Here is a 117,296-nt window from a genome sequence, read left to right as displayed (position 1 = left end):
ATATTAGGCCACACACCCCTGATGTAGCCAATCCTCCTGGAGCTCACAGAAGACCCTGTACGAAGAGCCCTGTAAGCTCTTGGAGGATTGGCAACATCAGGGGTGTGTGGTCTAATATGCAAAGGAGTTCCTGCTACAAAAAAAGCCCTGGGAATAATCATAGAGCCAGTTTGGTGTAGTGGTTAAGTATGTGGGCTCTTATCTGGGAGAACTGGGTTTGATTCTCCATTCCTCCACTTGCAGCTGCTAAAATGGCCTTGGGTCAGCCATAGCTCTCGCGGGAGTTGTCCTTGAAAGGGCAGCCTCTGTCAGAGCTCTCTCAGCCCTACCCACCTCACAGGGTGTCTGTTGTAAGAGAGCAAGATAAAGGAGATTGTGAGCCACTCTGAGACTCTGAAATTCGGAGTTGAGGGCGTAATATAAATCCAATATCATCATCATATTTCTGCACAAGAGGTCTCTGTATTCCAGCCATATATCACCACCAAGTCCCCCAGAGCTGTTAGGTAACCAATCAGAGCTATCATTACCCAGAACTGAACCATTATAATAGGTTCGCCCACCACTGCAGGGGCTATGAGCCTCCAAAAGTTTTAAGAACAAAAATTATTTCTAATCAAAAGCATATTCTAATTATAAAAATATTTAACGTGACTGCTAGTTTGAAACAGCTCCATTTTTAAAAAAAATGTAATTGACTATAATAAAACAAGTGTGTTCAATCGACTTAAGAGAACAGTCTCCCACTGGACAAGATTCTTTCCAACCGAGGAAGGAAGGATCTTCCACTGGAAGCTTTCCAACCGAATATGTCTCATTTTGTGGAAGGGAACTACTGGATCTTAGGCAAAGTTTCTATAAATGTAAATGATTCATAAAGAGCTCTTTGGCTTTCATCCTGGAACTTGAGCATCAGTCTATAGTTATTTTTTTTTAAATTCAGAATTAAAACCAAAATAAATCAAAATAAACAAGCTATTAAAAATGAGAAGTCTGCCTGGAGATACTTGCAGTTATAGTAGGTAGGCAATGAGAAAAACTTTGCCACTAATTATTTTTGATTTGCTGTTGTTCTGGGCTGCTTTGAAGGCTTAGAAACTGAATATCTCAGCAAAATCTACACTGCAGTAAAACAGGAACAAATTAAGCACAGGAAAGGAAATGACACAAGTGCAAAAGAGCAGACCTATAATTTGTGCCAAGAGCTGACAGGGTTAATCAATGCAACACACTTACGATACACTCTAAAGTCCAAAATTCATGGCTACAAAGCAGTTGATTTTTGACCTGTAGTTCCCCAAATGGCATGAAGCAATCCAACAATTTTCCTCTCTAGTCAAAAGTCAAACACAGTTCAAAGCCTCCAATGACATGCACACGAAGGACAGTACAAAAAGAGACAGGAGAAAGATCAAGAGCCAACCTTCTTTGCCCTTAAAGATGTGAAAGCAAATTACATGGTCCAAGCCTAGTATTTATTAGGCTCAGGCAAAAGGCTCATGATAGCATAATTTTTTTAATGATCTCATCGAACAACCATATCAAACTGCTTTGAAACTTCCCTTAGTTTGAACAGAACTTTATCTAACAGGGTTGGCATAGTTTTGGACCAGGTCATTTTAACACAATAAAAACCCCAGGATTTAACAAAAATAGTTCCCCCCCCCCATCCAGGGTAATAATGTTTCACTTTAGGACATTAATATGTCCTATTTTGATACTTGTTCTAAACATACCTGTCACATCACATGCTTTGTATACAAAGTTCAGCAGTTTACAGAGCTGAGAAAGGCAAGAGATCTTGGAGACCTGTTTTTAGCTACTATCCTAGACTAGAGAAACCAACAGTCTAATTTGGTATAAGGCAGCCTCATATTCAAATTGAGATTTAAATCACACAGTATTGTGCACATAAACTGTAGAAGAATAACAGATGTACTGATTGAAGCAGTTTTTCAAATAGATACCTATTTGTCAACTACAATAATGACTTTAAGTCAGGGCCAACTCACCCACTAGGCAAACTAGGCGCCGAATTTGGCCTCCCCCCTAGACAAATGCCTAGTTTGCCTGCTCCCCAGCTGTCGCCTCCCTCCCTCCCCCCCTCCAACTCTATTTCAATGCCCAGAAGGTGGATTGAGTGCTTCTCAATCAGCTGATCAGCGGGGGGTGGGGGGGACAGCCCAGGAGCAGTGCTCAATCGCCCTTCAGGGCACTGAAATAGACCTGCGGGGGAGAGGGAGGAGGAGGCGTGCGCACTGTGGGCAGGGGGAGGCACAGGGGGATGCCCTCGGGCTGGTGCTGCTTAAAGTCACATTTAACCAATGACTTGCTAAGGAAAGAATTCTCTCTAGTAGGATTTTGCCTTTTTCACCTTCCTCACACAGCAGAAAAAACATCAACTGGAGATGGCACATCAAATGGGATAGAAGAGTAACAGCTCCCACATGTAAAATAACAAATTTGTTATACTTTTAAGACAAAAAAAGTTTAATTCTGGATATGTTTTTGTGTGCATGCACACTTCATCAGATATCCACATGTGGAAGAAGAGGGTAGAAGATACATCTCTACAACATCAGGTGAGAATTCCCATTTCCAAGTTAACTAGACTGATGTGGAGTTCTAAGACACCTTGGATATAACAAGTGGAGCACAACCAAACTTTCTCCACACAATAAAAGGATTAGGATGTGACCTATATCTGCCATATTAATACTAGTCTATGACTATACACTCTTACCAGATTCTTTTTTATATTGCAGATATAATTATAATTATTTTATATTGCATGCCAAAAAGAAAGTTATATCAAAGTGCACATTAAAGTGCATAGTTCTAGACGCTTACTTAGAATACAAGGTTCAACAATGCCAGAGTCATTCTCCATCAAGTAATTCCAGCTGTGACAAGCCAAGGCTGTTACAATTACTACACACTTGATTGTAACCAAAAGGCCAAGAAGTGTTACAGTTATACTCACTGTGGCCTTTTGACTTCTTGGATCTGTCTCTACCACAATTACAACTCCACCTCTGTTACAATCAAAATATTCTAACAAATGCCATATATTGCAATAATTTATATTTGTCTGAACAGAAGAATTTGTCTCTTTGGTGCCCATTTTTAGTAATAAAATCTTTTAATAAATGTCATATGTACTTATACCTCACAAGCTACCAAACACACTTTGTGGGTTTACATTACCATAAATACCATTCCAGTGCATTATAAACTTCTGTTTCAGTTTTCTGCTAACTTCTGGGAAGTCTCCCATGCACGCAGAGTTCATCTATTTCAAACTACATCAGATTTTTCCAAGCAGTTCACTCTGAACTCAAAAATGCATTTAACTTTAATCATATTTATATAAATTTTATATCCCCCTACCTAATTAACAATAAGAATCTTTCTCTTTACATTGATTAAATCTAGACAAGCTACTTTGAAAATTTCAGAAGTTAGCTCACTAATCATCTATCTTATTTCTAGACAATTGATATTAGAGACAAATAGAATTTGTCTCTAATATCAATTGCTGCTCTTGTGACAATATAACATACCCAATCAGTGCTCCTGAAAAATGATCAAATAACTGCAAGCAGAACACAACAGATGTTTCCTGCCTCACCCATTCTGGGTGCAGGCCACTGTGCTCCACAGAACGCTGCTCCTAAGGATTCTCACTAACAGCATGGGGGTGACATAAGGTATCAATCCAGAACTCAAAACCCACCACCCCTGCCCTAAGTCCCTGAGGTTGGTTTGTTGTAAGCCCAGTTTGATGAACAAAGAGCATCTTTCTTAAGAAAAAGCAGCATAAGGAACTCAGAGATGTGGCAAAAAAACCACATGATGACTAGGTATCAACAAGTCTGATGAGAAGACAGATGTAGCATATTTTTGCTATCTAACTGATGGCATAACATTGAAGAATAGCAAAGCTGACTGCACAATGAACCAAATGGTCTTACATGCACCTGTACGTGGCGATGAAGACGGCCCCTTTAATGAGTACATAACAGCCAAGGAAGGCGATTTGCTTGGAAGATACCAGTTACATTGATTCCCCCAAAAGAAAACAGCTGATTAATAAATTTGGTAACTGAATAAGCAGTAAAAGGCTGTTACTTCTAATAACAGAAGGTACTGCTTCTGATCAGTTAAAAAAGTTATCAAAAACACAGAGCAGAAGACACTATAGTCAGGTTCTCAAACTTTATTCCATCCTCAATCAAATCTTACCGTTCCTCGTTCTTTTTTCCTTTTCTATTTTTATTTATTTTATTTTATTTATTTATAATTTATTATTTTTATATCCTGCCCTCCCCTATCGGGCTCAGGGTGGCTAACAGATAACAATTTGATAACAGAATTAAACTATTACAATAAAATATTATTAAAATTTTAAGATATTAAAACAATTTTAAAAACAATTTCAGATGGCGTTCTGTCTGGTTCAAAATAATTTATGTTAACACTGTGGGATGGTGGATACTACACACCCCCATAGATGTTAAGAGCACCTCCAGTTAGTTATTACAAGCGTGTCTGAACAGGTATGTCTTCAAGGCCCTGCAGAACTGTGGCAAATCCCGCAGGGTCCTGGTCTCTTCAGGGAGGGCATTCCAGAGGGCAGGTGCTGCCACGGAGAAGTCTCTTGCCCTCATAGTAGTCAGACGGGCATCCTTTAGCCCGGGGATCTTTAACAGATTTCACAAACTTGATCGTAGTGCTCTCTGGGGCTCGTGTGGGGAAAGGCGGTCCCGGACGTAGTCAGGTCCCAAGCCAAGGGCTCTAAAAGTCATATTATTTCTACTGCCCTATTGCTTAGTTTTTTTCTTTTTCTGTAGTTTGTATTACCTTGTTTCTCTGTTTCCTTCATCATCTTTTAAAGTGTGGTTATATTTTCCCCCTTTCTCCTTCTTTTCAACTCCTTAAAAAAAATTAAACATTGGAAAATTAAGTCAATGTTTCCTGAAGTTACGATACCAAAGAAAACACTGTGCAGGGCAATCAGTCTTCTAAGTAGGGCAACTGTTTTCCAGCCAAAGCTGCCTCCTCTTTCAAAGTTTAAGTATTTAAATCATATTTATTTGTTCCATTGGAACAAATTTTTTTGGATTCTACCCACACAGAATGTGAATTGGTGCTACATTAAAAAAAATACTAAGAAGCATAGTCATAAATGGAAAGTGCTCTGCGAAGGTCAAGCGAGTGCCAATTCTTTTCCCTAGAATGACTTGGACAGAAGGACAGCAAATATATCTCCTGGGAGATGTGAAAAGTTGTGTTGACCTTGGGAATGAAGGTGGGATCTGTAAGCAGAACCACCATGTCCTTATGGAAGATGCATAAGCCTTTTCTGATGGAAAGAAGACCTATCTCTGAGACCCACATGGCTGGTTTAACAGCTACCAGGAAAAGTATGTTAAGAGTAAGGAACTTAAGAGAAATTTCCTGCAGAGGCTCAAATGGTTATAGCCTGAAGAACGACATAAAGTTGTCAAGAGGGAAGCCTGTGCACTGTAGGAAGCTGAGACAAAGTAATACCCTTAAGAAATCTCTTCACTGCTGGGTGCATGCAGAGTGGTGTACCACTAACTGGTGAAAGTAAAGTGCTCAGAGCAGCTACCTGGTGACAGAGTGCTTGCTCTTAGACCCTGAGAGACTCCAACCTGTAGGAAGGACAATACCTGAGGAAGATCCAGGGTGACTGGTTGCAGGTGTTTCCTCTTGCACCATCTGACAAAAGCCTTCCAAGAACTGCTGCAGATTCTAGAAGCAGAGCTTCTCTGGGCCTCCATCGTGGTTTGAATGACCCGATCAGAGAAACCGGGTGCCACCGGCACTTGCCGTTCAATCTCCATCCTGTTAGATGAAGGCAAGCTGGGTCTGGATGACAGACGGGACCCTGTGTTAGCATACTGGGCAACAGCGCAAGTTCTCATGGAGGTTGAACTGATGATTTCAGCAGGCTGGAAAACCAAGGTTTCCTGGGCCAGAATAGGACAAGGCAAACCAACTCTACCTTCTCCTGTTTAGTTTTGTTAAGAACCTTTGGAATCAAAGGTGTGGGGGGAAAGGCATAAAGAAGACATAATAACCAAGGGGACATCAGAACATCTACTTGTTCTGCCTGTTAACATCTCTCTCGGCTTGGCTTCGCGAACGAAGATTTAAGAAGGGTGCAATAGTCCACGTTTGCTGCAGGCTCGCTGGTGGCTGACAAGACCAATGTGGGACAGGCAGGTCCGGCCACAGCGGCTGCAGGGAAAAGTCTGATTTAGGGTTGGTCCTGTAGCAGTGCGATTCTTCCTCAATCTCCTTTTGTCCTCAAGACCAGCTATGCGTGCGTTCTCAAAGGAAGAGACAGCCTGGTGGATGGTGTGCCTCCATGCTTTGCGATCTGAGGCTAGGTCAGACCACTGGTGATGGTTGATGTGACAGGTGCTAAGGGATTTCTTCAAGGAGTCCTTGTACCTCTTCTTTGGTGCCCCTCTATTTCGATGGCCGGTGGAGAGTTCGCCATACAGGGCAATCTTGGGAAGGCGGTGGTTTTCCATCCTAGAAATATGCCCTGCCCAGCGCAGCTGCGTCTTCAACAGCAGTGCCTCAATGCTGGTAACCTCCGCCCGCTTGAGGACTTCAGTGTTGGTCACAAAGTCACTCCAGTGGATGTTGAGGATGGTGCGAAGGCAGCGGTGTTTTAAGAATATGGGTGTCTTGGCTTTGAACAGGGAGGCAAAGAGATCTATGCACATTAGGCAAAAATGTAGAATCAGGGACTGGAATGTTTCCGGGCTGAAGGATCACTCCTCCTGGTCAAGCCTGGTGCAGCTGAGCCAATCTTCTTGAGCATCTGCTATGCCATTGATATGTTCTGCTCTGAGAGGCCAGATGTTCTGTCCAGGACGCGAGGATACGTGACTCCTGCTATAGCTTCTTGGCTTTGGTTACTCCCTGGCAGTCCACACGCACCTTGGCTGTGGTATTGTCTGTTTGTATACATATGTTAAATTGAGACAGAAGGCCTTGGAAGTGGAGATGTGCCAGACAAAATGCACACAGTTCCAGAAGACTGATGCTGAGGGAAGCTTCTTTTTTTAAGTCAAAAATAATCTTTATTATGATCATGGGACTAAGAATAAAATACTATACATCAAAACATACCAAAGATAAATCTCAGGGTACATATTAAGTTTGAATATATACAACAGTATATATCAGATACAGTGAAGATATATAAAATAGGCATTAACTGAGAGAAGCTTCTTGATGGGACCAGGTCCCCTGCACGTAGCCCAATGCTCAATGGGCTCTCCAATCAGTCAGTCAGGCATCTGTTGTGATCTGCATGTCTGTAGACACTTTGAAGGGTATGGCTGCAAGCATTTCTTGGTTGTGACCAAAGGCAGTCCTTCTTGAGATGCTAACTGATGCTGACTCTGATGTGTTTTTGGAGGGCTATGAGTCTTTGAAATGGCAAAAGTGACCCCTGAAGCACTTGAGAGTGTGCCTAGGTCCAAGGGACTGTCTTAGTACTTGCAATGATGTAGCAGACATGCTTAGGTCACCAAGTCCACTGATTTCAGAGAGTTTCACAGTCTGAACAATTTTCTCTGCTCTGTCTAGTGGATTGAATCTATCACTTATCCCAAATGTGTGATGACTTGGGCAGGTGTTAGTTGGCTCTTCTGAAGATTGATTAGGAAGCCATGACTGGAGAGACACTGGATAGTGACCCGAATGTTCCTGAGTGCCTGTTCTTGCGAAGGTGACCTTATAAGCAGGTCACTGAAGTAGGGATGGATATGGATTCCTTTGATACACAGGCTTGCAACAAGTGAGATGATCAGATTTGTGAATATCTGGGGAACTGATAGCATGGCACTGAAGTGGAAGTGTTTTTGACCAAAGGTGAATCTCACACACTGTTTGTCCTGGGGAGTTATGGTCACATGAAGACGTGCCTTGGTCAAATTAACAGTCCTCTGGCTGCAAGACTTCTACAATGATCTTCAAGGTCTCCATTTTGAACATCCTGAGCCTCAAAAATTTGTTCAGGACTTTGATATCAAGGATTGCCCTCAGGTCCCTGTTCTTTTTGGGAACTATGAAAAAAAAATGAAATATATGCCCAAGAACCTTTGCATTGATGGCACATGTCCAGATGATGTCCCTTGATGGGGCACAGGGACTGGTGTTGAGAAGTAGGGTGACAAATTCTATTGAATAGCCATGGTTATGGTTTCTTTTACCCTTTTGTAAATTACCTTAGGGGCAGAAAGCTGTAGGATTTTTAATGCTTTATGTAAAAGCGTAAGAAACGCTTTATGAAAGTCAGTGAGTTGGCTTGCTCTGCTGAGAAACTTTTTCCTCAGACATCTGGCCTTCTCCTGTTTAGTTTTGTTCAAAACCTTTGGAATCTGTAATCTGAGAAATCTGAATAATTGCTCCTAATGGGGAAGGCGCTTTTTACAGGCAGCCTTTGTTGCCCAAGAGGAACCCTGACATTTCTTTGTGGTCTTATCCAGGAGGGTACAGAAGCTCTTCTTTCTTCTCTGACTGGAGACAAATTTTCTAGCCAATCCTGGGAGGCTGTTCAGACAACAAAAGGCTTTTGCCCCTCCTGGCTCCCCGCTGGTAGGGAGTTATTGTTTCCTTTCTGTGTTGAGCAGGCCTGATAGGCCAATACAGGCCATTCTGGCTGATTAGTAGAGGGTGCAGTTTTGGTGCCAAAAATCAAGCCTGCTTCTTCATGATCCAAGCCAGGCAATTTGCAGCCTATGGGTCTTTCCAGGAGCTCTGCCACAAATGGGCAAGAGCAGGGGTTTCAAATGTGCAGCCTGTGGGCTGGATCAGGTCCCTGAAGAGCTCCTATCAAGCCCACGAGCAACTCACTGTCATCTACTTCCTTCTCCCTCTCTTGCTTCCTTCTGCATCACAGCTTGCTTTGCCAGGTTTACTCAGTCACACAGGAGCTACAGAGAAAAGCCTCTATTTTCTCCACTGGCTGTCCAGCACATGAAGCGACTTATGTACAAAAGCTTGCAATGTCCAGTCATTTTATGTTTTCCCCTGGGTCTTCAGCTCAAAGCACTGACCATGAGATTTCTATATTGAATGTCAAAAAAACCAAAAGTAGGATTGCAGCTTACAGATACACACCTGAACAGCATACTTGAGATTGCTACAGCACAGACATTTTTTTTCAGATTTTGATGCAATAATTCTGAGCAAGAGATGTCAGTTATCAGAGACTGTTAAATAAACAAAATATTGCAATAGTGCTAATCTTTTAATTAATTATTATTTAATTGTGTTTGTCTGTGCCTTTTATAAAGTTTATATCTCCACCACCTGGCATTACATTTTATGACATGCATGGCCCAGTCTGACAAGGTCTCTACATCAAATCTGGCCCTCATAACAAATGAGTTTGACTCCTCTGGGCAAGAGAGTTTGCAGGGATTTCCTACTCCGCTGCCAGGAGGTCACCGTCCCCAACTCTCCCCTGGAGGAGATCCCATGGTCGGAGAGCTCAGATGCAGACATCGCTGTGCCGGAAGCTGCGGGCAAAAGGCAAACAGCGTCAGGGAAGATGAGGCCAGAAGGACAGTTTGTTTTTTAAACAAAGAGAAAGGCACTTAGAAAGGCAAACAGGTGGAAAGAGAAAAAAATAAACTACGACCAAAGGAACTCCTTAAATCCACTGCTCTCTCAGGAGGAAGCAGGAAAAGAACTGAGGGTGGGCTCCTCCTTTCCCCAGAGATAAAAAGTGCAATCCGTTTCCTGCCTTCAGAGATTGTGGGAAGAGGAACCCAAGCATATCAGAGTGCCTTCCTCCCTTCAAGAGATAACCCAGGAGTTTTGCACATACACCCAACGGGGAAGAGTCTGCCTCTTACCTACCCACTGGCCCATTGAGTACCAACAAATGAGTTCCTAGCACTGCAAAATCTCTACAGATACTGGTGAATTGATAAACCACAACTAGTCCGCATGAAGTAGGTGATTTTCATTTCTTTTCTTTTTTTTTGCAATACACTACTTTCAATCAAAGACTTTAAAAGATAGATATTTAAGTTTGTCAGGGCAATAAGTAACATGCACAAGTGAGCATAATGGAGATACAACCATATGTGGTAAAGGGGTCTCGGCAAATTTACAGACATCCTGAATTACACAAGAGCCACACAAAACAGTTATCAGTCCATATCTCTTCCTCCAACTGGCTCTGGAATAATTCTCTAAGGTGTGCCTGTGACGGGCTTCTCTCGGCCTTCTCTACAGGTTGACTAAATTCACAGTTTGAACCTGAGATCTCATGCTTTTCAGCAGACGTCTAACTGGCCCAAACCTGGTATAGAGATCTGCAGACTAGTAGAATAAGAACTCCTTCTGAGTCTATCTGATGTCCAATTATTATGTTAGTTCTAGTCGTTCTTCCACCATATGTCTGTTGCTAAATAGTCAGACACAAAGTAAATTTTGTCTTAATGCCACGCTTCCCAAAGCAGGAACCTTATCTTCTGTGCTGCATCTCAATGCTCTATCACAATAAGCTACTAGAGAGATCATAGGGTTTGATCCTGTGACCACATAATTGTGGTTTACCCTGTTGGTTGTCCTGGCATCTCTCTTCTCTGGTAATAACCTCCCCCCCCCAATCACACACAGAACTAGTTTCCCCATCTCCAAATGGAATCTGAATCTTTCTCCTGGGGGAGGCCCCAGGTTCTCAGTGCCTGCCTTCTTCCCAATAAGCTGTAAATCTTACTGGGATGCCTGCTCTTCCTTCCCTGTCAAAAGGCTGCTATTCAGTTAGAGGAGGGGAGATTTAGATCACCATATGCCAGGATTCCCAGAACATACATTATCATGTGTGCGGTGGTTGCACACCCAGAGTTTTGTGAGAACTCCTCTCCTCCCTCCAAAGGCTAATGGGCAGATAAAGATTAGTTTAAGTGGGGAAAATGAAAGAATCCCCATTTATTTGAATCTGGGGTCTTTTTCAGTTAAACAATGCTGGGGGGTTTTACGTTCCGTTTCATGATCCAAACTGAGAGTGCTTTGATAAGTTTGAGTCTCTAGAGGTCTGAGTAGTGAGATAACATCATGGAGGCTTCCTGTATTTCCCATGTGTGGGTTGACTCCTTCCAAGCATTGCTGCAGAATCAGCAGTGGCAGCATACCACACTGAGACTGCTAGGTGTCTGTAAGTGTCAGTCTATTGCGATTAGCACTAACACTGTAGGTGACAGTATATTGCTGTATGTCAGAGTTACTGAATTATCTGTACTTTATAGTACTAACATTTTCCTTCAGCTTTTTCCCTAGGAGTACAATGCCAATATTAACACCAGTACAGCAGAACCATAGGATGGATCTGCCCTGCTGACAGGATGCACTAAAGTAATAATTCAGATCCATTTGAGCTGAACAATCGGGATTATGTGGTATTTATTGCAAGTATTTACTCAGTAAAACAAATCAAACAGCCAGGCAGCATTTTACTAGGAATACTTTTAGGGTATTAAGAGTTTTCAAAACAATACGGAAATGTTATGTAAAACAAGACAGCCTTCAACTATACTATGATCTCATCAACTATACTATGATCTCATTAGCTGTGAAACAATGCTGCTGTAAAAGTCAGGTTCATGGCAAGATCATGAAACTGAACACAAGACGCCCCCCAGCATTGTTTAACTGAAAAAAGACCCCAGATTCAAATAAATGGGGATTCTTTCATTTTCCCCGCTTAAACTAATCTTTATCTGCCCGTTAGCCTTTGGAGGGAGGAGAGGAGTTCTCACAAAACTCTGGGTAATTAGAGACAAGCTAAGTGGTGGAATGTTATAAGCAAGCAACAGAATTCACATGTAGCTCTTGAAACCAACCAAATAAGCAATGACATACAGGAAGCATGGGGGAGGACAAAGGGTGTGCAACCGCAACTGCACATCACAGAAGTTATTCTGAAAGTCATGCTGCAAATAGATGAGAAAGATTAACAAACCTTGCAGTTTACATTTGGTCACACAGAATACTACCTCATTTTTAATAACAAGTGTCACCTTTTTACTCCAAGGGACAGTCAAAGATCGCCTTTATATTGTGAAGCTAAAACTAGGTTAGATCCTATGAATCTATTTTATTAATGGCACAGGTTCTTCTCCATAGTAACATGCTTCTGCCAGAGAAGGGATCTGGGAGTATATCAGCCCAATATTTAAATTATATACATGTATAAATATAATCAATGAAGACTCTAGCCCATAAAAACTGCAGCACCAGAAAAAGAAGAAAAACACACACAAAAGAAGTTAGTATCAAAGACTCTGGAAAGCACGCCAGTCTTGAGCCTAAACGTCTAAATAAATAAAAGATGGCAACTATTTAAGCATGCTGGAGGAAGTTCCATGAGAAGGGCACAATCTCAGAGGCCTGTCTCCAATGCATATCCACCTAACTTCTGAATGCAGGAGCACAGAGAGAAGAGTCTCTGCTTGATATGGATGGATGAGGCAAATTCACAGAGGCAATCCAAATACCAATCCCTAACCTCTTTTAGGCTTTAAAGATCACTACTGAAAACTGCTATAGCTTGTCATCAACCTAGACATTATCAAAGCTACCACGACACAACTGCTTCACTCAGATGGACTGATCTCTCTCTATACCAGCAGTCATGGAACAGAGAACAGAGGTAGGAAAGACAGCAGGCATACCATCATGAGCCTGCTCCTGGATCAGCTAACTGTGACCCATCCCCTATACTTTTCCCATGTTCAGAGGAACTAAATGCTCTCCGTGGTGTGTGTGTGGGGGGGTGTCTGACAAGAGGTTGGGGGGGGGGCTACTGTGTTCCTGAGTTCAGTACAACATTTCATTTTTAAAAAAATTTCCACTTTCCCCACTGACCCCTTTGTTTTATGGTTTTAATTTTTATATTAAAATTTTAGATAAAGTCAGTTGCAGCTTACTAATGTTGTATACCAGGGGTGGCCAACGGTAGCTCTCTAGATTTTTTTTTGCCTACAACTCCCATCAGCCCCAGCCATCGGCCATGTTGGCTGGGGCTGATGGGAGTTGTAGGCAAAAAACATCTGGAAAGCTACTGTTGGCCACCCCTGTTGTATACCATTCTGGTTAAGCAGCAGGATGCAAAGATAACAACCATGTAGGTAAATAAGAATTCACTCTGTATTTTTTAATTCCCTTTTAATAAATGTTTCTGTGTGGGATTGATATAATACAGAAAGACCTTTATATTGCAGTACAATGATCACCTGAAACTGGAACAATGTTCTCAGCAGAATATCATCACATCATCTATGGCGCTGTCTGCACCAATGTAGCCAACTGGTCAATCCAGCCCAAGACTACTCTGCCAGAAACCCTTAACAGCCAGTGTCTGGTGTCTTCTGCAGTCCTTTATCCAAAACTGAACCTGCTACTCTGGTGTATGTGCTCTATGATTAATCAAAACCCCTACACAAAATAAAGTGTGGAAAAAATCAATTAAGCACACTGTTGCAACAATTTACACTTGGTTACATACACTGCTTAACACCTTTTCAAACCATTTCCCAGGCATTCCTATGAATGACACAGTAAGGAAACTGGACACACAGATCCTCCTAATCATAAGATGACATACATAGATTAGCTGCCTAACAATAAACCTGTTTACTCCCAGTGAGGTCAGTAGGACTACTCCCTGGTACATGTACACAGAACTGAGGTTTTAATCTCAGAAACAGTCCTGCTGAAATCATTGTATAAATATATCTTTCTGCAGAATCAAGGTAGATTCAGGCGGGTAGCCGTGTTCATATAAAACAGCAGAACAAAGTTTTGAGTCCGGTGAGATCTTTAAGACCAGCACTATTTTATTCATGGTAAAAGGTATTATGTGCAAGCACACTTCTTCAGAAATGTTGTTGGTCTTAAAAGTGCCACGGAACTCAAACTCTGTTCTGCAGAATCAAGGCTTTTTCTGGCCATGCCAGCTTCAAGCCTATTAAGTACAGGCATCTTTCTTATGCTTGATCATTATGGGAACTTCCCTGAGAGGGTTAGAAATGCACTTAGAAACAAACCAGACTTTGACATCGCCTCAGCAAAACAAAGTGTTCTGTAGATGTCTGAACAAAAAACAGACCCACACAGCAATTTGTCTGCTCAATTTAAAATGTATTCTCCGTCAACTCACTTTAGAAGGTATTCTCATATGCTTTTAGCTAACACAAAAAGCAGGTCATTCTTGAAACACCAGCCAGTAAAGTATACAAAGGCAAGTATTTTGCCTTCCTTATTGTAGGTTAAGACTTAAGTGCGGTTAAAAGCTCACTAAACAGCAATATGACTAATCTTGAACATTTTGTTGATTCTTGGTTATTTTACAGGACTTCTGTGCCTACAGAAAAGGAACTTTACAGGGTAAGCTCAACAAAAACTGCAGCTATTTGTCAGCAGGGTTTTTCACTAAACATCAGACATTGAACCACTATAAGGAGTAAAAGTAACTCATATCTCTTACCAGCACGGGGGGCGGGGGGTGTCCTCAAAGCATAAGACTGGAGGTACCACTTCACAGGTTTACTTCCACACTTTACTACAAGACACTCTATTATAGAACAGCAAAGCATTCCTTCACAGCATTCACAAGAAAATGAAGCCTTGCCACCCTCATCCCATGCCTGCCTGTGCATCCAGCAAGTTTTATCTTGGTACCAGCTCTATCTCTCTCCCCCTAAGAATAACATACTCCCAAATGCAGATTGGGACTTCAGCCAAAGAGACTGCATGCCAAGCGCGCATCACCAGCTGCCAGGCACTAATCCAAACCTGGCAAAAAAAAAAAAGCAGCAGTAGCAGCATCAAACATTACATTAGCGTTCGGTTCTCATTTTCTCTTTAATGTTTTGAAAGGATACAGTGAAGGAAATCACAATAATACGCCAAAACACTTAACTCCTTGGGCCCCGCCCCCTTAAATCACCGCAAATAGTGGCTCCAATCCCTAGCAATCTGGGCGAAGTAAACCACTGGAATTATGTCAACTCCAAAAACGCATTTGACGAAGTGAGCTCTGACTCAAGGAAGCGTCTGCTGGAAGAAATTTGGTTCGTCTTTAAAGTGACACTGGACTCTTGTTTAAGTCAGAAGTTATTGCTGCTCCCCCCACCCCAATACACTCTAGCCGTACACAGCATGCCCGGCCAATTTCACTCCAGTCAGTTCCGAGGCAGAAGTGGTGGGAGAAGAAAAACACATTCAAAGCAAACAGACGCCCTCCAAAAAAAAAAAAAATAATACGTGCAAGTCACTTTAAGCCCAAAGCAGTTTACAGGCAGACTCAGACGAACGTCCCACCCATCGCCCTTTTTCTCTTTCCTTTTTAACACGTACCTTCACCCTCTCCACTCCCCAGCACAGCATCCCCCTGTGACGGGGCTACCTTTGCCTCCTAACACACCGCCCCCCGGCGGAGGAGCAAGCCTCGAAGGAAAGTCTGCGTGGGTTTCTTTCCCACCCACCCCCCGAGCCCCGCTTCTTGGCGGCAGCGCCTCGCTCCCTCCTCAGGGCTGTTGTGCGGTTGCAGCTCAGCGGGCCCGCCGGACTGTTCCTCCCTAGCGGTGAGGAGGACTAGAAAGGAGGAGGCAGCGAAGACGAGAGAGGCAGACAGACAGAGCGGCCGTGTGTGGACGGCCGCGCAGGCGCACGAGCCGCTTTGAAAAGGGCGTGCCCCACATTCTGACGGGGGAAAAAAATGAAGAGCGGGGATGGGCGGGTGGGCTGTGGTAGAACTGACAAAAAGGGGGGGGGGAGTTTGAGATAGGACTGAAACGCGCTTGTTAGTCGCTCTCGCTTTTTTTCTCCGTCCGTCCCTTCCCCACGACCGCCATTCTCCGGCTCCACCCCTGAAAGAGTGCAGAGCGAATGAAACGAGAGTTCCGCCTCCCGTCTTCCTTCCCCCGCAGCCCGTTTCGCCACGCGTCCTCGGGGCTGGCGGCGGGGTAATTCCCAGGGTGCTCGAAAGGTTGCGCACGAGTTGTGGAGATAAAATGTTAAAATAACATACTTTTCTTAACAAAGGCGGTAGGGTCATTTTAGAAATGTGATCTGAGAGTTTTAAGTGCGGGGAATTCTCTGTCTCGTCTCTAAGGAACGTCTGGAGGCGGCTCACAAAAATCAAAATCTTAAGTGCAACCGTCATAAGAGAGTATGTATGATGCCGTTCAACTCCCTTGTGGCTGGGGGCAAAAAACAGGCACTAAAAAGGCTGAACATTCATTCCTGCATAACAAATTTCAGACTAGTGGACTGCTTTATTTTGCCGCTGCAGACTGATACGGCTATCCATCTGGAATTATTCCTAGTGGCCTAACTCTCGCTGATGTTGCACATGCTAGATGGTGGAGAAGCAGGATTACCAAATTCAAGATACAGCTCGAAGTTCTCTAGAATTACAACTGGTCTCCAGCCCATTGAGATCTGGGTGAACTCTACAGGCACCATACGCCATTGGAGTTCTGTTCCCAAACTCTACCCTCACACAACCTCCAAATTTCTCAAGCCGGAATTGGCAATGCTAGTAGGGAATAAATCCTATTGAACCCAATAAGGCTTACTTCACTCTGTGTGGTGTATGTGTATAAGTGTATATACGTGCATGATGTATGGGTGTATATATGGGAGGCTGTGATCTTTGAAACTACTACAAACTTTCTATATCAGAAACTAATTGCCCAAGAAAAACTCATGTACTTAATGTCCATATTTTCCCTGCCATGAAAATTAAAGGCCAAAGTACACAAACTACTGAAGATCCATTATAGCTGGGGTGTCGACCTCATTTGTTATGATCTGACATAGATCTGAGACTTTGTTCGGCCAAGCCATGTTGATCTGGGCAATGCATGTACCTATTTAAGATAAGGTAGCAGTAGGGTTGCCAAGTCCAATTCAAGAAATATCTGGGGACTTTGGGGGTGGAGCCAGGAGACATTGGGGGCGGAGCAGGAGCGAGGGTGTGACAGATATAGGGAGAAGCAAGCAGATGACAGCCAGTTGCTTGGGGGCCTGATAGGAGCCCTCCGAGGGCCTGATTCGGCTCCCGAACTGCATGTTTGAGCCTGCATTATAGGTTCTTTTCGATTTTTCTTTTATAAATGCCTCCCGGAAGACCTACAAGCATGGCATTTAAGCCAGTCTCCTTTCTGTTGTTGCCCAAGGTACTTCATTCAGATGCTTTTTGCTCTGAACATGGCAGCTTTATTTAGTCATTTATTTGTTTTACAGAATTGATTATTGGTCTTGTCTAAAATGTCTAATTGACTTTTAAAGACAGCCGAACAAATTGCCGTTGCCACATCTGGTAGCATCAAATTCTATAAGCCAATAGCATCCTGAATCAAAGTAGTATTTATTTTCATCTGTTTGAATTTACTGCCATCAACTTCGTTAGGTGCTCATCAGTTTTAACGTATGGAAGGAAAAAAAGCTCTGTCTATCCATTTTCCCCATCCTATGCACAATTCTATCATGTTATGTTACTCTGTTGTCAGTCATCTTTTCTCTAAAAAGCTCCAAGCTCCTTAGCCTATCATCTTAGAAACGGGCTGGCAACCCTGTTACACACTATTCTAAATACAGCTGTACCATAGGTCTGTATAAAGATATTACACTGCTAGCTGCCTTGTTCTCACTGCTACTGCACACAATCCATTTCAATACTACTGCACCCAGTCAACATTTCCATCAATTTACTTACCATGACTCCAGAACCTCTTACTTGATCATTCACTGTACAAACACTATTAGTATATACTTAAAGTTAGGATTTTTCACCCTGGTGTGTGTCACTTTACAATTTCATTGAACCTCATTTACCAGTGTTGCCCATTTATGCCTTCAAAGAGACCCTCTCAAACTCGATCTACTTTTCTTCTCACCCTCCTGAATAATTTGATGTCATCCATACATTTGGCCACTTCACTGCTTAACCCAGATTCCAGTTTATGATGAAATTAAATAACACCAGTCCCAAAACAAAACTCTGTGGAACCCCAAGTGCTTCTGATTTCCTCCACTGCAAGAACTGTCTATTTACTGTTCTGTTTCTTGTTGCTTAACCATTTTCTAATCCACAAGAGGACTTGAGGACCTTATCCAACATCTGTGTTTACTTAGGTACTTTGTCTAAAGTTTTTAATGAGTTAAAATATATAATGTCCAGGGCTTTTTTTTAGCAGGAATGCACAGGAACGCAGTTCCGACTGGCTTGGTGTTGGGGTGTGGCCTAATATGCAAATGAGTTCCTCCTGGGCTTTTTCTACCAAAAATTGTCTAATGCAAAATTTCTTTGTCCACATGGCCAGAGAAGTCCAAAGGTTGTAGAGACAGGATTTCTTTTCACAGAAGTCATGCTGATTCTTCCTCATTAACGCTTGTTTCTATGTGCTTTTTAAAGTAACACTTTCTACCAATGTACACCAAACAGACATTAGGCTAATTGACATATAATATCCCCCAGCTTCCTTTTTCCTTTGGCAGGAAAGCTGATATCAGTAATTAGTACCTTTTTTTAAAAAGGTAATAAACAAGTTTGTACGTAAGCTTTAAAATAACTCCCAGGTATTTCAGCAACTTGTTTGTTTTTAAGTTGTCCATCATCTAGGGCTGCCAGTGGGCACCCTCCTTCCTTTATACTCTGGGCTCCAGCTGTTGCTCAATGGAGTTGGAACAAAAATGGCTGAGAAAAGCATTGTGTGATGCCAATATGTCACTTCCAGCTGTTTACCCAGCAGTGAAGTCATGGCCTCACACAGAATTCTAAGAATTCCCCAAACCTCTGTGTTTTTAACCACAGAGATTTGGGAGATTCCTAGAGTGTCACTAACACTATGACAAAATTTCTGGGTATGCGACCTGCAATGATGTTGCAGAATCACACGGTACCATTTTCCAGTCTCAATTCTCCCCATGCTTCTGGGAGTTGCCATCCCTTCAATCAGCCCAACTATTGCATCTCTCATCACGTCTATCTGATTGAATTATTTCAACACTCTTCTTGGAAACAGTAGCTACTTCACCTGTACCATTTCCCTAAAAAACAGCCTGTACTTAGCTTGGTAGGGAATAGGGTTGCCAATTCCAAGTTGGGAAATACCTGGAGATTTGAAGTTGAGCTTGGGGAGGTTAGGGTTTGGGGAGGGGAGGAGCTTAATTGATGTATAATGCAATAGAGTCCATCTTAAGCAGCCATTTTCTCTATGTGAACTGATATTGGTAATTTGACGATCCATTGTAATAGCAGGAGATTTCCAGGTGCCTCCTGGAAGTTGGAAACCCTAGTAGGGAAATAAGTCAAAGCAGAGACAGGATTGGCCTTTACTCTTTGCAAGAAAAATGTAATGCACTCCCTCATATTATCCACAGATGAAGTGCTATCTTTATGTTAGTAAACACAAAATCACCAAGGATTAGGGTTGCCAAATCCAATTCAAGAAATATCTGGGGACTTTGGGGGTGGGGCCAGGAGACTTTGGGGGTGGAGCCAGGAGACATTAGGGGCGGAGCCAAGATCAAGACTGTGACAAGCATAATGGAACTCCAAAGGGAGTTCTGGCCGTCACATTTAAAGGGACCGCACACCTTTTCAATGCCTTCCTTCCATAGGAAATAATGAAGGATGGGGCACCTTCTTTTGGGGCTCATAGAATTGGACCCCCTGGTCCTGAACTGAACTGAAGCAGATCCTGCAGATTAAAACTGAAGTAGATTACCTCAGTATTCTTTGGCAGCCATTTTGTGATGGTATGCATTCCCTATTTTCAAAATTTCAGAAATGCCCATAGGCTTAACAAGATTGGGTGGGGGGACCCTGGTCTACAGCAGACAAGATGAAGAGGGGGGATACGGTGATAAATCTTAGGCATTTTGACCTACGGTATTTTATTCTGCAGAGGTAAAAATCAGCAGGTCTCCTTCCGTTCTTCTCCTCCCAAACTCAATCCTATTACTGCTGGCCAAGGTCCGAATGGGTGGGTGGGAAAGGAAAGAAGGCTGGAGTGGTGACTTCGATTTAGCCGCCCGTCACCTTGGAAACGACAAGGCCGAGGTCAGGCTAGCTCTGCCAGGGAGGCTGGCAGAGAGGGAGGAGAGCGAGGCCGGGTTGCTATAGCAACGCAGTCTTGTGAAGGGGTCCCTCACCTGCCAAGCAGTCGCTTCATGCCGGAATCTCCGGCGGGGCAGGCGCTGCCAGGCAGATGCAGGCTCGGTCTCAGGCTGAAGCCCTTGTCCAACTGCGTGGATTGGGAAGGAGAAGAAGCGGCAGCCGGTGCCGAGGTGGCGAAGCGCTCATGCTCCAAGGTGACAGACTCGTTCCTCTTTCTCATCCCAGCAATACTATCTCGGCTTGCTCGAGGGAAGACGCCCTAGTCCAGCCACCGGCACTATCTTTCCCTACATTATATCGGCCACAGCCCGGCAACCAGAGGTCTAGCAGCACCTCCCATGATCCCCTTCGTCCACGCGCCACGCGCCGCTACCACTCTGAGCGGAAGGGGAAGTGATTTCCCAGAAGCCCAGGGCGGACGGAGCTCCCCGCTCTGGGAGGAAGTCGCGCGATGTCAGCAAGGAAGGCAAAGAGCGTCTCTTTCTTTTCTCTTCGTCTCTACCTCCCCCTCCCCCCGCTCCCGTTTTTTTGGGGAGCAGGGGAAGAGGCTGGAAAACCTGGGGTCCCCCGCCAGGGCGGGAGGGTTGGGAAGCCTACTAAGGATTGGCACTAAGGCCAACCCTTGATTTTCACATTGGGCCAGTTCCTATTTTGTGTTGTTTTTTATGTTGAATGTATCATATCCAATGTTATGAAGATCCTAATTTAATTGAGACAATCACTCCTAGTATCCTAATTTAATTGGGGGAGTTGCTTTGAATACAGAATTAACCTCCTACATGCCTGGAACTTTGCTGCATGCCACACACTAAAACCTGCCAAATGTGTGATTTTTTGTGTCTGAACTAACCATATCAGTAGACAAAGATTTCACCCTGTATGGCAGAGAGACAGAGAGAGAATATTTCTGGAATACTTTGTTTATCTTTGGTTTCTAATTTTTTTCAAAATATGACATCAACTAGAGCCTTAGTGAGAACTCTCTCCAAGTGCAGCAAATAGCTTTTAAGTATGAAAGTTTGACTATCCAATTCTACTGAGATAATGTTGAAACTCATCTGTCCAGAATAACAAGAGACAACAAGAATTATAAGAGCCACCCCTAATTTTCTACCTCTGCTGAGATGGAGGGTACTATCTGCCAAATTTCATTTAATTTACATTCATTTAATATTGGTGTGGTATGATCCTAAAGCTGCTATGTGTATGAATATTGGACCCATGTGGATCTTTCACAAATGACCAAATCTGATGAGAAAGTTACATGCAACTGGTAGCACCAATGTGGTTCTTGTCTTCACATACATCACAGCTGCACAGGATTGTACTACTGAAAAGTGTATAGTTAATGTTCTACTGCCTATGCTTCAAGAGGCCCACTGCAGTCATACAAGCTACATGTTCCCATGAAGAATATATGGAATAACTTCTGAATTAATACAGTTATATATGATTCTTCCTTATATGAGCTCAGAGCAGATTATCTGAATCTCTAAGTACTCTGAGCTAGATTTTATTCCAGTAGCAATTTAGTTTATACCCTGAAAACCCCTGTCTTTATCTGACAGGGATGAAGGATGCTTTGATTCTCCAAAGTTTACAATCCAAAAATCTTGCATGTCATACTTCATTTTCTATTACTGTTAATTCAACTCAGTGATCTCAAACAGACAAAATATTGTTGATCTCTAAAGTGCTTCTGAACTCAAAACTAGCTCTTCTACTGTAGACCAACTATCTCAGAGTTCTCTCATTTATGAGATCCACAGTTGCTTTAATTATGGGTGCTTTCAGACCATTAATTAGGCTTTTTACCATATAAGATATTGCATCATTATAGTAAACATGATAGCCGCCCTGAGACACTTCGGTGAGAAGGGCGGGATATAAGTCCAAATATAAATAAATAAACAAACAAACAAACAAACATCAGAGGGGACATTGGTATCTGCTTTTCAAACTGGATTTAATTCCCACATGAATATTAGAAGTAAATTATTTTGGGGGTTGCCAGCCTCCAGGTGGGACCTGGAGATCTCCTGCTCTTACAACTGATCTCAGCTGGCAGAGATCAGCTCCCCCAGAGAAAATGGCTGTTTTGAAGGGTGGACTTCTCCATGCTGTGAAAAGTGGACTTCACTCTTGTGCCATGCTGAGGCCCCTCTCCAAACCCCATCCTCTCCCGGATACACCCCCAAAGTCTCCAGGTATTTCCCAACACAGACCAGGCCACCCTGTGTCTGATACTGCTGTAATACAACCTCAGGAGTATTTATTTTCTCTTCAGTGAGAACCCAAAGTGGATTATATCATTCTCCCCTCCAACTTTTTATCTTCAACACAAACTTTGTAAGGTAGGATAAGCTGAGAAAAAGTAACTGGCACATTCTTGCCTAGCAAGCTTCTATGGCAGATTGGGAGTTCAAATCTGGGTCTTGTAAAGCCAAGTCCAAACGTGTACTCAGACGAGCACTTTGTTCCATTGTCATTGCTTCTCCCCAATGAATTTAAAGTGCTCATTCAGACATCCGTATCTGTCCTCAGTTCCCCTCTTGTCAGCCACCCAATCTCCCCCCACTCCGACTTTCCTGACACTGGATAAAGTCTAGTGTTTTTTGGCTGAGCCAGTCTCACTGTGCACTTCTGACATCTGATTGCTCTCGGGCATGTTTGAGCCATTTGGAAGGTTTGCAACTTCTGGTCCCTAGCCGCCATTTTTTTTTTTCACTGTTAGCAATGTGTGCTTAGCCGCATATTTGCCCATGGCGACTAAGTGGTTATGCACATGCGCAAAGCAGACTTTAAAAAAAAGAAAGATACCTGCCCACCCTCTCTGCAATGACTGCACAGCAGCAGTCTGATCACTCAACTGCAGGGTGAGGCGGGATTAGGGTGGTGTGCGTAATCGGATTTTTCCAGAACAAATTGTTCCTGAGAAATTAGAGGCACAGCCCAGCCTGTAGTTCTTCAGTGTAAGCTAAGAGAAAAGAACATTGGTTCTTCAGTACAAGCTAAGAGAAAAGCAATGGCTATCATATATTGGCTTTAATTGAATAAGGTATGACTAACGATATTTTGAAAAGGCATTCTGACCAAGTGTTTCAACCCAACAAGGACAACAATAGTTCTGAATCAATGTGGAGACAAATTAGAGACTTTAACTTGTCAGAAACTTTGTCATGATCCTAGGCCTTGTAAGGCCTATAGAATCCAGGGACAAGTGTATAGGAATAGCTACAGAGTATACATTTCCCAGGAGCCCTTCTGTTCCTCTGATTGGGTGGGCAGCAGTTTTGGAGGGTAAACTTGCCCAGAGGTCCCATCCCTCTGGGCAAGCCTAAAAGGAAAACATAAAAAGGGCAAGCTATAGACAGGGCTGTTCTCTCTGGGAATGCTGAGGTGGATAGAGGTTGCAGCAGGAGGGAATCCTTCCTCCAAGGAGGGTGAGTGAGTCTGAAATTAGAAGAAGGGAACGTCTAGTTAATCATGTCAGGGCTTTTATTTCTTTGTACCAACCTTTACTGTTCTTTCTATATTCACTGTTGCACTAAAAAGTTTTACAGCAACCCAGTTGTTTGGTTTTTTAGCACTTACAATAAATTTGTTATTGTTAAACTGCCTGGGTCTGCATCACGCCTCTTTGGTCACAGTTAATAGGTATTTGCTAAGAAGAAAGACACAGGGATTGGGTGGGTGCTCTGGGCCCTCTCAGACAGACCCTTACCAGAGTGGTGGCAGCCAGTAGAAGGCCACTCCTGCTCCCCTGCTGTGTTACAGACTTGAATTTAGGATACTTGTGATATTGCGTAATTGATCAACCTTGGATAAATCATTGACCTTTAACCTTGGTTACCTATTTGTACAGTAGAATCTATGCAGTACTGTAAGGACAAATAAATACAGGTTATAAAAGACAGGCATTAATATAATAGAAGTGGAGCTATAGACGTTCCTTCTATCAATGGATGTCCAATCTAAAACAAAAGTCCATATTGAAAGGAAATACATGGGTATCCTTCAGGAACAAGTTAAGATCTGGAACCAGATGGTATAGAATCACATATAACAGTTACCTAGGGATGCCAATCCCAGGTGGGGGCAGGGGATCCCCCGGTTTGGAGACCCTCTCCCCCCACTTCAGGGTCGTCAGAAAGCGGGGGGAGGGGAGGGAAATGTCTGCTGGGAACTCTATTATTCCCTATGGAGATTTATTCCCATAGAAAATGATGGAGAATTGATCCGCAGGTATCTGGGGCTCTGGGGGGCTGTTTTTTGAGGTAGAGGCACCAAACTAGTGGTGCCTCTCCCCAAAATACCCCCCAAGTTTCAAAAAGATTGGACCACTGGATCCAATTCTATGAGCCCCAAAAGAAAGTGCCCCTATCCTTCATTATTTCCTGAGGAAGGAAGGAATTGAAAAGGTGTGCCGTCCCTTTAAATGTGATGGCCAGAACTCCCTTTGGAGTTCAATTATGCTTGTCACAGCCTTGATCTTGGCTCCACGCCTAATGTCTCCTGGCTCTACCCCCAAAGTCCCCAGATATTTCTTGAATTGGACTTGGCAACCCTACAGTTACCATAAAAGATGAAGATAAAAATTACGCTATGGGGGAAAACAGGACAAGAGTTGAGCCGATAGGGCAAAATAGTAGAGCAGTAGGTTCCAGAAATCCACTAAAAAATCACCCTGATTAAAAAATAATAATAATCAAGGAATAGATGATAGCTCAATGATATATCCAGTACTGTGTATACAGACAGTCCTAGGGACAATCTGGCATCTCCAGTGAAAGATTTTACCTAGCTGGGTTGGGAAACATCCTTGCCTAACTCCCTAAAGAGCCACTGACAGTACTGGACTACATTAGCCAGTGGCGTGACTGATTACCTCATCATTACTTCATCACAGTTATAATATGTTCATGAGTTAACCAATAACATTAAAACCTGATCAGTATTGTCATGGATATTGCTTGTGAAAAGGGTTGCTAACAGGCCTGGAGAAAAAGTATCTTCTTCCTTCTGTAGAAGTATAATGGCATTTTATTTATCAGGTGATGTCATGTACCTCCAGGCCATTACAATCTAACAATTTTTATATATTGTTAAAGGCACAGGACATTTTTGTACAGGCCTGCCTACAATGACTTCACTCTAAGCTGCTTATATATTTGCAGGCATAATTAATCCTAGTTGCCTGACAGATGGGTGTGTAACCGTAAGTGTGGCATCAACTAGTGCTGAGTACAGAGAACTTTGTACTCTAAAAAGGTAAAGAACAGGGATCAGAAAGAGCAGATATATGTTATGTCAGTAAAGTCAGAGTACTTCCACATAATCTGGACATCTAACAGTTGGTTCAAATGTATTCCAAGGCACTGTAGAAGCATTTGAAAATAAGACATCAATTGGCTTTGTTTACTTACTTATACCCCACCTTTCTTCCCCATGGAGACTCAAAGTAGCTTACATTGTTCTCCTGTCCTCCATTTTATCCTCACAACAACCTTATGAGGTAGATTAACCTGAGAGTGTGTGACTGGCCCAGGTCTCCCGAGCAGCTTCCATGGTATACTGGGAATTTGAACATGGGTCTCCCAGATCATACTCTGACACACTAACCTCCACTCAATATTGGCCGTTTATACATTTTATTCTGTACAGCATGCATACCCATTCTAAAAACCTGACACCAGAGGAGAGGAGAGGGGCATAGCTGTTTTTTATACCCTGATTTTCTCTACCCTAAGGAGTGTCAAAGCAGCTTACAATCGTGACTTCCGGGGTTGGAAAATGCCGAGCTGAACTGCTTCTCAGAAGGGGAGCAGGCTGGAACTTCTGTTCAGGGTAGTGAAAGGCAATCTAATACCTACTGCCTACTTATCTCAGTCAGAGATCAGTCCAAGATATCCACAGGAAACTTTGAGGAGATTTACTTTGGCTAAAAGGAAGTCCCGGGGGGGGGGCTCCTTTGAGGCTTTGAAGAGTCTCTGGAGACGAGTTGCATTTTCATAATCTGCAGAGGTTTCCAGAGTCATTTATTTGACTTAAGCTCGACAGGATCCTAATCTTCTTTGATTCTACTAAACATCTAAAGCTATGCAAGACCGTTGTTGATCTGGATAACTACAGAAAAGGTACAGATCGCTATCTTTCATTCTGGGACTAATTAAAATTAAACAGAAAAAAATCAGAAGGTGGGAAATTGAAATCTAGAAAGCTTGGAAGAAGAAGGTGAGAAGGGGTGAAATTTGGACTGTGTAAAATTAAAGGACAGTGTTAAAAAGTGAGAAGGAATTTATTGTTTGGTCTACTTGCGGTTTCTGAGAAAAAGCCCCATCATCATAGAATTGCAGCCTCCACAGACGACACAGGAAATACGTCAAGTATCCTGAGATCTCTCTACCAGCGAAAACAGGATTTGGTGGCAAGCAAAGCAGGAAGTATTGGATGAAAAAGGGAAATCATTGAAGCAGCCAGCCCACTCTAGGACTGAAATATCATAGAAAAACATCGGCGGTCATTGCAAGGAGGTCAAAGTTTAAATAATTATTTTTAAAGTGTTCGGGACATTAAAAATTGGTGGAGCCGGTAGAGATGACGACTATAAGGTAAATATTATTGGACATTATTGTTAAAAACTACTTTAGAAGCCTCTAGAGGAAAAGAAAAAAAATTTTTTAAAGAGAGGCAGAAAGTCGCAACCGCCATTGACTTGTTTAAAAACAACTATGAGACGCTATGGCATAAAATGGATGAAGACATGATAAAATGGAATAAATTTAATTTGTCATTGTTTGGCAGAATAGCTGCAATAAAAATGAACATTTTACCAAGAATAATGTATTTGTTTCAAACTATTCCAATTGTGAAAGATAGCAAACAATGTAATAAATGGCAAAGGAAAATTTCAGAGTTTGTGTGGGCTGGGAAGAAACCAAGGATTAAAATTAAAATTTTAACAGATGCAAAAGAAAGAGGAGGATTCCAATTACCAGACTTAAAATTATACCATGAAGCAGTGTGTTTAGTGTAGATAAAAGAATGGGTGACATTATTAAATTAAAAAATCTTAGCGTTGGAAGGTCATGGAAATAAATTTGGCTGGCACGCTTATATGTATTATGGGGGAAAAAAGATGGATGGCTTTTTTTCTCACCATTATATAAGAAACAATTTGTTAAACACGTGGATGAAATATAAGAAATATGGAGATGATAGAAAGCTGTTATGGATAGTGCCAGCAGCAGCAATAAAAATATCAGCTGAGACGGATGAAGAAAAGTGGTTGTCATATAATCAACTATTAAAAATACAAAGTGGTAAAATAGAATTGAAAACCGCTGAAGAGCTGAATAACAAATATGATTGGTTCCAAATGCAACAAATAAAAAGCTGGTGGAAAATGATATTAAAACTGAAGAAATAAGAAAAGAGCAAACAGAAATGGAGAAAGTTCTGCTTGGAGACTGAAAAATTAATTTCAAAACTATATAAATTACTCTTAAAATGGTCAACAGAAGATGAAGTAGTAAAATCTCAAATGATTAAGTGGGCAATTAATGTAAATAAAGAAATACAGATGGAAACTTGGGAATATTTGTGGAAGAACTGTATAAAACTTTCGACATGTCATAGTATTAAAGAGAACTGTTTTAAAATTATAGATGGTATATGATGCCTAAAAAGTTGGCAAAGATGAACAATAAGATGCCAGACAGATGTTGGAAATGTAAAAAACATGAGGGTTCTTTCTACCATATGTGGTGGACTTGTGAAAGAGCAAAACAGTATTGGCAGATGATTCAACAAGAAATTTCTAGGATCTTGGGATTGGAATTTAAGAAAGTTCCAGAGACTTTTCTGTTGGGATTACAAATGGAAAAATTTCTAAAAGAAGACAGAACTATAATTTGGTACTTTCTTTCAGCTGCTACGACACTGTATGCGCAGTTGTAGAAGCAAGAAAAAATACCAGAGAAATGGGATTGGATTGTAAAAGTTATGACATGGAGTGAAATGGACAAATTAACAAGAACTTTAAAAGACTATGACCTAGAAGATTTTAAGATGGAGTGGAAAAAGTTTACAAGATATGTAGAAAAAGAGTGGAAAGTAAAAGGACATTGGGCGATTTTTGATAATGATTAAATAACAGAAGGAAGAAGGATACTTAATTTTTGTTTTTATTAGTTAAGGGTACCTTTAAATATTAGTATTTTAAGTAAATAACACCGGTGGGGGTCAAGTAACAGGGGGAGGGGTGGTTGGAAAGCAATATATGGGATAGATAAAAAGAAGTTATTAATTATTCAAGAAATCGATATTGTTACCATACGTTACTAAATAAAAATGATTTTAACAAAAAAAAAAAGCAGCTTACAATCGCCTTCTTCCCACAACAGACACTATGTGAGATAGGTAGGGCTGAGAGAACTGTGACTGACCTAAGGTCACCCAGCTGGCTGCATGTGGATGAGTGTGGAATCAAACCTGGTTGCCACTGTTTAACCACTACACCAAATTGGCATAGTGTCAGCCATATGCTATGGCTATTCTGCAGAGGAGAAATCAGTGACAGAACAACCCCTCTTCGAGATTTAGAAAGCATCGTGATTACACTGCAGACCATAGCAACCCCTGCTGACATCCACCAGTCACATAGCAGCATGACACTGATTTCTCTGTGAATGGCACATGTGAATGCAGCCAACCAAAATGGGAAGAGGAGGCCATGATCCTCACACCCAATGGAAGGAGCACCATGGCATCACTAGCAGGCACCCTAGATTTAACATAGTCAAAGGAGCCCTGCAGATGTAGGTTCAAAACTCCACATTCCTTTAGGCCAGGAGGCACACAGGAAAGGAAACATGGTCACTCTAGCCACAGCATTCTCATGTGTCTACAGTATTTCCCAATCCAGAGCTGGCAACCCTAAGGCATCAAGCATCCCAGCAATCCTGCTGTTACCAGCCTTATAAAGACAGGGGGACTGCAGAGATAGTAGGGTTGCCAAGTCCAATTTAAGAAATATCTGGGGACTTTGGGGGTTGAGCCAGGAGACTTTGGGGGTGGAGCCAGGAGACATTGGGGGCGGAACCAAGAGCAAGGGTGTGACAAGCATAATTGAACTTCAAGGGAGTTCTGGCCATTACATTTAAGGGGACTGCACAAATTTTTAAATGCCTTCCTTCCATAGGAAATAATGAAGGATAGGGGCACCTTCTTTTGGGGCTCATAGAATTGGACCCCCTGGTCCAATCTTTTTGAAACTTGGGAGGTATTTTGGGGAGAGGCACTAGATGCTATACTGAAAGTTTGGTGCCTCTATCTCAAAAAAAAGCTCCCCCAGAGCCCCCGATACCCGCGGATCAATTCCCCATCATTCCCTATGGGAATTGTTCATGGAGGTGCATGATGGCTCTGGGGGCGGGGCTTCCCCCGCCGGCCAGCTGGCTGGGGGAGGGGGGAAGCCTGTAAAACCGGGGGATCCCCCTCTGGGACCTGGGGATTGGGAAGCCTAAGAGATAGGCATGGCACCATGGAAAGACACAGGTTTATCCTTTTAGATATGGGCTACTTTTCTTGATTGTTTCTTATGAACGTTTTATGTGAAGGATGTTTGGAATCAAGCTCAAAAGTCTTATCTTCTTTCTAGATGCCTTTGCTGAGAAGGGTGGATAAGCATCCAAGCAACTAGGGATGGGCATTGGTTCGAACTGAACTTTGGCCAGTTCACGAAACCCAGACTGAAGTCTGGAAAAGAAGCCTTTCCCAAACACTCACGGAGTTTCTGCTTAGTTCAGTTTGATCCCCTGATGCACACATGCCAGTTCCAGATTGCATCAGGCACCACCCCCAATGCTCCTGCATCAGCGCTTTTTTTGAATAGGAACGCAGTTTCGGCTGGCTTGACATCAGGGGATGTGGCCTAATAAGCAAATGAGTTCCTGCCTTAGGGTTGCCAGCCCTGTGTGAAACAATGGTGATGCCAGGGGGCATGGCCTAATATGCAAATGAATTCCTGCTGGGCTTTTTCTACCAAAAAAAGTCCTGGCCTGCATCATCCAGAAATGACACATGTGCATTGCTTGACATGTTTGCATCGCTTCTGGGTAACATGGCACATGGGGGGTGGAGCCCAACACCATCTGAAAGTTGCATGCGCATGTCGGGGGCAGATGTGTTTTCATCACTTCTGGATGATGCAGGTACATTGCGGGCAGTACCCAACACCACCTGGAAGTGACATGCACACATCTCCAGGGGGACCTTGAACTAGTTCATTTTGAGTGGGTTTTGCTCAGGTGTTCAATTTGAAGCCGCCCAGTTCATTTCACAAGCTCCAAACCGAACAGTGGTTTCCCGGTCTGTGCCAATCCCTACAAGCAACTATCTTCCACTGCTGTTGCTGATGGATGGATGCAGGGCAGGTGAAGCCAAAAATACAATTCCTGCTAACACAATAATGCATGTGGCACCATATATGCCAACATAAAGAACCAGGTAAAACTTCAGAAAAACAAACAATTTTCTTCTGGATGTTCACAAATAATGCTTTTTAATACTGATCTACTTCTAAATTGAGCCCAAGTGAGCTTGTGCATCAAGAATCCATACAGGGGGCTGAATGTAACTCCTCAGCTTTTGAATCTCTGTGTTGCAGTAATTTGACAATCCTGTCTTCTACTCCCCACACTTCTGTGAAACTAATGTTGCAGTTATAGACACATTTATTTGAACCTGCAGTTTAATTCTGAGTAAACATGCACAGAACATGACTGTGGCAAATCTAAAATATTAAAGAAACAGCAGTTGCAGGCAGCCCCCATAATCTTTTAGAAATTACATGGGTAGTTATATCATTACAACAGAAGAGGGCACCAGACAATCAATTAAGAATACAAAAATTTCAGTGGCTACCTTATTAGAGCAACATGATTTAACAACATAAGAGTTTCCATTGGAGTGGGGGGAAATATCTCTTTATCTGACAAAGGGAGTTTTGACTCTGGAAAGCTCATACCCTGAAAATCTTGGTCTCTAAGGTGACTCTGGATTTGAAGCTGTTTTTCTGCTAGGGTTGCCAGCTTCCAGATGGGGTCTGGAGATATCGTGGAATTACAGCCCAATCTCCAGATTATAGGGATCAGTTCCTTAGGAGGAAATGGCTGCTTTGAACCAGGACTATAGCATTCTACTCTGCTGAGGTCCCTCCCTAGCCTCCAACCCCCAAATCTTCGGATATTTCCCAACCCAGAGTTGGTAATCTTATCTATTGCAGACCAACATGACTGCCCTCTGAAGCAACCTTTTCTTTATCAGACTGATTTGGGAAGAAAAATAAATCATATATATATAATCAGCTAACATCCTGTCATAAAATGTAATCTGCCCTGAGCCCACTTGGGAAAGGGCGGAATATAAATCTACCAAAATAAATAAATAGATCAAATATTGTTTTCTGCACTATGATCTGAAGTATTCTTGAAAATCATTCTATAACTTGGTGTCTTACTGAGTCTGTGGAAGATTTTGGAATTTTAAGGAAGGGTAGTGGTCATCAGAATAAAATAGCTGTAGGGTTCCCAGCCTCCCACTGGGGGCAGGGGTTCCCTGGTTTGGGGGCCCCCAATTCGCCAGCATAGAGTTGGTCCTTGGGGGATCCCGCCCCCAAAGAGCTCCACTGCACGTGACATGGCCAGCGCAATGGCATCACCCAGAAGTGATACCATCACTCGGGGGTGCCATAGAGTTTTTACACCAATTGCTAAAGCATCCCCCAACATGATGTGCCTAGCACAATGACATCACTTCTGGGTGATGTCATCATGCTGCACGTGTGAGGACAATCCCCTAAATGGCTGCCATGCTGGGGGATTATAAAATGGCTGCCAGGGAGATGGACCAATCACAAAATGTTGAGAGGTTCCTAGCTAGCCCAGTCTCATTAGATCACAGAAACTAAGCAGGGTTGGCCCTAGTTAGAACTTGTATGGAAGACTTCCAAGGAATACCATAGTCATGATGAGGAGGGAGGCAATAGCAAACCACCTCTGAAGGTCTCTTGCCCTGAAAGCCTCTACAAGGTTACCACAAATCAGCTATGATTTTATGGCTCTTCCCACCAGCGTCCTGACATTCTAGGGATTTTCAAGCCAAGAATTCTCCTACCATAAAAGCAGTTGCTGTTAGGGAGGTATATATAGCTTCATCTTTAAATGTGCCAACCAATCCTCCTTATGGGGCAATATCCCTTCACTCACCAGGTGCAGGATATTCCACCTCTTCTTCTGTAGCAGAGTCTGTAGATTAGTCATATAATTTGGCACACGCATTTAGTAACAATGAACATTGTTTATTAACTATTTACAGTGAAGCAAATATTAAGCTGAGAGAGAAAACATGTTCTGTGCGGTAAAAGGCAGCAATTACTTCCAACCGTCAGAAAAGAATGTTCACTCACAGCAGGGAGGGGCTAGCAATAGCAGGAGTCAGGAGATAAACACCATACAATGTATCAGCCCCCCTCTCCACCTATTCTTATTCTTTTCTCATCTTATTATTTTCTCATCTCATTCAAAGTAGGCCACAGTGAATTGTTCCAACAGTTGCTTTCTTAGGTGTCCCCTGCTGAAGCAAAGGTGATGCCTCCTGGGCTGTTCTGAAGCAACACCTGCTCCAAGTGAAGTTGGAGGAAAGCATTTCCTTCAGTTTCCAAAGAAAGGGGAGGGTTTGATTCCTGTGGAAGCTGCCAAACCTAGAGACATAAGGAAGTCTGCCTCTATGGTAAAATGGAAGGTGGGTAGACATAACACACCTGCCTGGGATAAGCTCAGCATTTTGCTAGTCAATCATACAGCGAACCCATTCAAGATTCTTAATATTTTTGCATGGCATTTTAGTTCCTTAAAGATATTTCTTCCCACTTACAACATAGTTTTCTTTTTAATAATGTAATTTATTTATTTTGTTAATTGGATATATGATTATTGCATTGTATCCAAGTTTATACTATGTGATTGTTCTCTCTTTTGAATAATATTCTGTATTGAAGAATTTTATTTTAAATATTTTATGTTGTTTAATACCTAATAAAATGTTTAAATTAAAAAAAAATTGTAATATTTTATTCTCAAGATTATTTTTCCCCCCAAGGACAAGAGAGAAATATAGATGTGTGGGTTTTCTCATTGACAAGTGAGAACTCTCATTGACAAGCAAAACTTAGATGCAGGGCCCAGATTCCCATAGCTTTTTTTGTAGAAAAAGCCCAGCAGGAACTCATTTGCATATTTGGCCAAACCCCCTCGTACCAAGCCAGCCAGAACTGCGTTCCTGTGCATTCCTGCTCAAAACAAGCCCTGCATTATAGAATGGGGACTGCAGGAGAATGTGTTCAATAGACTCTAATTTCACCTTACGACACAGGCAAAGCCAATGACGAAATGGGAAATAATGGTGTCTGCCTTCCATAAGGGAAGGTGGATCATTAAAGCATGCCAGAGTAAAGATTCTCTGATAGTTGGAGATCTCAAGGGATCTAAGATAACCTGCTGGTTGAAAACATTTGGCATGCTCCAGAATAACTGGATATTTCTGTATCTCTGCCTGCCCTATCTGATTGTAGGGCATGGTCCCAGAACCACCACTTATTTTGCCTTTTGATAGCCAAGATGCAATAAAACTTGAGGGGAGAGGTCATGCTTCTGCAGTTTTCCTTCAGCTGCTCTTAGCCAGGTTGAGCGGTGGCTGTGCAAAATCCAAGAGGCTGGTTAAAATTAATTTCAATTTCCCCCCACCCCATGTTATACTTTTACAGATGTTACAAGCTCACTTCCCATCATGGCTCCGTTAACTTGTAAGCTTGTTATAGAAAGCACGTGTGATGAGAGTAGTTCAGAGTATCAAACTAGGATAGGAGAGATCTTTGTTCTATTCTCTATTCAGCCATGAAACGCATTGGTTGACTTCAAAAAACCACACTCTCTCAGCCTCATAAGAGCAGTGTGAAGATAAAATGGAGAAACAACCATGTACACTGACCCAAGCTCTGATGGTCCATCTCGTCAAGCATCCAGTTTCACACAATGGCTAACCCATTACCCAGCAGGCGCAAACAAATAATCATGACAAAAGAGGCCAAGGCTCCTCCTGAAGTGGCATCATAGCAACAGAAGACAACCCCTAACACTGGCCTTCAGAAGTTTAATGTATCTGGATGTGGAAGCTCTTTTCAGTCCTCTTGGCCAGAAGCCATTAATGAATTGGTGTGATCCTTTTTTGAGGGCATCTGTACAAGCAAACATAAAAGGTGCCCTACTGCAGGGGTGGCCAACGGTAGCTCTTCAGATGTTTTTTGCCTACAACTCCCATCAGCCCCAGCCTACTGGATCAGAGTGGGGGTCCATCTTGTCCAGCATCCTGTCACGCAGTGGACAACTGGTTGCCTTGGAGGGCCAAATTCAGGCTTAGGCCTGCTACTAATGCTGCCTCCTAGTGCTGCTATTCAGAGCTTTATTGCCTCGAGTCCAGGAGGTCCCCATTTGCCATACTATTGATGAGCTTATCCTCAGTGAGTTTAGATCCAAGTGGGCAGCCATGTTGGTCTGAAGCAATAGAACAAAGTAGGAGTCAAGCTGTATGTTTAAGACCAACAAAGTTTTATTCAGAATGTAAGCACTCCTGGGCTGAAGAAATGTGCATGCACACACAAAAGCTTACATTCTGGATAAAACTTTGTTGGTCTTAAAGGTGCAACTTGTCTTAATGAGTTTAGTTAGACATTATTATTTAATTTGTTGCTTTTCTCCAGGAAGTCTGCTCTCAAGATGATGTAAATTATTTTTAAGGAGTTAGAAGGGGGGGGGGGGGGGAAGACCCTAACAACCACTACCAGAATCTGGCTTGTTCCCAAAACAGATGTCTTTCTATCGGAAAGTCTTGATTTTTTCTGTCGTCAGCCGCACTCGGCTGTTCCTTTCCCTCTCTTCGCTTCCACTTTCGGGTAAGCGACGGAAAGGAAGCAAACCCGAGGCGAGGGTGAGGGAAGGAGGCAGAGACGGCGGCTGCTCCGCCCCGCGAGTGAGCAGGAAGGGGAGGGAAGGCTGGCTGCCAAGCGAGCAATGCGTTAGTCGGTGGCGGCGGCTTAGCCGAGGCAGGGCTGCGCTGCTGAGGCAAGCAAAGAGAAACCCAAGATGGCCCCTGCTGCAAAGGCAGCCGCGGGAGCAGCAGCGGGCCGGAGGGTGGAAGAAGAAGAGGCCGCGGCCGGACGCCTCTTGCTGCTGCTGCTGCTTTGGCTGGAGAAGAAGGCGGTGGGCGCAACGGCCGCGTCCGCTGCCCGCAGCTGAGAGGAGCTGCCGCCGTGAGGTGAGCCCGAGAGACCCTCGGCAGGGGGAACAATAGGGCGGAGGCTGCGGCCTCCTCCTCCCTTTCTCTCCAGCCTCGCTTGGGGGAAAGGAAGGCCGGCAGGGAAGCAAGAAGGGCGACAGCTGTATCTTTTGTGATGGGTTTGGCTTTGTAAGAGGTCCTCGATGCCCTTTGGGTCCGGCCTTGCCGCCGCTTCTGCCACCATTTCTTCTCCACTTTCTCGTTCGCTTTAGGCCTTAGGCTTTTGCCAGGCTCGATTTCTGGCTTCTCCCGCGCCGACGGCTTCTCAAGACGGCGATTTTTAAAAAATGAGATGTGCGGGTTCCAGATAAATGGTAGCTTGTAGGGGTGCCCGTCTCCTTTTTGTTTGTTTTGTTACACTGTAGGCGGGGATGGGGAGACGAGGAAGAACGTGGTATGAAAATATAAATTACACTATGAAGGCTGTAGTCTTAGGCACACCTCCTTATCTTGTAATAAGGTTCAGCGAGCACATTGATACTTTGGAATTGCCATGTATAGGAGCGCACTGCTCTTAAGTAGCATGTTTTCCACTGTGCGTGGTACGGCTTCCTGTTATGTTTATTGCACTATTACATACACATCCACACCCTGCAGCCCTATTTGCTCATCTGTCTATTTGGTACAAGTAATGGTCATCCACACACAGTCCTTCGCCCCACCACGTGTCTCTCTCGTTCTTCTCTACATCAGAAGGGTATTACATGGCATGGCTTCTGGCTTGGTGCACTCCCCCCCCCCCCCCTTCAGCCTCTTGAATTGTCTCTGTCCTCCCCACGACCTTTAAGATCTTTCCTGAGTAATGCTTCCTCTGTGGGCTTGGGAGGGGGAGGAAGTATTCAAAACGTAGCAGAAATGAAATAGTATTGGGGGCGGGGGTGTTCGGTTTCATTGTTCTGATGGTGGGACAGAAATCTGCTTGAAGGATCTGTGATTTGGATACCCTTACAGTGCTTTCAGCAAGACAAAAGCTACGAGTGTGAATGTGGTCGTGGAGGGAGTTAATCATGAGAAGTGACAGTTGCAAACAGTGCACTAACGAGCCATGTAATACTTTATTGTAGAAAACGAAATTTTCCTTCGTTGCTTAACTGTGTTGTGTTAGAAACTTAAGTCTGTTGTGTTCCATTATTTTTAACGAAACGGTGAGATTTTCTTAAGCATGAGTTTTATTAGATAAGCAGTTTGATTTATTGTAATATGAGAGAGCTTGTGAACTGCACTGGTTTTGCGAAACCAACAGGAAAACCTAATTAAGTATAATCTCTCTCAATATACTTAGTTACAAGGAATCTACTGAATACACTTTTTTGTTTTTTACATATGCCCATACCCTTCCAGATGGTGGATTGAGTGTTTCCCTGGAGCCCTAGTGGTGGGCTGCTAATTATTCAGTACTGGTTGCTAGCTTATGCACAGTCTTAAATCAGCAGGGTATAGTGGTTAGAGTATTGACCCAGAACTGTTCTCACCCTCATGGGTTTACAATCTAGGGCCTGGACCCTGTGACATCTAAAATCTGAATTAGGTTAACTTTTAAGAATATATATGCAATTTTAAGTTAGTCAAACTAAACAAGTATTTCAAGGATGATGGGAAATTACCCATATTCTATATTCCTCACTAACATTACTTTGGCCCACAAGAGATCGTACAGGAGCGATAAAAAAGCAGAAAAATGTATGGTTGCCTTTCTTTTACTGCCACAAGCCTTTGTGAATTGTCTGAATGGAAGTAACGGTGTGATGGAAAGAAGAAACTGGTTGTTGTGCAGGCAAACTGGTTAGCTTTTCAAAGAATGTGTTATGAAACAGACTGATTCATTCTGTTGTGATTTACAAGTATGACATATATTGCATCTTTGATAACATAACATGGTTGTGACATGTCTATGGATTCTGTTGCAGGACTTCATGAGTGTGTTCTAAGAAGTATTAATACTTTGGATTAAAGAAGTAATATTGATACTTTGGATTAAATGCATAAACCACCTTTTCTGTCCCCCCCCCATTGATATAAAAAGCTATTTAAAACACAAGAAACCTTTGGATGGCTACTTAAGTTCTGGCTTCAGCGGGTTTAAACTATGGTTAGATAATACATTCCTAAATCAACAGATACAGATTACAACTATAACAACACAACCTTTTGTATGAATAACTAGGCTCCCAAGACGGGGGCTGCCCTAAATTTTGGAGGAAAGGGTAACAAATATAGTATTTCTGTGGCAACCATCTTTTCCTTTGCCAGTATCTCCAAGCTGAACTAGATCAACTTTAATTTTGCAAAACTTAATTAGTTTGTCAATTACCTGAAGGGAGGGAACTGCTTATTCACACTGATCAGGATCACCAAGGTTAGCAATTTCAAGTGAGAAGTCAAGCTGCTTGTATTGTTAACTGGAGACTACTGAGAGAGTGGATCACCACCATGTTGGTTACATGCAAGGCTCTGTTTACATCCTGCCTTTGACTAATGGCCATTTGAACACATGGAGATGTCTTATACTGAATGCGACCATTGATCCATCAAAGTCAGTATTGTCTACTTAGACTGGCAACAGCTCTCCAGGGTCTCAGGCCAATGGTGTTTCACTGGGGATTGAACCTGGGACCTTCAGCATACCAAACAAATGCTCTACTACAGTGGCTCCCAATCTTTTTGGCACCAGGGACCGGTTTCATAGAAGCCAATTTTTCCACGGATGAGGGGAGGGGGCGCTGTTTTTTTTTTTTTTTGCCACCCTTTGCTCCACCCCTGCCCCCCATGGGGGTTTTTAAATGGGGGGGGCAAGTGCTGCTTTTGCTGCCTTGTGAACAGGTGGCAGAAGCAGCCAATCTGCCTCCATCGCCCATTTAAAGACCCCCGCTGATCAGCTGATCAGTGCCTGCCCAAAACCCGGGTGGATAAAAGAGGCAGTGTGCCTCACTCCAAGGCTGCAAGCGGGAGGCAGCTTTGGAGTGAGGCCAACCTGCTTCAGGGGAGGCAGCCTCGGGAGCGAGACCACACCTCCTCTTTCGTCCATCTGGGTCCTGGGTGGGTGAAAGGGGCAATGCAGCGCCTCTGCCTTGCTCTGAAGGCCGGTTGCTAACAGACCTGAGGGGTTGGGGAACCCTGCTCTACTACGCACCCTTTCCCTAAAGTAGACAGACAAGAAATATTATTGTGGTGTGAGCATAAGCATGAGGATTATTTTGAGTTGTTTTTCATGGGTTCTGAATGATGGTGTGTTAGCAGGCAAGCACTTACAAGAAGGAGGTAGGCTACAGCAGGGGGTGGTTTTCCAAGAATAGGTTCTTAGGCTGGTTACACATATTTAAATTGTGTAGATGGTAATGAAAACATTGACAGATGTATACTGAAAAATGTGCCTTTTTCTGAAGAAAAATAATATTTTACTGCTAAATCTGTTATATGCCAATAAAGGCTTGCTGTTTGCTGTTGCTGAAGAAAAATAAGGACTGTATAGCAGATCAACATGCTTACCAGATTGGTTAAAGTACCAGAGTTGTTGCTAGACTCTGCCTATCTAAATAATGTGAATTAGAAACAATGCTTCATACCCAAACTTTGATTGAAAGGACAAATAGGAATGTATCTCTAATAATCCCTCATTACTCTAATTATAATGTTTGAAAAAGTTACTAAAGCCATGTTGAGAGGTGGTTAGCTCACGGTGTGGATTCAAAGATTGTGGACAGTGCTTCTGTGCACTTTAAAGGGGAAAAGTGCTGATTTCATACCTGCTGGCATTCTGCATCTTATGTGGGGATCCACAAATGTCATTAGTTGATGGTGTGGCTACTACTGACTTTGTCCCTTCCCCAAGTCTGCTGGTGTACTCAAAAGATTTGGCAGAGCAGCTAGATTGGTCTTTGCATTCATGCCAGTCTTTGGGGGCACTCGGAAGTATTGAAGGAAGATTCTTGTTGCATCTGAGTGTCTCCAAAGTTTGGTATAAAGTGAGACTAATGCCATGCATGTGTTCTCTGTGCACGGTTGAAGGAGAGCTTGGTGGGTGGAGTCATGGTGGAGTCTGTTTGAGTAAGCTGAGGAACAAAATGGGAAGTGTCAGTTTGGTTGCTGTGGCAACTGAATGGTGCTCCCATGTTGCCAGTGCTGGCTGGAGGGGAAAGTTGTCTGGGTTGCTCTGGCACTCCCCTCTTATGTAACACTCACAAGTCTGTCTGTTTCTCTCTTCCAGTAGTGTCCTCATTGGATACATGAGTTGTTTGTGGTGAGGTTTTGCCACCACAGGTACCATACAGTATTAGTTTACAGTATTTCCATAGGCTTCCTACTGCTTTCATCTTTAGTTGCTCTAAAAGTGACACCTGAAATTTTGAGAATTTAGTGCAATGTGAACATTCAGCCTTGTATATATAAACTGGAAGCGTATTCAGTGAACTAGCTTATAGGGGTGTAAAATCTTACACATTTAAATGATTACAGGATATATATTAATTTACCAGAAAAGTAAATCCTTTCACTCCTTGTTCTGTAGCGTAGGATGCTCTTTTGCTTACCATAGATGTGTAGTCGTGAAGATGGAGCATGCAAAACGTTTTCACAAATGGTAGGTTGTGAGTTTATTATTAAACAATAAAAATTTAGTAGTTGACCTGGATAGCCCAGGGAAGCCCCATCTCATCAGATCTCAGAAGTTAAGCAGGGTCAACTTAGTACTTGGATGGGAGACTGTGCTTGAAATACCCAGTGGAAAGGACGAGGCAGGCTGTATCCAGCCACCTCTCTGAATATCCTCCAGGTCCCCAGTAGGGGTCAATCACCAGAGGCTGACATGACTTTCAGGTGAGAAAACACACACACACTTACAAAAAAAAATTAGTAGTTGAAGCAGTTTTTAAAACAAAATTTGTGTCCCTACTATCACATGCTTTCAACTGGTTTCTTTGTATCAGCATTTAATGAATCAACTATCAGTGTATATACATTATATGGCATTTACTTATTAAAATACCGTATTTATACCATGCCATTCTTTAAGGCTCCGAGGTAGCTAGCATAACACTGGAAGAAAAACAACAGTAAAGCTCCAAAACATCAAATAGGATAAATGGAACCAGATAATTTGTTTAATAATTTTGGCAACAATTAATATGCTATAATGTATTTAAAAATACAACATTCATTCATTTCTACTTATAGCCCACCTTCCCCCATATACAGGGCTCAGAGTGGGGAACAACATTTCCAATAACAGCATTCATAGTTGGGTTAAAATTTAAATAATTAAAATAAACTAAACAATTTACAGATGGTTTACAGTTTAGAGAGCAATCCTAAGCAGGTCTACTCTGAATTCTCATAGTCTATTCACTGGGGCTTGCTTACAGGAAAGTGCTCTTAGGATTGCGCTGTGTCTTTTTCCCTGTTGTGGGGGGAGAAGGAATGAAGGGGCCAGGTTAGATGGAAAACCATTGCAATCCTCTGCTTTAGGCCTGGTAAAACATCTCTGTTGTACAAGCCCTGTGGAACTGCATTGAGTTCTGCAGGGCATGGATGTAATTCAGCAGAGAATTCCACGAGGCTGGAGCTGGGGCAGAAAAAACCCTGGTTCTGGTTGAGGACAGCCAGATGCTTTTTGGGATAAGAATGCATTTAGTGTATTACTGTCAAACTTAAGATTCAATAAGCTGACACTTTTGTTTACTACAGAATTTCCCCCCCTTAAACTTCTGTTTTTTCCCTGTCTCTCAGATGACAAAAATTAAGGTATCTGTGTTGTGGTACCATAAGATTTGCACTTCTTTTTAAGTATTGGGTATACTTTTAAATTCCATAAGTATGCTGACTAGTACATTTTATATGCTAAGTTATAAATTATGCATCTTATGTTAAATCAGAAAAAAAGTTTAGGTTTGATAGGAAAGTGTTGTAATTACCTCACTTCCACCAAAATTTCAGTTTTTTCTGACAAAAAAAAATCACAGGAAAAATGTGTTTTTCTATAGCTTCAACATTTTTGGAAACTTAACATCTCTCATCCAGCCTAGAGGTTACAATAGCATGGATCAATGTGTCCAGGTCAAGAGGAGTCCAGATAAGATGATAATACATCAGCAAAATATAATTGAAAGAATGTTCTTTTAGCAACAGCCCCAACCTGCTTTTCCATTAGTAAGACTGGGTTCAAGAGAAGCCAAGGTCTTTACATGATCCAGAAACTTGTCCCATCTGGGGTTGGTAGATCTACACCATCTAGAAAATCACACTTTTGGACCAACATCATAATTTTGGACCAGCTTATCTGGCTTCAGTTTCAGCTTGTCTGACTTCCACCACTTGAGCACCAAGACATTAAGATACCCACAGCAGCTTTTGGAGTTTTAGATAAATAGAGCTCACTGTCACCACCCTGATGACAGCCTGACAAAAGTATGGTAATTTCATTTATTGACCTGACATAGATATTAAAAAAGTAGGTAAAATAGTAGAACTCTGAAGGACTCTACAGATTAATCACCATTCTGCTGTGTTAGTCACCTTACTAAAAAAATGGAAGACTGGAACAGGCCTATAATTAACCACATTCTCTCTGGCCAGTGTAGGTTTCTTAGGAACTGTTTCTTGTCAAATACTTGATTATCAGAAACTTTAGCTACTGGCACAGTTAAGTTGTCTTGGAGAAATTTCATAAGCCAAGATAGGCAGAGATCCAGTTTGTAAGACCTTCATAGTTCCAGGCACCCTATTCACATCAGTCATTGCAATCAAACTCTGATGCCTCTGCCACAGGAACTACCTTTAAACTGGTGCCTAAGCTGTACTATGTGCAAGAGACTTTATTAGCAACCCCCCTGTCTCCCCCCAAAAACCTGATAAAATTGCTGTAGCTAATATCAAAATCCACTTTTCCGGAGGCTTGATGCTGACAAGTTCAGGATTGTGTCAAAGGATTGTGTTAGATAGGATTGAGGTAATGTAACATGGCAGAGAAGAAGCCTCCTTTATTGCCATTGCTGCTCCCACATAGGTTTGCAGATGAGATCTATAGTGGGCCATGTTCAGCTTAGTGCATGTCATTCACCACCAACATGATATCCATCTATGAATCCTCTTCAAATGTCCTTACTCCCTAATAAACAGGGAGATGGGGTCTCCAGACCTACAGGGTGGGAGAAAGCACTGGGGAATGATCTTGTCAAATGACTGATTTACTAGGGTGTTGGTCCCCAGTGATGTACACATATTTGTTGTTGTGGCCAGTGAAATGTTTACTGGTAACCACCTCAGTTTCCCCCAAAGTAAAGAGCCAGCCCTGGTTTTCTTCCTGATAATTGGAACAGGCTTTTTTGAAGAGCCTAGAAGGCTTTAGCTTCAGAGAGCACCCATAATGAAAGTACTATGTCCATCATAGAGCAACAGTTGCCTTGGAACTTCGCAGCATGCTTATTGGCCCCAGCTCCTGTCAGCCATTTTGTGGTTAGCAATCTGGCAGAAGATTACAATAGATCAGAAGTGTGAGATTCGCAGCAAACCAGTGCCCAGCACCCCATTCCTTATCTCCTTGGCTTTGTGTTTATTCATTTTTCCCCTTTAGTCTGCCTTCATTATAATGCCGTGGAAATTATATGTTTATATAGTTCATCTGTAAAATTGTTTTTATAGATAATTATTCCAGAATCCCTAGAATTCCCAGACACTGTCTTGGAATGGTGTGTGTGTGACTCTGTTTATTTATTTATTTATTTATTGCAAGAAGCTAAATGTAGTCCCCTCTGCAAGCACCAGTCGTTTCCAACTCTGGGGTGATGTTGCATCACGACGTTTTCACTGCAGACTTTTTAATGAGGTGGTTTGCCGTTGTCGTCCCAGGTCATCTACACTTTACCCCACAAACTCTGGGTACTAATTTTGCCGACCTCAGAAGGATGGATGGCTGAGTCAACCTTGAGCTGGCTACCTGAACACAGATTCCACCAGGACTGAACTCGGGTCATGAACAAAGCTTGGACTGCGGTACTGCAGCTTACCACTCTATGCCATGGGGCTCAATTATTTCCTTAGCCTTCCACAATGATAGAAAGATAAGTCACAGGCAATTGAATATTTAGCAGAATAATTACAGTTAAACCTAAGTAGTCAGCTTTTTTTGTGGTTTGGATTGGAAGAAAGAATAGCTAAACGGAAGAGACGGCTTCAATCAAGATCTGATGTGCTAGTCAACTGATGGCTATTCTGTCTTCTGACACAAGCAGCAAACAACCTAGAAATTGATTCTTTGCTGAGGCTTCCTAAAAATAACCTTGTGAGATCCTGTCCTGAGCAGAGATTGTAACCTGGATTACCCAAATACAAATCCAACACTCTAGTTACACCATTTCTCCTTTGGTGTCATAGTCTTAGATAGTTACCCAGACACAAAATGAGAAAGGATGTAGTCACATTCTTGTCTCTAGCTACTGACTCCCAGTGCAATCCTGAATAGAGCTGGTGGTGGAGGAAGTGTCATCAAGTTCAGCCAATTCATGGTGACCCCAATTGGTTTTTGAGGCAAGAGAAGTTCAGAGGTGGCTTGCCATTGCCTTCCTCTGTGTAGCAACCCTGGACTTCCTTGGTGGTCTCCCATTCATGTACTAACTATGGTCAAACCTGCTTAGCTGTCAAGATCTGAGAAGGTTGAGCTAGCCTGGACCATCCAGGTCAGGGCTTAAAGGAGAATTTCATCCTTCTAAATCCACTGACGTTTATGGGTGGAATTCTGTTTTCAAAGTGTTAGGCACCCTCTTGGAATACATAAGGACAGAGACTAGATTCCTGTGCGGAATCACTCCCCTATCAGACAAGAAATGAGGTATCAGCAGCCCTGCCTGTTGCCTGAGCCTTGGTCTTAACTATTTCCTCCTTACCAGAGACACAAGCAAGAGAAGAGAGAATGCTTCAGGGGTGCTAGATTATGGTCTCTTGAAGAGGTCTGTAGTTCTCCCTTACAGGGCAGTCTTTAGAGCTTGTGCTGCTGTATAGTTCTGACCTGGAGGTTGTTTGAATGAGCTTTTCTGCCTAGGAGCTGTCCACAGGGCTCTGGTGTTGCATCTGGCTGATTCCCTGTCTTACATCTTGTCTTTGCTATTGGACTGCTGTTTGCTCCAGCAGGGACATCTGCTTCCAAAGTCCTCTGTTTGGCTCCACCTGGGTACTGTATGATGAGTTTCAACAGGACAGGATGAATGACTAAACTGCATGCAAAAATGTTTCCCAAATGGAAATATATTACATGTCCTTTGTAATAATAAAGAATGTATTGAATGTAATAGAGAGAGAAGAACAAGATAACAATGGAAGTCATTTCACATTAGATAATAATCTCCTAACTCTGAAATGTATGGTCATAAATATTACTCTTGTCATAAATATTGCTAGCATTTTATGGCAGTTATGCTTCAAAATCTGTAATTTTGCATGATGATATTACATCCAAGTTCAAAATAGCAGTTCCAAGACCACTCTTGGATGTCTATTTAAATATATTCTCCATAATTTAAAGCTCTTTTTTGCATTCTGTCACCTGCCGAGCTCCTAGGATAGGGCAGTTTATAAGTTGTCAGTGGAAATGGTTTTTACCACTTTTCTCTTCTCTCTGCAGCTATGCTTCTGAGAAATGGGGATGGGCTCCAGAGCAGTGTAGTACATGGTCTTGCAGCATTAAGGGAATTTAGAAGGATTTTCCTTCCCAATTATTTTTGCAAGAGCACTGCAGAGTTGCTTCATTCACAGGAGATTGATTCCAACCCACTGTAAGGCATGGTGCAAATTCACAAAAGCCTTCCTGTGACAGTGTGATGTCATAATGCAACCTGCAGTGCTGGGGAATCTTCTGGAACACAGTAGATTCCAGTAGCGCAGTGGATTACTAACAGATTCTAAGTGTCAGGGCTCCAGAACAGAGACTAAGACAGAAAGTTTGGTGTATTTGCAGGTGTTGTATCCATGTTCATCAGATCTCTTTTTGAAGTGAGCCCGAAGTTCTGCCCAGCTTGAATTCAAAATATGTATCTAGTTTGTGTGTGTGTGTTATGATCAGCCATGCCTATTAAACATGCATTTACTACTGTGTTGCCAGCTTGACTTGTGATTGGCATATGGTTAATGACTAAGTGTGGTGGGAAGATAACTACTGAGCACCTGTATGACTGATTAAGAGTGGATTTAACTTGAATTACATTAAATGTAAACTCAAATAAAATAGGCCAAATCTGAAAAGATCTTACATGCCAAAACTTGTTTTAATTAACTAGATTCCTTTGTTCACAAGTTAAACTCCTCTTTTTCTACTCAGAAAGTTGGACAATGAACAAACCTGATTCCTTTGAAATGTGTTGGAGAGTTTTACAGATATGATGGGCCATCCAAAAGACAAATAAGTGGCTTGTAGATCATATTAAGCATGAATTCTCCCTAGAATTTAAAATGACCAAACAGAGGCTAGTGTACTTTAGTCACATAAGAAGACAAGACTCACTGGAAAAGACAGTAAAGTTGAAGGTAGCAGGAAAAGAGGAAGACCCAACATGAAAGGGATTGATTCAGTTTGATAGGACATTTTGGAGGTCAATGTTTCATAGGGTCACCATGTCGGAAGTGGCTTGAAGTCACTTAACATGTGCATGCACACTTTCTGCCCAAAGGTAAAATCCATTTAATTCAAATATCCAAGTGGATTATCAAAAATGTCCTACAGCTCCATGACTTTGACATCTGTGTAGTGCCTTTGAACTAGATCTGTATTTGCATAACAGGTTTACGGCTAGCTCACAATCTAAGATTTCTCAACAGACAAAACATAATTTTCTTTATTTTTCAAAACATAATTTTCTTCATTTTTCAAAACATAGTTTTCTTAGCCTCATAGGATGCGAATGTGCACGCACTGTGAAACTGCAACAGTTTTTAGAATTGATTGCAAATGGATTTTGCTATTCTGTGCACATAAACGGGCAAATATGAAGAATGTTTTAATAAAGCCGTCAGTGAGCTTTTCAGGTGTTTAATACATTGCCTCTCTTCTGTTTAATCCTTTTACAACATGTCTCTAAGGTAAGTGAGGTGAAAAGAGTATGTCTGGTCCAGAGTCACCCAAAGTGCAATCTTAAGCAGAGTTTACACCCTCATGTAGAAGATGTAGAAAAGTGTTGACTCTGCTTGGGATTGCATTGCCAGTAAGCTTCATGGTTGAGGGAGGATTTGCACTCTTTTCATCACACTACATGGGCTTTAATCTGGGTTGTTCCTGTTCATCTTCAGTGTCTGATCTTGAAAATGGTCGACTTCCCGTGTCATTTCAAATGCTAGTTTGTGCACAATAACTATTTCCACTGGGAACCCTATGTGAAAGCAATCACAAAAGAATCTGCTTTGCTAGTGTTTTAGATTGAGAGTAAAAATATTACTAATTCCTTTCCCTTAATAGCTTCAGTTGTGGAAGAGGGAGGGGGGAAATTTTGCACCTTACCCATTTCTCACTACAGTCCTTACTAATCCTGCATGGCCTTTTATCCTTATGGATCCCATGACTCCAGGAATCATCTTTCCAGAGTTAAAATGAATTGCTGTGGGGGGAGAAATGCAGTGACTTCCAGTGGCTTCCTTCATGCTTAGTTGGAGTTAATTCAATGTCCTGCTGTTTATCTTCTCTAAAATACTCTGTATTGCCAATAAAACAGCTGTAGTTTTATACAAAACCATTTTGTAAGAACATCTAAGATCCTATTAATAATCTTTAATGTATATAATATACAAAGAGTTTATTCTAGAAAGGCATCACTGTAGCAAATATGTGTGTGTGTGTGTATGCAGAACACATGCTTAATTTGAGCAATCTAGCTCAATTGATAAAAGCTGGGCCCATTGAACTTAGCCTACAACAGTGCAGTTAAATGGGACTTACACTATCTCCATTGCAGTGCAGGATCATAGTTGAGTCATTATGAAGCGCTTACGTGGTGCTTTGTTCTTGTCAGCCAATCACTGAGCTCGCAAGAGGTTTCTCATTTGAATAGCTACCCCTATATAAGGATTCATCTGTTGTCAGGGCAATGTCAGTTGCAGGCAGGCAGACAAGGAGTTTGGCTGTGTGAACACAAAAGTCAAACAATGGCTGCCCTCGCACGGAGGAAAAAGAGCCAAGTGCGGCAGCAGCAACTAAACAGGACCCAGTCTAGACGAGGAAAGCCTAGTAAGAAGAAGCCAACCAGAAGGCGCATAAACCATGGAAGAAGCGTGAGCCCGGGAAAGAAGCGCTCTGCTGGAAAGTACTCCAAGAAACCACGGAACCTGCAGTTTGACAGTGTTCGAATGACCAATGAAGCTCAGAACATCTTGCACTTCTGTGTGCATGATCTCTACAAGAAGGTGTCCCTGGCAGCTGAACGCTTGAGGAAGAAGAAGCGCCATGTCTCAATTACTGTCTCGGATGTAAAAAATGCCTTGAAGAAGATCATGTCACGGAAGTCTGATGGAAAGGCTGTATCTTCCATCTCCTACAAGTGCCATTAGAGAGACATCTCTCAACTTTCCCACAATAGGCATAAAGTGGAGAAAGAGAGGGGGAAAGGAAGAAAATATCACCAACCTGGGAGAAAAATCCAATACTTTTGCCTGCCTGATAAAACATTACCTTCAGATCTCCAAGCCATCCTGTAATCTATCTTTAATTAATAAATCACCCTCATTACTAGCAGTGAACTCAAAGGACTTAGTCTGGCATTGGGGATGTCATCATGGGTCGCATAGCCGTTCCAGTGAATCTTAATGTTGGTGGGAAATGACTGTCAAATTGTGGAGTGTCAAGAATTCTGATCGACATCGCTGGGCATGTGAAGAGTTCCATGGAGGGCAATATAGTTCAATAAAACAGGATCTGTGCAGGATAATTCATTATATTGTGAGTCTTTTGTGCAGGGTTGGTGCTATCAATTTACAAAGGAAAATTATATACTTTGCAAGTCGGTCCAAAGGATAGGCACCTCAAGCCATATTCTCTTGCTGGAATGTATATTAGTACTAGTATTAACGTTGCTACCTCCTTGCCCAAGGAATTTTCTCTGAGGCCCTCCCAGAGTAATCTTGTAATCTGTCCTTTTTATTGCTTTAGGCTTTCTGAGTGTGTATCTGATATTGTGAAGCTCATAACAGACCAATGGCTTCCTTTGAAGAAGAAACTTATTTGATAGAAAAGGGGAATGTTGTCAGTGTTAATTAACCAAAGCCTTTGCTGGCAACTTTTTATAAATAAAGAGCCTAACTGCATCAGAATTGAAAGCGAGAGAGCAGCCAAAGACTCAGTATAAGAAAGCCCAACTGAAATTTACAAATTAACCTTCATTGTAATTGTCATGTCAATTGATAATCCATGAAGCAGGGGTGTCAAACTCATTTGTTATGAGGGCCAGATCTGACATAAAAGATTTCGTTGGGCTGGGCCATGTCAGGTTGGGCCAGGCCACATGTGTACCTATTTAAGATTAGGTAGCAGAGATATAAACTTTATAAAGGACACAGACAAACACAATTTAAAAAAACCCACTTAAAACATGCTTAAAACATTATCACTTGGTCTTAAAGGAGCTTTCTCTGTATTTCTGCCCTGGGATCCAGGGAACAGGGCAAAGGAAGTTGTAGCTCTTTCCTTCCTTCCCAAGGAGACGGGGGGGGGGGGGAGCCTCAGCCAATAGAAGGAATAGAGGATTGTCTCAGTAGCTCTGCTGTGTGATTGAGAAAGCTTAGAAAAACAAGCCCCTTCCTCCCCAAGGGAGGAGCCTCAGCCAATTGAGAAAACAGGTTTTGCTCTGTAGCTCTTGTGTGATAAAGCAAGCTGTTATGCAGAATGAAGCAAGAGATAGGGAGAAGGTAAGTCAGTTGCTTGGGGATCTGATAGGAGCGCTCCGGGAGCCTCATTCAGCTCCTGGGACGCATGTTTGACACCCTTGCCATAAAGGTTTCTCAGCCTAAACAGTACTTGTTGAGTCCTATGTTACATTTCACAAAAAGTCATGAATATAAACAGGAGCACCTTGCACCATTGCTTTAGTATGTTGGTATACATCTGTGCATTGTTTGCACTTGGATTGTTAACAGCTGTTCTCTATCATTTTCCTTTCTGTAAAGTCTTAGAAACCCATACAAATCTTTGACTGCCATTCCCTTTACATACTGGTCATTCTAGTAGCCCACCTATTCCATCCTTAAAACTTTCATTTTCTTTTCGTAAGAGCCATATTTGGTTCTGTATTGAGACACATTTGATTCTTGAGCCATAGGTTGCAGCCTTCTGCTTTAGAACAAAAATATGGCTTTATAAATTAGCTCTGGATATATGGATGAGAAGAAACTACATACAGTTAATTGAAAGAGCTGCATTCACTGGGTAAATCATACATACACAGGAAACGTGCCTAGCTGCATTATTGGACAGTGTTACAATCCCAGTGGGATCTGAGGGACTGAACTTGAAACCCTCACTCTGCTGTGAAAGCTCACTGCGTGGCCTTGGGTTACTCTCAGCCTAACCTCGTTCTTACTAGCATAAAATGGAGGAGAGGAAGGACATGTATTCCTACTATTGTACTCATCAAAGTCTGAAAATTTGCTCCAGCCTAAATCTTCCTCCATTGGCAGAGCCACTTTAGAAGAAGGTTTCAAACTTTGCTGAAAATGGTGGTAGGAAACGTGCTAGTAAGAGAGCCATGTCACATAAAGCAATAAAATACAGAGGGCACCAAAAGCTCTACTTTTGTGCAGTTTTGTGTTCTTTTTTGAAAGCAAGACAGGCAGAGAACAATCCATATCTCCAATGGAAATCTATTCAAAAATAATGGGGCAATCACTGGAACTGCTTTGGAATAGTCTGCTGGTGTGCACACCTCTGTAAGCCAAAGAATGATAAAGAGTGATTGTTTGAAGGAATGCAACTGATTGGTGCACAGGAGAGGATATATAGGTCCCAGGTTGAAGAGGCTAATACCAGCAATTCAGTTTGAGCCTGGAAACTAAATAAGCCAATGTAAATCTTTTTAGATTGTCAACTATAAGTGAAACAGTTACAGTGGTAAAGAAAGGAGATGCGGCATTTTGTACCAGTTTAAGCTTCCAGGTGGCATATCTAGGACATTTCCCAGCAGAATGCATGCATGACTCAATCAGACAAGTGTAGAGGCCATCATAACCTGTGTTCCAATTGCAAATATAACATAGACACTCCTGACCAACAGCACTAACCAGCTGCAAGCTTCCTCACACAGTCCATCACACCCATAGGCAGCAATACAAATACCTTCAAAATAGCAGTCTTACCAACCAGCATCATATCTGTTTTGAGTAAATTTATTTTCTTCCTACACAGCCACTTGACCAGGATATCAAAGCACTGGTCTGGGACAGAGATGTCTGCTTGTGGTTGCTTGGACAGTGCAACCTCTGTACAGTCTCCTCAACTGGCCACATGCAAATATTGAAAATGCCAGTCCTGATTTCCCCCAGTGGGTAAACGCCAGTAAGGAACACCTACAGATTCAAGAGTCTGACTAAAGTGAATTGAGATGGCTATTTGAGTACAACGTAGATCATTGCTGAATAAAATCATTAAGCAAATAAAATATAGTACATGAACTATGAGCAATACAATACTATGGGCAAATGGGCAATGCAATAACCAGTTGTTACCTAGAAATAAAATGTCTTGTATTACACCTCCCTAATCACTTCAAGGCCATATATTACTTCATAAAATCAACTCAAGGCCATGTAATTAAATATATTTTATACTGCTTTTACTAAAAGCAGTTTCTAAACGTCTGTATTAAAAGAGCCAGTATAAAACTAGCATTCAGCGAAAAGCTTTTCTTACAAAGATGTACCTTGCAAAAGGGAAGAACTAGCCTTCCCGTCATTTGGCATCCCATTCCAAACTGAGCTGCCACCTAAAACATACTTGCCCCATCTAAGACTGTGTTCACTTCTCTTGGGATCCCAGAATGATGTAAGGCTCCTCCTTCAAAAAGAGCAAGACAGGGCTTTTTAAAGAGCCATTGGCTCAGTGTTGGTCTTTCACTGGCTCTTATAATATTGTTTGGGATTGCACTATACAGTAAACTATGAACACCCTTCTGAGTCTGTTGAAGTATGTTTAGGACTGCAGTGTGAGGGAGGAAATGGAAAGCAGGTCCTGGTAAGAAAATCTGCCCAAGTTAATTTTGGGGAGGGACTGGAGGTTCTTCAAGTAAGAGAGCCCCAGTCTTGAAAAGGCTGTAAAAGTCAAAAATAATACCTTGACTTGGACCAAAAAACAAATAAGTAACCAGTGCAGTTGGTTCAATTGGCCCCTGTCAGCTAATGTGCTGAATCATCTGAATTTGGAATTGACTTGTTTTTTAATTGTCTTCAAGGGCAGTCCCACATATAGTGCATTGTAATAATCTGGTCTCAGGGTTACAACAGCATAGATCAGTGTGGCCATGTCAGTTGCATCCAGAAATGGTAGCATTTTTCAATCCAGATGTAACTGGAAGAAAGTATTCTCAATAACATAGCTTGCTTCTCCATCTGTAACATCTGGTGCAAAAGCACCCCTGCCCCTTTACTGAATCCACCCTCGTTAAAGCATCCGATGCTGGCAACAAATAATAATCTTTAATTTAAATCCTTTCAGAGATATTAGTTTTTCTGACCAACATTATGTCTGTCTTGTCTGGATTCATTTTGGCCAGCCAAGGTATTACTGGACATAGTGACAGATAAAATAGCAATACAGCAGAAATGAATACAAGGGGGGAAATCACAAATTGCCTCAAGACTCCTGAAAATTTGTTTTTAATAGAAGGAAGCTTAGGAATATTTTATTGAGCATGTAGTATATAAATATTTCCATTAGTAAATATACAAATTATATTGTACTCTGCTTTCACCAGGTGAGGCAGTCTTCTATGGCTATCACAGCTCTGTGGAATAATCAAATTAATAATAATATTTATACCAGTAACATTAAAAAAAACCCAGAAAAAGCAATAAAATAGAGAATGGTAATAAAAAGCACAAATACATTTATAAGTCACACACAGTGTTAATGCCAGCAATATGAAAAAACTGCAAGAGGAACAAAATCAGTTCAATTAATTAAGACAGAGCATGGTTTATACTCACATTAGTGATGTTGTCTCAGTATATCTACATTAAATAAAATTGATCCTTGAGGAATTCCTAGAAGAGATTTTACTTGGGGGAAAAACTGATCTACCCAGACTGCCTTCTAGAATCTTTCTTCTATACAGGTATTGCAATGTAGCGTCCTCAGTTCTGCAGGACAAATAACACTGTCACTAGTATCAAAGACTGCCAAAGAAGAGAATCCAGGTCAACACTCTGTGTTTTTTCATTCATGTAAGTTATCTACCAGGGTGATCAAAGCTGACTTTGTCCCAAAACTTGCCTATGAGCTTGACAAGAATGGTTCTAGATTTTTCCCTTTAAAGTGAGCTGCTTCTGAGTAATGGAAAATATCCAGTTTTTCTCTTCCTGGAACATTACCAAATTTTCTTCTGTTCTAGAAACAGAACATGGACTAGGAAGTTGTAGTGCACTGAAAGCAGTGGAACTATTTTTTAAAAAAATAAAAACCTTAGAGCAGATCTTTTTGCAATCTTTTCCTTGATCCTCCCAAGACAGTGGTTCTCAGCCCTTCATGTTTTATGTCATACAGTCATGTTGTCAAAGAAGCTGGGTCCCAACCATGGTAGAGACAAAAAGCCCACTTTTCCTTAGAAGGACAGCTGTATGTTTCCAGGCATCTTGTTATATGTATCATTTACAGTAAGTTTCAGGAATGTAAAAATTGTAGAAGTTCAATGGATAATCCCTGTCAGATAGGGTCAACAGGAAGCAGCACATCAAAGACGGTTGCTTCTGGGCAGAGAGAACGGGATTAGGAGAAACAAGAATGTCCAAGGTTACTACTAGCATGCCGAAGTCATGGATGGATAATCCTTGTCAGGGGACCGCATGTCATACTTGCAGGTGGAGATGGGTTTGAGAGAGAGTGAATTCTTAGTCATATTGTCATGAAAACCCTCTGTCCTACCTAAACTATTTCTGCCTCCTGCTGGTTGAGAATCACTGCTATAAAGGACGCATGCACTACTTTTGAGCTGCCAGTGAGCTACGAGTAGTTCATAGCCTGTATGTTCTGATCAGGATAATCAGTTTCATCCAGGATTGCCTAGAGTTGTCCACCTTTTCATTTTCAGTCACTTTGCCTACAAATGGTAAATTTGATGTTGGCCTGTACTAAGTCCAGTTAGGTTCAAAGATTATTTCCCCAAATAAATATATCTGTAAAACATAGCATTCTTCCCATGCAATTTTACTCTTACAATAGTTTTAGGTTTTAAGCTGTTAATGGCTGTTGTTACAATTGCTTGTGTAGTCTTATGAGATGTATTGTAGAATTTTTGGATCTGAGAAGCAGGATTAAATATAAAGCAAGTAGAGCAAACTGTCTGCAGAATCTGTGCAATTCACTTCCTTGTTCAATTTTTTTTTTTAAAGGCAGGAAGTAATTTCTTGTTTCTTGACTTGGCTGAAGCTCATGGCTAGCCTCTGGCTCCTTGTTCACCTCCTCCCACCCCTCCCATCATAAAACTAATCTCATGTGTAAATATTCTGGCCCATACCTGAGATATATGGAGGGGGATGCTCTAGTCTGTAGCTGGCGAGGGCTATAAGTCATTCTCTTGAGCTTTCTAAAATGCTAAGAAGCCCTGCCTTTGTTAAACAAACCCAACTCTTGTGGAAAGGTTTCTGTAGCTGTTGTAGTGCACTGAAAGTATGTTGCATAGGAGGAAACTAAAGAATGTTTTTCAAGGGAGGCTTTCTTTTAAAACACCCTGTCTTTAGCCAAGACCGTGTAGTCTTGTGATGGATGACATTAAATCCCATAACAGGGATAGCGATTATGACTGAAATTAGATGGCTACAGCAGTGTGTATTGTCCTTTTCCTGTGTTCATGTTATGAGGCAGCATGGGAATAATTCTGTTCTTGGAGTGAGTTGTAAACTCTGGCCTCTGTGACTTCCCTTATAGTAATATTTTTGGGTAATCAGTTAAAATTGTTTTGCAGAAAGAGCTCTCATTTTCCCAGAGGCCTGTTTCATCACTTATAAATTGCTTCAACCCCCTGCCTTAACCTTGCCCTGGGAAAACAGTAGTGCCTCTTGTGAGTGAGTGCAAGATACTGGGTTTAGAAACAACCGAGTGCAAGATACAGGGTTTAGAAACAACCTGGTTCCCTTATGTTGCAAACAAGTCCTTCCTTAAAGCCTTTGGGTTTAACAGACTAGAAATGACGGCTTTTGACATGCAGATGACATTTGGGGAAATGTGCTAAAGGTACAATACACAAGAAATGTCATTGTTTAAATTTTAATAAAGTAAGGTTTTGAATATTAGGATTCAACTGTAATTCCTAATTTACTTTGACAAGTAAAAGATGAGAAAATGTCTTGAAATATTGTATAGAACGTTGTTTTGTGAGAATGTGCTACAGAATAATATATCTACAAATTAAGATTATGAAGTTAAAAGTCTAATTCTGTGGCATTGCCTTTATTGATATCTTTGAATAGGACCTGTTCTCAGGTGCCTCTCAAATGCAGCAGTTAAATTTTGAAATACTTCTTAAATATATATCTGAAGCCAGGGAAAATGGTTTTCACTGTGTTCTGGCTTATTTATGCCACTGGAAATAGTTTATTTTCCTCATATTAAAACCATAATATGTAGAAATTTTCCAAGTTTGGCTGTTCTTGGTAACCAGTCATTGTTTATGGTTGCCACTGGATTTGGCCCTTCCTCAAGTTCTCTGGTGCCCACAGAGAACTTAGGAGAAAGTTGTGGGTTCATTTCTGTCTTCCATCAAGCCACTTGGACTTCTTGCGCTTTCTGAATTCCACTGGGAAGTTGGAGAGGGCCCTGATATTGTGTGTATGCACCAGAGCACATGTATAGTGTGGCGCAGTGGTTAGAGCATAACACTAGAACTAGGGAAACCTAGGTTCAAATTCTCAGTGAGCCATAAAGGTCACTGAGTAATCTTGAAACAGCTAGGCTTTCTCATCTTTAACTTTACCTCATACTGGTGTTGGGAAGATAAAACAAGGGAGGGAAGAACCATGTATGCCTGACCCTCCTTAAAGAGACCACAGGATAAAAATGAGATAGATGGGAGTTCATCTCACCAATACCTGCTCAGCAGTTTGTTTCTCTCCCTTCTAAATTCTCTGTGTTCTGTGGAGCTATCGGCATATGTTATGCTGAGCTGTGGACAGGCGATTGCAAGAATTTTTTTAATGTAGGGATATAGAGCCCATCTTGCAGTGTTTTATGTTAAGCGCTGTTATGCCTATTAAGTACATGAATGTAGGTGGATTTTGGGTTTTATTTCTTGAAAAACAAAATATATATATATATATATATATATATATGAAGATTTCACCCTGTAAGCCACAGCAATATGTTCCAGGTAATGAGTTTGACCAGTTATGAGGAGACTTTGATTAATGTTTTCTCTCATTCACGGCACCGTATTTGTGCATGTACTATAGTCTCATCACGAGTTATAAATTTGCAAGTTTTGAAGCAACAGCAGAAGTAGTGTAACTCTGTGTTCTAAATTTTAAAAATAGTAATTTGGGAAGTTACTGGCAAAAATAAGTTGTCATTAGCACTTTTTTTGCATTTGCTCATAGATTCCTGGTCTATTGGTGTTTATAGACTCCTGGTCTGATTTTTCTGGAGAACTGCTTTGAGAAGTGGTGTGGCAGTCCATAAAATATGTGATATGGCAGTCCCTACAATATGAGCAGGGTGTTTTTTGTTTGTTTGTTTTGCCTTAGACGCGTTCTGTATATGTACTCAGAGGTCTCTGTTTGGCTCAGGGTCTTCTAGCTGCTGATCCTCATAGTAAAAGCACTGTAAGTTGAACTCTCCTCTAGAAGTGCAGTATTTCTTACATTTTAAATCTCTCAGTACTGTCCATGAAATGCTTGCCAACTTGGAACTAACAGTAAGCATCCAAAAAGAAAATATCTGAGGAACTACGTTCTCGATTGTTTCCTAATAGCTTTTCTGCATATGTGAATGTGGGTAATGATTCGAGAGTATTCTGACAGTATTATATTAGATTAGAAACTATATTTAGCAGATCCTGTAATATGAATAGTTGAACAGGACACAGAAGGCTCTGAAGCACAAATAAAAGGTTTCAATTTTACTCATTACACAAGTGTTTCTTGCAGTATAAACTAGCTGCTGCACTATGAGAAGATATTTAGAAGATGGTTTGTCAACTGGAGTGACTTGTTCTCCATAATTACTAGTGTCTCTGGTTTAACCAGAAAATTGTTTAGGTGGCTGGGTTAGAAAAATCTGGTGTGATTGGTTAAAGGAGGCAGCTTGTGCAGATCTGAAAAGATAGTTTTATTAGATTATTTTTTGCATAGAGATGTACATACACTACCAAATCCTATGCAGTATTGTGAAATAGATAATTATCTAAGTATCTAGCCATACAGTAGGTAAAGTCTTGGGTTTGGCCTTTTGAGACTCAGTGGCTCCATTCTCTGAGCTAGTGATCGTGCTTGGTTTCCTTAGGCAAGGTGTTATTTCTCAATCTAATTACCTTGCAGGCTTTTTCTGGAAGATATAAATATTAATAAGTACAAAGCACTTTGTACACTGAAAACTGCTAAGAAAGTTGTTGCCAAATTGGATTTTCCTCTTGCTTTCCCTCCAAGGATTGAGAGCACAGCACTCAGTCAGCACATATGTATAGACTGTACACACCAGTTTGTGATGGAGATAATGTTTGCTGCCCCAGTCTTGCATGTCCTCTATGGTGTCATATTTGAATAAGGGTTGACTTACACAAATGTGATCCATGATCTCTTTATCCCTCAAGTTTAAGGTGTGACAATCCCATGACTCAGGGATGGCAGCGGCATACCCAGAGGGAGGGTTAGTTTCTGGGGTCTGTGGCTTCTGGCAAGGTCCACTGTTGTCCCCCTTTCCCTCCTGACCACTGGTCTCACTCTCACCCCCTATTCCCACGTACTCACTTGCCCACATGCCCTTCTGCCTGTGTGTGCCTTGGTTCATCCCACAGAAAGACACAGGGCCAGCAACCACACTACCCATGCACCCTTCCTCCTGTGGTGCTAGATAGTGCACGTGGCTGGAAGCACCCTCATGCATGTAAGCCAATGGAAGGCAAGCTTGAAAGCAAGGGGGTGAGGGAAGGATTGCAGGCAGCAGGAGAAGAACATAAGCATATGGGTCAGAAGGGGTTGTGAACACTGTCTGGGGTCTTCTAAAGCTTAGAACTGGCACTGGCATGGCTTGCTCCTATATACATTGGGCACTATGTGGCCAAGTCTGTAGTCCAACATGACTGCCAGTGTGAGAGGCTGTTGGTTAGAACAGGCGAATGTAATGTCAGACCTTCTTCATACTTTGACCCAATGTATATCTGCAGAGGTCTTAATTTATAGCCCGGCTGTTGTTTGTTTAGTTAGTTAATTTACTTAAGGGATAGCAGCCTAAACAAGTATCTTCAAAGCACAGTGTTAGCCTATTTCCATATTTGTTGGTTTATTTAATGAGGCATTTCTATCCTACTTTTGATTCTTTCAAAGTTGCATGCTTATACAAGTTAAAACACAGTGAACACAATGCAGAATAGAATCACAAACGTTTACAGCATCTGTAACAGCTACATACTGATTCCAAGAGCCAAAGTTCAACATTGCCTAACAGCACAATCAAATTCATCATTTGGGGTGGGAGAGGGGGAAGAGTACCACAGTATGAAAGCCATTTGAAAGAGGACAGCCTTGAAGATTTCCAAAGGGCCAGTAAGGAGGTTTCCTTAAAAGCCTCCTGTGTGCTCTTCCATAGCATATTAACCACCACTGCAAATGGGTGAATTCCAGTTATAGAAGACTGTATTTCATGGAACGAGGGTATCCCCACCAGCAACAGATGATAGCATCTTACTTGCTGTGTACAAGGAAAGGCTGTCATGTGGGTCCCAGGTCATAAAGGTTTTTTTTATAGATAAGTAGAGTTATCTGGAATGGAACCTGGAACAAATCAGTAACCTCTGTAGTTGCTTCAAGAACAGCACTGAATCATTTTTCCTCCCTACACACTTCAAAAGGCAGGAAACCTCTTGCTGCCCTAGCTGAAATTTCCTTCATATGTTTAAGGGCAACTCCATGGTAAGCTTGTTATAGTAGTTCAATGTTAAGGTAACTAAAGTCTTGGCCAGCATTGCTAGATCAGTCAAGTCCAGAAAGAGTAACAGTTTGTGGTCCACATGTTGATGAAAGAAAGCATTCTTAGCAACCTGCTCTTCAAGGAGCAAGGCTAGGTCCCAGTTATCTTGTCAGATAAGGACAGCATTACATCGTCCAGAACTGGGATATCAGTCCTGTCTAGAGTTCCCCTTTCACCCACCAACTTCACCTTCTTTGTCTTTGAGTTCAGTTTTACCTTGTTCCCCCTCATTATGGTATGGCTTCAGGACAGACAGCAGCATCTGTAAGTTTTGACAGAGATGCATTGATGACACCTCATTCCGCTGCTACATGCAATTTCATTTAAAGTTCTCATACAAATAATTAAAGTACATAGGTTATAATATAGAGGCTTGTGGAACATTGCACATTAATTCCCTTGGAGAGGATTCTTATTTCTCTGGTAAACAGACCTTGCCGCCTAAGCATGGCATAGTCAGCAGTATTGGAACAATAACAAGGAAGAAAATCAGACCATGCTATAGTCACAGATCTTTCAGCAGCACTATCAAAGTAGTCTGGGTCCCCTAACCAGTCCAAAACCCAGATTGAACAGGCATTCAAACCTTCTTTAAATTGTTTAGAGGCTCCTTAAGGAGTGTCCGTTCTCCAAGAACCTGTGTATGTGGGAGGAGTCATAAATTGTGAATTGCTGTGCCTAGCTGCGTTGGACCTTATTATTTGTCAGCATCTACAGACAATAGACATTAATATGTTTTTATGCAAAATATATCTATAAGGTGTTCTCATTTTTTTTTTTGCTTTAAGATGGGTGACAAAATTGTTTGATTCCTCACAGATGCTTTTCTTGTTAATTCATATTTTTCTCATATATAATTTGAGGACCTGGTGTTCTTAAGCAGCTTGAAACCTAAGGTTATTATAGATCTTTCAGGACTTGCATTTTTTGCAAACTGAGTCACCATGACAAGGGTTGTAGGATGTTTGTGACTGTTAAGAATGAGGAAGTAAGAAACTTGGAACTTGCAGATAGCTCACACTGTACCTAGCCAGCTCAGAGGGCTTTTGTTCTTTACATTTTAAATTTAGAATGTTACCTTTTGTAAGTGTTATGGTGTACATGGAGCTCCAGACACAAAGGTAAGGGATTACACTTTTGTTTTCCTCTTTTTTAATGTGTTTGTCTTGTTTCCTCTGTGCTGCCTATTAGCTGTGATCAGGGAAGAGGCATGTTTTCAGAGGCTGCTCTTTGTAGCTGGGTGTGGACATATTGCATAAAAGACCTTGTTCTTTTCATGCATATTGCAGTTGGATCACGCTGTGCCTGAAACTATGACAAATGTTGTATGAAATGTTGAATGTTTTACAGGGTTGTTAGAATGAGGATTTAAGATTTTGTGGCTGCACAGGGCAGACTGACAGATGTCCTTTTGAAATAAACACCCGTTGAACAATAAATTGCATTTAGAGCAGAACAACAAACTGGCTCATCACTGTATGGGACAGAAGGCACTGAAATACTTCATAGCTACCAGGATTGCTTCAGTCTTGATTTAAGGAAGTTCATTTTTTGATTCTGTAATATAGAGGTTAGCACTTGGTAACTATAAGAAGACGACGACATTGGATTTATATCCCGCCCTCCACTCAGAAGAGTCTCAGAGCGGCTCACAATCTCCTTTATCTTCCTCCCCCACAACAGACACTCTGTGAGGTGGGTGGGGCTGGAGAGGGCTCTCACAGCAGCTGCCCTTTCAAGGACAACCTCTGCCAGAGCTATGGCTGACCCAAGGCCATCCCAGCAGGTGCAAGTGGCAGAGTGGGGAATCAAACCTGGTTCTCCCAGATAAGAGTCCACACACTTAACCACTACACCAAACTGGCTCTCCAGAGAAAGACCAGAGAAAGTCTCAGAGTGGGTGTTGCATGCTTCTTGAGTTGCTGGCTGCCTTCTGTATTTCTTAGCACAGCGCATAGGAATATGGAAAGATCCTCCTTTCCTTCGTACACCTCCTCTTCTGAAAACCATGATGAATAAATGATAGGTGTGCTTTCATGCTATGTGAAATTTTAAGGGAATAAGAATGTAGATGGTGGTACAGAAGTGAGAGGACAGGCTCGGCTCTTCCGAGACAGGCTCGGTTTATATTTTCTGAGCCACATAATCCTTGTGGATTCTTTCTGCACAAATACCCCCTCTTGGCCACTGCTTCTCAACCCCATAGGAGAAGATACAGGTACTCCATAAGGTACCCCAAAGCGTGATGGGTTAACTGCACATCATGTGTAGTTTCAAGCTAAAACTATTTAATCCCTTGTCTGTTTGCCACTGTAGGTATACATTTGCGTGTTGGTGCGGCATCTCCTTCCTAACTGATCTTGGATGCTGGTTTCTTTTAAGTTGATTTTATGCAGCTTTTGTAAGCCATGATTATCATAAGTGAAAAGACCAGGTATAAAACATTCTTAATGAATACAGTAAAGTGGTGGAACAAGACAGTTTATTTTGTTTGGCCACCCAAATGATTTGAGGTTCAGTACCCCCTAAAGGTGAGAGATGGATGGTTGATGTATCAGAGCAATGTTTCCATTGAGGGATAGGGTATTGAATTGAAAATATCACAGATTATTTTGGCTAATTGGAACTGATCACCAAAAATTTCATCTGAACCAAATACTGTATGTATCCTTTGGATAGGATACTGCATCTTTTTGCTGTTTCCCTTATTGGGCATTGAAACAAAACTTCAAGTTTAGTTTCAGATTAAATCTGAAATGGGTATAGGAATTTGGTTTCAAGGACTTTTTTTAAATGAAAAGAGTTTTGGTCACCTTGACTTGACTACCTTGGCTGAGAGGAAAACAGGATAGTAAGGCATCTTCAGCATATGAACTGGTTAGAATATTGACTTAAGGCTCTGAAGACCTGGATTCAGGTTTCTGCTCAGCCATGAAGTTTACTGTGATAGTAACTTTGAGTCTGTCATCCTGTTTTAGTTTAACTTCACGGCGCTGTTGGAAAGAAATGGAACTGATAACAGTAGATAGTATTTAGTTGACACCCAACTATTTTTCCTTTTCATCTACTCCATTTCTAGCTTTGGATGTCCTGAGTAGGTGCCTGGATAAGTAATTGGCCAGGTGACATCCAATAAACCTATAGGTCAGCCTCGATGATGGAGGGACTGTGAGTAGCTGAGTCACTGGACCATGTAGCTGCTGATTAGTGCTGAATAGAGTTGCCAACAGGCTTGGAGGAAAATGACCTGTCCCTTTGACAGAGACATAATTTGTGAAAATGGGCAGATGAAGCTTTTCATGGCACGAGGTAAGTAGCCTCACCTGGTAAATAATATCCCATTATGCCTCTGTTAAAGGGACACAGCATTTTCTTTCAGGTCTGTTGGTTACTGTAGTCCTGAACAGGATTGTAACTTGAGGATACATCTGGAACTTACATGGCAAATGGATGCTTAACTGGTATCGGTTGAGTTGGTGTGCTAGCTGCATTGTCCTCTGGGAGGAGATGTTCTGGTTAGTTATGGACTTGATTATTGTAACACATTGCATGTGGGACTTCTTTGAAAAGCATTTAAAGATTTCAGCTGTCCAAAATATGGCAGCCAGGTTTTTGCCTGGGGGTTGCAGGAGTGATTGTAATATGCCAGTATTAAAAGATCTTCGTAAATTACCAGTTTATTTCTGGCCTATTCAGGGCTCTGGTTTCAGACTGTAGAATCCCCCCCCCCCAGATTTTGGGATAATACTGCCTCCAGAACCACCTCCTTAAGATCAATCATATTTGGATCCCTTCTAGAATGTACCCATCATCTGAGTCTGAGTGGCTGCTGGGGGGGTGGGTCTCTTCTGTGATAGTGCCCTGTATAAGGAAAATTGCTTGGCATTATCTTAGTTATCATTCAAGTAGTAGTCTAAGCCCTTCTTCTTTTCTCGAATTTTTATGGTTTGTTGCTGTTAAAATTGAATTGCGTACTGGATGTTATGGGTCTGTTTGGTTTTAACTAGTTTATACATATGTGCTAATTATCTGTATTGCGATTTTAACAGTGTATGCTGACTTGAATAGCTTTTAAAAGAGAAAAAGCAGGAAATAAATACTTTTCTAAGAGGAAACGTAATTTTATGGGGAAATGAGTGATAGCTGTTGTTGGGCATGATGCAGGGGTGGCCAACAGTAGCTCTCCAGATGTTTTTTTGCCTACAACTCCCATCAGTCCCAGCCATTGGCCATGCTGGCTGGGGCTGATGGGAGTTGTAGGCAAAAAACATCTGGAGAGCTACCGTTGGCCATCCCTGGATAGAGTATTGCTTGGTAGTGATAGTACATGAATGCATCAGCTCTTCAGTCACAAATGCTTGTTGTAAGAGAATATATCTTTAAAAACCCACAAAGCTAAATATTAACTGAGGGTTTTTTAAAATATGAGTTTTTAATGTTGTGCCATACGAGATTGTATTTTTTCCAAGCTTTCTCTTGCAACCCTTAAAACTAATTCGGAAGGGATTGTTCTCATTTGTAAAAGATTACGTAGCTTGTCATCACCTGAAAGTGTAATTCAGGGGTCAGCAAACTTTTATAATTAAAGAGCCAAACTATGTCAGAATTTACAGCAAGAGGTCAACAAAGAACCAGTGTCAGAGAGTCTGTGTGCACAACTGAAAATATACAGTTTAGTGTTATTGATAATTGACATGTTGAATAATAATCCATAAAGTATCTGCAGCCCAAACACTGGATGTTGTGAGTCCTGTATCAGGAAATGACACCCACAAGGTCTAACAGTAAGGTTATTACACAGGAGCACAGAATGTATGACTGCACTGACCTAAACCTGTGCAACAGTTCACACTTGGATTATTGTTCACTGTTCCCCTCTATTATTTCCCTCTTTAAGCATCTTTGAGAAGCTGTTTAGTCCCATAAAATCTATTCCTGCTACGCCATTCACATGCTGGTTATTCTGGCCTCCCAACATATCTTAATTTAAAGATTTTATTTCCTTATTTCCTTTTTTTAAAGAGCCATTTTGAGTTCTATGTTGAGCCATTTTTGGTTCTAGAGTCATAGGTTGCAGAACACACCCGCCTCAGTCAAATTACTTTTGAGGTTTAAGTAAGTATGATGCTCAAAAATTACAGGCCTCTACTTAAGCAGATTTGTCTTCATCTTCTGTTCTGTATAAATGATTGTACTTTGGCTAGTCACTGAGAAAGACAAGAAGCTAGGTACGCATATACCACTGGTGTTCCACTCTGTCAGAGATTTCATCCAGTATTGACTGTCTTTGCAGTCAAAGGATAGAGAGGTTTGCTTCATTAAAAAATGAATGCAGACCCTTTTCAGCATCTAACAACCATCCTTAGTACCAGTTCTCCATTTGTTTGTTGTTTATCACAGATCTGGTGAATACATGCTGCATTTATTGGGCCTTTTTAGTGTGAACAGAGGCCCCAGACCAGCTGCTCATAACCTTTAATTCACTGCTGCCCGCCAAGAATACAACATTATCAGTAGCAGCATTCCAGATGAGAGAACTTTAAATGTATAAAGAGAGAATAATAATTGGATAAAAATATGGAGCAGAGGTCCATCAGTGGCGATTGGCCACAGTATATATATATATGTGTGTGTGTATACACACACATACACGCACGCATATATTGGCCACTGTGTGACACAGAGTGTTGGACTGGATGGGCCATTGGCCTGATCCAACATGGCTTCTCATATGTTCTTACAACAACCAACTCATGGCGACTCCAAGGCTATGGGATTTTCAAGCAGTACAGTTTTTTATTTGAACCTGACAGACCTTTCTGGAGACCTGTTTTGTTCCTTCTCTTTATTGCTACTAAAAAGCCCTCTAGGTTGTCTTTCTCATAGTATTTCACAAGTAGTTTCATGGATATAAGCGTGTGGTGGGGCAGGTTGCCCCATTCATATTTGCTGTATGCCACCTCTTTAAGGGAGAGAGATTTAGAATCTGGGATTTTGTCCTCCAAAATCCTTTGTCCTCTTCTACTGACTATTGCAAATGGGGAGAAGAGGGCTGCCTAAAATAGTGAAGCCATGTCTGTCCCCCAAAGTCCTGAGTGCCTCCCAAGATTTATAGCTTTACCTGCAGGGTCAAAGCCCTAGACTGATAGAGGGTTATTAAGCTGAAGCATCCAGATAATGTACATCTCTAGATTTTGCAAGCCTCATGCATGTTTTGACTACTGCTGGAGATGAAAGCAAAAATAATTGAGTTTGGGTGAAGTAACCAGTTCTTATGCTTGAAGGAGGGTGTTCTGGATGTGTTAGGCATAGCAAGAACACAGAATTTTTTAACTCTGTATTTTGTAACGTTTTGCTATTACAGGGTGGCAGATAATACTACCATCCCGTAGGGTAATAATAGAACAACTGGAAGAACCAGTTTCTGTCATTAGTCATATTCAGGAAGTGGTTCATTAACTAATTTGACAGTTCTGTCAGAATGCTTATGTAAATGTTCCAGGACAATGCCTAATTTACCCATGATTTCTTGGTCACTTCCTATGATGTAAGAGACACGATACAAAGGAGGTAGACATTCTTTCACCAAAAGGCACCTTGCATATGCCTCAGCTCTACAAGAACTAGTGCATGATAGTGGTTAAGAGTGGGCATTGTGAACTAAGAAGTCCTCAGTTCAATGACCAGAAACTCAACTGTGTGGCTTGGTTAAGCCAGAACACTTAGATGAAGTATGAGAGTATGCTGAACATATAAGTAAGGGGGTTGAGAGTGAGGATGCAGTCTCCAACGAGATCTCTTAAAAATGAAACGGGCTCTGTAGTGATCAAGAGTTGATGCTTCATTGTCCTGCGTCTCATTGGTCCGTCCCATGATTAACTGGCAGAGAATAAGAGATACAAAAATAAACATATATATGGAAAGTTGCATAATTTGTACAGCTCACAGAATTCAGCTTAGCATAGACTTGGAATTTATTTCACAGAGTGCACACAGTAAATGGCAAGCTTGCATTGGCATGCTTGTGAGAAAAATGGCATTTCAGCAGTCGGGTGTGTTCTGGATGACCACTAGTTACATGTCACTTCAGATGACTACTAGTTACATGTGGTGAATTGGAGTTTCTTTCAGATTGGTGGTGGTGGAAAGTGCCATCAAGTTGCAGCCAATTTATGGCAATCCCATAGGGTTTTCAGGACAAGAGACATTCAGAAGTAATTTACCATCGCCAGCAATCTTGAACTTCCTGAGTGATCTCCCATCTAAGTAACTAACCAGGCTGCTTAACTTCCAAGATCTGACAAGATTGGGCTAGCCTGGGCCATCCAGGTCAGGGCTTTTTGAAGTTATTAAGTAGGAAAGCATTGCAAAAAAATATTTCTCCCTTTCAGGCCACAAATAAGTAAAAGTTATTTTAGTGGGCTGTAAATATGTTGGTGGGCTAATCTGTGAAACAGACTTGCTTGTGTTTATTAGACTCTTGAGGAGCAGTTGATGTTTGCTCCAGGTTGGAGTGGCATGCATGGTTCCAGCATTTCTCAAGCATTATGTACAGATAGTTTCTTATGGAAGGGATTATTCGCATCGTGCACTTTACCTTCAGTGATTTTGTATATAAGTTTCTACTGCTCTGATGTTAGAGAAGAGTTCTCAAGGATGTTACTTGGAAGTCCAAGCCAAACTCTCTGTGATTCAAAAAGTACAACCCGCAAGCTCAAACTGCGAGTTGAACAAGCTTTGTGAAAGATTCTTTGATTTATTAGATGCAAGCTGTACCCAGCATCAGCAGACTTGGTGGTAAACTTTTTCTGGATTGTGTTCTTAACAAAGAATGAATTCTTTTGTAGTGTCTTTTTGTCTTACCCTTCCTTCCAAGGAGGTCAGAGCAGCATACATGAAGATGGGCAGGAAATAATAGATCGAAGATGCCGCTTTATTACTTGAAGCCTTTTTTTCATGCCTTCGCTAGCCTTTCGTGGGGGAAAGGGAGGGCAGAAGATGCAAACAACAACAACAAAACCACGGAGGAGAAGCCTCAAGCTGGTGGTGAAGTAGAAGGCTTTCTCTGGCAGTGCTAAATTCTTGATAAATGCCCAATAATTCAGTTAAATCTTCCTTTGGAGATAATAATGCTGTCCATTTTGCTGTTGTTGGCTTTGCTGTATGGAAAGGGACATGTTGCTTATTTAGAGAGGAACATGTTACTTCTTCAGTTACTTGTTAGACATTCACATTGAGCATTTTGTATCCTTAATAAATAAAATTGAAAAGTTCTATCACAACATATACCTTATTGTTTGTTACCATGGTAGTAAATCAGTGAGTTTGAAGCATGGGGATTAAATGACTTGACCAAACTAGGCCAAACTCAAAAGTGGAATGGAGGTCAGTATTCCAAGTACTCTGTTATGACCGTTAGATTGAGTGCGCCTTAATCTCGTAGGTAAATCCCCTTTAAAACAGTCTTAATATACTCAGTACTGAAATGCATGCTAACTGTTTTGTTTCTTCTTTCTCTTTACTTTTCCCAGGTTATATTTCACACTATGTGCTGACTGTCTGTACTTACAGAAGATATTTAAAAACAATTTTTTCCAAAATTTTTTGATTCCAGTGGAATCTGCGCTTTAGATTTTGTCTTGTGAATTAACACCTGAAGCAATGCCTGTACAAGCTCCACAATGGACGGATTTTCTCTCCTGCCCTATTTGCACACAAACCTTCGACGAAACAATCCGGAAGCCCATCAGCCTGGGCTGTGGCCACACAGTCTGCAAGATGTGCCTGAACAAGCTCCATCGGAAGGCATGCCCCTTTGACCAGACCACCATTAACACAGATATTGAGCTTCTTCCTGTGAACTCTGCTCTGTTGCAGCTTGTGGGGGCTCAGGTAAAGTCGCCTTCATTTGGGTCAATTTATTCTTTGACCCCGCTTGTTTTTTCCACAGCTATTTTATTGAGAGTGGGGTATATGCATGCACATAATGATGCAAAGGAAATACCCAGTTGTAGTCAGCTTCAGATTTAAATAGTACGTAGTTCTGGATTTATGCCTTATGTGGTTGACTGAATGGCCTTGATCATGTTCAGTAAAGACATGTATAAACACTGATTTATACATTTTCCCTCAGGTTTAAAAAATATTCATATCCTGCTTTTTTCCCTGCTGGAGACCCAAAGTGGCTAGAGAGAAAGAGTGAAAGAAAGAGAGAAAGAAGGAAAGAAAGAAAGAGAGAAAGAACACAGCCAGTGAGCCAGCAACAGTAAAATCCAGTAGAACTCTAGGGTTGGTCTGGGATCCAGCTGGGCTGGTGTATTCTAGGCACAGGCCCTTACTGGAAGGTTCAGGCCCTTGGCTATACCCAGCCTTTAGTACCTGAAATAGGAAGTGAAGCAGAAGCTCAACTTCATCTTCTGCAGCTGGCAGACATGTTCCTAATATTCCCCTCCCTCATGTTTTGGAGAGGAAATAGTGAATTGTTTAACAGATTGTTGTTTATCTTCACTAAGTCTGTTGAATCCTTGCCCAGAAAGGGTAGGATGTTGTATAAGAAACTAATAACTTGAAAATATTTTAAGGCAGTTAAAGATGACTTTTAAAAAACTCTACAGCCTTGACTGTTGATGAAAACAGACTTCGGTGTATTCACAGTAGCACAAGCCTATGTTACGAACATTTTTGAGATCAGTTTTTCCTTCATTTCAGTATTAGGGTGTTTAAATATGTAAAAAGGTCTGACGGCAGCACATTCTGAATAAATGCTCAGTCACTTGCTCTGTGGAATTAAGAGTTGCCAGCTGGCCTGGAGAAAAATGTCCAGTCCCTTTAATAGGTTAATGGGATGTTATTTACCAGATGATGTGACTTACCTGCATGCCAGGAAAAGCTTATTCTCCCCATTACCACACATTAAACCTCTATTAAAGAGACAACACATTTACTCCAGGCCAGTTGGTAGCCCTTTGGTGAATAGCTGGAGATTAAAGGGCTTATTTAAAGAATACTTTCGGCTATGTGTAAGTAACAATGTGTAATGAAAACGTTTTCTGAATAAATACTTAGTCAGTTGTATGTGCGGTGTTGTAGTAATTCACTTCATCCTTTCATAGGTGCCAGAACAACAGCCAGTACCTCTGTGCAGCGGTGCTGAGAATACCAAGCATTATGAGGAGGCCAAGAAATGTGTGGAAGAACTAGCCTTGTACCTTAAACCACTCAGCAGTGCTAGAGGTGAGTCAGTGGTCTACTTAGCGTTTCTATAGAAAGTGAAAGCTCCAAAGCAGCAGCTGTCCCTAAAAACTTCATTCATGCCATAGCACCCATAACTGAGAAAACAGTATGCTTTGAGTGCTGAAGCAAGTAACAAAGAAAGTAGAACTCTTCTCCACCTGTTTTCTCTCGTTCTTGCAAATAAAATCATAGCACTTGCTATCCTACCTTGTGTTTTTTTTAAGTAGCCAACTTGCCTTCACAATACTTAGTTATGCAAACTTAGGCATCAGTGACCTAAAGAAAGAAAACGGGGAACTGAGTCCTTTCCAGTGTTGAGAGGTTTCTTGGTCATCTGGAGGAGACCATGACCATGGGCTACTCAGCAGAATGGTTGTTTGCATGTTTTAGACTCAGTGATTTGGATATTGCCAGGACAGAGTGATGGCAGGCTATTTCAGGCAGTCAGCGCTTATGGGAATTGGTGTGTAATCTTGTTTTGGAATGGTGTATCAAGCTTTGCTTGGACAAATTATATTGCACAAGTTTTTTGTTTGTTTTTGTTACTAGGCAGTTACAGTATAATCACTGCACATGCTCCTTACTAACACTAACATCCTTCTTACTGATATGTAAACCAACTAATACTTGATGGCATGAACATCTTTAATTTCTCCAAGCTTTTGTCAATAGTAGCCTGGTTTTTTTTTTAAGGGGGGCTTTTCATTTCCTAGCCTTCTGTGTCTGCTTTGCATGTCTTATGTGCTTTAGATTGTCAACTTTCAAGCAGGATTGTGTGAGGGTGTCTGCTTGTAGCCAGTGTTGTAATAATTGAAGTCCCATGAGTGTACATTTTCTGCCTTCAGTCTCCTTTATATTATTTAACTCTCTTTGTTCAGTGAATTTATATGCTGCTTTGAGAACTTTTGCTCCAAAGTGGTTTATAAATTTTGCCACTTTATACATAGTTGTTGCAGCTAGGTCTCCTGAAGAGAGTGATGTGGATCTATTTATCAGCAATCATTCCTTTTCAGCATGGCACCAAACACAGAAGTGACACATATTAGGCTTTTGTCTACAAAAAAAGAGTATGCTCACTGTCATTGATTTTTCTGAAGCTACATTGCCTAAGCTGGAGTGTCAAACATGTGGCCTGGGGGCCAAATTAGGCCCCCGGAGGGTTCCTATCAGGCCCATGAGCAACTCATTGTTGTCTGCTTCCTTCTTCCTCTCTTACTTCCTTCTGCATCACAACTTGCTTTGCCAGGCATGTTCAATCACACAGGAGCTACAGAGCAAAGCTCTTCCCTTGAGGAGGAAGTGGGGGGAAGAAGAGCTAGCTTTGCCAGGCTCTTTCAGTTGCACAGCAGAGCTACTGAGCCAAGACTCTCTTCCTTCTGTTGGCTGGAGCTCAACAAGCCAGTGTTAGGCTGAGTGTGTGTGTTCGTGTTCTTTATAAAGTTTATATCTCCCCTTCGCAGCATTACATTTTATGACACACATGGCCCGTCCTGACAAGGTGACGATCTGGCCCTCATAACAAATGAGTTCGACACCCCTGGCCTAACTAAGCTTTCTGACAAAGGGAGTTTTGACTTTCAAAAGCATCTATCTGGAAATTTTGGCGCTTTTTAAAGTGCCACTGGGCTTGAATCTTGTTATTCATGAAACTGCTAACCAAGATCTAGTCTTAGTGATTGAGTAGTCTGCCGCTAAACTAAGCTGGATAGGACAACTTGGAAGGCTGCAGCGGGGATGCATGACATTAATTCTCCTCTTTTCAAATGAGTATACCCAGTGCCAAATGTGGAAATACCAAAGCCACTGGAGATTTTAAAAATTCATCCTTATATGAACTGGCAGTTCTGAGGAGTGTTTTTTTTTCTTTAAGTTACTTGCTTCAGTGAGACCCATCCCAGTGACAGTTTTTTGTGCCCTTGAGAACAGTTCTTTCTTGATTGTGATTTTTCTCAGCGAGTGGCAGCATGCAAACTGTATATTTAATTGTGCTCCTGTTCTTGGAAATGAGGTGTGGTGAAATGGCTCTACATCTAGTAATGATTCCTGATTACCAGGTCATGAATATAAATAGCAGCAGAGGTTATTTGATCACCAGTTTAGGGAGTGCTTGGTTGATTATATGGGTGAGTTTTATTTATGATTCAACTCAAATCAGCATAAATGGTTCAAAAGAAAATAACATTCTGTTTAAGTGATGCGTGGTCATGTTAAAGGAGAAGGATGGAGCATTTTGTCATACCAAATCGTTATGATTCTAAAGTAATACGTTTTTCCTTGAAGGGACTGTTTTGTACATACACATTTTCTGACTATATTTAAAATCGGTAATGATTTTCTATTAAAAACCTGTGACAGTTATTCAGAGGTATCTTTTTAATAGACCATATAAATGTTTCTGCCATACTTAGTGCCATTCAGCTTCCTTTGTGGTTGTTTTCTTTTGCATTTGTCCTGAGGCAACTTCTTGATGTGTGCGTGTGTGTGTGTGTTTAGCACAAGTCGCAGAGTAATCAGAATACCACTTGAGAAGATTTAAAGGCTTGTACTGTAGATGCTGACTGAGTCACAACTGCAGTATTCTTATCCTTAATGAATCAAAAGTATGTCCTTAGGGAACAAACATCTTTCAAGTCATAACTCTTAAGGACGGACTGCCTTTCCACTAAGCTCACCAAAGGAGACTATGGGCAAACTCCCTTTAGCCCTTTTAAAAATAACTCTCTTGTTTTTCTCTTTGCAAAGGTGTTGGGCTGAACAGCACCACCCAGAGTGTTCTCAGTCGCCCTATGCAGCGGAAGCTGGTGACCTTAGTCCACTGCCAGCTGGTGGAGGAAGAAGGGCGGATCAGGGCTATGCGTGCTGCGCGATCGCTAGGAGAAAGAACGGTCACAGAGCTCATCCTTCAGCACCAGAACCCCCAGCAACTCTCCTCCAACCTTTGGGCTGCAGTGAGGGCCAGAGGCTGTCAGTTCCTTGGACCTGGTGTGTACCAGTCAAGCCATGCCTGTTTGATGCGGTAACTAGAACGAAGAGAAGCAGGGTTCACAAGTTGTTTATAGGGCTGTGGGAGCAACTGTGTCATGAAAGCACTACATTTATATAGAGAGCCATTTTTGTGTAGTGGTTAAGTGTGCGGACTCTTCTCTGGGAGTAGCAGGTTTGATTCCCCACTTCTCCACTTGCAGCTGCTGGAATGGCCTTGGGTCAGCCATAGCTATCGCAGAGCTGTCCTTGAAAGGGCAGCTTCTGGGAGAGCTCTCTCAGTTCCACCCACTTCACAGGGTGTCTGTTGTGGAGGAGGAGGAAGGTAAAGGAGATTGTAAACTACTCTGAGATAAATCCAAGATCAACTTTTTCTTTGATGTTGATGCTCCAGTGATGGCCAAAGCAGCTTATGATATCTTCGTAACAACCCTGTGCAGTGGTTTAGGCTGAGAGAATGTGACTGACTCTAGATCAGTGGTCCTCAGCCTTTTTTGTCCTAGGGACTGGCCCCACTGCACACAGATCCCGGGGCACATGCAAATGAGATACGCTACTGAGCTCCTGCACCTTTTTTCTACAAAATGACCCCTGGTGGGCACCATTGTAATTCTGACATGGGGTGATGGATATAGCCATAAAATGGTGGATGAGTCACAGAATTGCTGCCTTTAGTCACCTTGTGAAGATCTTTATGCTGTGGTGGCAGCTGCTGCCAAAGCAACGTTTTTTAAAAAGCTGCACAGCTAATTATATCTCCAACAGCCAGTCAGATGCTCTGCTAGGCAAAGGCTGCACCTGGCTTCACCCACTTTCTAAAAATACTTGGCAGTGTCAGAAAAGGCATTGGCAAGTGCCACAGTGCCCACAGGCACCACAGTGGGGACACCAATCTATTGTAAAAAATACAGCTGTGACCTGATCTGGTCAGTAGCAAGACTGGTTATCTAAAGCAGGGAATCCTAGGACAGAGTTCAAGAAAGGTGAATACACAGGCTGTGCTTCAGCGCTCTCTTTCAAGGCAAGCCTCAGGTTTTACACTGGATTGAATGGTTGCCAACAGCCTTCCTGGACAGGCTGTTTTGCTTCTTTTATGTCCTCTCTGCAGGTTCCTCCAGACTTGCTTGTTTTGGTGATATTCTGATCAATTTCAGGGTTCTCTTTACCACATTTTTAAGTGTTGTGTGGGTTGCTATATATTTATTTACTTCCTTATTTCATTTGTATTGGACTTTCTTGCTAAGGCTCAAGGTAAATGTTGGATAATTTTAATTATGTCTACTATGTAGTTAACTACAATTGACAAAATGCATAAAGCAACCCCTCCAAAAACATTTTTTTTTCAAAAATTAATCTTTTATGCACTCAGAAAAATACATGGTTCTGTTGCAGATAGGCAGAATTTCAGACATCTAAATGTGGAATTCCAAAACCAAACAACTTTGACAAAACAAAGGGTTAAGGAACTTTGGTGTTCATGTATGCTGTGAAAATTACAATTTTTAATTAAGGTTACAATTTTTAGTTAAGGCTAGGGAGAGCCAGTTTGATGTAGTGCTTAAGTGTGCGGACTCTTATCTGAGAGAACCAGGTTTGATTCCCCACTCTTCCACTTGCAGCTGCTGGAATGGCCTTGGGTCAGCATGCTCTTGCAGGAGTTGTCCTTGAAAGGGCAGCTGCTGTAAAAGCTCAGCCCCACCTACCTCACAGAATCTGTAGTGGGAGGGAAGGTAAAGGAGATTGTGACCACTCTGAGATTCAGAGTATAGGGCGGGATATAAATCCAATATCATCATCTTCTTTTACCATCTTAACTTCTGCCCCATCTGAGCAATAGACACTGACTAAATGACATTTCATGCTTGCTCCAAATTTGGCCACCAGGCACTTATACTTTCTTTGCTCTTTCAAATTTTGTATCTTTGTTGGTACTGCTGTTAGTTTATTTACTACTTATTTACTATTTATTTACTATTTATTACTGCGATTCCATATTATTTGGTTCAGTACATAACCACATTATTATTTAAAGGTGATACAGCACTGATGCTGTATTCATTATTGAGTCCATGTCACAGAAGAAAAGAAAAGAGAAAGCATAGCAACTTGGGGTTTAAATTGTAAGAAAGCAAGAAACATCACTGAATTTTTTCTCATGAAGTGAAGAAATAATAGTAAACTTAAACAGGTCTACTAAGATTCCTACTCCAATCTATTCCACAGAGTTTACTTAGTATAGCACTGTCAGAGGGCAGTTTTAACATAAAGCTTCCATAAATTTTGTAATATGAGTGAATTAAAGTGCCTCAACTCTGTTCTTATTAAACTTTTTAATGTCCTTTTTTGTAAAATGAAGAAATTCACTGGATTACACAAAGCCCATGCTGGGAAGTGGCAATCATCTAAAATGTAACACTTCACAGTTACTTCTGTGTGTTAAAAAAAGTGTGAAATACTTTAATTTCTGATTTCATTTTGCATATGAGCAGAATGATGCTTTTCTACAGCATAAAGAAGCAAAAAATAAATATAAACCCCTTCCAAACTTACCTCTGCTATGCCAAAAACAGTAAATATCTATTCCATATGAGATTTCAGCAGTTGGAATTTTTGGGGGGCAGGAGGAAGTGTTCAAGGAAGGTAAATGCATTTTTGAAGAAGAGACATGAAACGATAACATCTCTCAAAACAGGCCAAAGATTATCAGCAGTTTTTCATCGTCAGATTCTTTAGGTTCAGTAGATAGCACAATTGCCTAAAACCCAGGAAGGATGTTCGCAATGGCAACTCTTGTGGGAAGTTATCCCACAAGGGACACTACAGAAAAGATCTACATCTTTTTGCCAATGGCGTTGCATGGATAAATAGATAAGACAGATGCTTGATTATTTTATGTTACTAGCAAGAACTTCCAGCATATTTTCAGACTGTTTTCTGCAACTGTACCTAAATGCAATAAACATAGCAACAAGTCAACAACTGATCAGTGCAAAGGTAGATCTGTTGTACAGAATAACATTTGAAGATTTTAACACATTTTGAGCTGTATGCAGCTCTTCATTCGTAAAAATTGCATCAGTCCTTTGCAAATTTTAGTCTTATATTTCATGCCTTATTTAAATAGCTGTATTCAGAGTAAAATGCCCTAACACAAAACAAAAACAAAACCAAGCAGATCTGCATTTAAGTGTACTTCAAAATTACTTTTATGTATCAGACTGAAAGAAGGTACTGTAATTTCTCCCAGTGAAAAACTAGCTGCAGCTTGAAATGCCCAGGACTTCTTAAAGAATAACATTACATCTTCTTTTGTGTTCAGTTTTTGACAGTGGGGTTATTTTTTTTAACGTTGTCGATGGCAAACTTGGTTAAATTAAAATAACATTGTCAGACTTTATGATTAAGCAGCTGAATTATACAGGAAATGTCATATATCCATAGAATTACATGGTACCACAAATACGCTTCTAGAAACTCTAGCATAATTATTAAACTTCATGAGTAGTTTGAAATATAGAAAGAATGAGCAAGTGTATAAGTGTTCTTAGTTTGTTTTGTCATTGTACCCTGAATTTTCCAGCCATGCAAGAGGAAGCTCTCAAGTTGGTTCTTTTGGCTTTGGAGGATGGATCTGCTTTGTCACGGAAGGTCTTGGTTCTCTTCGTGGTACAGAGGTTGGAGCCACGTTTTCCTCAGGCTTCAAAAACCAGCATTGGGCATGTTGTCCAGCTCCTTTACAGAGCCTCTTGTTTCAAGGTACTGAGCAGGCTGTGCTGGTGAGGGTTGCAGTCATTGTAATATTAGATGTTCAGTTGTTCCTGGAATGAAAGACTTCTTATATGCTTATATGTTTGTTTTTTTGAGTTTTCCAAGTTGCAGCCATTTATAAAGCCACTTTTCCCACGAATATATCTTACACAAATGATTTGGAGAATCCCTTCACGGAATCCAGGGTACAGCATGAAGGCAATTTCAGATGGATCCTGTGTTGTACCTGCATTCTGTGAATCTGCCCCAAATCTTCAGATACATTTTCACTTGCAAGTGCCATTGTGTAGCAGAAACACAGTAAATAAATATGAGTCTGCATTTGCGAAATTCAAGGCTGCACAATTTCCTTTGGGTCAGGAAGAGTTTTCATTGGTCAGCCATTTGAGGTCTTCTCACAAAGCTGTTCGTGTTCTAGGGCATAAGATGGTAGGGGCAGCTGAAAAATGGCCCATGACTCAGTATTTTTTTTAAATCAAAAAGCTTCAGTTTACTCCCTGTCATCTCCAGCTGAAAAAATCTTGACTAAAAGATCACTTCCTGAGACCTTAGCAAGCTGCTTGCAAGTGCTGAGTTAGATTAACCAAAGTCAGCATAGATAAACCTGACTCAGCATAGATGACCCAAAGACTTATTCAGCAGTCTTTGTAGGCTTTGCACTTCCCTCTTGGTTTTCATCAGCAGAGCCTCTCAAAGTACAACACTCTTTCCTCGTCTATCAGTAAAGAAATGCAGAATTTATACATACTTCACCTGATGATGAAGAAGCCATTCCCACTTCCCATGCAGATAGAAATAAATATTCTTACACGATAATATTGTGCTGTCCGTGAATCTTGACATATCACAATACCCTAGGGTCAGGGTAAAAGAACTGGGAAAAATCTTACTTTGAGTTGGCTAGGTTTGACTTTGTGTATTGTCTCCCATGGTCCAGCTGAGCCTGAACATGGCCCTGTTTTCTTCACCAGGTAACCAAACGCGATGAAGACTCCTCCCTGATGCAGCTGAAGGAGGAGTTCCGAACGTATGAAGCTCTGAGGCGGGAGCACGATTCCCAGATAGTGCAAATTGCGATGGAGGCTGGTTTGCGCATCGCCCCAGATCAGTGGTCCTCATTATTATACGGTGATCAGTCCCACAAATCCCATATGCAGTCCATCATTGACAAGGTAAAGTATCTGTAAACTGATCTATTTTCTTTACTTTTCCTCTGTAATTTTGTTGCCTTTTCTTTTTGGCTGTCAAACCACAGCTGACTTATGGTGACCCTGTGGGGTTTTCAAGACAAGAGATATTCAGAGGTGGCTTGCCATTGTTTCCTTCTGTGTAGTGACCCTGGACTTCCTTGATGGTCTCCCTTCCAAATACTAATCAAGGTCAACCCTGCTTAGATGCAAAGATTTGACCAAATAAGGCATCCAGGTCAGGGCTGCCATTATTAGCTGTAAACAAATGCCTTTATTCATTCCCGACCTATTTCTCATTTGCATGTTCCTAAACAACATCCCTTGGCTGTTTTCCAGAGTATTAGCTACATATAATAAATATGTGCTTAAATATATGCTATTCATGTCTACCATATATACAGGAATTATCATTTTTTAATTCTGTAAGAGTTAATTAATTTTTTAAAATTCTGTAATCACACCTTCATATTACATATTTTGATGGGCTGAAATCTTGTCTTACAAAGGATATCACTCATTCCCAAAGGGAGAACATTTCATAGGAGTTTGGTTTTTTTCCAGTGATCTCCAGAATTTCAGTTTTTTTTCCATCACAAAATTTGATAAAAGTCTTGGGGAAGCTGTTTCACCACCTTCACCCTGGCACTCACATTTTTATTTTAAATTCTGTAGTAGTAAAGGCCTTCTTCCTTAAACTCACCATTCTACTTGGGTGTTAAGATTCCTAAACTAGCAGGTCCTGATTTCTTTTTTCACAGCTGATACAGAAGATTATACTTCATGCCCCACCTTTCAACCTTGGCATCATGCTAGCAAATTAAACTTTGCATGTAACGGCTGTATTGGGCTAAGGGAGGGGGAAAGAAAGGAAGTGATGTATTGCTAGCACCATTGTTACGTACCATTTTTCTTTTCCTTCCTGTCTTCTCATAAGAACTCTGCTCTCTTCAGCATCTAGTACAGCCTTAGTGCAATATGTTTCTTGGATATGCAATTAATGAATGCCTTCGAGGAGTACCAGTGTGTGGTTTGCCACTGGGAGTGGCAAGGAGTGCCAAATGATAGAACACAGGGTGCTTCTTAAATAGAGAGGAGAAATTACTTCATTTCAGGGTGCACAATTGGACTGCAATTGAAACAAGGCATTTGGACATGCTCCTTTAGATGCAATCAGCTGATAGCGATTTCCAGAAGACAGAAAGCCCTAATTATTATGTTGTTATTGTTCTAAGTTGCAGACCCCAGCCTCCTTTGCACAGAGTGTTCAGGAGCTAACCATTGCTCTCCAGCGGACTGGAGACCCTGCCAATCTGAATAGGCTTCGACCTCATCTTGAACTCCTAGCAAATATCGATCCAAGTCCAGGTAATTGTAAAATATGAATACCACTATATGCATGTTCTCGCTTTCTCTCTCTTACCTAGAGCTGTTAGACCAAAGTAGACCAAACAAACTGGAAAGCATCGACAGGGTAAACAAAACAGTAACTTCTGTGGCAGGTAATCCTCTGGAGAAGCTTCTCAGAGTAGATATCACAGAAGCAGAAAGCCTTCTTGAAGGAAGGAAAAATTGTGTGCAGAAAGGTACATTTAGGCAGTAGTGATTTTTGGAAATGGTCAGTTTCCAAGATCTGATGAGATCCGGCTAGTTTGCGCAACCCAGGTCAAAGCCTAGTATGACTTAGGGAATTTTAGTTCTTTAGGAGTTCTTTGCTACAGGATGGAAATTTAACTTCTCTGTTTTTTGTGAATGCTTTAGATGCCCCACCACCCACATGGGAACAACTTGAAAACGGGCTTGTCGCTGTGCGGACTGTGGTACATGGCCTGGTTGATTACATCCAGAATCACAGCAAAAAAGGAGCAGACCAACAGCAGGTACAGAGCAGTGCAGGACTTTTTTGCAGTGGGAAGGGATTCTTTGTCCTGATGGATCATTCCACATTTTTAATACAAGGATTGAATCTCTCCAGGTGTGTGAAAGATGAAATGCAGACTAGTCATCTGCAGAAACTACTTTGTGTTGCAAGAGTTCATTTGGAGCAATAGAAAGAGACAGACTGTAGGGAAACAGAAGGGAACTTCCCCATGCCGCTACCACTGCCCCATCCCAGAAAAAAGGCAACACAACAAAGCACTGCACAGTGGGGTTTTGTGGGGATGATACTTTTTCAGGGACATGACAGGGAAAAACACTAATTGTAGTGAATGACCTGGATTCAGTGGAGCATTTCCCTGGTCAGAAGGATTTCCGCCGGCAGAGGTGACTTTATTGCCTTTCCTCTCCCCACTGTGAGCCGAAATGTCTCCCCCCCCTCCCCCACCGCTGATCCTGGAGGAATAGGTCCACCAGAAACAGGGTTTCAGGAGGCATTTTGGCTGCAGCAAGGAGGGATGGGAAGCAGAAAAGTTGCATTCTATGACCAAAACTCTTTCCACTCATGGAAATACTACACTGAATGCAAGCAAACGACAACTACATCAAATATTAGAACCACTATCAGGTCTCTGAAGAGACTATCTGATGATAGGAATAGAAAAGGGTATGATTCTATTAAAAAACACAATAGACAGTGTTTTGGAATGCCCAGTTCAAAGTTGGAGAGATAAATTGGGTAATACACATTATAAGCTTTAAGACCTACCAGGTTCAGAGGTGGTTTGCCATTGTATTTATATGAGAAGACAGCTAGAAAACTACAGTGTGTTTTTCATAAATCTTTGTATATAGCAGAGATAGAGTACAGCTGCTGACTGAAAGAAATGTTTGATTCCAGAAACCTTATAAATGTTTAACTAGACTTTGAAAACGTGAGTGAAATGATGATTGCCAGTCGCTTTCAAGTTAGAGAAGGAGCCTGAGAAATGTACACAGAATTGCGCTGTTTTATTGGGATGCAGTTTGATCATAATTAGAGATAATCAGGTTGAATCCAGAGGTGGTTGTCTGCTCCAGGCAGGAGATTTTGCTGATTCCATCCTTCTTCTCAATACCTCATCTTCATCTTGTACATTATTCCTGAAGGTTCCTTGTCCACCAGAAGCATTTCAGGGAGCTGTGTGGGCTGCAGTTGGGGGTTTGAGGTGGGGGGTTGGGAAAGTTCCAGTCTGCTGGGCAGCAAAGCCATCTGTTGGCAGAAAGCACCTCTGTGACTTGTATATGAGTGCTGTGTATGAAAATGCAATAAAGGAAAAATAGGCTTAGTTCAGACAGGGCAGCCAAATTGTGGCTTGGCTATAAGGAACATGCTGTGGCATGGTTTGCATGGTGTGATGAGGATGTGGATGAAATAGTTTAGCTTCACATGTTGATTTCAGGCCCAGTCAAGATGCATGTTTTCTTTGTAAAAAGAAAGGCCTAGCAGTGTTTTTTTTGTGCTGTGTCATATTTAGCAACTTTTTGCTAAAGGAGAGAAATAGAAAATCCTTTAAGTAACAGTTGAATTTATTATTGTTGTTGCTGTTGCTGACATTTCTGTGCTGCCTTTCCACACAAATAGGGTCATCTGGGCAAACATCAAACAATAAAACATTTCAACATTAAAATGACATTTTAAATAAGTCTGTAAAACATGTAAACCAGGGATCCTGCAGGCTCATTTGGAATTCTGACACAGCATAGTGGGCGGCCAAGCCACAAAATGGCTGCAGAACAAGGCAGAGCCAGCCACAAAAATGGCTGCTGCAGCTTACCTTCAATCACACAGTAAAGATCATTGTGCTGTGGTGGCAGCTGCTGTCCTAGCGGCATTTTTTAAAATCTGCACAGCCAATTATATACCCAGTGGCCAGTTAGAAGCCTTGGTGGTGAAAGCCCCACCCAAATTCTAAAAAACACTTGGTGAGTGCCAGGAAAAATGTTGGCAGGCACCATGCTGGGGACTCCTGATCAATGCTCCCTCTAAGCTGTGGAGTCTTGTGAGCAAAAATTCTACTTTGTGAGCTACTGGCAGTAAAGTTGTGAGTGAGCAGTTTGGCTGCTGCATAAATTAGTTTGCTCTGGGACCATCCTTCCTGAGGTAAGACAAAAATGTGTGAGCCAGAGGCTAAAAAACTGTCAGCTCACACTAACTCAGTTGAGAGGGAACTCTGCTCCTGATAGAAATACACAAGGCTTTTTTTATACCAGGAACTCCTTTGCATATTAGACCACACATCCCTGGTGTAGCCAGTCCTCCTGGAGCTTACAGTAGGCCCTGTAATTATGTATTTATTTATTTAATTTTTATCGCACCCTCCCCACCAAGGCAGGCTCAGGGCGGCTCATTTTTGGTTTCCATTTTTTTTTACAGTTTATTTGATCTTGCAGCTTCGGTTTTTAAGTAACAAGAGCCCTGTAAGCACCTGGAGGATTGGCTACATCAGGGGTTTGTGGCCTAATATGCAAATGAGTCCCTGCTACCAAAAAAGCCTTGGAATCACACATTTTTTATATCTGTAACTTTAAGAAGGCAATGCCACCTGTTGCTCTGGAATTACTGTTTTATGAGAATTCTCCCTGCCCCTTAGAGACCTAGCTGTTCTGTACCTACCACCATCAGTATGTTAGTCTATGATGGGGCTGAGTACCCGTTTTGGGATAATCCATCTGCCACTTCAGCATTCATTATAATTCTTGCACTGCATTGTTTTTTTCTGACTTTCTATTTTGGAGAATTGTTTTTAGAGCCAACTTGGGTTTTGTCAGTATTTTGGTGTCATCTTCTCTATGTTATCACCTCTGACTGCAGCCTCCACAGCACAGCAAGTACAAGACATACATGTGCCGCGATATGAAGCAAAGAGGAGGGTGCCCCCGTGGGGCCAGCTGCACCTTTGCACATTCGCAGGAAGAATTAGAAAAGTAAGATGCTCTATCTTGGTTTCCATTTTTTTTACAGTTTATTTGATCTTGCAGCTTTTGTTTTTAAGTAACCGGAATGACTATCTGAGCAGAGCTACCAAGAACATCTGCTTCTGCTTAGATATGGGACAATCAGGACGCCTAGAGTATCACAGTGAAAGACGAAAACTAAGCAAAAACTGTGAAATAATTAATGAAAAAACTCAGTACACAACTTAATAATCTTATTACAAAATTTTAAAGACAAAAACTTATTAACTAAATTACACTTACTTAAAGATATATAACACAAGAAATCATAATATCAAAAATTCATCCTAATTACAATCAAAGTTTTAATTCCTTCATTTATTCAAGTCCTTTTAATGACATCAATTTCCAACTTCTTAAAAACTCACGACAATTCACCCGTTCCATCTCCGCTGTGCACAAGTGATAGATGATAAGACACATATAGTGGGATATGCCTCTCTGAGGAAGGGTTTTTCCCTGAAACAGAAATAAAGGCGCGTTCCTTTCAGAGGCTTGCTGTATACCCACTTCAACTTCACATTTGGAAAGTTCTTGTATGAATATTGGAAGCCTGAAATTTGGCATGACTGAAAGAGCATCTTGAAAATACAGAAACGTTTCCTGTGGAACTATATCTGGAGCACCAGCACTTTAATCCAGCCTGTTGGAATGGACAAATCGTGAGTTTTTAAGAAGTTGGAAATTGACATCATTAAAATGACTTGAATAAATAAAGTGATCGAAACTTTGATAGAATTGTTAATTATCACTTGATTGTAATTAGGATGAATTTTTGATATTATGATTTCTTGTGTTATATATCTTTAAGTGTAATTTTTGTCTTTAAAATTTTGTAATAAGATTATTAAATTGTGTACTGTGTTTTTTTTGTTAATTATTTCAGTTTTAGACATGGGACAAAGCATGAAAAAGTGGAGAGTAGCCTGACATATATACATTTTTGTGTACATTTTGCTCCTGACTTCTGTGGAGCCAGAGCTGCTTGCAGAGAGCAATGTGTGTGTGTGGTGATGCTTTTCCAGGATTTGAAATCATTCCATGGAGTTCCTGAGAAATCACCCAAAGATTGTTCTGTGCTTGTAATGCTTTCTTTTGTTATGTATACATGTTCTGCCTTATGGCCAGCAGTCCACAAAGAAGCTTCTTGTTGCTATATATGCTGGTGTTACAAGGGTCTAATGTAGAATTGGAATTGTGATCTAGAGGTCATGTGTTGCATGCTGTGTTACTTGGGTCTAGTCTTGGGCCAATGGGGAAACTAAATATAACCATTATATTTAGCCACCTTAAACCAAGTTATATCAGCCATTCTAGGCTGGTAAATTCATGATGACTAAAATTCTGTAACACTTACTTAGAGACAGAAATGAAACCCTTGGAAGCCTGCCATTTTTAATTCCTGTTTTCTTTGTTATTCCCCCCTCCCCAAAGATTTCGTAAGATGAACAAACGTCTGGTTCCTCGAAGACCCCTGAGTGCCTCCTTAGGTCAACTGAATGAAGTTGGCTTATCTTCAGCAGCTATTCTCTCAGATGAAGGGGCAGTGGACCTGCCTAGCAGAAAACCGTCTGCCTTGCCAAATGGGATTGTTTCAGCCGGCAGTGCAGTGACACAGCTTATCTCTCGTGGAACTGACTCCAGCTACGATTCGGCCCTGAAACCTGGGAAGATCGACCACCTTAGCAGCAGTGCCCCTGGGTCACCTCCTGATTTGTACGTTCCTTATTTGCAGTGTTCTCAATTTCATCAATGTGAAGGAACAAGGCAGTCTACATAACGTAATCCATGTTGCAGAAGCAGGCTTCCATATGCATAAATTGCGCTCACATCCAAACACAGAAGTCCTTTCCAGAGTGCTTTACTTCCAGTGAGATGTGCATTTGAATGCATATTAATATCCAAAGGCAGATGGGAATGCACATTCTTTTTATCCTAACAGATTCTGATATGTCTATAGAAGCTGTCTTCAAACATAGTTTTCACCACCCTGATCAGTGTACAAGAAAGCCAAATCAGTTTTGACTTGAAATAGAACTGCAGTAGAACCATAATGGTAGCATACCTGCTCAGTTAAAAAAGGGTCAGGTTCACAGTTGTCTACAGTTTAACAAAACAGCACTTTGATTTGACTCTGGTGTTAATGGCAGAATAAGCTGAATGTCATTGCCAGATGATGCAAATGTATTCCCTTTCTTCCCTTTAATGTGTTGTTGTGGTCATGAAACAGAGTGTAAGTCCCAGCTTTCATTCTGAGTGCTGGTGTAGCTTGAATACGAATGCTGCTAGAATCTGAGCTGGGATTTCACTGGAACACAGACCATCTGTCAGCGGTCCTGTTGTTTCTGCGTACACTGTTGCTGGGACAAGATAGTGGGGGAACCTATGCAGACTGCTTAGAAATTAAAGGGAGAAGCAGGTGCACTTGGGATGCCCCCCAGATTTATTCCTGCCCTGATGTTGCAGTCTGTCTCTTTTAGGCTGGAATCTGTTCCCAAGAGCGCTCTAACTGCCTTACCAGTGAACTCTCATCCCGTGCCCCCTCGGGGACCGGCAGACTTGGCTCCGATATCTGTCAGCAAGCAACTCCAGATGGTACCACGAGGTTCCCCGTTATATCCTGCTCAGCAAGCTGATGTGTTTTACCCAGATCCTCGGGGAGCAGCTCCACCATTTGAACCTCCACCCTACCAACCAGGTAGCAATGGATGGTGGGAAATCTGTGTCTGAGCAAAGGTTTTGCACTTTTTAGGAAGCCAGACTGAAAGAATAGAGCAGTAGTTTTTCCTGCTTTAGGGTGTCCACTATTGGTACTTTGTCTACCAGCCTTTTAATGCAATATGCTGGATAAAAAGGTAATCTTACTAGGTGGTGTAGCAAAATGGAGAGGGACAGGTGGATACCAGTCAGGGACCTGTTGGCTTGCACTGCAGGCAATCAGGCACTGCTAGCAGGTTACAAGAAAGGAGCAAAACCACAGGGAGTGTCTTGCAGTTTCATTAACAGCAAGGTCTTTCACGTGCTCATCAGGGAAGAGAAGGTAGATGTTATTAAAGCCTTGGTTTTCCCATAGTGTAGATCCTATCTGTCAGGATCCTGTGGCAGTTTCAGCAATATTGGATTTGCTTTCCTAAGGCTGACTTCCGCACCCACAAATATCCACCTGACTGCTTGGAGGACAAAAGGCATGCTCTTCTAGAGACCTGTTACCATCTCAGTGTTAACTCTGTTCTCTTAACATCTGAAAGATATCACCATTCAGCCCTACCATACAACTGTGAAAACCTTCCTAATTTGGTACAATCCTTTAGCCCTGCCAAATTTAATAAATTATCTGTTTGTTTCTGCATCATGGTCAGGGCTGGCCCAACGCCCTGGGGCACCCTAGGCAGACTTGCTGCCTGGCGCCCCCCCCTCACAGCTTCCCCCCTGCGGCTCTGCACCCCCTCCCCCCCCCGCAGTGTCCTGCCCACCCCCCCCCCCCCCCCGGCACTCCGCTCACCTGCCCGCGGCCACTTTTCCCTTCCCCCTGTGGCTCGCCAGTTAAAAGTAAACTAAAAGTAAAAGTTGCTTCAGGCTAGCAACTAAACCATGATCAGGGCTGGCCCTCCCACTAGGCAAACTAGGCAGTTGCCTAGGGCACTGAGAGGCCGGGGGGTGGCAAATTGGGCTCTCGCCCCCCCCGTCCGGTGTCCCAGGCAAGCGCTTAGCTTGCCTCCCTCCCCCCTCCCCACCGGCAGCCCCCTCCAGGCCGGCAGCGTGGTGTCCCTCCCCCCGCCATGGCGTCCCGCCCCCCCAGGCGCTCTGCTGGTGAGCAGCTCGCGCCTGCGTGTTTTGTTAGGAGACAAAACGCGCAGGCGCGAGCTGCTCACTGGCTAAGCTTACTTTTAGCTGGCGAGCAGGGGGAAGGGAGCCAGCGATTGGAGCGCCCTTCTTTTAGCAGTGGCGGGCAGGCAAGCAGAGTGCCTGGGGGGGGTGGGACGCCGTGGCGGGGGGGGGACGCCGCGCTGCCAGCCTGGAGGGGGCTAGCAGCGGGGAGGGGGGAGGGAGGCAAGCTAAGCGCTTGCCTGTGACACCGGACCGGGGGGGGGGGAGAGCCCAATTTGCCACCTCTCGGCTCCCTAGGCAACTGCCTAGTTTGCCTAGTGGGAGGGCCAGCCCTGATAATGGTTTAGTTGCTAGTCTGAAGCATAACTTGAGAAGATGAGTTTCAGTGGTTTTTGAGACATATTGGTCAGAGCAAGAAGGCTCCTTATTTCATCCCATCCTCTAATGAGAATTCCTGCAAGCCTCTTCCTTGATCTTGCCTGACCATTGCTTGCTGTCTTGGGAGCACCATATAGTCTTACTATGACAGCTGCTTCCTCAGATTGGACATGCTTGCAACTGATATGCTCAGTGTCCCGCTTGTCTTTTAACCTTGTTCTCAAAACAGGTCAGGGTAAAAACATTAAATGAATCAAGGCTGAGGAAACAGAGTGTTACGTGCAGATGAAGCATTCTTACTTTTAGAAAGATCCAAATCAAACAGTCCTCAAATTAGTGGACCATCACAAAATTTGGAAACCTCTTGGGATATACAATTAACTTGGAGAAATCAAGAACAGTTTCCTATCTATGAGAGGGGCTGCAACTTCTCCACCCAAGGAGCTTCTTTAAAGGGAGTTCCAAAGGAACTTTCATCTGGGTCTTTCATGGTCATTTTCTGTCTTAAAAATAGCAATGCATTATAGTTTCAACATGAAAAATTCAGTATAGACACAGCTTGTGAGAATATCTTCAAACACAGCAAGAAGCTGTTTTAGAAAATCAGCCTGTTTCAGATTTTCAGCATCTTCAGTTGATTGAAATAACTGGGGGGAAATGGCACTGGGTATCTTAAGTAGCTTTCAAAAATTTTATTTCACATTTCCAGGTGTGTATTATCCTACAGCTCAGTCTTCACAGTGTATGTCTCGATTTGTCCGACCTCCACCATCAGTTCCTGAGCCGGGTCCTCCATATTTAGAACATTACCCGCCATACCTCCAAGACCGCGTGGTGAATTCTCAGTATGGTGCACAACCTCAGCAATACCCTCCTATGGGACAGCCCATGTACCCTCCCCACTATGACAGCCGCCGCGTCTATCCCTCTGCCCAGCCATACCCCCGGGAAGAGATCGTCAGAGGAAGCCCTGTACCCATTGAAATTCCTCCACCAGCTGTATCGCCATATGTACCTGAAACAAGAGACAGATATCCACAAGTGGAAGGCTACTATCCAGTCAGTCCGCATCTCAGCCAGATCCGACCTTCGTATCCCAGAGTATGAGTTCTTTCTGTTCTTTCTTGTTTATCACAACGTATTATCAAGTGCTTGGCTTTTGTGTGTTTGTGTGTGTGTGTGTGTATTTTTTGGGGGGGGTCATGATGACCTCTGGTGACTGACCTCCTACTGGGGGCCTGGAGGATATTCAGAGAGGTGGCTGAGAAGCCTGCCCTGCCCTCCCAACTGCTGGTATTCCAAGGAGGTGTCCCATCCAAGTACTTGCCAGAGTTGGCCCTGCTTAGCTTCCAAGATCTGACAAGATCAGGTTTGCCTGGGCTGTCCAAGTCAGGGCTGGTGCTTGGCATTTTTAAGGTTCTATCCTTTGGGAGATTTTTCTATTATGCAGAATATGGAAGCAGAGAGGCCGTGAAGGCTAAAAATGACATTGACAGTTCATACTTAGATTCTCTTTCTTCTTAAAAAACCCCCCAACAACCAGTAATTACCAGGCAAGTGCTTTGAAGATCAGCATGGCTGGGGATATGATGTTTAACCTTTTCCTCTTGTGCCTCTCCCCCAAAGCTGTAACTAGTTTCATGAGAGGAAGAAAGGAAGAAAAAAGATAGGAGAAAAGAATTAAGTATTCCTTCCGCAAAAGTCCCACCCACCCTTGATCTTTAAAGCAGCTCTTTAAAAAAAAAAAAAAACTTGATTTTTTGCTGATTTTTTTGAAAAAATAAATGTGCATAAAATAAAAAATAATGCCGATTAAAGACAAAAAACAAATGCGAGAGATATCCCCCCCCCCATCACCTATCTCTCATATCATGTTTTATTTGAACTTAAATAAATTCATGTCCAGAGTTCTGTAACATGAAAGGTTTGAGTTTTGGAAAAATTTTAAACGTCTCCATATTTTTATAATTACTGTCTCCAAAAACTCCAATCCAGTGAAGAAGTGTTCCTAATTTCACTGTAAGTAGAATAGACATCATATCCCACTCATGTGGCAGGGGTTGGTTTTTTTAAAATGCTGTCTGTTTTTTGTGAAATGAACAGTCAATGGCATTTTGTCTTCTGTGATCCATTCCAGAGTTTTAGTGGAGCAGAATAATTTCAGCCCATTTTCCACCAAATCTCTGTGGGAGCAGAACCAGATGGTTCTGCCGGTCCCTTTGGAGGAGGTGATATTTTTAACTCTTCTGGCTTCTGAGATTTCATCATTCATTGTTTATATCTTTTGAAGTCATACCTTTGCACCCAGAAAAGCACTGATGCTGCATTTTAAAAATAAGAAATATGCAAGCTGCAATTTTCAGATGGATTCTGCACCCACAGCAAAGGGGCTTAGACTAGGTGTTTCAGTTCTAGTCTAGTAGTATACCAGCTGAAATACAGTAGCTTGTATGGAAAGTCATCAAGTGAATATTTCACAGGGTGAGTAATTAAAATCTGTTTTCCATACTTAAATTTGCAGAAATCAAATTTAAATACAGGATGAGTGTACTTTCAGAGATACTGCAGTATTTGAAGTAACTGCCTGATTCTATTTGTCCAAATGCAATATGCTAAAATGTGTTCCTTTTTTGACCATGCAAAATTAATATGGCTCATTCCTTTTGGGCTTCAAATAATTTTATTGCAAGCATCCAGGCACAGAATGAACCACAGTTGATAGGAAAATAATAGCCCTCTCTTGGGTCTGATTTGGAACCATTGGTTACTTTTTTGTGTTGCTGAGTAATTCTCCCCCCCCCTTTGGAATGTATCATTTCAATATGAAGGACTTCAGTTCTAATGAGTACAGAAATCAAACAAAAAACATGGTTGTGATTCCCCCTCCTCCCCCCAAAAAAATTACTGTATAAACTTGGTCAGCCCCATTTATGTTAATCTAGTTTAGGAATTCCCAAATTTGTTGAGCTTGTGGGCACATTTAAGTTTTGAAAACAGGCAGTTGATATCAAAAAAAATGATTGCCATTTGTGGGGCATAGCTGACTACAAAATGGTTCTCATGTAACCAATCACATGGTGATGGGAGGTTCCAAGTTAAGTGTCCTCTTATGATGGTGCAGCTGTTTCTAAATGGATCCTCCTTGCAGACATAAAGCCAATTCATCCTGGTATCTTCTGAAGCCTCTCCTGTTCCAGTGAGATAGTGGAAAGCTGGGATTGGCTCTTTGGTTTGGCTGATGCTTGGGCAAAGAAATACACTGGCTTGGCATGTTAGAGATCACTGATCTAGCTGCTGTTCTAGATTACCGCTAGGGCTGGGGTCTGCATCCATTGATTTACCAGATGCATAGTGCAGAATTGCTTTATGTCTTTAAAAACTGAACCTCTGTAAAATCTTCAGGAGCCTTATGGCCGGCCTCCACCTCAGCCGCATCCCAGTCTAGATGAACTGCACCGTCGTCGGAAGGAGATCATGGCTCAGCTAGAGGAAAGGAAAGTCATCTCCCCTCCTCCTTTTGCGCCGTCACCGACTCTGCCTCCCTCTTTCCACACTGATGAGGTGTGTGTATTTGCGTTTTTCTTCAATATAGCTGCTGAGCTGCTGCTACAGTTGGGTGGGGGCATGCCAAACAGAAGAAAATTCCAAATAGTTGAGTCTGCAGAGGGAAGAAGAGGAATAGATCTTGGATTTCATTCTCTCACAATCTTATTTCCCACATGGAGGAAGAAACTGAGGTTTTATTCCCCGCCCACCAGGCTTCCCAGTCCTGTTGGATATCTGTGTGATTGCCTGGGTGGTTTGAACAGTGTGAGTCCATATCTCAGGTGAATTCTGGGAACTGCCTGCACAGCCTGGGCCTGGTCACGTTGGATTTTTGGATATGGAGGGTTGGATCCAGCAATACGTCAGTGGAAGGCACGGATGGTTGTGGTGGATCTTGCCCAGTTTCCATTCCCTCTAGCAGCCATCTCTGATTCCATGAAAATTGATTCCTTGGGTAGCTGCAGGCCTTGGATTCAGTGGGAGCTCACCGGAGCGCAACTCCTGAACCTTTCTGAGAGTTCCGCCTCCTCCTTCTGAGAGGTCTACCTCCTTGTCCATTGAATAGTAGGTGCAGCTGCATAACAATCCCTGGATGAGCTCCACCACCTATTTTTCTACAAAATGACCCCTGGGTAGCAGAATTCGTGTAGAGTAATAGATGTGTGGGTTTAGTGGTTTACAGGGAGGAGGTGGAAAGTGGTGAAATTGCTCTCCTTTCGTGTTCTGTTAGTGAATCTTCACTGATGGAAGGAGGAAGAATTTCACCCTCTTTCCCCTTCTTGCTACAACCCACCAGCTTGTGTGGGGTTATTACTCCACACAAGTCCTATGACTCCAGGATGGGGAAAGCAGGGTGATCCTGTGATTCTTGTGCAAGCAGAATGTGGATATACTCCTTATTCTGTATTTAAAGTCTATTGCTGTGTACCTGTGTCCAGATGTCTCAGAGGGAGAACAGGCATGTCACATGGATGGGGAAACCATGCTTGAAGAGAGACTGAGGAGCATGTTTTGTGAACAAAGCTTGATAAGTTGGGGTAATGAATTCCTGCCGTTAGGGGGTTGGTCTCTCATGTTGCAGTTTTTAAGTCTCCTATTATAGGGTCAACTTAATGAAAGCCATTCCTTAGGTTATTCATCCAGTTCTATTGGAGACTAGTCATGCAGTATTGTTGACAAACCATGCAGTTATCACACTTGAATAATATGTACACAAATAAGTCATATTGTTTTCATTAAATATTAGAACAGTACTGACTACAGTTTGGTCTTACAATATTCCCTGCTTCCAATTTATGCAAGCTTATGAAAGAGCGAAATAACCAGATGGAAATGTCATTTCGAGATACTGCTGCTAACTAGTTGCCACTTTCAATTTGTCTGATTTCTCAGTTGCCATTTCAGAACCAATTAGAACATTTAGGTCAAGGCGTATAATATAGCTATTTCAAGCCAGACTGCTGCTTCATGGAGTACATACATGCATGGCTTATGCTTGAATGCATTCCTCATGTTAAAATTTCATTGTGTGCAGTGCTGGTAAGTCAAAGTGAAGTCTGATAGGCCGTAGAGAACATTTTAAATTTCTGTTTTGGTTCGCATCTTTATTTTACAGCTGTCTCATTTATTGTTAATGCCAGTCCCCCACCCTTTTCTCTCTCCTAAACTGTTGGCATTTGTGTTTGTTCAGTACATGGATGAAGATCTGAAGGTAGCTGGCAAATACAAAGGAAATGATTACAGCCAGTATTCTCCTTGGTCATGTGACACCATCGGCTCCTACATTGGAACCAAAGATGTAAAACCCAAAGACATTGTGGCAGCGGGGTCTGTGGAGATGGTGGTAAGCATGTGGGCATGGTTTACACAAACAGTGCTAAAGAGAGAAAAAGAGGTCTGCTGTGCATTCACAGAATTGGCATGGTGTACATATATTGCTATGCAAATAATTCTAACTCTAGGTCATCCGTACCTGTCAAGGTGACTTTTTGACAGGACACTCGCTTAAGGTTGCTGCTTGTAATGAAGTACAGTTCCAAGGGTCTTTTTTCATAGTTCTTAGAAAGTCAGTTGAAACATCTGATCAAGCCACGATTAAGGAAGCTTAACGGTGGTTTGCTGAACTGATAAATCCATGGTTTGCAATTAGCCAGCAAACTATAATTGAGAGCCATATTCTAAGGCCGATTCATAAATTATGGCTTTATGTGGTGTCTGAATCGACAGATGTCATAATAGCTATCACTGTGCCCTAAAGACAGTAGTATTATGGAGGTGGGAGATGTGTGATGCTTATGTCCAGGGATGGAATTCTAGTAGGAGCTCCTCTGCATATTAGGCCACACACCCCTGATGTCGCCAGTCCTTCCAAGAGCTTACAAAAAAGAGCCTTGTAAACTCTTGGAGGATTTACTACATCAGAGGTATGTGACCTAATATGCAAAGGAGTTCCTGCTAGAATTCCACCCCTTCTTATTTCTTTGCTGGAGTTTAGATTATTTGTATCTTGGTTCAGTGAATTTGATTGTTTACCTTCTGCCTTTTAAATATTATTTTATAACAACCGTTAATCGTTAGAGTTGGGAGAGTTTAGAGTTGGGAGTGAGCAGTGAAGTGGCCAAATTTGCGGATGACACTAAATTGTTCAGGGTGGTGAGAACCAGAGAGGATTGTGAGGAACTCCAAAGGGATCTGTTGAGGCTGGGTGAGTGGGCGTCAACGTGGCAGATGCGATTCAATGTGGCCAAGTGCAAAGTAATGCACATTGTGGCCAAGAATCCCAGCTACAAATACAAGTTGATGGGGTGTGAACTGGCAGAGACTGACCAAGAGAGAGATCTTGGGGTCGTGGTAGATAATTCACTGAAAATGTCAAGGCAGTGTGCGTTTGCAATAAAAAAGGCCAACGCCATGCTGGGAATTATTAGGAAGGGAATTGAAAACAAATCAGCCAGTATCATAATGCCCCTGTATAAATCGATGGTGCGGTCTCATTTGGAGTACTGTGTGCAGTTCTGGTCGCCGCACCTCAAAAAGGATATTATCTGTGTGACACAGAATGTTGGACTGGATGGGCCATTGGCCTGATCTAACATGGCTTCTCTTATGTTCTTACGTTCTTATCCTCCTTGGAGATCTTCCATTCTTTATCTGTCTTGGTGAGAAGTTTTCACCCGAGATGAAAAGATGAAGGAGCTTGCTTATCATTGGCCTTCTTCTTCCCTTCTTCCATCTTCTCAGAACGTGGATAGCAAAGGGATGCGAGACCAGCGGTTGGATTTGCAGAGGAGAGCAGCAGAGACTGGGGATGACGATCTCATTCCATTTGGAGACCGGCCCACCGTCTCAAGGTTCGGTGCCATCTCGCGAACATCTAAAACTATGTACCAGAATCCTGGACCCATGCAAGCCATGACAGTTCAAGGAGCTTCCACAAAACCAGTCAACATTTCAGGTATGAACATGAGCCTTCAACACTTGGTTCCTCATACAGTACCAGTGCTATAGTTCAAGCTCAGAAAGCTGTTAATTGCTAACAGAGATGGTGAACAAGAGGTGCAGGATTGGCGTATGGTCACACCTGCTTCACAAGAAATGGTGTTGACAGATTTGGAAGTCTGCCTCAGGGCTGCCTCCATGCAGCTCCATTCCCCTTCATTGCATTTAAGCCAATTGTCAACACTAGGGTTTCTGTAAAACCAGGTTTTGGCTCTGTTCAGACATCATGGGTGGATTGGAGTTGGTTCATCCTTCATAAATATAATTAATGCTAGGCTTGCATGTTCTCCCTTCTGTTGCACGATTGACTGAGACAGAAAATGGAAGCCTTCAAGTGGCTCCTTAACTAATGGAGGTTGGTTTCTTTCCCAGCAACTGGAATTCTTAACTAGGATTAAACTGTGGTTAAGAATCCCAGTTACTGGGAAAGAATCGTATACTTCTTTTCTGCGCAGAATGGCAGGGACTCCTAGGTGTGTGGCTGAAACTGCACTTAGAGTGGAATTTGCCCAACACTCTTTGGAGTCTAGAGCCTGGATTGCAGCTTTAAAGCTGAGAATAAAAGTCTTTTATTCAGCACCAAATGCCTAAGGTAGCCTCTTACATCTCCTAAAGGAGGACAATTACAAAAGTTGGTAAAGATATCTAGATACTAGATTTGAGTTATTGGGCTTTCCTCCAACAGCCTGGAATAATTTAATTTACCAGGAAGCTTTGAAGCAGACTAGAATGAAGGTGATCAATCTTGACCGGTCTAGTACTTTAGATCGAGCAAGATGTATATGTTCCACTCTTGCCCTAGATGTTCCTCCTCCGGAGTCACTTCCCTCATATACTTGATTCCTAAAAACACCTTGTCATAGACGTGCTTTCATTCTTTTCCCACTGCTGAGTTGACAGGTCATTTTTCTAGAGTCTGATGGTAATGGAATCTGGCATATATGTGGTTAACATGACAATTTTAGGTTTACTTAACTGTATGATAGGTTTTATTAGAAATTCATGTTTTAACATTTTATTCACTTTTAGATTTGAATATTTTGACTGTAACTTTTGAATTCTGTGAATATGGTTAGTTATGTTGTATACCATTGCATGTTTTGACAATTGTTACATCCTGATTGAGCTTAAGATCTTTGATCATAGAAGCTAATAAATGAAATGGAAATGGAAAGAAACAAGTCCGTTGTATTGAGGTACTTGCACTCAGAAGCAATGAGTGCAACAGCCACAGAGTCTCGTGAGCAAAAATTCTACTTTGTGAGCTACTGGCATTAATGTTGTGAGCTACTGGCATTAAAGTTGTGAGCTACTGCATAAATTATTGTGCTCTGGGGCCATTTTTCCTGAGCTAAGGCAAAAGTGTGTGAGCTGGAGGCTAAAAATCTGTGAGCTAGCTCACACTAACTCAGTTTAGAGGGAACACTGCTCAGAAGTCCCAAGTAAATTTGAGTTAGCTGAAGATTTCAGTCTTAGTGCCCCATGAAAGAAGAGGGAAGGTTTGCAAGTGAGCCTGACAATTAAACAGCTTCCTACCTATTGCCAGTGAGTCCCAGTTGCATCTGTATTTAGCCTCTGAAAATTCATTGAAACCTTGGTTGCAGATTTTGGTTTAAAGGAACCTGTTACCCTGGTTGGATCCAGCAGATGATTTCTACAAATGGAGGGGAACAATTTGTGCCAGTCCCTAGTTCTCAACCCTCTGAACTCACCCAGCTGTCCTTGAAGGTGGAGGGTGGGGTGTTCCTGTCCCTAGGAACAGCATTTCTGGGGGCATTATAGGCTGTGGTGGAAGGAGGCAGGCAAGGAAGTCATGGTCTGCTGTCAGAAATCCCAGAAGAAATTTTTTAGTGAATGCAACCTAAGTGCTTTATAGGCGGTGGTTGATTTTTTTTGGGGGGGAGGGTGTTTAACGAAATGAACAAGTGATCTTAGAAAGAAGGAGGAGGGTTTGTCAGATGTTGGTTTGCATTTTCTATGTTGTTTCAGGGGAAAAAAGTGTTTTCTTTTAATTCCATCCTTTTCCTCTTTAAAAATTTTAATTTGCTCTTCCACCTCCACTTCCTAGCAATGAGCCTGTTTTCCACCCCATCCATCAAAAGTTTTAGTTTGTAGGGTTTTATTAAACCCAAGGCTATAAATAATATTGCAGGCTTCCAAAAACTTTTTTTTGGCCTTTTATTTCTAGCATAAGAGGGGGAAAACTGGGTTATCTTCAGTGGAGTGCAGATGCAAAAGGAATTATTCACAAGTGTAATACTGCATATAAGGCAATCTTAAAAACCAGGCAGCTGTAGCAACTATGTGACTTAACTAATTTTAATAAACAAGCACTTTCTAAATAGGCCTTTCCAATTGCTTTGTAGATTACAGCCCTTATGGAACACACAGCGCATGGGGAGGCTCACCATATACACCCCACCCAAACCTACCTTCTCAGGGACGCCTTAGTGACAGGTATGAGTATGTGAACTTGCTATTCATGGCTAAGCATGCTGTTTCTGTGTGTGTGTGAGGTGGAAGGCTGTGTTTTGTTTGTTTTTGACCACAACTCTCTGAGAAGAGGAGAACAGAAGCCTCTTGCTTCTTAACCAGTCTCTTCCATTTCCCCAAAGGGAAAGATTGTCCATAACAGACGCAGCTGGCCACGGGAAGCCGTTGCCCTCAGCCGAAAGGGAACAGCAGCTTCGGCTTGAACTACAGCAACTAAACCACCAGATCAGCCAACAGACACAACTCCGAGGACTGGAGGTTTGTACTTGCATCCCCTGTGATTTATTTTTAAAAGAAGGCACTGGAAAAACTAAATAGGAAAGAGAGGGGGAGAACTAAATAGGAAAGAGAGAATATAAACATATTCTCCTTGGATCATGTTGGAATGAGGGATTTGTCATCACTTTTTAAGAAATTTGCCGTAGTATTTTCCTGCAGACGTCTTGTTTCTGTATTCTTTTTAAATGTGCATTCAGTCTCTGTCTTTTAGACGTGTAAGTTTTATTGTCCTGGTGTTGATGGAGAGAGAGGGGTGGTCTTCATAGTAATGGGATTTTAGGTGACAATTTGTTCTGTGTTGTGTAATTCTTGTGGTGTTTGACTTCCTAACTAGCACAGACCCTATAATGGCTTTGCACGGCTTATTGAAAAGTCCTCCTTGGAAGCATTGCAGTGGCTTTGATTTCTTGAGAACAAGTCTCTGCATTTCTGATAGGAGCATCCAACAGTAGTTATAGCTGTAATTTGGATTCATTTCAGAAGAGCAGTGTCCTCTCAAAAACAAATTGGATAAAAGATTGTGATGAGTGGGAGAACCTGAAGGAGCTTTAATTCAGATGTTTCCTCTGCAGTAATTACTTGTAGACAACGAAACCATCCGGCAGTGTTCCAAGAAATAATCTTCGGTGGGGGAGAAGAATCTGGATGGTTGGAATTCTAACACAGTCAGGACTTCTCATTATTATAGCAGGACTGGGGAAGGCTATCCCGAAAACCATCAGATTGGGGAAGGAGGATCAAACACCTCTTTCAGCAACTCCATGTTTGAGGGGGACGCTGTATCAGGAGGATCAAACACCTCTTTCAACAACTCCATGTTTGAGGGGGACGCTGTATCAGGAGGATCAAACACCTCTTTCAACAACTCCATGTTTGAGGGGGACGCTGTATCAGAAGACTTATCCGATAGGGGAGAAGTTATTGGTTCCAGATTAATAAGAGCAGAGGTGTAGTTGTTAATTTCGCTTAGATAGAGAGGGTCTTGAGTGAATACAGAACTTTGATAGGGTCCCATTACTTGTAGATTTTATTATAAGGATGGGTAGGCAGCCCTTGTCATGCATGCATAATAGCAGCAAAGCAGTCCCACATACCCTACAGGTTCTCCACCCAAGGGCCCAGAGTGAGCCCCTGTGAGCTCAGCTTGTTCCCAGTGTGCCCTATCCACGAACTACCCTAGCCATGTCTCTCCCACCACCACCACCACCCCACTTTGTTTGCCAGTCCACTAGCATCTTCACAGTCAGACACTTATGGGTTTACCTACCCCCGTTCTCAGAAGATCTGGTTTACCTCAGTGGAAAAGAACATTGGGTAATGAGTATGAACTGGACAGCTCCCTTCAGAGAAAGTGGTAGGAGGAAGAAGCGACACATTTCTCAGCTACTCTGCTAAGTGATCCCTGGATATTCTCGTGCTCCTGTTCAGAACCAGAGACAAATCAGTGCTTGAGTCTTGCATGCCTGCCTTCACTGATGCTGTAGCAGAGGAGTATTGGATGGCTTTAAAAGACCCAGCCTGACTGTGCATCACGTTACTAATGTTTTATTACTTATTAGATTTGTTAATCACCTTACCCTTGCTTGTGCAGAGCTCTCAGCGATGTACAACAAAAGCCACAGAACCGTAAAACAAATACAGACAACATTAACATTCCAATCATAACAAGATTGAAATAAAAATCAAAAAGAAGTCCAAGATGGTGTCCGTAGAAATTATATCCCAATTCTGGACTGCCTGACCACTTTCTGGGCAGGGGAAGAAGAAACATAAGATCAGACTTGGGGAGAGAGAAAGAGAGAGTGTGTCAGCCACAACAGAAAACCCGATTCGCCTGAAGCTGAACTAGGTGCTGCTGCACATCTTTGTGTGTTCTTTACAGACTGGGCGAGTGGGTGTCAGTGTGGCAAATGAGGTTCAGCGGGGGCATGTGCAAAGTAATGCACATTGGAGCCAAAAATCCTAACTATAAATACATGTTAAAGGGCTCTGAACTGGCGGAGGCTAAACAGGAGAGAGATCCTGGAGTTGTGGTAGATAACCCAGTATGTTGACCCAGTATGCAACAGCACTAAAAAAGGCAAATGCTATGCCTGGGATTATTAGGAAGAGGACTGAAAACAAATCAGCAAGTATCATAATGCCCCTGTATAAATGGATGGTGTGACCTCATTCGGAATACTTGTGTACAGTTCTGGTCACCACACCTCAAAAATGATATAACATTAGAAAAAGTGCAGAAAAGGACAACTAAAATGATTAAGGGGATGGAACACTTTCCCTATGATGAAAGGTTAAAGAGGTTAGGGCTCTTTAGCTTGGGGAAACAGTGATTGAGGGGTGACATGATAGAGGTTTACAAAATTATGCCTGGGATAAAGAAGGTAGAGAAAAGTATTTTTCTGCCTTTCTCACAATACAAGAACTCGTGGCCACTCAATGAAATTAATGAGTAAAAGATTTAGAACTGATAAAAGGAAGTACTTCTTCACTCAAAGAGCGTTTTCGCACTGACCTTACTTGGGAGCGACGTCCCTCTTCACCGCGCAGCGTCTGCGCGGATTTCGCACTAATTGCTCCGCAGAACCCGGAAGAGCCGCAAAGTCCCGCGGCTTTTGCGTCACAAATGTAAACTGGCCAGTTTACATTTGCGACTCAAAAGCCGCGGGACTTTGCGGCTCTTCTGGGTTTTGCGGAGCAATTAGTGCGAAATCCGCGCAGACGCTGCGCGGTGAAGAGGGACGTCGCTCCCGGGTAAGGTCAGTGCGAAAACGCCCAAAGTCTAATTAACACTTTGAATTCACTGCCACAGGAGGTGGTAGTAGCTACAAGCATAGACAGTTTCAAGAGGGATTAGATAAACATATGGAGCAGAGGTCCATCAGTGGCTATTAGCCATAAGGCATAGCCATAGATGGAACACTATGTCTTAGGCAGTGATGCTCTTGTATTCTTGGTGCTTAGGGGGGCAACAGTGGGAGAGCTTCTGGAATCTGGTCCCAGTGGTGGACCTCCTGCTGGCACCTGATTTTTGGCCACTGTGTGACACAGAGTGTTGGACTGGATGGACCATTGGCCTGATCCAACATAGCTTCTCTTATGTTCTTATGACAAATTTTTCCATGAAATGCATTAGATTTAATCCTTCAGTCATAACTGGCCTTGATGATGAAACCAGTCAAACAAATGCTCGTTTATATATTTAGATACTTAGTTCCAAATGGCCTTTTGGATATTGCCATGTGACATTTATTGCACATTCAGTACTGTGCTGCAAAGCAGTTAATTATGTGAAAAAAGTTAAAAGCCCCAACTGCTGAGAGTCATTGCAGGCCCCCAGAAAAAGGTTCCCTCAGAGCCTCTCTTTTATAATCTCCAGACCCAACACAAGCATCTTATGAAAACAAATTACACAACTTGCTCAGTTCTGTGGGGGGGGCCCCTCTAAGTCTTTCCCCCACTTTCAGCCATCCCCCATATTGCAGTGATTTTCAGACAGTAACCCTTTCTATAATGACTTTAAAAAGATAAAGGTAGTTCTCTGTGCTAGTACTAGTCGTTTCCGACTCTGGGATGACATTGCATCGTGACATTCTCATGGCAGACTTTTTACAGGGCAATTTGCCATTGCCTTCCCCAGTCATCTACACTTTATCCCCAGCAAGCTGGGTACTCATTTTACCAACCTCAGAAGGATGGAAGGCTGAGTCAACCTGAACCCAGCTTTTGCCGGGATCAAACTCAGGTTGTGAGCAGAGCTTAGACTGCAGTACTGCAGCTTGCCACTCTGCGCCACGGGGCTCCATGACTTAGTCTGCTGCAAAAGCCATTGTTGTAGGATATGAAACTTGCTGTTGAGTTGCATTCTGCTCTTGCTGAGCATTGACTCAAACCTCTTGAGCTGTATCATTGCCCTGCCTGAACTGTATGTTCATTTTTGAATGCATCTGTCCTACAGTTACACGCTGCAGAGAAGTTTATCTGATTATTTGTGCCTTGAATTGTTTTACATATAAATGTGTCACATGATTGGTCTAATGACTGTAATAAAGAATGACTGACTGACACTGCAGAGGAAGATGGAGGGAGGGAAGGAAATCCCTCTCAAGGAAGCTTTCCTGTCATTATTGATTTTTGAGGAATGCCGGGGTTCTCCAGAACAAAATCTTTTAGACTGCTGCCTTAGGTCAAGGGAGAACTTCTGGTCTACAATTCAGATTAAGCACTTTAAAACGTATGCTATAGTATGGATGCTGCAGGACAGATACTTGTATAAGTAAGCCAGCAACAGATTTTGATAATCTGGGTTGCAGGCAAAATCTCCACAACTCTTTGAGCAAGGCTGTTTAACTACCTGATGCCCTAGACTACTTTAGAGTTTGGACCATGGCTGCTTTCATGATTGTTTGCACATAACCATAGGTCTCGTTCAGGTATTCAGTCCAGCTGATTGGCAGTCAGCTAAAGACATCCAAAAGAAGAGTGCTGCTTCAGATAATAAAAGCAGTACAAACAAACAAGCAATTCACTGCAACAAGGTGGAGCCATTGCCACTGGGCTTAGAATGCTTTATGGTGGGCAGATCTGTCAGTAGTTCTGAGCCATAACAGTTAACAGTTGTACTTGGAAGAAAAATACCTCCAAACACCAGGCCATGGGGCTAAACCCTGGGATGACTGTTTTCTTTATGCCCTGCATAAAGAAAGGTATCTGGCTGCTGCTGGAAGCAGAAAGGTGGAATGTCAGTTTGATTCAGCTAGGGTTTTCATGTGTTTGATTCAGCCTCTGGTGGTCTGCTGTTCATATGGCTAGCTTAGAACAAGTTTGGAAGAAGAAAAAAACATTTTTAATGATTGACAGAAACTGGAGGGGAACCATGCTTGTTTCATGAAGTGATTGTTTCTGGCTGAAATTCACATGTATATGCACGCAGGGTTCTTTTTTTGAAAAAAAAAAGTAGCCTGTGTATTCTGTATGAGAAGAAGGAGGGCTGGGCTTTGGAAACCAAGCAATATTCCTGAACTTTGGGCCTGATTCCCATGTCTGCATGGATGTGTTGTTTGTGTGCTCAGTTGTTGTATGTGCTTGGCTTTGTGCATTTAGGCTGTTAGTAACAGGCTGCTGTTGCAGAGGGAGGCGACCACCTTGGCAGGCCAACCACAGCCCCCACCGCCACCTCCTAAGTGGCCTGGAATGATCTCGAGTGAACAGCTGAGCTTGGAGCTACACCAGGTGGAGAGGGAAATCGGGAAGAGAACCCGGGAGCTGAGCATGGTGAGTGCTTTGGGTAGCGGGGCAGAGGAGAGCTGGGGTGGGGGGTGGGGAACAGCTGCATCAGGTGAGTTGTGGAGCTGCTTTGTGTGTTGCAGCAAGGAGCTCTGCTGAATGGCTGCTTGCTAGCATTCGCCATTCTTCCTGTTCATATTTCTGGAGCTAGACTGGCTTGAATTTCCTGACGTTTGGTAGCCTGTGTGGTTTGTTTTTATTTGTAATGCAATGCTAAGGATGTTTCATGAGTTGCGATGGGGTGCAGGGGGAGGGGGATGGAAATCTCAGCAAATTCTTCCATTGGTAGAATAATACAATTCACTCTTTGGCAACAGCTATATGCCATGGTGCAGCTTGCAAGCAATATCTGTTAAACGGCATTTAGAAGGGGGCTAGTGGTTTTCCAGCCTGTGGTGATGGACTTCCTTGTTCTTTGCTGCTTGATGCGTGTGATTTGGGGATGTTCTGTATCCTGGCAGAATGGACAGATAGCTTTCTAGGCATATGTTCTCTTGTCCTGTGGCTTTTGCGCAAATCAGTCTGTATAACATGTTCTGGTTTTTACAGTAGTCCCTTTTTCTCACTTTGTGTGGGAATGAACTCACAGAAGTTTTGTTGCATGTAGTGAAAAGAAAGTGATTGTCCTTTCCTTCTTCCCAAGGAGAGCCAGTCTTCCTTGGAAGTGAAAAGCAAACTGGGTGCCAGTAAGCAAACAGAAAATGGACAGCAAAGCAAGGTGCCAGCTGAAGACCTTGCGCTGACATTCAGGTAACAGAGCACAACTTCTGTGAGTCCTTTTAATGGTTAAGATGTGAAACAAGATGTACAGAATGCAAGTTGAACTGATCGAAATACCCAGCTTATAATATCAGCGTTAGTGATGTGTAGATGGCTATGACATTTAACTCTAGATTTTTGGTGCGGGGAAAAGGCATGCAAATCTGAACATGGTTTAGGTTATTTTTCATGGTTGGAAGCATGCAGAGCTATATATATGAAATCTGCATTCTTCATTAAATGATTGAGGCATCTCACAACAGTCTTTAAGCAGGGTATCAATAAAAGAGAGAGGCATCGTTTCCCTAACACAATATCTCAGAAAGCAGCAGCAAAACAAGCTTTTGTTGGAAGATGAAATAAAATATTAAACTCTTAGTCCATATTCTACCTCAAAATATTAGTTAATGAACCAGCATCCTCTGCATTTTTTAATCTGAAGGAGAAGTTTTAATATTTATTTGTTTGTTTCTCATGGACTCAAGGTAGATTAACACATAGTCAGTACAGTCAACAAAAATGGGACATTCAGTAACCAATGCATTAGATTTTAGAAACCTGGAACCAGCAGAAGGAGCCAAAATGAGGTATAAATACTAACATGACACATGAGCAGTCCAGAAATTACATAATAGGATCCTACTTAAAATAATCTATAAAAAGCAGTATAGACCACAGTCCCAATAATTTATCCAAGTAAATCTGTGAACTATTTTGTACAGCCCTGGTTAATATTTGGATGAGAGACCACCAAGGAATACCAAGGTTGCTACTCAGAGACAGGCAGTGGCAGACAATTTCTGAATGTCAACAAGAAACACTGACTAGCCAACGCATAACCATCCAGCCCTCCTCCAGCAATGAACAGCAACCAGACTGTTCCAACCAAGACATCAAAAAGAGTACCCTTGGCCATTTCATAGGGCTGGCAGCACAGCTAGAAGGAACGGATTTCACGTGCTACCATGTGTCTGTGGCAAGCTCCTGATTGGAGCTGAACAGCCAACCCTGCTTGAGATTTCTTCTCAGGGTTACCCTTTTAATTTTATTATGTCTCTGTCTTCCCCTCTTTTTTTTCTGTATCCTTTTTCCTGTTTTGACACGCGTTCTTCAGCAGTGATGTTCCAAATGGATCAGCCCCAATCCAAGAAAACGTCGGCCTCCTCTCGAACAAAACTGCAGCTCTGAGCTTGTCAGAGGACACCGAAGGGGGAGGAGATGAACAGGACACCCAGAGGGCAGGGACAACAGCCGCATCTGCTCCCTGAAGGAACAAAAAGCATCCCTCCACTTCTGTCGGGGGTCACCTCCCCCCCTCCTCGGGACGATGGGAGACAGCAAGAACTCAACGGCAGCAGGTCCGAAGATAATGTGCACAACACCACTACTAGAAACAAACCCTGCACATAGTTCACATTAACACATTTTTTAATTAAAAAAATGAAAATTAGCAGTATCTGCAAGCAACTTCGATTAAATTTGTTTTTGTTCTGTGAATGAACTTTGTTTTAATAACTTTGGATGCCTTGAATGCCAGGGCTTTAAAAAAACAGATATTATATATATATATATACACACTCTGTTTGATTAATTGTATGATCTTAATGAGGTAGGTTTTCTCTTTTATTTTGGTATTATTACATACCCAGTGTACAATTCCTTTTAGGTCTCTCTGCTCCTCCCTTTGCAACAAGCTCACTGCTTTTGTGTGAGTTTGAAAGGAAAAAAAAATGGGGAATGCGAGATGGAGGAGGAAGCTCTAACTTGCTTGGTTGAAAAATGTGTGGCAGAGATAATCTAAAAGTACCTCTCCTTGAATACTTTGCCCATTTCTTGACATTTATTCGTCATCTTTTCCTAAACATTGTGGTGCAGTTTTATTACTTGGCAATAACAAAACTCCATACAAACCTCAAAAGAGTAAAAACTGGTGTGTGGGAGTTCCCTTTTTATGAAGGGAGCAGAAAGGTCTGGACTCCAGACTCAATATAAGTTGGCTAATGTTACTTAATTTTGTCTCTCGTGAAAGGTGTCTGATTTATTATTATTATTATGGAACCTGGTGCTGAGGAAGTATCTGCAAATGGATACAGTGGTTTCCTCTGCAGTCAAGATGCAGGGGTGAAACGGAACTACAAAAAGTCCTATTTTGGATGAGATGGAAAAACAGGGATAAGAAACTCTGTCTCTTGTTACCACCATTCCCTCTGCATTTTTCATTACATCCAAAGCTGCTCTTAGATCCCCTTCAATCATTATCCTCTCTTTGGCAATTGACATTTTTTTTTTTTGAAGAACTGAGGCTTCCTCCATGTAAGAGAAGCCTCCCCCCTCCTCAGAAAAATATCCCTTCCACAACTCTACTGCAAGCAGACCTGTCTTCAGGGGAAAGTCTGTTAAGAATCTATTTGGGACGAAACACTTCCCATTTCTACTAATAGCACTTCATGTAAAACTAGCTGTAAAACCCCTTCCTGCGAGGCAGGGGGGTGGGGGTGCTTTTTCATGCTGCACATATTTTTCACATCCTCCCCTTTCTGGCCGTCTTCACCTCCTCCAATTTTACATGGACCTCGAGATGGCCGTGAGAGGGGAGGAAAAAAATCTCAGCAAAGGCTTCCTCCCATCTCTTAGGCCTGTTTCTCCCTTACGAAACTACGACTACTAAATCTCAGAAAGCACTGGCTATGTAATAAGTTGCAGCGTTGCTTTGGTTGGGTAAAAGCAGAAGTTTATGCATCTTGTTTTAGGGTTGTTGTTGTTTTTCTCTCCCCCTTTCTCTTCCCCTCAACCCCTTGTCAAAGTCACAAAAACCTTCAGCTAAGCTTTGCATCTGTCTGTCTTGTTTAAAAAAACAACATTGGGGGTGGGGAGTACAGTCCCCTTGTTGCCTACCAGTAGGAGAGTCCAAGCAGAAGACTCCTTTGAGTAGCGATTATTTAATTTGCCCAGTCAAGGCGCACCGCATTTATATACTATTTCACATTGAATTTGATTATGCCCTACAGACCTGGCTGGCCAAAAATTTGATACACGTATTGGCTTGGGATTCGAGCTTTCTTTCTTTTTATTTAAATAAAAAATTATATATATGTATGTATGTATATATACATATATATGTAGTTATATCTGTATATATATTGGATATGTTTTAAGAATTTTTTTCCACATGAGTGCAGCCGTTGTCATCTGGGAGGTAGAGGCACTGCAAAAGTACAGGCATTTTTAAAACTCTAATCCCTTCTGGCTCTCTGAAATTCACATAACACTCTATATCACTTGAATTTTTTAAAGCATGAGGGATGTTTAAGTTGTTTTTAGGCTTTTCAGGCTTTGCCTTGAAACACAAGGGTGTGTCTCCCCCCACCCTCCCCGGAACTCTACTTCCACAAAGTCTGGGTAGAAACCTCTGTTCCTCTTCTTTGCTGAAAACTGCTAGTTTGAGAGAGCTCATCACATCTTCCTGGTAGGGTAAATGAAGTTTAGAATTGTGAGCAATCAAATGAGAGAGCACTAGCTCAGGAAAAAAAAAAAGATTTTCTTTCTGATTTTTCCCCCTTTTCTAGTGGCAAGGTGCTTTACTGTTCCACACTGAAAGGGGGGCAAGTCCAGAATGCAGATTTTTCTCTACAACTTTAAACACCCTATTGTATGAGCTGCATAGTTCCAGTCCAATTAGAAAGTCAGGTTTGGCGAATCAGCAAAATTGGCTTTCTGTTTGATGAGCCTTGCAGATTAAGTTCTGACTACTAGGGGGCAAGATTTCATAGCAGAGACTTTGTGGTCTAAGCACAGTTACAAGCTCTGAGTGGAAGCTACAAAGAAGACCTCTTAATATAGTTCCCCCCTTAACTTTACTGGCTCTGTCCTTTGTGCCCAGTGACCTTGTTATGCTGTCTATCTAGGTTAATGTCCTGTTTGCACAATCAAATATTCCTGTTTAACCTCTGGTAACCACATTGATCTTGGCTTAGTTTCCTTTTTCATTCTTTCTGTGTATGTGTGTGAGAGAAGTTTAGTCAATAAAAGTGGACTGACAGAGAAAAAGAGGAACTTTTCAGAAACTGAGCTGGGGAAATGTGTTGACTTTGTGTAGAAGAATCTGTAGCACCAATACTTCTTCCTTTTATAATAGACTTACCCCTTAGAGCTTGTACTCAGGATTGCAGAGAAGGTTAAAGAGCTGGGGTTGGGGTGTGACCATTGCTTCCCAACAGGGAGGTAGAGAAAAATGGTTAAACATGAGCATCAACCATTGCTCAGCAGCTTCAGTGGCTTCCAAAAAGCAATTTTCAGGACCTTTACTTCAGAGTTAGATTCATAAACTTGTGAAATAGGGCCAACTGGAGTTTCTCTCCCATAGCAAAGGAGTGTTGTTGTTTTTCTTTGTTGCTTTTCTTGCTGAATTTTTTTGAGCAGCAGAATGTCTCAGGTTGTGGAAATGCAGTAAGAAACAGGGCATTCACGAGGGATTCAGAATCTGTCTGTCATCTTCAGATGCCATGTACCTTTGGACTCTGGACAAGTCTGAAAATCTTTGTCTTGTGACAATGAGGGAAACAGAGCAGTGGTCAATATACATGACAGTGTCCTAGATGAAGCCTTATGACTTCCTCCACCCTTCATTTATAATTTATTTCAGTGACCAGCACATTTTTTTTTTTTTGTGAATGGTCATCGGTCTGGTCTCCATAGACTGCCACTTGCACTCCATTATGTCGTTGATAATACGATTCTGATTTTATTTTTAACTTCTTTTTGCTTCAGTTTAATTGTTGCTAGAGCTCGCTGAACTCCACAACATATATTAGCCTGATATTTTGGTACTAACAGTGTCATAGTAACATGTAATCAAGCACTCCTTGCTTTTTTGCAACAGAAAATATTCCCATACAAGTTGATGAAAAGACCACATGTTCCTACATGGAAATGTAATTGAGGGCCCATGTTTCAAAACAGCATTTAAGGTATCTGATTCACTAAGAACAGAAGTGTAAGACCCATTTCCCTTGAATACTGTAAGTACGTGTGTGTTTGTGTGTGTGTGCACATACACTTGCTGGTTTCTCATTAGCTCTTAGAGATCTTAGCTAGTAAGAACTTGACAAAATCCTTCCTGCTTTCCGAGGTGGTTCTTCTCTTGCTGTGCCCTCTGTTTAAACATGCTGCTCACCATTTCTGATCATGCACCAGTTGACAGCTTGCTGCCTCAAAACCGAGCATTCAAATGAATTCGCTTAGCCAATAACTTCTGTGAAGTTGCCTTTTCTAATGGTGTTATTACTCAGTGATACACAAATGTGGTATTGCCCCTACTGGTAGGCAAATGGGGAAGGGGTGTCTGTATAAATGTGGAAAACATCTTTATTCCCATTCAAGGAGAGCCAAAGACTTGTGCTTTACTCTTTTTTTTTAAAAAAAATATTTTTAATTTTACTGGGCTAGCCAGTTTGGATTGAAAAAAGATATTTGTAATGTTTTGTTTTTCAGCTCTTAACACTGGTAAAAATGTGTAAAAGTTCATGATTGTCAAGCCTTATGAAAATACGCTGAATAACTATGAATAATTAGCAGGTTTTGGGAAAGTGGTGTGTTTAGGCGTCTCTTTGAATTTGCAGCCATTTATCTCATCTTTTTAAAAATATATACGCACAGATGTGTACATGCTTAAACTCTCCCAAGTCGTTTAAATTTACAGTTAGCAAAGGGGTTCTGAAAAAGAAAGTTATTGTTTGCTTTGATTGTTTTTGCTTGGAATTTTCTCTGAGTAGATGTAAAGCTTGAGGAGACTTTAAACAGAATGAGAAAAAGGCTCTTTAATGCAGGTTGCACCAAATGTAACCAGGTGGCATCCTTTTGCTCCTGCAAAGACTTTGCCTCAGCTGACTGCATAGGTAGATCTGTGGCAGCAAGAAAGTGCACTGAACTGAACTCAAGCTTGCAAGTTAGGCTGATTAAACACAGTGTTCTGTCTGTCCAGTGCTATGCAGAAGTCACCCTATTAGACAGCCTTATACATTAATTCACTTAAAAAGTATAAGTAGTAATCAGAGTACATGTGGCTCCATAGTTATATTTATTTAGCAAGCATGGGCCTCTTTAAAATAAACACCCCACCCCACCCCCGGGCAGCCACTCCCCAGTTCTTATTGATTGCAATGGTGTGCTTATAGTGAGATTTGCATTATGGCCTACAAGTTTGCATATCTTAATCTCTATGGAAGGTGCCTTTTCCTTTTCCAAAACAAAGTTTCTCAACCTGGAAATTCCTGGACTATATCCTACCATTCTGCTCAGCAAAATGTGACACCTTCCTGCGATGTAGACTGGAGGGAGGCTTCAAACAAGAGTGGTAGGATACATGCCTCTGTCTGTTACTTTAAAAATTTGCAACAGGAGAACAGATTACTTCTGTGCCTTCAATAGTGATGCTCTCATCTATTCCCATTCCCCCTGAGGCAAGAACAACTCCAGTTTTGTCCAGCAGCAAGGGAGAGGGGAGAGCATGAAAGGTAGACGAGGACACAATGGGAAGAACTGGGAAGGAATTCCTGCAGCTGTTGTGGACTCTCCTGCTGCTTTGAAATATTTGAAGGATAGAAACAAACTCTAGACAGTGATCAAACAAGCCCAGTTCAGACTACAGGTTCAGATACCCTCTTAACTCAGAGGGTTTCTTGCAAAGTACAAAGCTGAAATTAATAACTTGAAATGAAGGAGAGAGAATTATGGTGTTGGGAAACAACCGCCAGCACTTTGGGTTAAAGTTACACATCCAAGCACCGCATTGACTTGCTCCAGAAATAAAAGCATCATGTCAGTGAGATGCTGGCACAGAATTTCACAGTCTTCCCTTCTCCCAGTGGCAAATACCACAAAGGAAGCTTTTTAAATTTACAGTTGTACTTTTAGTTTGTACACACTAGTAAAAGCCTGCCTTAATTGATGGCACTAGAGATGGCACAAGACTTAGATATATCCCTGCATCGCTAACCAATTCCTGATTCAGTTGTTTCCTTTGTGACACAGATAAGACTTCTTAGAGGATGTTGAACAAGCCCTGTTTTGCCATAGAATTCAAAGTTTCTGATTGTTACAAGGAAAAAACCCCAGATCCTTCTATATTTTTTGATCAGCCTGTTTAGAGGTTGATCACGAGCGATTTGGATACTCAGGTTAACTTGCAGGGGGTGGGGGGAGTCACTCCATTTTGTTTTTCAGACTCAGTTGTCCAATACTCACCAGGATTTATTTATTTGTTTTAAAAGTCGCCCCCCACCCCCATTTCTTCTTTTTTATATAATCTGCCTATAGAGGATTTTGAAAAGAAAAGCATAGCTAGCCAAGGCACTATTTGTGATGTCCTAAAACAGCATTGAAAGGAGAGCAGCTCCTCTTTCTTTTACTGCTCAGCGGGATGTCTGGATGGCTAAAAAACAATCACTTTGATTTCTCTGATGAGCTATTGCAGTAAGGGTGTGGTTTTTGGGAGACAGTGAATACTTCCAGTTTTCATTGTGATTCCTTAAGAGATGTTTTAGTAAGTTCAGGGTGCTCACCATTTGATGACTTGGTGGCTTCTGCCCTGACATGTAAACTTGGTTACCTGTGTCTAAACTTATGGCTGCCTTATGCTTTTTTTTTTTTTTTTAAATGTCCAAGAAATATCTGTAGGTGGTGGGGGAAATATACAAATTTCCAGGGTTTTTTTTTTCCCAAAAAGGAAAAAAAAATGTAATGCTTAAATGCAGTCTCTCTCTCTCTCTGAAAACTAAAAGTATTAGATATGCTGATGTTACATGTATACATATCTTTTTTTATGATAACAGAAATCCTGTGGAGTATTTGGTGTTTGCTATAAACAAAATTTGTTTGCTTTTTTGTGTATGTTAAAAGTGACTTTGGGCACAATTGTTAAAGAGGGGAAAGTCTCCTGCACAAGCCTCATTTGAAATACATGAGACACGTGCAAGAAGACCGCCACTGCAGCCCTTTTGTTGTTAATGTTAGTTTATTGTGGCAGACAATACTCACAAGTCTTTGGCATCCAAAACCAGATTGTGTAACTGAAGTGGACTCCCACAACTGGATCTGCATAGGGAGCGCCTTTAAAAGCTTAGCCTTGGGTAAGACATCTGGGAGTTTGGGGGGGGGGGGCAAGGCAGGTGGGCCCACTAACGATGGGACACTGTTTTGCAGGCTGTCTTTTATAACACTCAGGCGCTGTAGAGGCCCATAAAAATGAATCTCTGCTGCCTATTGTATGTTTACAATTGCCTTGCAGTCTCTGCTTGCTATGTAAGCAGCCCATTTGCTAATCATGGACCCCTTTCCCTGAAGGCGACCTTTTTATCAGCAGCACGGTGGCATATATTTTTGTTTGTTTGTTTTCAAGAATTGCCGGTCAGCCATCTAGATTTTGCTCTTTGGTGTTGGGTTTGTTTGTTTTGGTTCATCAAACCTGCCTCCCTCTCCCTCTCTTGTTTCCAGAAGTCCCTCCCCCCCCGCCCGCCATTTCCAGTTGTGGGATTTCTCTACGTGTGTGCATTCTTTATGATTGTGTGTATGGGAGGGAGGGGTTTAAGCCAAGTTTCCTTTGGTCTTTTTAGGATCGTACCAGTCTCCCCGAGACATTCTTAAGTCATTATCACCTTTTTGGGTGGAGTTCATTTTTTTTAATAACTTTTTGACATTTTTGGTGCATATATGCTTGGGATAGAGCTCATGTAATTTACCAATCGTATTGATTGTATGTGATTGTGCCCTGCAGAGGTATATTTAACAAAAAAAAAAAATAAAAAGTTAAAAAACAAAAAAGTTAGTCTAGGGTGATGATGCTGTTAATAAAGGAGACTTTTGAGTCAGGCAATGAGTGACTTCTTTAATTTGCTGATTGTTCAAGGATTTTTTGAAAACTGTTCTTATAAAATAATTTTCTAGAATTAATCCCTTTCCTCTACCATCAGTTTTTCCACCTTCCCAATGTGTGCATTCTCTTCCTCTCATTGAGGTATCCCACAATACAAAGATTGTCACCAGAAGAAGTGGAAAACAGTATCAGTCACCTTTTATTTCCTGCGTGTTAATCCTGGAAAGGGGGAGGTTGTTTGTTTTTGTTTTGCATGATCATGTCTTACTCATTTATGAGGAAGAAATAAATGATGAATGTAGAGGGGTAAAGGGAATGAACATCTTTTTTCCTTAGCACATTTTTCTTATAAACAAATATTATCTCCCTTCCCTTTGGCATGAAGCTAATGTTCTCATGTCAGCGTGGTGTAGTGGATAAGAGCAGTTGACTCTAATCTGGATAACCAGGTTTGATTCCCCACTCTTCCACATGCAGCCAGCTGGGTAACCTTAGGTCAGTCACAGCTCTCTCAGCCCTCTCTCAGCCCCACCTACCTCACAGGGTGTCTGTGGTGGGGAGAGGAAGGGAAAGTGATTGTAAGCTGCTCCAAGACTCCTATGAGTAGTGAAGGGTACTCATAAAACAACTTCATATCTAATTTTCAAAATAGCACCATCTGCAGATACTTAAATATATGGATTAGAGGCCATAAGGTGTATCTTTCCACAAACTTGGGGGGCACGCAGGTTTTCATGAAAATTCTAAAAGAAAACTGGAGGGGAGGTTAAATCCCTCCTCCAAAAAAAGAGGCATGTTCTCTATGGCAAAGATAGACAATGCACCTCCATCAGATGGCATAAAATAGATGGAGGCAGCAGCACTTCAGGTGGGGGGAGCAGAAGCAGCTGTTGCCCCTCTGTTGTGGCTCCTCACAGAATGGTAGTGAGGGGGAAAGACCTGGTCAGAAAGAATGATCAGGCAGGCAGAGCAGCAGAAGTTTCTGCAAGTTTCTTGTGGGTCCCTGCAGGGGAGAGCAGTGGGAGCCCAAAGGTGAATGAGCAGACAAGCCAAGGGGGTGTGAATGAGCCTCTCCCCCTCCCCTACTCAGGTTTCTCAGGTCACGGTTTGTGCTGTCCTGTTCCACATGAAGAGAATTATGTGTGTATCGTTTGTCTCATAAATATCTCAGAAAAATTCCTTGCCCTGGCTTCCCTGTGGAATTGCCTCAGCTTCATGTGGTTCCTGTGTACTGTTCCATGGCCCAGTTCAGTTCACCTAAATTGCATGTTTTTTTTAAGGTAAAAAAAGAGGTAAAGGTCGCCCCCTGTGCAAGCACCAGTCGTTTCCATTGATGTTGCTTTCACAACGTTTTAACAGCAGATTTTTTACGGGGTGGTTTGCCACTGCCTTCCCCAGTCATCTACACTTTCCCCCCAGCAAGCTGGGTACTCATTTTACTGACTGGAAGGATGGAACGCTGAGTCAACCTCAAGCTGGCTACCTGAACCCATCTTCCACCAGGATTGGACTCAGGTCGTGAGCAGAGCTTAGGACTGCAGTACTGCAGCTTTACCACTCGGCACCATTGGGCTCTTAATTCTTTTTAAAATGTAATTTTAGTTTTTAAAGGTATCTTAATAAATCAAAGCCAGTGGCTTTAACCTGCCTTTGTTGGTTGTACAGATTTCTTGTGCAATTAAGGCATTTAACTGAGCTTGGTGGTTTGTGTAGGCCACAAAAGCCTTGAAGTCTACTGAGTCTTGCCTTCATACCATTGCCATTGCTGGGCACCTGAACTTCAGGAAGCAGAGAGTGGAAGCTAAATGCTGAGATTAGACTAGCCCAGGGGCTGGTGGGATGGTGAGTGAGGGAGAAACAAAGGATGCTGTTTGCCTTTTGAGGGGAAATCTGGCTAGGCCTAGTGTCTCAGGGAAGAATCTCATGGAGGAAGATGTGGTGGAGTGAATGGCAAACAGAAGAGAAAATCAGTTGTCCTCCATGATTCTCTCCTGCCATCAAGATCTTGGTACTTCATATCTCAATGACACCCTGAAAAAGAAGCTAAACCTCTCCAGTTCTGGCCAAGATGCCAAGATGTGACAGTTCTAATCCGTATAGTAACTGGTGATTTGACTTCATACCCGCCAGTGGAGAAGCAACAAACTACTGCTTTCCTTTGTGAACCGATTGTGAGATGGTAAGAAGAAAACTCTTTTTGTGTATTAAAAAGTACTTATATTGTGCATACATTCCCTCCTGTGATTCACATAACATCACAATCTAAGTCCATTTTACAATAAACAATGGCCAGGGAGGGCGGAGGGGTGACTCTCAGTAAGTAGATGATACCACAAAAAGAAAACATGAACTCTACTACTGCCATCATTAACCCCAAACCCTCTTAAATAAAACTGCCTTATATTACTTTGTCGAAGCTTGCAAGGTAGATAGACTTCTCACCTCCAACAGCTGTCCCTTCCATCAGGTTGTAGCAAATGCTGTAAGTGCTGATTCGGCTCTCATAAAGCTGAAAGGATGGGGACAGTGACAGCATCACAGACATATAGACTCATAACAAAGAGGTGACCTATATGTATCAGAGTCCAAGGTCATTGGTCGTAAAGGAAAGAACCAGCACCTTGAATTAAACTTGGAAAAGGTAAAGGTAGTTAAAAGTAGTACCCTGTGCAAGCACCAAGTTATTACTGACCCATAGGGTGATGTCATATCACCATGTTTTCTTGGCAGGCTTTTTGTTAGAGGGTGGTTCGCTATTGCCTTCCCCAGTCATTCACGCTTTACCCCCAGAAAACCTGGAAAAGGAAGAGGTAAATGTTTTAAAACTGAAATAAGGTGTTCAAATGGGGTTGTCGACGCAAAAGACACTGCCACAATTTGTACCCTTTGAATTTGTCTTCAAGAGTAGCTGAATGTTACAGCAGCATGGATCAGCACAGAAGAAGATGAAGATATTGGATTTATATCCCGCCCTATACTCAGTGGTCACAATCTCCTTTAACTCCCCCTCCCCCCACAACAGACACCCTGTGAGGTAGGTGCGCTGAGAGAGCTCTTACAGCAGCTACCCTTTCAAGTACAGCTTTGCGAGAGCTATGGCTGACCCAAGGCTATTTCAGCAGCTACAAGTGGAGGAGTGGGTAATCAAACCCAGACCTCCCAGATAAGAGTCTGTGCACTTAACCACTACACCAAACTGGCTCTCTGAAGATCAACTGAATCTAGCAGAGGGAATACTTTCCATTAATGTTTTTAATTACTTAGAACACTTCTTTACATTGCACCAACCTGTTTCTCCGTTGATAGGCTAGGAGCTAATAAAACTAAAGGTTTTGTTAACTCACAGGTTTTTAATTGCATAAGACAATAACAGACTCACCCTGTTCAGGTTTGTCATAGCAATTCTCTCCAGAATGTCAGCTTTATCAATTAACATCTCTCTCTTGTTTGGATTCAAATTAACCCTTTTCAGACCCTTGATAGCAGCAGTCAAATTCTGCCAAGGAAAAAATAACTCAGTGCCTTAACATAGATACTTAACACATCAGTGAAAAGAAATGTCCCTAACTATTTATTCTGTATGCTTAATAACAAGTCTTTGAGAATGGTCAGTCAGGAAAAAAAATGACTGAAACCACCACAATGCTGCGAACTTCACCTGCTTTTCTTTTCTGAACGATTTAACAAAATAGAGTGGTCCCTTATATCAAGGCTATAGAAGGACCAGAGTGGGTCCATTTGTAAGCAAAGATTGTGTACCAGAGAGACTATGTTTCAGTGCCCAAACCAGGCCTTAAGCTAGGCTGAAAAGTGTCAGGGACAGACATTCAGAAAGGTCTGGAGCTGTTTCACCATCCCCTGCTCAATCATCTTGCCCAGGTAAAGAAAAATGTAAACAAGACTTAACCTAAAATCCAGGAAAAGTTTGTTCAGCTGAGCCCTAATAACAGCCTGTTTGAAAGACTTCATGAAGACCCCTCCACCAAGTGATCTGAGATCCAATGTGGTATAGGAGTTAAGAGCAGCAGATTCTAATCTAAAGACCTGGGTTTGATTCCGCAGTCCTCCACACAAAGCCTGCTGGGTGTCCTTGGTCCAGTCACATTTCTCTCAGAACTCCCTCTGCCCTGCTTCCTCACAAGGTGCCTCTTGTGGGGAGGGGAAAGGAAGGTGATAGTGAGCCACTTTGAGTCTCCTTAAGGTAGAGAAAAGCAGAGGATAAACATTCTACTAAGGAAGTATTTTTCTTACTAGGAATGTCAGGGATCTAAATTACTGGTGGCCCTCACAGAAGGTTCTACTAAACCTCTATGGACATATAACAGTTTGACTTGCAGGTCCAATCAGAATGTGGAGATTTAATCAGTAAAAAAATTACAAAATTGTTGCCACTTGTATCCAGATTCTGCCCTAAAAATAATCAGATTTAGAATTCTCACAAACAGTTGTGCTGGATACGATGATACAATAGTGGTAGAGGGAAAAGAAACCTTTCTTCACCATTATGACTGCTTGGCATGAGTCTTTTTCCACCAGTTTGAACCAGTTTGGTGTAGTGGTTAAGTGTGAGGATCTGGGAGAACCGGGTTTGATTCCCACTCCTCCACTTGCACCTGCTAGAATGGCCTTGGGTCAGTCATAGCCTTGGCAGAGGTTGTCCTTGAAAGGGCAGCTGCTGTGAGAGCCCTCTCCAGCCCCACCCACCTCACAGGGTGTCTGTTGTGAGGGAGGAAGGTAAAGGAGATTGTGAGCCGCTCTGAGACTCTTCTGAGTGGAGGGCAGGATATAAATCCAATATCATCTTCTTCAACACTCCAGCTACCTCCTGGATTTTGGAGAGCTGATATTATTTTTTAAAAGTTTGCCCAACTCTTTGGATACAGCAAGGGACTGAAGCCCTCTCAGAGAAGGGAGATCTAGGGGAGCAAGGCTGTCAATGGTGCCCCGAAAGTCCAATGTTCCTGCTCTCTGCAAGAACTTTCTACTGAGTCACCACTGAGGTTTACAGTGATTATAAACAAAGTATCCTGGGAACTGTGGTTCTGTGGAGTACTGAGTCTGCTAGAGATTTGTAAGGTGCAAACTCTCACAGAACTTAAGAGTTCCCAGAGTTCCTAACAGCAGCATGGAACAACTATTAAACTACTTTTAAACTGCAATCCTATATGGGCCCATTGATGAAAATGATCTTAGACTGGAGTAACTCTTCTTAAGATTCCTAAGAAAAGTTACTCCAGTCAAAGACCATTTTCATCAATGGGCCCATATATGCCTTCCCCCAACTTGTTATTCTAGGGCTCATCCAAATGTGCAGCTCCACTGTCCTCCTTCCCAAACTTTTTGTTGTTCTGTTTGCTGTGTGGCAATATAAAGGTTCTAATCCAAGCAAACTGTGCTTTTATCTCACAGGGGGGGGGGGGGGTTGGTGGGTGGGGGGAGATTTAATTCCACACTTGGTACCTTTTCCTGCCCTTTTCTATTAAGACCCTTGTAGTTATCCATCAGGAGCCTCCAGTTAAGAAGCCCTGCCAATTAGCTATGAAAGATAATTGGCTGCACTGCTTTGTGTAGAAGCAGCTTTCTCCTATCTCTGCCTTGGGTGGCTCTGAAGTTTGGCTGTGTGTTCAAACATTCTCTCTGGTTGAGTTGAACATTAAAACGGCTCTCAGATCAAACATTGCTTTGTCCCACTCTTTGTTTAATCTGCCTTGACTGGCCATCAGCCTTTGACCTCCAGGACCTTCCCGCCCCCTTTTGCATTATCTTGATTTTATTCTGGCTGAAGTAGAAAACAAGAGAAACTCCTACCAGCAGGGATGGTCTTCATCTAAAGCAAGCAAACCAATCTCTTGTTTTTGTGTATCCTATTCTCTGGAGAGAGAAGGGAACAGCACAGAGCTAAGGTAAGAGGTCCCGTTTCTTTTACTCTCCGAACACGAGGCAGAGTTTGAAGGCCTCTCTTTTGGGGATACTTGTAACATTCAGCAAAACTTTGACATGATTGGGATTTTCGTTTGGTCTGGGCTCCCTTTGCTTTCAGGATTATTTTTATGCCCTCTTAATAGGGTTCGTCACAGAAATGCAGTCTTGATTGTTTGCCACAACTGTTTTGCATATGTCAAATTTTACATGGCAGAATTAGCATTCTGGAGAATTTGACTTTTAAAAAATGCGATGTGCTTACTTGTGGATTCAGATTTGAAAACGTGCATGCAATTAGTGAGAGATTGTAGGGTTTAGAAGAATGGCTCCCTGTTCCTTCTGCTGGCCATCATTTTAATTTCATCTCATCTGCGTACACAGCCCTATAAACTCTCAGCCATGTGCTCTTTTCATACATGTGTAGGTGCATTATTAAAGATGCAGGTTTGGGCCCGTAAGTTC

The 117,296-nt window shown here is 42.0% G+C and overlaps 1 protein-coding gene across 2 annotated transcripts; it reads left to right on the top strand.

Annotated features, from left to right (window-relative positions):
* The first annotated feature begins 35,276 nt into the window (after positions 1-35,276).
* RC3H1 (ring finger and CCCH-type domains 1) lies at positions 35,277-104,721 on the top strand. 2 transcript variants are annotated; one of them, XM_060232463.1, is made up of 20 exons: positions 35,277-35,566; positions 67,463-67,823; positions 69,044-69,164; positions 71,907-72,146; positions 75,727-75,902; positions 76,886-77,086; positions 78,337-78,469; positions 78,863-78,981; positions 81,834-81,946; positions 83,411-83,692; positions 84,457-84,674; positions 86,892-87,283; positions 89,585-89,743; positions 91,419-91,571; positions 92,969-93,182; positions 95,593-95,683; positions 95,842-95,977; positions 101,129-101,272; positions 101,928-102,034; positions 103,158-104,387. In XM_060232463.1, exons 2-20 carry the CDS (start codon positions 67,593-67,595, stop codon positions 103,309-103,311), a joined length of 3,384 nt encoding a protein of 1,127 aa, XP_060088446.1. In that variant the 5' UTR covers positions 35,277-35,566; positions 67,463-67,592; the 3' UTR covers positions 103,312-104,387. The 2 variants fall into 2 exon arrangements, with proteins under 2 accessions (XP_060088446.1, XP_060088445.1); XM_060232462.1 differs by having other exon boundaries at positions 35,278-35,566; positions 101,102-101,272; positions 103,158-104,721.
* The last annotated feature ends 12,575 nt before the right edge of the window (positions 104,722-117,296 follow it).

The sequence above is a fragment of the Heteronotia binoei genome, chromosome 2 (assembly GCF_032191835.1).
Source record: "Heteronotia binoei isolate CCM8104 ecotype False Entrance Well chromosome 2, APGP_CSIRO_Hbin_v1, whole genome shotgun sequence".
In the NCBI taxonomy this organism is placed as follows: Eukaryota; Metazoa; Chordata; class Lepidosauria; order Squamata; family Gekkonidae; genus Heteronotia; species Heteronotia binoei.
This window is presented reverse-complemented; position numbering and strand designations above follow the sequence as displayed.

What these genes read in the sequence shown, in the direction of transcription:
- RC3H1 (XM_060232462.1), top strand. Translation starts at nt 67,593, where the DNA reads ATGCCTGTACAAGCTCCACAATGGACGGATTTTCTCTCCTGCCCTATT. An exon ending in ACCACTCAGCAGTGCTAGAG is followed by an intron (nt 69,165 to 71,906) that starts GTGAGTCAGTGG and finishes CTCTTTGCAAAG; the next exon opens with GTGTTGGGCTGAACAGCACC. An exon ending in ACAGAGCCTCTTGTTTCAAG is followed by an intron (nt 75,903 to 76,885) that starts GTACTGAGCAGG and finishes TTTCTTCACCAG; the next exon opens with GTAACCAAACGCGATGAAGA.